The sequence below is a fragment of the Mustela putorius genome, unplaced genomic scaffold (genome assembly GCF_011764305.1).
Source record: "Mustela putorius furo isolate JIRA1106 unplaced genomic scaffold, ASM1176430v1.1 tig00003836_pilon_pilon_pilon, whole genome shotgun sequence".
Lineage (NCBI taxonomy): Eukaryota > Metazoa > Chordata > Mammalia > Carnivora > Mustelidae > Mustela > Mustela putorius.
In genome coordinates, this window is record NW_025421989.1 from 26,014,572 (window position 1) to 26,158,750 (window position 144,179).

The 144,179-nt window shown below is 40.1% G+C and overlaps 1 protein-coding gene across 9 annotated transcripts; it reads right to left on the reverse strand.

Moving 5' to 3' along the window:
• Positions 1–17,509: 17,509 nt before the first annotated feature.
• On the reverse strand, positions 17,510–108,613 carry TAB3 (TGF-beta activated kinase 1 (MAP3K7) binding protein 3). 9 transcript variants are annotated; one of them, XM_004761849.2, is made up of 12 exons: positions 108,496–108,613; positions 74,841–74,943; positions 71,999–72,170; positions 68,435–68,511; positions 68,082–68,196; positions 47,843–48,034; positions 42,333–43,788; positions 41,313–41,473; positions 35,383–35,476; positions 32,448–32,531; positions 26,169–26,270; positions 17,510–21,769 (listed from the first exon to the last, which is right to left on the reverse strand). In XM_004761849.2, the coding sequence occupies exons 6-12, from the start codon at positions 47,942–47,944 to the stop codon at positions 21,621–21,623; spliced, it is 2,148 nt and encodes a 715-aa protein (XP_004761906.1). In that variant the 5' UTR covers positions 47,945–48,034; positions 68,082–68,196; positions 68,435–68,511; positions 71,999–72,170; positions 74,841–74,943; positions 108,496–108,613; the 3' UTR covers positions 17,510–21,620. The 9 variants fall into 9 exon arrangements, with proteins under 9 accessions (XP_004761906.1, XP_004761905.1, XP_044945365.1 ...); XM_004761848.2 differs by lacking the exon at positions 71,999–72,170; XM_045089430.1 differs by lacking the exon at positions 71,999–72,170 and having other exon boundaries at positions 68,079–68,196.
• Between the last annotated feature and the right edge of the window lie 35,566 nt (positions 108,614–144,179).

Below are 144,179 nucleotides of genomic sequence, written 5' to 3' on the forward strand. Positions count from 1 at the left end.
ATGTACTTGTGTAGGCAAGAAGTGAGTACTGCACATTGTTGGAGTACTCGGAACATTTCCAGATTGTTCTCATGTATCATTACGCTATTTACTGTCATTGCAGGCTTCAGAAGAGATAAATATATGCTAGCAACTCTTTGCTTCATTGTTACTATTGTTGGTTCCTTTTTTTTTTATAACATTTAGTGTTATAATTTCTTATTGAAATGCTTTAGGGTGAATTTTAATTCCAAGAAATGGGGAAATCCACTAATTGTGTCCCCATTCCATTGTCCTATGAAGAAATATTTCCCAAGATTTTAATTGCTCGGAGGAAATAAAATAAAATCAGTGTAAAGGATCCACACATAGCTGAGATTTTCTAGGCATTTAGGCAGGGAAAAAAATTGTAGCTTACACAACAATGGCATTGTAATCAATGATTTCTGCTGAACTCTTTGCAGAGTGTTCATTGGGATTCCAGGTGTGTTTAATATGCAGAAGATGGATCCAATCAGACAAAGAAGGGGAAGGCTTTGCAAGTAGGAGTAATGCTCTTCTCTGTTCTGGTTTGCAGTCCCCACTGTACTGATTGTGTTGATAGAGTGTTATTTCCCCCATTTGTTCTTGCCTTTATTGTTGATGACTTTAATATATTTTTAGGAGTCAAGCATCCAAGGATAACCTGAGAGATGTAGCTCATCTCATGCATTACTAGGATGACAGAAGAGATATTATTAGCTGAAAATCTGCTCTCTCAGTACAAGACCAATGGTATTGGGTATTAAGAAGTGTACATATTGCATGGAGTACTGGGTGTGGTGCATAAACAATGAATCTATGAACACTGAAAAAAATAAAATAAAATAAAGATGTTACAAAAATAAATAAATAAAACTAAAAAGATTAAAAAATAAAAATAAATGAAAAATAAAGCAACGCAAAACAAAACATGGAAGCCATTATTTTCCTTTTCTATTATTTGCTTACCAGCAGACTTGTTCTTGCCTCTAATCAGATTTCCTTAAGGCCAAAGCTATGTAATAAATAAATTTAAATAAATATTTAAATCAAATTTTCTTTATTTAAACTTATTTATTTAAATAAATATCTATTCAATTAAATAAAAAAGAAACAGCCATATTTCTTTTTTTATAATTTTCTTTTATTTTTATTAACATATAATATATTATTTGCCCCAGGGGTACAGATCTGTGAATCGTCAGGCTTACACACTTCACAGCACTCACCATAGCACATACCCTCCCCAGTGTCCATAACTCAGCCACCCTCTCAGTACCCCCTTCCCCCAGCAACCCTCAGTTTGTTTTGTGAGATTAAGAATCTCTTATGGTTTGTCTCCCTCCTGAACCCATCTTGTTTCATTTTTTCCTTCCCCTCCCCAATACCCCCCACATTGACTCCCAAATTCCTCATCTCAGGGAGATCATATGATAATTGTCTTTCTCGGATTGACTTATTTCGCCTAGCGTAATACTCTCTAGTTTCATCCACATCATTGCAAATGGCAAGATTTCATTTCTTTTGATGGCTGCATAGTATTCCTGTGTGTGTGTGTGTGTGTGTGTGTGTGTGTGTATCACTTCTTCTTTATCCATTTATCTGTTGATGGACATCTACGTTCTTTCCATAGTTTGGCTATTGTGGACATTGCTGCTTAAAATATTCATTTTTCTGCATGTGGCTGTCCAATTTTTCCAACACCATTTGTTGAAGACACTATCTTTTTTCCACTGGACATTCTTTCCTGCCTTGTCAAAGATTAGTTGACCATAGAGTTGAGGGTCTATTTCTGGGATCTCTATTCTGTTCCATTGATCTGTGTGTCTGTTTTTGTGCCAGTACTAGACTGTCTTGATGATGACAGCTTTGTAATAGAGCTTGAAGTCTGGAATTGTGATGCCATCAACTTTCGCGTTCTTTTTCAACATTCCTCTGGCTATTTGAGGTCTTTTCTGGTTCCATATAAATTTTAGGATTATTTGTTCCATTTTTTTGAAATAAAAATGGATGGGATTTTGATAGGGATTGCATTAAAAATGTAGATTGCTTTAGGTAGCATAGACATTTCACAATATTTGTTCTTCCAATCCATGAGCATGGAACACTTTTTCCATTTCTTTGTATCTTCCTCAATTTCTTTCATAAGTACTTTATAGTTTTCTGAGAACAGATTCCTTGCCTTGTTGGTGAGGTTTATTCCTAGGTATCTTATGGTTTTGGGTGCAATTGTAAATGGGATCAACTTCTTAATTTCTCTTTCTTCTGTCTTGCTGCTGGTGTATAGAAATGTAACTGATTTCTGTGCATTGATTTTGTATCCTGATACCTTACTGAATTCCTGTACAAGTTCTAGCAGTTTTAGAGTGGAGTCTTCTGGGTTTTCCACATAAAGTATCATATCATCTGCAAAGAATGATTGACTTCTTCTTTGCTGATTTGGATGCCTTTAATTTCTTTGTGTTGTATGATTGCTGAGGCTAGGACTTCTAGTACTATGTTGAATAGCAGTGGTGATAATGGACATTCCTGCCGTGTTCCTAAACTTAGTGGACCAACTCTCTGTTTTCCCCATTGAGAATTATATTCGTGGTAGGTTTTTCATAGATGGCTTTGATAATATTGAGTTATGTTTCCTCTATCCCCAAACTTTGAGGAGTTTAAGTAGAATGAAAAGTCCATAACAAGTCCTAACCCTAACCCTAACCCTAACCCTACACTTTGAAGAGTTTTGATCAGAAAGGGATGCTGTACTTTGTCAAATGCATTTTCAGCATCTATTTAAAGTATCATATGGTTCTTGTCTTTTCTTTTATTTATGTATTGTATCACATTGATTGATTTGCAGATGTTGAACCAAACTTGCGCACTGCAATAAATCCCACTTGGCTGTGGCAAATAATCCTTTTAATGTACTGTTGGATCCTATTGGCTAGTATTTTGGTGAGAATTTTCGCAACTGTGTTCATCAAGGATATTGCCCTGTAATTCTCTTTTTTGATGGGGTCTTTGTCTGGCTTTGGGATCAAGGTAATGCTGGCCTCATAAAATGAATTTGGAAGTTTTTCTTCCATTTCTATTTTTTGGAGCAGTTTCAGAATAGGAACTAATTCTTCTTTAAATGTTTGATAGAATTCCCCTGGGAAGCCATCTGGCCCTGGGTTCTTGTTTGTTGGGAGATTTTTAATGACTGCTTCAATCTCCTTACTGGTTATGGGTGTCTTTAGGTTTTCTATTTCTTCCTGGTTCAGTTTTGGTAGTTTATATGTGTCTGGGAATGCATCAATTTCTTCCAGATTGTCCAATTTGCTGGCATATAGTTGCTCATAATATATTCTTATAATTGTTTGTATTTCTTTGGTGTTGGTTGTGATCTCTCTGCTTTCATTCATGATTTTACTTATTTGGGTCCTTTCTCTTTTCTTTTTGATTAGTCTGGCCAGGGGCTTATAAATCATATTAATTCCTTCAAAGAATCAGCTCCTAATTTCATTGATTTGTTCTACTGTTCTTTTGGTTTCCATTTCATTGATTTCTGCTCTGATCTTTATGATTTCCCTTCTTCTGCTGGGTTTAGGCTTTCTTTGCTATTCTTTCCCCAGCTCCTTTAGGTGTAGGGTTAGGATGCGTACTTGAGACCTTTCTTGTTTCTTGAGAAAGGCTTGTATCACTATCTACTTTCCTCTCAGGACTGCCTTTGTTGTGTCCCACAGATTTTGAACCATTGTGTTTTCTTTATCATTTGTTTCCATAATTTTTTTCAATTCTTCTTTAATTTCCTGATTGACCCATTCATTCTTTAGAAGGATGCTCTTTAGTCTCCATACATTTGGGTTCTTTCCAAATTTCCTCTTGTGACTGAGTTCTAGCTTCAGAGCATTGTGGTCTGAAAATAGGCAGGGAGTGATCCCAATCTTTTGGTACCAGTTGAGACCTGATTTGTGATCCAGGATGTGATCTACACTGGAGAATGTTCCATGTGCACTAGAGAAGAATGTGTATTCTGTCGCTTTGGGATGGAATGTTCTGAATGTATCTGTGATGTCCATCTGGTCAAGTGTGTCATTTGAGGCCTTGATTTCCTTGTTAATTATTTACTTGGATGATTTGTCCATTTCAGTGAGGGACTTGTTAAAGTCCCCTACTATTATTGTATCATTGTCAATGTGTTTCTTTGATTTTGTTATTAATTGGTTTATATAGTTGGCTGCTCCCATGTGAGGGGCATAGATATTTAAAACTGTTAGATCTTCTTGTTGGACAGACCCATTAAGTATGATATAGTGTCCTTCCTCATCTCTTATTATAGTCTTTGGCTTAAAATCTAATTGATCTGATATAAAGATTGCCACCCTAGCTTTCTTTAATGTCCATCAGCATAGTAAATTGTTTTCCACCCCCTCACTTTAAATCCGGATGTGTCTTTGGGCCTAAACTGAGCTTCTGGTAGATAGCATATTGATGGGTTTTGTTTTGTTTTTTATCCAATCTGATACCCTGTGTCTTTTGATTGGGCATTTAGCCCATTTACTTTCAGGGTAACTTTTTTTTTTAAAGGTTTTATTTATTTATTTGACAGAGATCACAAGCAGGCAGAGAGGCAGGCAGAGATAGAGGAGGAAGCAGACTCCCCGCAGATAGCCCGATGTGGGGCTTGATCCTAGGACCCTGGGATCATGACCTGAGCTGAAGGCAAAGGCTTTAACCACTGAGCCACCCAGGCGCCCCTCAGGGTAACTTTTGAAAGATATGAATTTTGTGCTGTTGTATTGCCTGTAAGATGACTGTTATTGTATATTGTCTCTGTTCCCTTCTGGCCTACTAGTTTTAAGCTCTCTCTTTGCTTAGAGAATCCTTTACAATATTTCCGGTAGGGCTAGTTTGGTGTTTGCAAATTCTTTTAGTTTTTGTTTTTCCTGGAAGCTTTTTTTTAATCTCTCCTTCTATTTTCAATGAGAGCCTAGCTGGATAGAGTATTCTTGGGTGCGTGTTTTTCTCATTTAGTGCTCTGAATATATCATGCCAGTTCTTTCTGGCCTGCCAGGTCTCCGGATCAGTGTTCTGCCAATCTAATATTTTTACCATTGTATGTTGCGGACTTCTTGTCCCGAGCTGCTCTCAGGATTTTCTCTTTGTCATTAAGACTTGTAAGTTTTACAATTAGATAACAGGGTGTGGACCTATTTTTATTGATTTTGCAGGGGGTTGTTCTCTGCCTCCTGGATTTTGATGCTTGTTCCCTTTGCCATATTGGGGAAATTCTCTACAATAATTTGCTGCAATATACCTTCTGCTTCCCTCTCTCTTTCTTCTTCTTTTGGAATCCCAAAAGAAGATATATATATATATGATACCAAAAGATGAAACAACATTATATATATAATTATATATATAATTATTATATTAAATATTATATTAAATATATATAATTATTATATAATTATATATATAATGTTGTTTCATCTTTTGGTATCACTTATCTCTTGAATTCTCCCCTCGTGGTCCAGTGGTTGTTTGTCTCTCTTTTGCTCAGCTTCTTTATTCTCTATCATTTGGTCTTCTATATCATTAATTCTCTCTTCTGCCTCATTTATCCGAGCAGTAAGAACCTCCATTTTTTATTGTACCTCATTAATAGCTTTTTTGATTTCATCTCAGTTAGATTTTTATTCTTTTATTTTTCCAGAAAGGGCTTTTATTTCCCCAGATAGGGTTTCTCTAATATCTTCCATGAATTTTTCAAGCCCGGCTAGCACCTTGAGAATCATGATTCTGAACTCTAGATATGACATATTACTAATGTCCATATTTATTAGGTCCCTAGTCTTCTGTACTGCCTCTTGTTCTTTTTTGTGTGGTGAGTTTTTCTGCCTTGTCATTTTATCCAGATAAGAATATATGAAGGAGAGAATAAAATACTAAAAGGGTGGCAAAGACCCCAGAAAAATGTGTGCTAACCAAATAAGAAGAGACCCCAAATCAGGGGGGAAGAAAGGGTGTAGAAAGAATTTTTTTTAATTTTAAAAATTAAATATATATATATTTGTTTTATATATATATATTAGACTAGTGAATAGAACAGAGCCACCCACTTGATTTGGGGAGTATTTGGGTCTCTTAGAAGAAACTACCTCCCAAAATTTTAAAGAAAGAATAACATATATATATATATAACAATAAGGGTAAACATGATGAAGGGATGAAATATGACTGTAAAGATGAAAATTTTTTAAAAAATCTAAAAAAAGAATTGATAAGTTGGTTAGAAAAAGAAAGTGGAGAGAATTTGCTCAGGCTGGAGACTAGAACAAAGCACTGTGCTACATTTAGGGTATACTTTGATGTATTAGAAGAAATTGTATCCCAAAAATTTTTTAGAAGAAAAAACCCTATATGTATATAAAAAATAAAGTAAGATACAATGAAGGATAAAATATGAGTATAACAATGAAAGTTTAAAAAGATTTTTTTAGAAAGGTATGCTAAGATAAACTAGTTTAAAAATGTTAAAAGAGGAAAGAAGAAAGTTAAAAAAATCAGAATAAGAGAAAAATAAAATTAAAAGAATTTAAGTAAGTTTGCAAGACTAAAGAATCATGGGGAGAAAGCCATGAATTCCATGCTTTGCTTTCTCCTCCTCTAGAATTCTGCTGTTCTCCTTGATCAGTGAGCTTGGTCTTGGCTGGATGTTCTTGCTGATCTTCTGGAGGAGTGGCCTGTTATAGTGATTCTCAAATGTCTTTGCCCAAGGCAGAATTGCAGTGACCTTGCCAGGGGCCAGGCTAAGTAATCTGCTCGGGTTTGCTCTTGGGAGCTTTTGTTCCCTGAATGCTTTCCATAAAGTTCTGGAGGACATGAATGAAAATAGCGGCCTCCCAATCTCTGTCCCAGAGGAACTGAGAGCTCAGGGCCCCACTCCTCAGTGTGCGCTCAGAGAAAAGCACTCAATCACTCCCATCTCCCTGGCCTCCAGCCACGCTCTGAGCTCACCTGGCCTGTGACCGAGCTTTTCTGTCTCTGGCACAACTTGGAGTCTCCAAACCCAGCAGATTCCTGCCTCCAGAGGAGGAAGGTAGGCCTCCCTGGATCTGCCACTTGTGGGGCCCTGCTCAAAGAGCAGGATCTGTACTGTGGATCACAAGTTAAGGTAACCCCAAGCTGTGGGCTCACTGCTTGGCTCCGTCTCTGTAGCTGGCTTCCCCACTCTGATTCCTGCGAGCTCTGCTACACTCAGACACCCCCAATCCTTCTGTGACCCTGTGGGACCTGAGACCACATTGTCCCCACAAGTGATCCACCTCCACTTAGCCTCTGGAGCAAGCCCCTCAGTGGATCAGACTCTTTTTTTTTTTTTTTAAAGATTCCATCCATTTATTTGACAGACAGAGACCACAAGTAGGCAGAGAGGCAGGCAGAGAGAGAGGAGAAGGCAGGCTCCCCACTGAGCAGAGAGCCCGATGCTGGGCCCAATCCCAAACCACGGGATCATGACTCAAGCTGAAGGCAGAGGCCTCAACCCACTGAGCCACCCATGCACCCATGGAGCAGACTTTTAAAAGTTCGAGTATTGTGCTCTGTTGCTCCACTGCTTGCCGGGAGCCGGCCCCTCCTCCCGCGTCTATCTTCCAGTAGCTTCGGATTCACTTCTCCGCACATCCTAGCTCTCAGAAAGTGGTTGGTTTTCTGTTTCTAGAATTGCTGCTCTTCTTCTCTTTGATCTCTTGTTGAGTTTATAGGTGTTCAGAATGGTTTGATAAACTATCTAGCTGAACTCCTGCTACCTGATGTCATCTCAGCCTGCTACTCCTCCACCATCTTGACTCCTCCCCACTGGACAGTTGTGTTTTCATTATCATTTGTCTTCATGTATTTTTTTTAAATTTCCTTTTTGATTTCATGTTTTGCCCACTTGTGGTTGAGCAGCCTACTGTTCAGCTTGCATGTATTTCCATTTTCTCCAGATCGGATTTCTAGTTTCATACTGTAGAAATTGATTGTTCTATAATTGATTACTAGTTTAAGACTGGTGTGGTTACAAAAGATGCTTGGTATAATTGCAGGTTTCTGAGTTTTGTTTTGTGTCCTAACATGATCCACATTGAAGAATATTCTGTGTGCTCTTGAAAAAAAAATGTGTATTCTGGTGTTTGGGGATGGAATATCTGTATCTGTTTGATCCATCTGGTTTAATGTGTCATTCAAAGGTAATGACTTGAAGTTCTGTTGGGATGATCTATCCATTGATGTAAGTGGTGTATTAAAGTCCCCTAGTGTTACTCTATAAATTTCACTTCCTCCTTTTATGTCTATTAAAATTTGCTTTATGTATATAGGTGGTCCTGTGTTGGGTATATGGATTAATATTTCTACCATTATATAATGCCCTTCTTTTTTCTGTTCTAGTCTTTGTTTTGTTTTTGAAAAAGATTATTTATTTTAGGGGTGCCTGGATGGCTCAGTTGGTTAAGGATCTGTTTTTTGGCTAAGGTTATGATCCTGGGGTCCTGGGATGGAGCCCTATGTCAGACTCCCTGTTCAGCAGGGAGTCTGTTTCTCCCTCTCCCTCTGCCTGTTGCTCCCTCTACTTGTACTGTCTCCAATTATACTCTCTCTCACTATCTCTACCAAATAAACAAATATAATCTTTTATTTAAAAAAGATAATTCATTTTAGAGAGAGGATAAGTGGGGGTAGGAGCAGAGGGAGAGAGAGAATCCTGAAGCAGACTCCCCACTGAACATGGAGCCCAACACGGGCCTTGATCTCACGACCCTGAGATCATGACCTGAGCTGAAAGCAAGAGTTCACTGCTTAAGTGACTGAGACACCCAGTCATGCCTAGTCCTTGTTTTAAAGTCCCCCCCTTTTTAATATCTGAAGTAAGTATTATTACCCTTACCATTTTTTCACTTCCATTTGTATGGTACACAGTTTTCTAACCTTGCACTTTCAGTCTATGTGTCCTTAGGTATGTGGTAAGTCTCTTGTAACCAATATGTATATGAATTTTTTTATATGTTCAGTTTTTTTATTGGAGTATTTAGTCCCTTTACATTTAAAGTAATTGTTGTGGTGCCTGGGTGGCTCAGTTAAGCACCCAGCTCTTGGTTTCAGCTCAGGTCATGATCTCAGGGTCATGAGATTGAGTCCTGTGTCGGGAGTTGTGCCTGCTTGAGATTCTCTCTCTCCCTCTTACTCTGCCCCCTCTCTGCCAACTCACTTGCTCTCTCTGTGTCTCAAAAAATAAATGTAGACTTAAAAAATAATTATTGATAGGTTTTCCTTTTTGCCATTTTGCTAATTTTTTTTCTGAAGTGTGTGTGTGTGTGTGTGTGTGTGTGTGTGAGCTCCACACCCAGTGTTGGGCTTGAATTCATGACCCCAAGATCCAGAGTCATATGCTGTACTAACTGAGCCAGCCAGGTGCCCCTTTCTGGTTGTTTTTATAATTCTTCTCTGCTATTTTTTTTTCTCTTGCTCTCTTGTAGTTTGATAGCTCTCTGTATTGCTATGTTTAAATTCATCTCTCTTCTTTTGTATGTATTACAGGAGTTTGATTGTGGTTACCACTAGGGTCATATAATATCTTATATGTATAACACCCTGTATTAAGTTGACAGTCACTTACATTTGAACATGTTCTAAAAACACTACATTTTTAGACCCCTTTCCTCATTTTATGTAGATGGTATCATATTTTATAGCTTTTTATTTTGTGTATTCCTTGACCAGGTTTTGTAGTTAACACTGATTTTGCTATTTTGGTGGTTTATCCTCCACATTAGTTTTATAAGTGATTAATCTACTACTTTTACTGAATCTTTGCTTTTATCTGTGAAATTCTTTCTTTTCACAATTCTCTTCTTGTTATGGACTTTTCATTCTACTTAAAAATTTCCTTTAATATTTCTTGTAAGTCTGGATTAGTGGAGATAAACTCCTTCAACTCTTTTTTTTTTTTTTTTTTTTTTTTTTTTTTGGTCTGGAATATTTTTTTATCTCTCTTTCCAATTGGGAATGATAACCTTGCTGGGAAAAGTATTCTTGGTTATAGGTATTTTCCTTTCAGCACTTTGAGTATATCCTGTGACTCCCTTCTGGCCTGCAAAGTTTTTACTGAAATATCAGCTTATAGCCTTATGGGATTTCCCCTGTATGTAACTGAATTTCATTTTCTCTTTCTACTTGTAAAGTTCTATCTTTATCATTATTTTTTGCCATTTTAATTCATATGTGTCTTGGTGTGAACCTCCTTGGATTGATGTTATTGAGGGCTTTCCCTGCCTCTTTGATCTGGTTGTGCTTTTCCTTCCCCAGAGATTAGTAAACTTTTCAGCTATTTTTTCTTCAAATAAGTTTTCTGCCCTCTTCTTTCTCCTCTTTCTGGGACCTCTATAATACAAATATTATATGCTTGATGTTGCTGAGTTCATTTAACCTATTGCCATTTTTTATTCTTCTTTCCCCATTTGCTCATTAGCTTGGTTGATTTCCATTACTTGGTCTTCCAGATTGCTGATCTGTTTTTCTGCATCCTCTAATTTGCTATTAATTCTTTTCAATGTATTTTTTTATTTCATTTATTGAATTCTTCATCTCTGGTTCTTTTTTATACTTCCTATCTCCTGGTTGAAGTTCTCACTGAAGTCTCCTACCCTTTTCTCAAGTCCACTGAGTATCTTGATGACCATAACTCTGAACTTTATCGAGCATATTGTTTATCTCCATTCCATTTAGGTGTTCCACTCTGATTTTTTCTTGTTCTTTTATTTTGTAGAGATTCCTCTCTCTATTTTGTCTTAGTTTCTGTGTTGGTTTCTTGAAAGTAGTGGCCTCATGTAGTGGAAGTCCTGTGGCACCCTGTAGCACAGTCCTGCCACCCCCTCCCCTCTCGGTCACTAGATTTAGGTGCTCCAAGGGGTGTTCACTCTGTGGGCTACATCAACACTAGTATTGGAGCCAAGCCATGGGTTATCTTTAGCTGAGCCAGCTGCAATGAGCTCCTTTGCCTGCTGTGGGTACACGGGGCAGGGTTTGGTCCCTGAACTGTTGAGAGATCTGAGGCCACTGTGAGTTCTTTGGTGGCCAGGACTGACAGTCAACCAAGATGCCTGTAACTAGTCTCTGGGCCATAGCTGCAGGTGCACCCAAGGTCAGGGTTTGTTTCCCGTGCAACCAGCTAAGAGACAATGTTGCTGAGACTTGACTGTAGGGTTATCCCCACCTCCCCCAGGGGCAGGAGTCACTTTGGAGTGGCACTGGTCCCCGCTGGGACTGCCTGTGGGGTGCAGCAAGGCAGGAGCTTCTCTGTGGGGGGGACAATCACTCTGACAGGTGGGTTGGATGGGGTAAGTCTGCAGGGGAATCCTGGGGCAAGGCATGTGTTGCTAGAAAGACAGATGGGAGAGCTCTCTAGACCAGGGAAGTGGAGGAGAATTGGTGTCCACCAGCTTTTTTCATCCTGGGGACATCTGAAGATCCCTGCCCTTCTAGCACATGTTCTAAGATGAGTCACTAAACCTTCACAAGTACCCTGAGACAGTTTCAGCCTGCAGCATATATGCTGTGTCTTGGGTGGAGTTATTTATTCAGACTCTTGAAGGGCAGGGTCTCCATTTCCTATTTGTCTTCCTGTTCTCCTAGAAGGGAGCCCACTGGTGTTCAAAGCTCCCCAAATTAAACCCAACAGGTTTTCAAAGCAAGCAGACTTGTCTTCCCGGTGTGGGTCCCCAGTGCCGGGGGTGCCCAGTGTGGGATCTCATCTTCCTGTTTCTGTGGGCTTGCAGCGTTTCTCCTATCTGTGGTCCGTCTTACCTGGGATTTGGTTCCCAGCTGCATCTCTCTGCCTTCCTGTTTTCTTGAGACAGTCTGCCAGTCTTCAGGTCATTTTCAGAGTTAGGGGCATGGACATATCTGTTCACTTCACTGTGTCCATGGGATGAGATGAGCTTAGGATCCTCCTACTCTGGGCATCTTACCCCTTTGTCCAGGCTTTCTTATTGAGGAGGTCAACAGTTTCTGTTGAGTTGAAGTTCTTCTACAGATAACCACCCAGTCATGGTTTTCTTCTGTATGTTTTATTAAGTGTGTGTGACAGGAAAACAAGAGACTGCAAATGCGTGTTCATGGATATGACCCAATAAGACTTTCCTCCAATGTTCCTATGACCAGGATGGTTCAGTGTGCTGGCTTCTCTCTGCTGTGTGTCCCTGCATGAATTTTGGGATTGCCAGAAGTTGTAAATTGTAAATCACATACCTCATATTGATAGTGGTTTTTTCACCAGAACGCTTGTGATTATGGATGAATAAGCAGCATTTTTGCACAGACTTTATCACATAATGCATTTTGGTATGGCTTCTCACTTGTAGGGCTCAGTACCTGAGTTCTCAGCGGGTTGCGTGGGTGAACAGCTTTCCACTCACGTGACAGCTGTAGGGTTTGGCTCCTGTATGTATTCTCGCAGACCTTCTCCAGCGCTGGGCTTGTATAAACACTTTTCCGTAGGAGTTATACAGCCTGGCCTTGGAATACGGGTATCTCTGGCCTTTCAAAACTTTGTGATACACCAATCGGTTTTTACAAAAGATCTACATTCATACGTATTTTTGATAACCAAAAGAAACCTGAAGAGGACTACTTTTTACCAAAAAAGGCAGAGAACAAAAGGTGTCCAGCATCCAACCCTTTAAGCAGTGAGAGTGGCCCCACCCAGCGGCCCCCTCTGGGAACTGCACTGAACGTCTCTGCATCAAGCCGACGGAGCCTTACACCCTGTGAGCATCTGTGCTTCGTCCTGACTTGTGTGTGTGTGTGTGTGTGTGTGTGTGTGTGTGTGTATCTCTTAGCCACATGTGTCCTAAGGTGTCAGACAAACCCTAAAAGAGGTTATTTTGGGGGGTCCAGGAGTGCTCAGAAAATGTCTCCTGTAAATGAATGGTGCCTGCTCCTTTCCTTTATGCCCTTTCAGCTTACACAAGCTTTGAAAAGGAATGCTCTGCTTCTGCACAGCCCGGGAACCTCGAGCTCTGATCCAGCTCTTCCCTGCAACTCTCCACCTCACCAGGATTCTTGACATTGGCTGTATATTAGATACAGCATGTTCTTTCAGCGTATAGCTGAGCTGTGATTTTCCATATTTCTCTTTCACTGTTTGAGTTGGCACGAAGACATCCTGTGCTGGCAATGTATTTATAGAGGTCTGAAGTGTCATTTCTTTGTGCAACCTGTTCTTGTACAGGTGTAGACAGTTTATTTGCATGTAGAAATTTTTCAACAGATACATTCTTTTATATTTTTTAAAGATTTTATTTACTTATTTGACAGACAGAGATCCCAAGTAGGCAGAGAGACAGGCAGAGAGAGAGGGGGGAAGCAGGCTCCCTGCTGAGCGGAGAGCCTGATGCGGGGCTCCATCCTAGGACCCTGGGATCATGACCTGAGCCGAAGGCAGAGGCTTTAACCCATTGAGCCACCCAGGCACCCAGATACATTCTTTTAAACACAGAGTACTGTCTTACTCTGCTTCGTTTTCTGGGAATTGAAAGCATTTTTCGTGTCTGATAACATCTTTGCCAACGCCCCTTGGTAAGGATTTGCCTGAACTAAATCTGATTTTATTCTTAATTCCAGTTTTTGATCAAAAGTTATTTAGAAGAGTTTTTCCGTTTTCTTTCTGGTGGCTTGATTTGTTTTTAGATTTAATATTTCACAGTCAGAAAAATGTGGCCTGTATAATTGCTTTAAAAATTGCAGTTTTCCAGTTTTTTTTTATTTTTGTAAATGTTTGGTAAATTTTTAAAAGAACATTTAGGTCATGTGAGATATATAATTTTATTGCATGGAGGTTTCAGTAAGCTGATTCTTATACTATTTGTCTGTTTTTACATTTCAAACTCAGAATTCTGTTCAAGTTTAACATAAATGCAGGAGAATTCCGGTGTCACTTTTGTTTTTCTTTGTAGGTACTATTTTTTTAACCCTCCCACCATGTTTCTATTTATTGTTTCTCTCCCATTTGCTGTGTCATTTCTAATCGCATTTTTAATTATTGCTACTCCTAGATCTAGATTTCATGCTTGTTGTGTTAGTTCTTCATCTTTCTTCTGAATTCTTGAATAATTTTCTGTTGACTTGGGTTTCTTAAGTTTAACTACCTATATTTGCATTTTAGGATTTTGTAAAAAAAAAAGTTTTCATTGGAAGGAAACTGTTTTTGATCTGATTTGATCCTTTCTGAAAGATAGCCCATTGCTATACATTTTGTTTGGAATTAAAATTAGAAATAAAGTTTTCTGCACTGGTTCAAGGATGAGGTCCTTCTTTAAGAATGCTAAATCTTTCCACGAGTGTATTGATTTTTAAGGAGTCTTTAAAAAGATGACTTGGAACCCAGTGCTCAGATCTTGTCATCCTTAATGAAAAAGAAAGCTAAAGCTTTGTACTTTTTTCTGTGGATTTTCTTCAATGAAAAAAATCCTTGATGACAGAGCCGAGGAAAGACAAGCAAGTTGCATGTACTGTGAAGCCTTGGTTTTTAGCCACTTGGTAAGCAAGCACCCATGGGTACTGCTTTAGGTATTTCCTGGACAGTTGAAAATTGTTCCCTGGAATCCTCAGCTAGGAGATTCAGATTTTTCCTCCAGGTTCGTTGTGGTAGCTGGAAGTTACTTGGTGCATCACACTCCTTATCTCAGTGGCCAAACTACTCCCTTCAATGCCTTGCTTCTGTAATGAAACCCATGGCAGCAGTGAGACAAAAACAAAAGCTGCTGTATCAGTGCTTCCTGTCCAGCACACGTACCCTTGCATTGTCTGCTACCCCGAACTTGGGGGGCTTCAAAGCCTTTTGTGGGGAGTCCCATAGATGTGCTGTGCAGGATTTCCTTGATAAGCTTCATTGGTGACTGCAAATGTGGCCTGGTTGATCCTGGTTGCTACTGCCTTCAGTATGTCCCCATCTGTACTTGGTCTATTCTGACCCCCAGAACATCATTTCCTATTTTCCAAACGTTAAAGATGTTTCCATTAGTTACTTTAGAACCTGGAAAGAGAAACTCAAATCATAATCTTAAAATAGGAGTTCCCCTGCCACACCTGACCGTTAGATTCCTTGCCACAGTGTATAGGGAACGCGAGTGATTTCAGTTATGCGTAACCCAAAGATCTTTGAATTAAACCTAACCTACCCAGGGCAGACTATTCTTAGTGATTTGAAAGAAATCAAAATTGGAGGATGGGATTTTAAAAAGGCTATAAAAGTTAGTGGTTCTTGACCGGTGCAACAGTACTTCCTGAAAACCACCTGGGACCCCAAGAGAATCTAGGCACAAATAAGTCAAAACCAAGCAAAGGAATATAGAATAATGAACACTTTGTTTCCAAACTACAATGCAAAACTTGAGGAAGCCAGGCTGTGTGAAAAGCACCTGATTTCCCCCACACTCTGTGCTTCTTAACCACCAAAATATCAAGAAAGAGTGGCCAGAAACATATCCATCAAATTCCAAGAGGCAGGAAAAGTGAGGTGGTCTGCCTGAGAGGAGAACCTGGAACTGGTGAACCATAACATCACCCACATACTCTGTATCTCATTAAAACCTTTGAAACCCCTATCACAAAACATGGCCCGGACAGCATCCTAGGAAAAGGCCAAGAGACCAAAGTTAAGAAGTCTTTGGAGGAATGCAGGTGGTAGACAAGCTCCCCGCACCCAACAGTGAGCCAGACTTCTGTGGGAAACTGAGCTACTCAATACCTAGAGAGAAATTATGAGAAGGAGATCATGTAGTTCTCACAGATGCCTCTTAACTACAAAAACGAGCACCATCATCAATATTGTGTTAACAGATTCGATGTCATTTTCTTTTTCAAAATCCACTATTGGAAAGGGACAACCTAGAATGTGGGAAATAAGAAAGGGAGCAGGGGAGTAAGAAAAATAGTCCACCTATTGTTTTTTGAAGTTGTCTTGGATTTTCTTTCTATGAATTACTTTACTTACTGTTAGATGTGGTGGGGAGGTAACCAAAGAGTAATGAGGGAAAGCTTGTGATTTAAGGTATAGACTTGTGCAGTTTCAAGATGTAAGGGACAACAAGTATTCTACTCAGATCCTAATTGAGAACTCTTGTTATTTAAAAAAAAAAAAAAAAAAAGGCTACTTGGAAAATTTAACACAGGATAGAAGATAGTATTTCGTACGGTGCAATAGGAGCATTTGGCGCTTAGGTTTAAAAAAAAAGAGTTGATAGGGCGCCTGGGTGGCTCAGTGGGTTAAGCCTCTGCCTTCAGCTCAGGTCATGATCTCAGGGTCCTGGGATTAAGCCCCTCATCGGGCTCTCTGCTCAGCAGGGAATCTGCTTACCACCCCCACTCTGCCTGCCTCTCTAATTGTGATCTGTCAAATAAATAAATAAAATCTTTTTAATAAAAAGTTGATAGATGATTTCTTTGATGCCTGGGATTTGTTTCATTTCAAAATAATCACGGGGAGGGAAGCCTGGGTGGCTCAGTCATTAAACATCCGCCTTTGGCTCAGATCCCACATCAAGTTCCCTGCTCAGCGGGAGGCCTGCTTCTCCCTCTCTTGCTCCCCCTGCTTGTTCCCTCTCTCCCTGTGTGTTTCTCTGTCAAATAAATAAAAATAGATAAAATCTTTTATAAAACAAAAATAATGGGGGCGTGGGGGAAATCATAACATAGATGAAATGCAATTGCTTACATAGGGATAATATTGGAAGCTGGATAATGAGCAAATGAAAGGTCATTCTACAATTCTTCTGTATTTGAGTGTGTGCATTAATTTTCATATATTAAAAAAAGTAGTAGAAATTGTTTTGACTCCAAATATGCTTACTCACTGAAAAGGCTACCTACTAGAATTCATCTGTGCTGATTGCTGTGCAAATGTTGGAAGGTGGACTATGACTCTAGCAAGAGGAGGGTCAAGGGCACTGTTGCCCTGCACAAGTGTAAATCCGCCGTGTGGAACTTCTGGGTCCCCAAAACGTAATAGTCTAATGTGGACTGGAAACCTTACAGAGACCATAGTCATTCACCGCATATGTTGTATGTTCTATGGACTATATTGCTATAATAAAGCATGCTAGAGAAAAGGAAGTATGGAGAAAAGGATAAGATGAAACACATTTGTCGTCCTGTATTGTTTTTAGCACAGTCCACACGTAAGTGGACCTGTGCAGTTCAAACCCATATTGTTCAAGGGTCAACTATAGTTACAAATGATGAAAAAACTGAGAAGAAAAGTACTCATTATTTAAGTTCCTAACCTAGTCCACCATTTTCATAAAATTTGCTTATCTATCCTTCTGCCCAGGCTTTAAAGTTAATGGACATTTAATACCCCAAATCTAAAATTACGACGTGATCTAAAAGAGGAACAGAAATATGGAAGATTACGTTTTTGAGACAGCATATTTCAGTCTAGAAAACTAGGTGTTGGACTATAAATAAATCATTTCTAACTACACAGAAAAGATGCAGAATGTAGTGTTTGTTTTTAGTTTATTAATTTATTTTGCAGGAATCTTCGACTTTCCGAGTATGTACTGTTTGGAAGTACGATGCATGCATAGCCTTTTAAAATGCCTTTGTACAATTTCACCTCAAAATAATGATTCACAGCATACACAGAAATCTAGAAGAAACATGGTATTTACAAGATTTAATAAGGTCTTGCTGTTTTAATGAAGAAACTGATCAATTCTTTTACAGTAGGGAAACACGGACATCGGGTGTCATTATAAATAAGAATTCAGAATTGTTCAGTCTCAAAGCAACTTTTCATGGCTTTAGAAACTAATATTGGGTCACCATCCTATTAATCTCTGAATGCCCAAGCCATGCAAAATCTACTTGTATTAAATATTTGGGGATGCAAATAATAAAGAAAAAAATGCAGGTCTAGTGAATGTGAAAACACCATCAGAATTAACTTTTACAGTAAGAAAATACTGTTAATTGTTTCGAAAAGATACAGTAGTGGTGCAACAGACAGTGCCCAATTTATTCTCATTTTTTATAGTAACATTTCAATGGTCATTTTTCTTGCTCAATCGATATACAGACACACTGCAACATGGATTCATTCCAAGTCTGAACAGTGGTTACAATAGCAAAATAAATCAAATTTAACTATGAAGGGACATCTTCACATTCCAGGATACATCACTGATATTTTCAAAGGACAAATTTTCTATGCCTTATATCCTTGCTTTTTGTTTATACTGTCAAAGACATTACAGTTACCTTGTAAAATACTATAGAAAACGGAGTTGCCACAGAAAGTTGGATACGAACCCTTGGTAACCAGGACAAAACAATGACAAAATTTACGGAAACAATAATTTTTTTTAATAATTAAAAAGTACTAAAATCGAGACCAGCTCCTTAAAAATTAAACTGCTCATCACACTTCCCATTTCGTTCAGGGAAATAAACAAATTAGCAACACTTTCCCCACCATCCATTATCTTCTCTAAAACTACCTTTTCTACAATGCAGTTCTTTAGTTTCTTTAAAGCCCCTTCCTCTTTCCTCTCGCATACAAGGTCATTATATCTGACAATGCTGAGAAAGTTTCTGGCTCTTCCATTCCCACTTTAAACTCCTCAGACCTACTCCAAAAGTTAAGGGGCAATGTACTTTTAACAAAACAACAAACGTGCTTTCTAAAAACCCAGTTTACAAAACCATGAAATAGCGTAACGTGTATCATCAGGCCTATGTGTTACCAGGTATATCAAACTAGGCGTGTTATAAGAAAACATACTTTTCACTAGAAAAACGAGTGCACCAACGGACCCCGAGAGCCAAAGGAGGGCAGCAGACAGGCACCTTCTCTCCGCCCACTCCGGCGCGACTGCGTGTGCTCGTCCATCTGACCAGGAGATCCTCTTGAAAAGACACCTAGAAGTGGACTGAATTCTTGTTTAAAGCGGTCACGGGCAAGAAGTATATACAGGGGACATGGTTAAATTGACCACATCTGTCAGTGTAAGACAATTTTGCTTTCTTGAAAAATGAATAGAGCCTATGTTGGCATATGAAACTTGTGCACAACCAGAAATGAAGACAGACGAAACGACTTTAAAACCCAGCTCTGATGTCTCCTACCCCACCCTCTACACCTGAGAGACTGGTTGTTTCTTTTTCCTGGCAGGTGAAAACAATGATTTACTAGATAGATCACCAAAGGACTGGAACCATGCATCTATTGCGTGACAACAGCTTATTAACCGGGATGTGTGTTCATGCAGTAGTTGTAAAATCACCTACAGGGTTTTAATAAAGCATCCGACTGTTTGCATACATGCTACTTTCATTCTCAACGGACATGTCCCAAGTTAACTGCTGCCCCTTCAGCAGATCTAAGATCTAAAGGTAAACCTTTAGCTAGAACACCAAGCAGTATATATATTTTTCCCCGAAATTGTTATCTAATACCATGGGGGGGGGGGGTTGATCGTCCCTAAAGAGATACGAAAACCACACAAAGGCAAAGGCATTGGCGTATTACAGAATAGCAGGACTGAGAGATGGCTACTGGAGACGGACAGATACCAGTGTCACAGAAACCTTTAAAGAATGCAGTTTTCAGGTCAATTCTTTTAAGCCCATCTGTTTTCTCACCATTATTTTCACAGTTTTGCCACAGTTTTATGAGAGATGTTTTATCAGTGTCATAACATAGCCATGCATATTTTTGTGAGACAAGTGGATTGGGGAGGGGGGGATTTTCCACATAGGAAAAGAACATTTTCAAAGCTGTAGGTCAAGTGTGAAATTAGATGATTTTGATGGAAAATGATGATGGGTTATTAAGCCTTTGGTTTCATTATACTATTAAGTGCAGCTTGTTTTTCCAGGTCTGCCAGATATCACTTCTAAAGTAGAATACAGTGACAGCTTCAAGAGCGTGTGTGTGTGTGTGTGTGTGTGTGTGTGTGAGAGAGAGAGAGAGAGAGAGACAGAGAGAGTGTGTGAGTGTGAGAGTAGTGGGGCACACAGTATGGGAGAATGGATATTCCTCAAAAACTCTGGTAAAATCCTTTAGGATTACAAACGTTACTAGTTTTATTGCTGTTATTTATTTTATATTCACCAAAATAACAGGAAGATTCCAAAACCCAATTCTGAGCTAGGAAGGAAATTCAACAGTGATAGAGACCTTAATTAAATGACCTATTAATAATTTTCCAGTGGTGCACCCTAGTGAGTCACATGATTTTATATCTCTTCAGTTATTCATACCTTAAAGCTGGGGTTTCATAAACAAGGAGTGCTTTAGTATCACCTGAACTACTTGAACAAACTCAGTATTATCTCAGAATACAATATGTTAAATTGAAACAGTTCTTGGTTTTAAAGTCCTTTGTATTCACCCTTCTCTTAAAATCCCGTTTCTCGACTAGCCTTCTCTTCCTCCCAGGTAACGCAGTGTACAACTTTATGATCTTGGCCAACTGTAATTTCCCTCACATTGGCTTATTACTGACATGTGCAAATCAATCCGTATTGAACAGCTAATGTTGATTTTTTTTTTTCAGCTAAGTAAGGATTCTGGCACAAAACACTGTGCTGTAAACATCGTGAATTCATCACAAAATTGGAAGGAGGATAAAAAAGGTCCTATGGACTGCAAACATTTCTTACAGAACCACAGATGAGCTCAAGATTTCCGAATGGATTTTGGAATGGATTTACATTTGGCATACATTCACTGTGCTATTGGCAAAGCGCAGTTTTACAAGAAGGTCATTCATAAAATTCATAAAATCGTACTGATAAGGACTTGTTATTTTTAAGGCCAATGGCCCAATAAAAGCATGCAGTAACTTAAAAATTGTATCTACTATGTGGCATAATTAGGTCTTAGTTACCAGTGTTGATTTAGCTTGATGAATTATTATACAAGTAAAAGGGATCTTCTCATCTCTGATTGTACTTTTGAATGAAAGGCACGATATGCCTCATTCTTAACTGCTACAAATCACATTTTAAGCCACTTATGTTTGTGTGTTTGAAATTATCTCTGAAAAAAGCAGCAATTACACATACCCTTATTATTTTGCCCACCCCCCCCAAGTCATATTCTGAGTGCTTTCTCCTGTCCTTCTCTTCAGTAGGAAACAACGGGAAGAAGCATGGGGAACCTTGGTTTTCCACAGAGCTGTGACCAGGTTAAGTCTGCTCTGAGAATTCACAGTTTGTCTGCATGAACTGTAACATGTCACACCATGACTTAAAGTTCTAGTTTATAAAGTAAGGGCCACTCAGCAGTAACTTTAACAATTGGGATTCCACAGAAGAACTCTTGACTTCTCTGTGTACATTCTTTCAGGAGTGAATCCTTTCCCAGTTTCAAGTATCCCTTTCTATCTCACTCTGCAATGAGTTAAGAAAGGAAAAAAGGAAAACCCAAAACAAAGAGAACTCCCCATTTTTCTTGAATGAGCACGAGCCCTACAGGGGCGCTGCTCCTCCCCCAGTGGAATCAGAAATGAAAAGGCTGGGCAGATGCACACACTCCCAAGGCTCCTTTTCTTCTAGTGGGTGCTCCCAGTTTCTCTCTCAGGTCGATGCAGACTCTTGGGCATTCAAGTGTACCGTGGCATCTCGCACTGCTCACAGCGGTTCAGCGCAGGGTGGTTTAGGAAGGTGCAGCTATCACAATTCCATGGGGCCCCCTCATAGTCTTCATCACGGGGTTGTGTCCGGGGACTCTGTTTGGAGCCAGTCAGATGCTCTGAGGGAAGTTAGGATCAAGAGAAAAAAGAGATTGAATTCTTCCAAGTATAATCCAAACTGAAAAATTACAAAAAAAAAAAAAAAAAAAAAGAAAGAAAGAAAAGAAAGGGAAAAAAAAGGTAGTTTCCTACCTGACCTAGGATAAAAGCCAATGAATGTCCATAGCTACTAGAACAGGAAGTTTATGATACAAATTGTACTTGGTCTAAGAAAATAAACTGAAGTCCAGGATCGACTACCATCCCTCATTCAGTATCCATAGATAGTGGTTATGCTGTACTATAGCCAAATGGACAGAGAACTATACCCCAGCATGTGAAATTCTGCCCCCACCTTTCCCCCTTCACTTCAGCGCCCCTACTTCACAGCCCCTTAGAGTAGTGGCCATACTGTATTCAACATGTTCTGGGATGTCTGCCTCCTTCTGGGAGACCTGCAGCTTTACAGTATGCATATGTCAGTTAATAATAAGGGCTCACGAAGAGACGGTTCCTAACAAAGTTGCTCGGAATGGTTAAAAGAGAAAGACTTTACAGTTTTTCGTAAAAGCCAAATTCATTCCATGTGACTCTTTTTAAAAAAGATTTTATTTATGTATTTGACAGAGATCACAAGTAGGCAGAGAGGCAGGCAGAGAGAAAGGAGGAAGCAGGCTCCCTGCGGAGCAGAGAGCCCCATGTGGGGCTCAATCCCAGGCCCCTGGGACTATGACCTGAGCTGAAGGCAGAGGCTTAACCCACTGAGCCACCCAGGCATCCCTGAAAGACTCTTTTTGATTCTCAAATTTCTCCTATCTTTTTGGCATTACAAGGTTCTTCAGGTAGTTTTTTAAAAAGTCTATTATCTGGCAATATAAAATGATCACAACCTTAGGTGGGTCCTCAGGATTTTTTTTTAAAAGATTTTATTTATTAGAGAAAGAGCTCATGAGCCAGCGGGAGCAGAGGGAGAAGGAGAAGCAGGGCGCCTGAGCCTGCAAGATCCCAGGACCCTGGGATCATGACCTGAGCCAGAACAGGCACTTAAATTAACCATTTGAGTCACCTGGTAACCCTGGTCCTCAGGACTGTGTGTGTGTGCGTGTTACGTTAGCCACCATACAGTTCTCATCATTAGTTTTTGATGTAGAGTTCCATGATTCACTGTTTGCATATAACACCCAGTGCTCCGTGCAATCCATGCCCTCCTTAATACCCACCACCAGGCTCATCCACTCTCCACTCCTTCCCTATTAAAACCCTCCATTTGTTTCCCGGAGTCCATAGCCTCTCATGGTTAGTCTCCCACTACGTTTTCTCTCTCTTCATTTTTCCCTTCTCCTAATATCCTCAGGACTTTCTTTAAAAACACCTGAAACTTGGGGAGCCTGGGTGGCTCAGTCGGTTAAATGTTGCCTTCGGTTGGGTCATGATCCCAGGGTCCCGGGATTGAGCCCCGCATCAGGGTCCCTGCTCAGCGGGGGGTCTGCTTCTCCCTCTTCCTCTGCTCATGTACTCTCTTCATCAAATAAATAAAATTTTTAAAAATACTTGAATCTTAGATTCCTCCTAGATCCTCATCTCTCAGCCTTGAGCTCAAAAAGGCTCTTTGCTTCGGGAGTTAATCTGTAAATCCTGCTTTTGTGGATTAGCCCCTACTGAAGGTGGCAGCAGTGACTATGAGGCGAAAGGTATCTGGGTGGAATTCCCCCTGGAATCCAGATCATGGCCAGAGGCTGGGAAAATCTACCTGTTAAACCAGTGGAAATCATCACTGTGAACTGTAAATGAGATTAAGATCTAAGGTAGGCAACCTATCTAAGCAGGTCACAGAAGGAACTAAGATGGAAGGATTTAATCAGTCCTCATTTGGGGTTAAGTCTATCTTCCACTGGAAATTAATGAGCTCACTTGTGGTTAGCAATTTGTATTTCATGACAAATGGCTGGTGTGGACGTTCTCCAAGAGATAGAGAGAACTGAGCTTCAGACCTCCAACCCTACAACAGGCAATAATAAGACTCAGGCTTTGGGCACCTGAGTGGCTCAGTGAGTTAAGCCTCAGCCTTCAGCTCAGGTCATGATCTCAGGGTCCTGGGATCAAGCCCCACATCAGGCTCTCTGCTCAGCAGGGCTCTCTCTCTGCCTGCTGTTCTGCCTACTTGTGATCTCTCTCTGTCAAATGAATAAATAAAATCTTTTAAAAAACAGTAAGACTCAGGCTGAAACAGGAAGGAGATGTTAGCTTTACAACAAAATAGAAAACCAATGGTCCATCAGCCTATTCCTAGAACTATAAAAAGGAGAATGGGTTTGTTTGTATGACCTCCACTGGCCATCTGAGTGGCCATTATCACCCACCTTGTATTTTTTGGCTCATGACTCCAAAACACAGAGACTTGATAGTTTTCTTTTTTGTACAATATGGAAGAATAAAAAGCACATTTAATTGCTACGGCCTTCTGTTAGAGGAAAAATGTTCTGCACGCCATTTCCAGAAAAGGTCCTCTCTCATACAGTACTCTTTGGTTTTCAGGGCATTTTGTTCTCCGAAAAGGTAAACACGTAAACCATATTGCTGTTGGCTTTTAATAAACAGGCTCTGAAAACTCACTTTTATACTTTCCCAGAGCAGGCAACTTTTTACTTCATGAAGTATAACTCCAAACCTAGCCTAAAATGTTATTTTCTAAACTCTATAAATAACTGCACAACCTCTTTTAGCATAACTAATACAGGATACTTGGGGCTCCTCTTCATAGTCTAATACTGTACACAAAGTAAAAATAATTTCCCTTCTATACTTTGAGTTCTTGCCTGAGACCCTCCTGTAATAAAAGACAGACTAACAAGAAAAGAAACAAAGTTCATTAACATATGTAGCTCACACAGACAGGGCAGAGACCTAGAAAACCTAACTTAAAATACCATCTACAGCTAAAGACAAAAGAAACATGTTGGGGGGAAGGCAGGGGAACCAAGCAGGGAAGGTTACCTGACTGTTGCCTAGATTCCCTTCTCCACTGATCCACTTCTCTTTTGATTTAGTCACTAGGCTCTCTGGTAGGGGCAGGGAGACATTTCTAGGTGGAGATTGCCTTTATCACTGTAGATGTTCCTTACAAAAGGGTAACTTCTACTCTGTTGTCAGAGATTCTCCTGCCTTTGCAGTTTCTCAGAGTAATCCTTTTGGAAAAGAGGCATGTTTGGCGGTGGCATATTTTTCCCTTCAGTACCATAATGATTTAATTTGGAATCAAGTCACTCTGAAGAAACTTATCAAAAGAATTTTAAAGGCACCTAATTTAGAATTATTGTGGGTAAGACGCTGCTCATTTCATCACAGGAAATACTGTTTAAATAGAAGTATTTAAAACCCAAAAGACATTTTAGATGTCCATTTTCATTTGATTTACATTTGTAAAATTTTGTCTTTTTATGGACTTTTCAAAAGAAAAATATTTCAGGTCTCATAGAAAAATTAATATGCATATGTATACACAAATGAAAAGTGAAATCAGTATGTTTTTCCTTTAAGACTAATTATTTTTAGGGGCACTTGGCAGGCTCAGTCAGAAAAGCATGCCACTCTTGATCTCGGGGTCATCAGTTAAAGCCCCACATTGGGTATAGAAATTCCTAAAAATAATAATAATAATAAACTTTAAAAAATACTACTTTTAAAGGGGTTAATAGGCCAGATTTCCATAAAAATAACCATCCTCAAAAATAGCACAAATCAACAGTTTCACCAATATTGTTTATATTACATAGCCATACTTGTATAAACCCAAACATAGACAGTATTTTTAGAATGCTTATTTCAACGGAATCCCAGGGTAAAATTCAAGAAGCATTAGAAAACTGCAGTGAGAAGTTATAAAAGCCAGAACTTTCAAGTTATTTCCTTAATTACTTGGCCTTGCTTTCTAGATGCTATTATTAGAGCAATCTGTCCAATATGGTAACTGCCGGCCAACTGAAATGTGACCACTGTGAACTAAAATGTGCTCTAAGTGTAAAATGTACACCAGATTTCAAAGATAGTGTATGAAATCAAGAATGTAGAATATCTCACTAGTTTATATTGACTTCATATTGAAATAATACTTGGCATATACTAGATTAAATATTTTAAGTATTTGCCTTGTATTATATTTCTGTTGGGCAGCACAGCCTTAGAAACTCAGCAGAGAGAATAATTATTTTTAAGGAATCTCTACACCCAACGTGAGCCTTGAACTCAAAATCCCAAGCTGAAGAGTCACAAGCTCCACCAACTGAGCCATCCAGGCACTTGGAGAGAGTAATTTTTTTATAAAGAGGTGGGGAAAGGTGGACTTTACTTGTGGTTAAGTCTACATGGGCGAACACGTGTCTTTGGACTTTGTGCACAAAATCCGGACACACAAGTACAAACCCTCAGCAGCTGCTGCCTGGGTGTCATGGACGTCTGCCTGTACTTTGGAGGTCACGCTAATTCTTCGGGCTTTCCTCTCAATTGTGCAAGGGTCTGACGAATCTGCATGAAAAGAAGCAAAGCCAGGAGAAAAGGGATTAAAGCCATCCATGAGAAGAGTGGACAGGCTCCCAAGGCTCTCCCATGGCACGTGGACGGTTGCGTGTTTGTCCTTTCTATTGCTTCATATTATCATTAGTTCTCCTGTGAAGGTAAGTGCCATATTTAATATCACTTTTACAACCTATACAGAACAGTGCTCTTAGAACTTCTTCCATCCTCTATAATTACTTGGATGCAATGCCTAATTTTACCAGTTTTCCCCCTTCCTAGTGCAAACTCAGTGACGGTAATTAAATGTAAGGGCAAAATGTGGAAGATGATACTTCACCAACTGCCTTAGTAAGCAACAGTTATGAGAAAACCATGGGTTGAAAGTAAATGATGTATAAGGTTAGCCAAAAAATCCATTAAATAATATAAAACTATAGTACATCATAATTAAAGAGTAGGATTAGCAGTAACTGAAAAAAATCAGAACTCAAAATAATGAATTTATTTCTATTAATTTATACATGGTTAGTAAGAAGTCCTTTCTTTGTAATTAAGACTTGGTATCATCTGCCCTTCAGAACCAAAGAATGATCTTCTATTTTCTGATTAGTTCTGAGCCCATATAAGCAATCCTCTAGTACGATCCACCTTTGGAAATCACTGCTCCAGAATTCTAAGCTTGGTACCTAGGTATGTAAACACATCATTATCAGAGTAAACAAAAGCAGAGTAAATGGTCTCCTTAGGCTCCAAAGAATAGTGTCAAGTTCTATTTCTTAAATTTGTAAAGCACTTTCATAGTGTCACATACTTATTCTCACAGACTCTTGTAACAGCCCTGTAAAATACACCAACTACTGGACTGATCACCTTTCTGGTGCACGGACTAGATCTGAACAAGGTCAGGAGGCCAAAACAACCCAGACATCAAGCTGTTGGATACCAAGGTCAATGCTCTCACCATTGTGTTACCAATGATAGCTTGGGGAGGCCTTGCTGGGTCAGCCAAGGAACTAACATGCACACTGCACTGCTTTAATACGAAGCTCAGTCCAAAAAGGTTTCTGGGTCTCCCTCTTTTTCCTTCTGTTTCTTTTCCTTACTCTCCCCTTTTCATTACCATACTTCAGACAAACATCCGCATTCCACTTGGATTTGCAGTTTACGTCTGTAATAACTCCAAGACATTTATTCTAACCAATAAATCAATCCTACCTGCTATTTATACTTTATCTTAAGTGATACTGCAAGAAAATCTACATTAAACTACATTAACTTTTTTTAAAGAAGAGGCCAATTTAGTTTAAAAATCTGCAAATGCTTAGAAGAAAACAAATTTGACTTCATAGAGAAAATCAAATAGCTTTTAGAAATGTAATGAAAAGTCTTCTTAAGGAATTGCAGCATTAAGTTCTATTCATAAATAATACTATTTTATACTCTCACCAACAGTATATATAATGAAGGCTCAATTACATTGCTATGGTAGAGATTCATTTATACTTAAGATATTAGTTCTCTACTCTACTCAAAACTGTTTATGTAGAAGATAAGCTGCTTGGGGCAGGAGTCATGTCTCAACTTCGTAGCATCAAGTGTCTATGCACATTATCCATCTACACACTGAGCATTTGCTCTATAATTTAAAAGCTGATCGCAACTGGAATTTAATTACAGCTAACTCTGAAGGACTAACCAATTATCAGCTTTAGCAAAATTTGTTTGAATTCAAAGTGCCTTTTTTTTGTATAAAACTATTTGTAGAGAGCCCAATGAAGCTTGATATTACAGCATCCTAATGATGCAAACAAATCCTGTACTATTCCTAACTGAGCTGAACACTAGCTCTCTACCTCAAACATGTGGTGCTGGTCTCAAAGACAGCAGGCAGAGTGACCGTCTGCCACACTGCTCTCACCACTGCTAGAACACGGATTATATGGGCTCCTGGCAGCTGATCTATTCCATTATAGATTCTATTCTCCTTTTACTACTTTGTGAGTTTTCAAGGTAAAACTTATACAATGAAATACACAAACCATGTGTTGCCATATGGAGTTCTGACAAATGCATGTATACCTGAATAATCCAAATCCTGATCCAGATATTATCATTAGCCTATAAAATCCTCCCACGCCCTTTCCCAGTTAATCCCCAACCTCTCCTCCCAGAGATAACAGCTGTCCTGTTTTTTTGACAGAAATACAGCTTATGAAATGCATGTAAACAATCATACCGAACACATTCTTTGCTGTTTTTCTTTCAGCATTATGTCCTTGAGGTTGGCCCATGTTGAGTTTAAAAATGCTGATTTGCACCACTCAGTGTATCAGTTTGCTTATCCATTCATCTGTTGATGGCCCCTTGGTATGTTCCCAAATTTTTGGTTATTTTGAATAAACATGTTATGAATCTTCTAACACAAGTCATTTTGTGGACACAGGCTTTAAATTCTTTTGGATACATTTTTAGAAGGAGAACTGATGAGCTACAGGGCAAGCGAATGAATGTTTGGTTTTGTAAGAAATGGTCACACCATCTTAAACTTTTACCAGAAATGTGTAAGAATTCCACTGTTCTATGTTCTCATTAATGTTTCAAGCCATCGCTATTCAGGAATCTCAAGATTTTAATTTGCATTTTCTTAATGTCTATTCAAGTTGAGTGTTTTCATGTGCTTATTGGCCATTTACATATATATTTCTTTGTCAAGTGTCGACTCAAATGTTTCGACCTTTTAAAAACTGGACTGTCCTTTTATTACCGTGTTACAAAAGTTCTTTACAGATTCTAAAGACCAGTTTTTGGGTTTTTTTGACCATATGTGTTTACAAATATTTTTCCCCAGCCCCTGGTTTTCCTCTACACTTTCTTAATAGTGCCTCTTGATGAGCAGAAGAGTTAAATTTTAATGAAGGCTAAGGTACCAACTGTTCTGGGTCCCAAAAATTCTAAGCTAAACCTAAGATGCAAGGATATTTTATATTTTTCTCTGGAAGTTCTGTAATTTAGCTTCACACTTCAGTATGACCTACCTCAGATTTTTGTGTATAGTAGGAGGTAAGAATCAAAACTGGTAATTTTTCCATTTGGTTATCTAGTTCTTCCAGCACTGATTGCTACAATGACTTTCTCCATTGGTTACTTTAGTGGTTTTGTCAAGAATTTGGCAGTGTAAGAGAGGGTCTGTATCTGGGCTATTTATAAAGCTACAGTCGCTTCTCTATCTACTTTTTATCCCCATGCCAGTAACACACTGTGATGGCTACTGCTTTATAGTAAGTTCTAAGGTTAGTTAGGGCTAACACTTGCAACTTCATTCTTTTTACAGATGATTCTGGATACCCTACATACAAATCAGGGGAAAAAGTAAGTTTCCCAATTTTGATTTAACCGCAAACATGGTATATTACTCTAATTTATTTTGGCAACATTTTATAGTTTTCAGCATATACAGCTGGTCAGATTTATTCGTAAGTAGAACATGTTTTTTTGATAGTTTTGTTATTCTCTTTTTAATTTCATTCTTCAATTGTTTGCTAGTATATAAAAATATAGTTCTTGTATACCAACCTTCCATCCCAAGACCTTAAGTTCTTGTTTAGTATCCTTGGGTTATCTTTGCAAATAACCATGTTAGTTGGTGTGGCTGCTGACTTTAGTCAGATGCTTTCCTTGCATCTAGTAAAATAATCATGAGCTTTTTCTCCTTGATTGATAGTGCATTCCTGAGCTAAAACAAACATGATCATGATATATTATCCTTTCTATTTACCATGAATATTAAGGATTTTTTTTTTTTTTGCTTTAAGTGCAGGATTATTGATTTGAAATTCTATTTTCTTTGGGGGAACAGGGTGAGTAGGTAATCCTTATCAGGTTTTGAAATCAGGACTCTTGGGACGCCTGGGTGGCTCAGTGGGTTAAAGCCTCTGCCTTTGGCTCAAGTCATGATCTCAGGGTCCTGGGATGAAGCCCCACATCGAGCTCTCTGCTCAGCAGGGAGCCTGCTTCCCTTCCTCTCTGTCTGTCTCTCTGCCTACTTGTGATTTCTGTCTGTCAAATAAATAAATAAAATCTTAAAAAAAAAAAAATCAGGGCTCTGCTGATTCCATAAGACCCAAAAAAAGGGGAGGAGTTTGTTCCTCCCCTATTTTCTCAAAGACTGTGTAAGATTGGTAGGATCTCTTCCTTTAATGTGTTATAGTATACACCCACCAGTGCAGTCATCTAGGTTTGGAGTTTCCTTTGTGGGACAATTTTTGAGATAATGGATTCAATTTCTTAAACAGATATATGACTATTATTAGGTCCTATATCATCTCATTTTCAGTTTTGAGTAGATGCACCCATTCACATAAAGTGCTGAGTTTACATAAAGATGTTCACCACATTTTATTATTATTTTAACGGGTAACCCATCTTCTGGTTCTGATTTTGAGAAGTTGTGAATTTGTGTTCTTTCTAGATAGACATAATCAATATACTCTTAAGTTTTACTTATCTTTACATCTCTTTGACTTTGTTGTTCTTTCCTAGCTTAAGGAATTTTAGGTCACTGATTATATTAATCTTCAGGTCTTGTGTATCTACAAATTTCTTTGTACTCACTGCATAAACTCTGTGTAAGTAAAGAATCTGACCTTGCCTAAAGCAGGTCTAGTTTTAATCCCTAGTTCCTAGGAGATAACCACTAAAATCTTGAAAATTTCCCAAATGATTGGAGTTGTCTCTGTTATTTACAGTGGGCCCTTTGGACCATACCTGAGAGTTTATGCTAATGAGATGGCTCATGGTAGACACACTGCTCATCAACTGGGTAGTCTATCCCCAGATTAACAACTTTTCAACATACTCCCTTAAACAGGATGATTCTTTTATAACAGACCATGAAACAATTATGTGTTGGATTAGTAATAGGAAATACTTCTTTAGTAGACACTCGGGCAACATCAAGTTTAAAACCCCATGTATTATTATTTTTTTATTTGACAGAGAGAGATCACAAGCAGGCACAGAGGCAGGCAGAGAGAGAGGGGGGAAGCAGGCTCGAGCCCAGGACCCTGAAATCATGACCTGAGCAGAAGGCAGAGGCTTAATCCACTGAGCCACCCAGGCACCCCAAGCCCCATGTATTATTAATCCAAATGGTTAAAGTGGTCAGTGATACATAACTCTGTGACTTTCAGCTTGAAACGGCATATAATGTTGCCATAGTGCCAAATCTAATACTTGGAAGTCATCCACTAAGACTCTTATTTGTATTTTTAGGAATCATACTATTTTAAACGCAGATCTGATTAAACATCTATGGTGGTAGTATTACTGCACTGCAACCTATAAATTAAATACTTAAAATACACAGAAAACTGTTCAACTAAAATTTAGGTAACGAAATTTATATCTTACCTAAGAAGTAGTAACTTGTTTGCTTGTTACTTTATAACAAGATTTTAACTTGTTTCACCCTTAAATTGCTTAAAGCAAAATGGATTAAGATACGAAATGCATACTTTAGCTCAGTCTTGAGAACTATACAAAAGAACATGAGCCTTAAGTAAGAATGGGACAGAAAAAATTTATCTAAATCCAATGACTCAAGATGTAAACTTAATTCAAGTTAATTTTTTAAGATACTGAAATGCCAATTAAACACTGATACATAAATATAAAAGAGAACAGATCCAAAAGTGATTCCTCCAAATCTTGGCTACAGAGGATTTATTTTGACCTTCATGAAAAAACACCTAGTCCCTATCTAGTTATTATGTTCACTTGTTGGGCACACAAGGATTCTTCTGCAACCTGCTAGTCTCAGATCTACTACAGATACAATTTAACATTCTAACGTAAGACGTTTTATGTTCTCATGATTTTATAAGAATTATCTTTTAGGATTACAGTTATTATAGAGGTAAGAAATTCTAATATTCGCTATATAATATATTCTTTAAGTTCTTTTTAAAAGATTAATTTGTATATTCCATTTAATTACCTATGACAGTAACTCCAGGAGTTACTAATTTTAGTGCTTTTTAAAGTATGGGCACAGTAGTATCAATATGGTTAATTTTTTAATGCTGAACAAGTTAGCATCTCTAATAGAAATTTCTTCAGCTAAAGAGGTGAACTCTCAAAGAATTCTGATATTTATTTCTATGATGTTTATGGCATTTCCCTACTCACCTTTTTTAGATGGCTTGGGTGGTACAACTGGGCCAGGTTCTATGTTGTCATAAAAATTATTCATGGCTTTTGGATCAAAGTTTCCTATAAAGAAAATAAAATCACCATGCATTTAAGGCTTTCTCCTATTTGACTTTTTTGTTTAAAAATGTATAGAAATAAAATAGCTAAAATGGGAAACTGTGTTCTAGGGTTTCAAAACTCCTATCACCTTCCCACTGAAAATGTTTTTCTTGGTCCCAATGAGAAAAGACTGCAAGCAAACTACCACAGCATTTTACCACTATCACTTGAAGGAATATTTTTCTAACTGCAAAGCTAGTCTCTTTCAGCAGGATTATGTACGTGGCACACTTAGGTAGGTAAATGAGTAGGAGAAATTAAAGAAAGGCTAAACTATTTTCTAGTGTTTCCTTCATCTCATTCATAATTTACCTTAAAAAGTTATCCATTATGAATTTAACAGTGGAAGAAGTCAAACATACAAATTTACAAAAGACGAATGAAGTCAAACATATTAGCAGCAGCTCACAGATTTCAAGAAATGGAGAATACTGAATGTGGTCTAAAGATTTAACAAAGATGATAAGGTGCCAATTTCAGAATAATAAATACAATGATCCCTGAGAGTTTTGTCTTGCCACAAAATTTTCAACTCTCTTAAAAAGTTCACTCCCTGGCCTTGTGCCGATTTCAGTCTAAACTCCTGCCATGATGGCTCCAAGGTGGATTCTGATACAGTGGCAACCTTGGGTCCTACCTTCACCTCTGTGAACCCATCACTGTAATTGGCTTGTTCTGCACAATTCCAATTAAGCAATGTAACTACCATGCTTACTAACAGTTCAAATATATTAGATGTTTTGATTTCTAGACATTATTCCCCCGCAAGTTTCCCTCACCAAAACCAACAATAAACCTGCATTTCAGCAATCCAAATAATGATCTGCATCTAGATCCATTCTCTCACTTCAAATTCACGTTGGCATTCAGTATAAAATTTTTCCAGAGTGTGGAAGAGTAGAATTCAGTATAAAATGGACATATTTGGACCCCTTATGAAAGGAGATTTAGAAATACTTAAGCACCAAAAAGAGCTCTTTGTTGCCCAATGGAGACCAAAAACACAGCTCTTTGCTTATAAAACTTTAATAGTGGTTCTTGTCCAGGTCCTATTACAAATGCTTTTAACCATTTGGAAGATAATGGAAGCCACAATGCTCTAAGATGTTGCATATGTATTTTTTCAATTACTTAAGTTACAGCTGATGTTTTAATTTCTAGATCTCCTAAGGCTGACTATAAATACTCTAACTGGTTGTTTGTGTGTTGTGCTTTAAAAAGCACCCAAGCAAAAACTGATGCGGTCTCCCAATACACTAACAATGATCTGTATCACCCGGCTATAACGCAGAGCTCCACTGCTTCAAGCTACAAGTCTGTAAAGGGACTACTTTGTGAAATGCCCAGGCTGCTCAACTTTCATATTCAAATTTGCTTCTATTCAGATTGTTCGGTATCTTTTAGGGTCCCAGGCTTCTACTATTAAAGTTAGCCCATTGCCATTTTTAGTTGGGATTTACTATATACTGTCAAAATAGAGTAGAAGCTCCCTTAGCTGCCATAATTGAAAACAATAAGTGGTGGTAATAGAGAGGCTGATTGAAACAGACCTTTCAAGAAAAACTACTTGTCAACTTCAAAGCTGGACAAAGACTTTTTTTTTTTCACCACGTGTCCACTGAAGTTCTACACAGTCTTTCTTACATAAACATCCATGATGAGTTACAGAGGAAGTGGAAAACTTTTTTCTTATGTAAAGTTGCAGAAAATCAGCATTTCACGTTGTGTGGACCTGTAATTCAATCTGCTGCAAGCCCCCAATAGTGCTGGTGAAGCACAAAAGCAGCCCCAGACAATATGTGAACAAATGGGCATGACTACATTTGACTACAGCTACAAAAAGAACCAACAAGCTAGTTTGCTGAGCCCTAAAATTCTACAATTTTGTATTGTTTTGAGTAAGAAAACAGAATGCTCTTAGATTTTTGTGATTTATCCCCTGAACCCTTTGCTCAGACCACCCCCCAACCGTGCCTTTTTGTTGTTGTTTTTAAAGTAATTGGCCTTTGGGAGTTTTTTGGTAGAAAGAACAGCTCCTCCTGCATTCTTGTCAGCTTAATAAACATTAAATTACAGAAGCAGAGTAACTGGTATGTGCAAGTTAGCGAACAGGTACAACAAACTCTCACTGAGCAGACCGTTCAACCACTAGGAGTGACAGTACTTGAACACGCCAGCACATGGTCCCTAGTCATCAGTGTGCAGCAGCTGCGGACAGCGTCAGAGTATTGTACAGGGGGAAATAAAGAACATCACTAACCTACGGAGCTTGGTAAGTGAAAGCTAAGAGAGCTTCTACTGTAGTACAAGTCTATAAGAGAGCCAAAACAAAAACAAAAAAAGCCAAAAAAAAAAAAAAAAAACCTCCAAAAAGTCTGAGATACAGCTGGATGTTTTCATATGATAGATATAAAAAATGGCATATGGAATTTACTTTAAAAGTGAGAAATCTGGTGTTCTGATATGTGATTCCCTATTTTAACAGATACTTCTGATGATTACCATAACATCACTCTAGGAAGTTTTATAATTAAGACCCATCAATACAAAATATTCATAGTAAATGACTAGAACAAGAAAAATGCGGAGTAACCACTTAGAGCAGTCTAAATGACAAGAGCTTAATGATGGAACTGCCAAAGTAAAACTGTTTTTGATCCCCCAAATCTATGACCATGGAGTAGAAGGATCTCTTGAGTAGAATTATAATGGATAAAAACTATCTCTTAAACCTGTAAAACCAAAAATGATGGCTATTTAGCAGCTTAAAACACACTATTACTTATGGTTTACCAAATAATCAAGTCTATACCTCTAGATTGAAGGAGGTCAACTTCTTTCAGTGTACAGTCAACATTTATCTGGAGTTGTCTGTTCATGCTTCTCAATCTTGTCATTTCCTCAGGCTAGTAAGAAAGGACCCAAAATAGCAATTGTGGGAAAGTCATTATCAAGCCCAACATTTAAGAACTGCTATTCATATTAATAGGTCTGATTGGTCATTACCAACAATATGGCCTTAGTCCATAAGAGGGCATGTTAAGAAGTCCTAAACATTTAAAGGAACAATCAGGTAAAATGGGGACATCAGTATGACCACATAAACACAAAATCTGCATAAAACGTGGCAAGATACAGTACTAGACTATGTTTTACCATACAAAATATCATTTTAATCACAGGGCACTAAAAATAATTTACTTCTACGCTTTCATGGTAAGGGAAACTATGAGAATCAATCTGTAAAACAAGCAATGTCCTTGATTTTAGTGCTGTCCAGGCTTGAAAAAACAATAATACTAAGTATCAGGCACTGTGTTTACCAGAGGTCTCATTCTTTCCTCAAAACATCTTTCAGGCAAGTACTAATATCCTTGTTAATTTATACATGAGGAAGCTGATGCACCCACAGTGCATATAATTTTCCCAAGGTTATAAAACACAATGATTGGTAAAACCAGGATTTACATCAAACAATCTATTACATGAAAATTTCACAAACAAATGGATCCCATTCTTCCTCCATATTTGTTTCCTTCTTCTTGACTTAGAGCCTGGTTTACCTATTCTTCGGCCTTTGAGGGGCACACACAAGACATCAAAATGTACAGAATGCCCTCTTCTTCAGTTAAATAAAGTTTTTTGGAAGTCTTTACATCCCCAGAACTTCTAGATTTTATATATATCTATATATCTATAGATATATAGATACACACACACACACACACATACACGCATACACACACACACAATAACAAACAAAATTCACGTCTGAATTCCAAAGGCAGGGATACTGAAGCTTTCAGCACAGCCCAGATATTAACTCAGTTAGTTACTAATGTGCTTTCAACTACATGAAGTAAAAGATAAATATCTGCTGTGACAGAATAAAATCCTCTTCCATTAAAAACCTTTATTTTTCTACAAACTATGTTAGTTTAAGAGCAAAGAAAAAGGAGTAAAAAGGTTCTTAATTCACAATAATGCAAGCTCTTATGCTGTTAGGACACGTCATCAGAATAAATGGGACTGCCCCTTGCATTACTAAGTATGAAACATTTGAAATATGTGATAGAATACAGTAAGAGCTACAATTGCTTAGAATGCTATGAGAACACAAAAGTCATTTAGAACTATTTATTAGGGATTGCTTTCTTTTTCCTATTTGCAAAAGTATGGGACATTACCAAGTAAAATGCTTACACCTTGTCTGCCAGGCAACATTAAAAGGGTTTAAAATATACCTGAGCATTTATACTAAAAATAAAGGACTTGTCCAGAGGTTTCAAAGACGGCTATTGTCTTCCTAGGAATATGTAAAAGAATTCATTCTTTGTAGAGTCATAACAGAAAAATTCAGGACCTAGAGGAGTTGCTTCTTCCTATGTGGGTGGCGGGGGGGGGGGGTTGGCCACAGAGGTCATAAAGAGTGAAGCTCCATAACTAAGTATGGAAGTACTGTAATACACTTTATATATAGTCTAGAGGCTACAGCACATTTGCTTATAACAAGAGATTTACTCAACAAAGTCATTTCCAAAGACAAGAGAACCACTCCAATTCACTAAAAGAATGGTATACCTATAAGATTCTTATGTCCTTTTTCATAGTTTCTGATTAAACCAAGGTCAAAAAAAATCTGAAAAGTCAGTACCATTCACCAAAAAATACACTGTCTTTTCAGGGAGGAGGGGTTTCAAGATTGGCTGTAACTTAGATCTGTTTGTAAAAGAGCTGACATTTCAAAGTGAAAAACTCTTAAGCTTTTTCCAAAAAGGGGCAAAACTACCTTAAGTCAACTGAGCACTTGAAGAAGTTGTATCACAGAGACCCAGTCGAAGACCACTGGAGTTCGGTGGCTTGGCCTTAATTATGCATCTGAGACTAACAAACATCGGTTATTCCAGAAACCCATTTAGAATAAGACAAATGACAGGAAAAACTTGACTAAGGGGGTAAATGGCATCTCTTGCCTTAATCCAACCTTATTTATCTTTCAACGTGTAACTTAAATTTCCCTCTCCGCCATGGAACTGTCTCATCTTTGAACCCTATCAGCAAAAAGTTAACATTTCTATCTCAAAACACTGAAAGTACTTAATATCCTTAAACTGGCCAACATTTCTGATTTAATGTCAATTTACATGATCTTTTCTCTCTCACACACAAACACGTATCAGGTCACAGACACACATTTATCCTTTTACATAAAGATCTCTTTATGAGATGACCTCTTCAACAGCACTTAACAGTGCTTTGCAAATGGCAGATTAGGGCGATCTTCCACTTCTGCCCTCCTTAGATTACTGCACTGGTGCTCTGAGCTTCTACAGCTGGCAACAAATGTGCATTCAGTTTCCTGAAGCATGCACATTTCTTAGTACACTGCTTGATAAAGAAATGTTAAAACCTGAAGGTAGAAATATGTGCTTAGTAGCAAAACAATAGTCCATTCTCTATCACGTAATCCCACACGTGAGTGGGACAAAGATAAAGACAGCCATTTTACTGAAAACCTAACTCCATGCCAGGCACTTTACATATATTGCTTTTATCTTGACAACAATATTAAAATATATTTAACAGAATTCCCTTTTATAGATAGGGAAAATCAAATGCAGATAACTTAGATATAGTCAGTGATTGCCAGAACTATTCTGCCTCCAGAGCCTATGTGAGCACTTTTTTTTTAAGATTTATTTATTTTGGGGGGCACCTGGGTGGTTCAGTGGGTTAAGCCTCTGCCTTTAGCTCAGGTCATGATCCCAGGGTCCTGGGATCGAGTCCCGCATCAGGCTCTCTGCTCAGCAGGGAGACTCCATCCCACTCTCTCTCTCTGCCTGCCTCTCTGCCTACTTGTAATCTCTCTCTCTGTGTCAAATAAATAAATAAAATCTTTAAAAAAACATTTATTTATTTTAGAGAGCACAAGTGAGAGAGATTGGGGGAGAGGGGACAAAGAAGAGGAAGAAAGATAATCTCCAGCACATTACTCAGTAAGCATGGAGCCCAATGTGGAGCTTGATTCCATGACCCTGAGATCATGATTTGAGCAGAAAGGAAAATCCAAAAAAAAAAAAAAAAAAGAAAGGAAAATCCAGCTGCTTAACTGACTGAGCCACTCAGGTGCCCCTTATATGGGCAGTCTTTACAAGGATGTCATGGTGACTCGAATGAGCCTCTTTCAACAAAATGGAATTCTGACAAAATGCTTTACTTCTGGATTAATTTCCTACATAATATACATACGTTATGCATATTCCTGGAGTTAAATCAAAATTTTGCAAAATGGTTCAGGGGTGTGTGTGTGTGTGTGTGTGTGTATCTTAAATAGGATTTTCCAGTGTTGTCCAACCAACACTGGTAAGAATACTTACTATTTGTTGAGGATTACATATATTGATTATGTATAATATTATTTAATCCCATGAGATGGGCACTTGAAGATATTACAGGTAAAAAAACAAGCAGAGAAAGTTACTTCTCCAAGGATATATGAGTAGCAGGAGGAGGAGTCAAATTCACACCCGATAGAGAGGCACTGTCTGAACCTCCATGTAGAATTGTCCCTCAGCCATAGCTAATAGTCCCTCACTTTACTCTAGGCCTGGCAGCAGAAACACAAGGCAATCACACAAATTTCTCATCTCTTAAATATTGTCAGCAATATGGGCTACCAATTTCTGAAGCTGGGTGATGGCTACACAGGGGGTTCATTCTACTCTTTTTCTTTTTTTAAGTAACTCATCAATAAAGATGCTCATCTAAAATCTGGATTTTGTTGAAGCACTAACCTATGTTACCTTTGACAGTTCTTTACTTTCCAAAACAACAACAAAAACCAATAGGGTTTATTTCAGCAGGAATTACCACACAGCAAGAGGTCACTAAACAAAACTTATTTAGTTATGTTAGGGAAATGACTTTTATGTTAACAAAATCTGCTCATGCTCCATAAGTACCTAAAAGACTCCAAAGTGCCCAACCACCAGGATAGATTCCTCTGTGGGTTATGTTCTTCAATACCACCCCCAATCGAAGAATTCAATTAAGATTTCAAGTGGAGAAAACACTAAGAAAGTTATTACCTTTCAGTTAATGAGAGCTTTATAATTTTCTTAGTGCTTTAAGTAAAACCCTCCCTCCTTCTTGGTTCTAATACTGACTATACTTAGGAATTTTGTCAGTATTAGAAAAAATTTCATTAAATTACTAAATATGCCTCTTTATCAATAATCAGTATCAATAATTTCCTTCTGAAAAATTCCACTGGTTCCCCATTACCAGCAGAAGTTCAAACACTTCACCCTCAAGGTCTAAACCGCAATTGACAGGTGCACATTTACCTGTTAGGACACCAGAAATTTCAGCTTAAGTGTAAGACCTGTATTTGCTGCCTCCTGAAAGTCTGTCTCTGCCTTAACTTCGCACTTTTGTTACCTCTATGTTCTTTCCCTCTTTTCTCTTTTGTTTTCCCTTCTAAAATGCTCTCCCCTTTCCTCTCTCCCTCTACAGCAACACTATATGTAGACCAGTGGGTCCTCACCCTCTTCCCCTCCATTCTATTAACCTTAACAAAAATCAGAAACTCCAGAAACTGGAGACATGCTTCCAGACTGCACCTGACTTCAGGAGTTCACAGGCTGCCTTTGAAGCCATGACCTTCCATTAAAAACCTATCTATGAAGGCAGAGCTGCAGACATGCTGCTCTTCTCCAAACCTGTAAATGCTGAGAAATTACTCTCCGCTGAAAGAGATCAGGAAAATAAGGAATGGCTCCAAGGACAAAGTAGAGTAAGGTGAAGCCCTGAAGCATACACAGGACTTAGCCATGAAGAGCTTCAGAAGGGCACTCCAGCAGAAGTGCACTGAGTACATACACAGACCAGTTGACATTCGAGTCCTCTCATTACCCGTGAGCACTACCAGCACCTACCACACCGAATTCTAAGTATCTGCCCACGGATCTATTTCTCTCACTAGCACGTACGCACCAAGAACCTAGCTTGGTGCATACATACAGACCACATGCATAAACTCAACAAGGGCTGCACGAATGACTATCAGATCACAGAAAGCTTGTACTTCCATCACAAGATTCTAGGAGACTGGTTTTAAAACATTCTGAATAGTTTAACATTTTTTAGAACTCGTAAACCGTACTTAAAATGTTATGAATATATTATCCAAATCTTTTCATTAGGGCAGTTACTATTAGGACTGCTGTCAGTATGGTTACCTTAGCTCCTACCTTATTTACACTTAATAAAATTGCTCTGCCTTATAATGCTCTATGGTGCACACTTTCCCAGATTCATACTGACACTGTTCTAATGCATTTGAATCGACATACTTGAGAAAATAACTTTTAAATCTTTGGAATTTATACGTATAGTATATGCTTAAAAGAATAAAATGAACAGATGAGAAAAAAATATAAAATGCTTGGGGAGGGTGTACCTCTCTATTTTGACAGAGAGCAATTCATAGTAAATGAGACGCCATACCTCTGTTAGAAAGTCAGTCATTTGAAAATACTGATGAACCTATGGAATTCATACATGTGAGAAGAAATAAAAGCACCGAATTATTCGGAAGAGAACTACTGAAGGCAAAAGTCTCTCATCCATTGTTTAAAATATGGAAAGACCCTGTCAGGAACAGAACATCAAAGAAGAACACATGCCCCAGACAGCCATCACGCCCATCTTCCTGGCCACACAGGCCAACAGAGGACTTACCGTGGGGATTGCAGTGGTGCAGCTGACCCTTCGGAGCCGTCTCTGCATCAGGTCATGCTCCATCCCGTTCACTTCAGCCTTCAACCGCTCTAGCTCCTCTTTCTCAAGTTTCAACTGCTTTGCTAACCTCTCCATCCTTGCTCGCTGATGTAACAGCAAGGCTATAGTGTTACAGATAGAGTCATTGCAGAGGGTAACATTGAACAAGTGACTGGGAAATTTCTATATGCACTGCTAGTGCATAAAATACTCAAAAGAAACCCTGTCCTCCATTCTGAGCTGGCATTTACTCTTGTGTCTTGCTAATGTTATTAAGCTTTAATTTGGCTCTTGGAACTCCTGCCAAAATGACATCATCCATATGTCCGTCTTGCTCTGTTGACCTTCGTTTCCCTAACCTAAGATTTTTTTAACTATACCTGTGTGGTTTTTAAACAGGTTCAATACCAGACATATCGAACCATAATTATAATTACTACTCCTCTTACACAATGAAAGAATATTAAATTCTCAGATACCTTGAAACCTGGATAGACTTTTAAAAAATTCCATCCTCCCTTTAATTACGTCCACTATTAACTAATCCAACATTAGTCTTCACCACCAATCCCACTTATAAATATGTATCACTTATAAATATTACACCCCCTAGGCCAGTCTCGTTAGAAAAGATTCAAATTTCTTAACCTTGATAAACATTAGCCCACCCATTATGAATCTCCAATTCTGTAGTTTGTTTTTTGACAGTATCACTTTCATTTGTCTATGTTTTTGTCCCAATGAATGTTCTTCCTAAAAACAGCCTTATTAGATCACTATTTTCAAATTTTAAAACAAAACCTATAGAGAACTCTGAAGCACTGACACTATTTTTGTCTCAGCCTATTCTTGGTAGCAATGCTACTGTGAACTACTGAATAAATCCTAACCATTTCATTAAAACTAAACAGCTAATATAAATTTATTTTGAAAAAGCCACCTCACTACAAAGATTAAATTTCATAAAAGGGCTAAAATTACCTTGTGTATAGGCATAGTCATCTGATCCAGAACTAGAACTCCTCTGGTATTTATGACTTCCCTTTTCTCCCCCAGAGCCTGGTACCACTGAAATAGGCTGAATAGGTTCTGGGGCTGCAGAACGTTCTTCTTGGTCCACTAAATTTAAAAGATTTTCAGTCGTCGCTCGACCTACAGTAATTTTAAAAACTGTAGTTGGGTTTGGTATCACTCGAGGAGATGGCGACGGAGCACATGAAGGTCCAGTGGGCTGTGTATATGTAATATACACAGGATTAACATTAAATGGAGGTTTTGGTTGATTGGATATTCCTCTTGAAGGAGAACTTGAAGGTGGTGTGGTGGCTGTGTACAGGGAGTGCTGATTCCGTGGAGATGGTTGATTACTGATAGGTGAAGGACTCCTGTTCATTGCTGTCCCAGGTCTTTGAGAGGGTTCTACTGTAATTTCTATCTTCTTCATGGATCCTTTGGGTAAGCTAGATGTTGTGTATGGGAGATAAGCTACTGAATGGCTTCCCTGCTTCTGATAGCTGGGAGGTCCTTGTTGATACGGATGCGGTGGAGTAGTTGAAGGACTAGGGGGCATAAAGACGTGGGAACTTGGGTGGCCCAACTGGGAAGGCTGCACCTGATGCTGTGGAGAGCTGAAGGGTGAAGGACACTGAGAAGGAGGTGGCGAATGGTAAGCAGGTTGAGGAATCTGCTGTTGTTTGGGAGAATACTGAGAAGGTTGATAGTTCTGTTGATGTGGATAAACGGGTAAAGGACGTTGGCTATAATGAGGCACTGGGCCCTGTGGTGAGGACTGCCATGGTGTAGTCTGAGGAGTTTGTCTTCCTGATGAACTCTGAGATGTCTGTCTAATATAAATAGAACCAGGAGACCCATAGAGATTGCTTGGAATTTGTGGAAGAATTTGTAAAGCTCTTGGTACAGTCTGTCCAGAAGGGAGGTTCTGGGACACTGTAACAGTAATCGGATTTGTACTATACCGAGGTATGTGCATGTACGAAGGAGGTGGCGGCGGTGAAGGCCCTTGCATAGCAGATGGATTCATTCCTGTGGGCATGGAAGACGGCTGCTGAGGTGGCTGTGAAGGAGGAGTAGCTGCACTTCTGTTCTGTTCATTCATAAAAAATGGATTGTAGTTCGGAGTAGCAGCCACAACAGCTGGAGCGGAGTGTGGTTCCTGAACTAAACATATCAGCTGTTTACTCGCTGCATGCTGTGGATCAATATGTCCATCACTTGAGCTGTGTACCAGTGTTCGACCCCCATTAAGTTGTGCCCCATCTCCTGGGTGGTAGCTACTCGGAGAATGGATACCCAGATTAATATGCAAAAGGCGATTTCTATTCATCCTGTTGTCATCTGGACTGTGGTATTCCATATATAAGTATTTGCTACTCTCCTGTGAGAGGGCTCGGCAACAGGCTTCAAGATTGTTGTTGTTCTAGGGGAGAAAAGTGGTAACATTAACAATGACAAAATGAACAAATCCTAAAAGAAGTCAAGCATTGCAGGTTATGCAAATACGACTGTCATAAAATAAGTAGAGAATGGCATTTTAAGCACAAACAACTTCAGAGTCATCTACCCTGTCAAGGAGATCCCAAACAATTCATACTGTTTCACAGACATTTAGTTCCTATGACTAGTACTCCCGCTACTGCTACAGAAATGGAAAGCACCCACTAATGAACACGGTGACTCAACTCCATGTTGTCGGAGTCCAAATCCAGGACTTACTTTAGGTCTGATGCTTTTCAACAAATTAACATGTTGGGCCAATCTTGGAGTCACCATAACTGCTCAGAATACACCAGTTTAAAACCAGAAAACATGAAAATAGTCATGCTTTAGTTTTTGAAAGGTAGTGGAACCACAAAAGGAGAAAAATTATAACAAAATTCCTAGAGTCAAAACAATAAAAATTCTAAAGCAGCCTTTTCTTTTCATCAAATTTATCCCTATAGAACTTCAACTATCCTTAGGAAAGATGAAGCTAACCAAAGAAATCAGTAAAAACAAGCACACATTTTTGAACTATGGTTCCAGAACTGCCAAAGTTAAGGCTATTTAACAGAAAACCAAGTCTTGACTGCCTCAGTGAAATTCATTCACACTCCCACAGACACACATTTTCTACCCACTGAAAAGTAGCTTGGTCAACTTTCACACGCATTGTAGGATCTGAATTTTTTGAGTCACTATACACACACTTAGAGATGGTATTACCAAAGTGACATTTTAGACATTCTGACAATAATGTAACTAATGAAGGAGGTTCGTCTTTTTTTAATTTGAAAATATAATGTAGTTTTCCATTAAAATACGAAATTCTCAACTATTTTATTAGCCTAAAGCACTATTATCCATTGCCTTTGGAATAATAAAATTTCTCAATTTCTATGACTTTCTCTGTAGTTCATAAATACACAGATACGCACATACATACCTACTACTGCATACTGATTTTAGGAAAAAGCACATTTTATACAAAAATGAAAGGAAACACTTTTACTTCTGCTGAGAAGCAAATAAGGTTAAACCTAAAACAGAACATACAATGCTGTAATTTTAGAGCTGGAAACGTTTAGGGTTCATCTATTCCAAATCAACTCATTTACAGATGAGGAAAGGGACACATGGCTTGAGAACAAGCACTTAACTAGTTAACAGGAGAGCCAGTTCTAGATTCTCAGTCTCCTAACTCCTTAATTTCAAGGGAGAGGATGTTAGGCTAAAAGTAAGTAACTATATTAAAGCTCATGAAGTAAACAAAGATTCAGTTAAACAAACCTTTACAAAATGAATTCTTAGAAATTTAAAGAACTGGCTTCATCAAAAGTCCATACATAACTTCTATCTGTTTCCTTATATAAAGCTGTGATACTAAAATTCTGAGCCCTAGAGAAAAGTAACTATCAAAATTTAAGAAGAAAATTATTTTTAAAAAAAGAAGAAAATTATTAAAACTCAAGAGTATGGCCTTTTTTAAAAAATCCTGTTTGAAAATCACTGTGCTAAAGAGATGAGAAGCTCAGTATTAAGCAAATTTGGATCCGAAGGGTTCCAACTGATTGCCTACTAAAAATGTCACTGACAGGTAACTGAAAGAAAAAAATATGAAAAGTGAAAATAAAGTATGTCTGCAAATGGAATAAAAGGAGAACAAAATTTAGCCCATTTTATGAGCAACCCATTTGGGTTGCTCAGTGGGTTAAAGCCTCTGCCTTCGCCTCATGTCATGATCCCAGGATCTTCGGATCGAGTCTGCTTCCCCCTCTATCTCTGCCTGACACTCTGCCTACTTGTGATCTCTATAGGTCCCTATAGTTCTATCCCTATAGAACTATCCCTAACTAGGGAAAAATTTGGTGAAAATTAAAAAAAAATAGCCCATTTATATGAAACCTAAAGCAGTCATGGATACTTCACTATTTGACAACTGTAGTAATGCTGCTGAAATTTCATGTTTTCTACAGTGAATTAGGGAGCCTGAACAGTATCCTCACAAATAGGACCCAAATTCACAATGATACAAAGTTGCTTTGTCAGCCTATTCAAATGCATGTCTACAGTGACAAGGTAAGTAAATTTTCCTATGAAGAAAAAATTTTAAAAAGATTTCTTTATGAAATCATTTTTAAATACCACTGAAACAGATTCAAATGTGATCTTTAACCTGCAGAATGCCTTCAAAAGAAAAAAAATGGATACAAAATTTATCAAATAGTAAATCCAAATAAATAAAACAAAATTACTTAGTTGGATAAAGTGGTGAGAATTATTTTTTCTTTTCCTTTTTTTTTTAAAAGTAGGCTCCATGTCCAGTGTGGGGCTTGAACTTATGACCCTGAGATCAAGAGCTGGATGCTCTATGGACTGAGCCAGCCAGGGGCCCTAAGAGGTTAGAATTAAAACAAACAAACAAACAAACAAAAACCATATATAAACTCTTGAAAAGACCTAGGCAAAAAAGCATCATACTCCTAAAAAGTGACCCTAAATTGAGAGATGATATCTGGCTCAGAGAGAGAGGCTTTAAAACTTATATATTAAATGTCAACTACTGAGTCTTTAAATGCAAACAGCAAAACTTTTCAGTGCCACTCAAAGGTAAGTCTCTATGCCAACAGACTCCTATTAATCCCAAAGGAACAAGGAAGAGGAAGACTTGAGTCAATGTCAATTAGCAATAAATGTTCATTAAGCTGAATTTAAAGTTCATTCCTTCAGTAAAGTTCATTCCTTCAGTTTAGTGTGATAAAGACACTAAGCCATGAAAAAATACAGGTAATAAAAGGATAAATTAAATTTGAAAAAACAAAGAGTTGGGGGATAGGTGGTGAGGACAGGTAAGGAAGGCAATTGCTAGGAAATGGATTTAACTAAAAGCCTCACTCATGCTTGGTTTTACTCCCTTGGGAAGCACCTTTTCTCTACCAGAGACCAAAATGTGGCTAAAGTCAAGAATGGAAATTCACAGTGGGAATGTGTGTTGGAAAAAACAAAAGCAAGCTGTAATACAAAAACTGTAACCCCAAAGGCCTAAACGTAGTAGAAGGGCTAGGAAGCACCTCTTTTACCACAATTGTTCTGTGAGTCTCTATTTGCAATTAAACTCCGCAGTATATAGGCTTAGGTGATAAGCTGAGCCACTCACACTGCAGTAAGGTAGAGTCTGCATATGATGCAGTAAGGCAGAATTCAAACCGACAATGTGTGAGGAAGTCCAGTGGACAAAAGTACTGTACCAAAAGTGAACCAAACAGGGAAATGCTGTAACCCAAAACACATGGAGATCCTGTGGAGGATGATGCAAAATTCAACAAGGGGAGTATTAGGCCGGTTTCTCTCTTATCCCTTGAATGGGAAAACACATTCTATCCAATTTAAAGATACATTTCAATATAAGACAACAAAATCAAAGAAATATGATTAAACTAGACAAAGTGGCCTTACACTTAAAATCACCTGTTAGTAAGCATTTATTAACTAGAAAAACAGTAAGAAAGGGAATGGACTCTCTATAGACTTTAAAAAACTGGCTCAAAAGTATAGCCAAAAAGTTAGAATGATAAATCTGAGATTCAAAATTCAAATCTAAGAATTTGGGGAGTGATCAACCAACTCCAAAACTGTAAAAGGTGGAATCTGAACATAATCAGTTTTTGTTTTGCTACAGGCCTTTTTTTCCCCCTCTAAATCAGTGGTTCTCAGTAGGGTAGGTTTTGCCTCCCATAAGACATTTAGCAATGTGTGGAGACATTTTTGGTTGTCACAACTGCAAGAGTGCCATTGGCATCTAGTGGTAGAGACCAGGAATGCTGCTAAACAGCCTACAATGTACACGGCAGGGCCCCACAACAAAGATAACCCAGGCCAAAATGTCAATAGCACCAAGGCTGAGAATTCCTGCTCTAAATACCTCCCATTGCCCTCCACAAAGACAAGAAAACTTAAGGAGAACTGTAGCTTAATATCACTATCAGGTAATCTACCTGTAACATGCACTGAGACACAACACCCTCTGGAATCTCCGGGAAACGCTGTCGGAGGTCATGGAGAACCTGCATGTCAAGCTGTGGAGTGCTCTGCGCCATGCCAGAACAAATAGTGGTCAAGTATCGCTTAGGAAATTGACGCTAACCAGCCTTCCGATAGTAGTGATCTTCCAACACCGCATTCATTTTCTATTAAAAGAAATCAAAGTTAATCACTGTGTTGTCCACCTAAAACTCTTGTAACATTGTGTGTCAACAATACCTCAATAAAATATGGTTGAATTTAATTACATATTTCACATCATTCAAATAGCAACGGTCACTGTGTTAAAATGGCGAGTCTTAAATTGACAAACTCAATTTAGCCAGACTTTTCTGATCACTGGTTCAGAAACAAAAAAAGCCAAAAGACATCCCCAAAACTTCAGTTTCAGTTTAATGCTTAAAAAAAAAAATAAAGCACCAGCTAGATTAAAACTACAGAGTATTACTATTTTGGCAACCTTATCTCACTAGCCTTGAGAAATGCTACTTGTGTATAATCACTCAGGTTTTCCCAAGGGCTATCACATCACTCCCCAGAGCAGAGAAGTCATTTTGATGTCTAAAGTAATAAGAAAACAAGGACTTGATGATAACACCACAAAGAATTACCTCTCCTGTCTGTTTTACATTCTACTTGTACTTTGAGACCAAAAGATTTGGATTTGAAGTATGAGTAAAGGAAACCCAAAATCTAAAGGAAATAACTTAGCAAACGCAAATGGAAATGAAGACTCCTTTGTTTTTAATGATGATGCTTTTCAGGAGGGGAGGTGGGTGGGGGGATGGGCTAAATGCGTAGTGGGTATTAAGGAAGGCACTTGTGATGAGCACTGGTGTTGTATGTTAAGGGATGGATCACTAAATTCTACTCCTGAAACCAATACTACACTACATGTTAACTAACTTGAATTTAAATAAAATCTTGGAAGAAAAAATTAACTAAAAAGACGCTGCTGCTGGCCCATCATCTGCCAGACCTAAACAGCTGGGCTTTCACTTTTTCTAATGCCACTGGCAGAGGTGCTACGATGGCAGGATTTAAGGGTACAGTTTGAGTGGAAAAAATTAACATCAAATCTCACTGGCACTACTCAAGCTGAGCGCCCATATATAAAAAGGCAACTAGTGAAATAACAATTCATAAATTAACTGGCAGCATCAAGAATCAATGAACTGGGGGCGCCTGGGTGGCTCAGTGGGTTAAGCCTCTGCCTTCCGCTTGGGTCATGATCCCAGGTGCTGGGATTGAGCCCCGAATCAGGCTCTCTGCTCAGCGAGGAGCCTGCTTCCTCCTCTCTGGGCCTGCCTCTCTGCCTCCTTGTGATCTCTCTCTCTGTCCAATAAATAAATAAAATATTTTAAAAAAAAATCAACGAACTGATACATGTTTTAATACAGTTGACCTCTGAATGACACAGGGGTTATGGACACCAACCCCAGAGCATTCAAAAATCCGTATTTAACGGGGCACCTGGGTGGCTCAGTGGGTTAAAGCCTCTGCCTTCGGCTCAGATCATGATCCCAGGGTCCTGGGATCGAGCCCTGCATTGGGCTCTCTCCTCGGCAGGGATCCTGCTTCCCCTCTCTCTCTCTGCCTGCCTCTCTGCCTACTTGTGATGTCTGTCTGTTAAATACATAAACAAAATATTAAAAAAAAGTTAAATACGGATTTTTTAAAAAGATTTTATTTATTTGACAGAGAGAGAGAAATCACAAGTAGGCAGAGAGGCAGGCAGAGAGAGAGAGAGGGGAGGAAGCAGGCTCCCTGCGGAGCCGAGAGCCCGATGTGGGGCTCGATCCCAGGACCCTGGGATCATGACCTGAGCCGAAGGCAGAGGCTTTAACCCACTGAGCCACCCAGGTGCCCCCGTATTTAACTTTTGACTCCCCCCAAAACTTAACTACTAATAGCCGACTGCTAATCTTACTGATAACATAAACAGTCATATTAATCAAATTAATCATTAATAACATATTAATCAATATGCATTTTGTATTGGAAATGACATATTATATACTCTACACTTACAATAGAGTAAAAACTAGAGAAAAATGTTAAGAAAATCATAAGGAAGAAAAAAACATTTATAGCACTGACTGTATTTATTTTAAAAAATCTGCATAAAATCTGCAATAATCTCCCTCTCTGCCTACTTGTGATCTCTGTCAAATAAATAAAAAAATATTTTTAAAAAATCTGCATGTTAAGTAGACCCATACAGTTTCAACCTATGTTGCTCAAGGGTTCAACTACATATATTTCCCATTTTTTTAAAGGGGAAAAACGTAGTGTATACCATACAATCCCATAATTTCTGCTGTGTTCACTCACTAGATGGTTAAATATTTTTAAGTATGCGAAGTAAACACCTGCATCATCTTAAGAGGCATGGAAACCACAATTTTAAGCTACATGGTCTAAAGAACACACATAAGGAAGGGCCATTCCACAGCAAATCTTCTTTATCTTGCAAATAAGCCCTGAAACTTTAAATCATGCCATTACTTGGGGGCAATGTAGAGAACTACAATCAGTATTTCAAAAATCAAAAATGTTCGAATGGGTCTAAGAAGTCAGTATAGGAAGACCCTGAACTTATCTCTTCCCATGGACACACCAAATTTACGCCTATATATAGATCAATTCCTCCTGAAGAGTGGGGGGCTGACAGAACACCTTCTGCACAATACAAGGCTAGGGGGACCTCAATCAGAACAGCAAAAGAGACGCCTGGTAACAAGGGCAACTCCACCTTGACGCCACAAATTGCAATAATGGAAGGTATCACTGACAGATACATGTGCAGATTCACCTGCCCAGGGCACAGAAAATAAGCTGCAGCTTAAAGGGTAACCAGAGACGTGCCTGGATGGCTCAATCGTTGGGCGTCGGCTTTCGGGTCAGGCCATGATCCCCGGGTTCCTGGGATGGAGTTCCACATCAGGCTCTCTGCTCTGCAGGGAGCCTGCTTCTCCCTCTCCCACTCCCCCTGCTTGTGCTTCCTCTCTCTGTCAAATAAAAGTCTTTTTCTAAAAATAAATAAATGAAATAAAGGGTAACTAGACTATAAGTGAAGGAAAACAATTTATTAACCCCAGAACATCCACCAAACAGTGGAGTAACTACAGGAACTCTCCCTGGGGACAGAGGTGCTGTGACTGCCACAGTTGACCTTCCCCCTCCCACGAGACAGGAGCAAGGACTGGTGTCCTAGCAGCCTGCCACTTCGGCTAGTTCTGGGCTCCAAGCACATACCAGTTCCAACCATCCAAGCAGGGTGGCCCCAGGATGGCGCTCACCAGGGCACACCTCACCTATATCCAATACGGCTCCAGTAGTATCACAAAAGAGGTACAGGGCAAAGCGCCCTGAGACACCTACATCCACGCCAGGTTGTGCTTCAGTTTTCCATTAGGGCAGCCACACTGTGGAGTGCCCCAGGACCCGGAGACCCATGGATTATAGCCCCACACAGCCAGCTACCCAAACGTGTGAGGAACACACAGTCTACATAGAGGATGTGTCTACACAAGGCCACTCTTCTAAGACCAGGAGAGGTGGCTCTTTCACTTCATTCACAGAAATAAACACAGAAAATCAGATTTTAAAAAGGGACAGAGGAATATGCTTATAAGACAAAATAAAGAAAATAACTAAATAACTAAAGAAAATAACTAAACCAAAATGACATAAGTCATCTACCTGACAAATATTTCAAAGTAATGATCAAAAAGTTGCTTGCCAGACTTGAGAGAAGAGATGAATTCACTAAGAACATCAACAAAAACACAATGTTTTTTGGAAAAAAAAAATATGGGGTGCCTGGGTGGCTCAGGCATTAAACATCTCCCTTCAGCTCAGGTCATGATCCCTGGGATCAAGCCCTGTGTCGGGCTCCCTGCTCAGTGGGAAGTCTGTTCTCCTTCTCCCACTCCTCCTGCTTGTGTTCCCTCTCTCTCTCTGTCAAATAAATAAATAAATAAATTTTTAAAAAAATCAAAAAAACATTTTTAAAATCTGAGGTAAAAAGACTAAAATAACTGAAATAAAAAATATACCTGAAGTACTCAACAGGAGATTAAAGGATGCAGAAGAACAGAAGAGCACTCCAGAAAACAGGTAAGAAAAAACATTCAAGCTAAACACCAAAACAAAAAGGAATTTTTAAAAAATGAAGATGGTTAAGGGACCTCTGTGACAACATCACGCAAATTAACATTCCCAGGGTATGGATCTCAGAAGGAGCTAAGAGAGAAAGGGGAAGAAATAATAGAAAGAAATAATAGCTGAAAACTTCCCTAACGTAGGGAATGAAAGAGATATCCAGGTTCAAGAAGCAGAGAGCCCCAAATAAGATGAACCCAAAAAAGGCCCAAACCAAAACATGTTATAATTAAAATGTCAAAGATTAAAGATAATGAGAAGATCTTAAAAGCAGCAGGAGGAAACCAAACAGTCATCCACAACAAAAAAACCCATGAGGAGGGACGGCTGGGTGGCTCAGTTGGTTATGCCGCTGCCTTCGGCTCAGGTCATGATCCTAGGGTCCTGGGATCGAGTCCCGCATCAGGCTCCTTGCTCAGTGGGGAGCCTGCTTCTCTCTCTGCCTCTGCCTGCCCCTCTGCCTGCTTGAGTTCTCTCTCTCTCTCTCTCTGACAAATAAATAAAATCTTAAAAAAAAAAAAAACCCATGAGGATATCAGCTGATTTTTCAGCAGAAACTTTGCAGGCCAAAAGAAAGTAGCAAGATGTACTCAAAGTGCTGAAAGGACAAAACCAACAACCAATAATCCTCCATGCTACAAGGTTAGCACGTAAAATCAAAGGAAAGCTAGAGTTACCCAGACAAACAAATTAAAGGAGTTCATCACCACTGAACCAGCCTTGTAAGAAATGCTAAAGGGACATCTTTAAGTGGAAAAGAAAAAGCCATGACAAGAGGTAAGAAAACGATGAAAGGAAAAAATTTCAAGTGTAAAGGCACACATGGTACATCAATCACTTACACTGTGAGTATGAAGGCTAAAAGGCTAATAGTAAAAATCATTTGTATCTAAAAAATTAAGAGAGTCACAAAAAGATGTAAAACATATAAAAGACGGATGGGAAAGTAAAAATGCAATTCTTCAGAATGTGATAGAACTTTAACAATCATCAACTTAATACAAACTTCTATATACTTAGGATGTTTTATATGAACCTCAAGGTAACTACAACACAAAAACCTCTAAGAGATACATCAAAAAATAAAAAGAAAGGAATCCAAGCATAAAACTAAAAGTCACCAAACATGAGAGAAGAGCAAAAGAATAAAGAAACAGATAACTACAAAAGCTATCAGAAAAAATTAACAAATGACAATAAGTACATATATATCAATAATTACCTTAAGTGTGAATGACCTAAATATTCTGATCAAAAGCCACAGGTTGAATGCATTTAAAAAAAAAAAAAGACCCATCTACATGCTGCCTATGAGAAACTTAACTTCAGACAAAAAGACGCATACAGACTGAAAATGAAGAGATAGAAAAATATTCCACGCAAATGAAAGCCCCCCACCAAAAAAAGCTTGGTTAGCAGTGTCAGACAAAATAAACTTTAAAACAAAGACTGTGAGGCATCTGGGTAGCTCAGTCAGATAAGCGTCTGCTTTCGGCTCAGGTCATGATCATGGGATCCTAGGATAGAGCCCCACATTGGGCTCCCTGCTCAGCAGAGAGTTCACTTCTGCCCCTCTCCTCACCTCCCTGCTTGTGCTCTCTGCTCTCTCTTGGGCTCTTTCTCCCTCTTTAAAATAGTGATGCACTATCACAATGCTAGATTTCAAGCTATATTACAAAGGTAATCAAAATAGTATAGTAATTATAAAAATAGACACTTAAGATCAATGAAACAGAACACAGATCCCCCCCCAAAAAACCCAGGCTTACACGGTCAGTTAATCTACAATAAAGGAAGCAAGCATACACAATGGGGAAAAAAACAGTCTCCTCAATAAACGGTCCTAAAAAAAAATAATAAAATCCAGAGAGTTACATGTCAAAAAAATGAAACTGTACTGCTTTCTTATATACAAAACATCCAAAATGGATTAGAGACCTAAATGTGAGACCTGAAAGCATAAAAACCCTAAAAGAAAACATAGGCAGTCATGTCTTAGACATCAACCTTAGCAACGTTTTTCTTGATTTCCCTTTAGGGAAACAAAAGAAAAACTATGGGGAGTACGCCAAACTTAAAAGCCTTTACACGGCAAAAGAAACCATCAACAAACCTAGAAGACAACCTACTGAAGGGAAGAAGATACTCGCTATTGAAGGGGAGAAAATATATAAAGAATGCATATACCACCAAAAACAAAACAAAACACCAAACATTCCAATTAAAACATGGGCAGAAGACCTGAATGGGCATTTTTTGCAAAGACATGCAGATGACCAACAGACACATGAGAAGTCACTCAACATCACTCATCCTGAAAATGAAAATCAAAATCACAATGAATTAGCATTTCACTCTTGTCAAAATGTCTAATATCAAAAAGACAAAAATAAGTGTTGTGAGAATGTGGAGGGGAAAAAAAAAACCTTTTTCACTAATGATGAGAATGTAAAGTAGGGCAGCCACTATGGAAAACCATATGGAGGTTCCCCCAAAATATTAAAAATAGAACGACCATACAATCCAGTGATTCTACTGCAGGGTATTTACCTGAAGAAAATGAAAACTCTAATTTGAAAAGATACATGCACCCCCACTTTTACTGTAGCATTAATTACAACTGCCAAGTTACAGAAATATCCCAAGTGTCCACTGACAGCTGAATGGTAAAGAACATGCGGTATATATACACAATGGAGTATTACTCAGCCACAAAAAATAATAACATCTTGTCATTCACCTACAGGGTGTTATGCTAACTGAAATAAGCCAATCATAGAAAGATCTATACTATATGATTCTACTTACAAGTAGAATCTAAAAAAAAATTTAACAAGCAAGCAAGAAAACAGAAACAGACTCATAAACACAGAGAACTAGTAACTGCCAGCAGGAAGGAGGAATGGGCGAAATACATGAAAAGGATTAAGAGGTACCAACATCCAGTTATAAAATAAACAGGTCATGGGAATAAAAAGTACAGCATAGGAAATACAGTCAGTAATATACTGTAATAATGATCTATCATGCAAATAGTAGCTACACTTATTGTAGTGAGCATTCGTGACGTATAGAATTGTTGAATCACTCTGTTGTCTGTTGTATAGCTCTAACTGACATTGTAAGTCCACTATTCTTGGATTTAAAAAATTAAGAAAAGAAGGACCATCTGTACCCCAATGTTCATAGCAGCAAAGGCTACAATCGCCAAACTGTGGAAAGAGCTAAGATGCCCTTCAAGAGACGAATGGATAAAGAAGATATAGTGCGTATATACAATGGAATATTATGCCTCCTCCATCAGAAAGGATGAATACCCAACTTTTGTATCAACATGGACTGGACTGGAGGAGATAATGCTGAGTGAAATAAGTCAAGCAGAGAAAATCAATTATCATATGGTTTCACTTATTTGTGGGGCATAAGGAATAATATGGAGGACATAGGGAGATGGAAAGGAAAAGTGAATTGTGGTAAATCGGAGGGGGAGACGAAGCATGAGAGACTGTGGACTCTGAAAAACAATCTGAGGGTTTTGGAGGGGAGGAGGATCGGGGGTTAGATGAGCCTGGTGGTGGGTATTATGGAGGGCACATACTGCATGGAGCACTGGGTGTGGTGCATAAACAATGAATCTTGGAACAATGAAAAAATAAAATTTAAAAAAATCATCACCTCATACCAGTCAGAATGGCTAAAATCAACAAGTCAGGAAAGGACAGATGCTGGCGAGGATGCGGAGAAAGGGGAACCCTCCTACACTGTTGGTGGGAATGCAAGCTGGTGCAGCCACTCTGGAAAACAGCATGGAGGTTCCTCAAAATGTTGAAAATAGAACTGCCCTATGACCCAGCAATTGCACTACTGGGTATTTACCCTAAAGATACAAACATAGTGATCCAAAGGGGCACGTGCACCCAAATGTTTATAGCAGCAATGTCCACAATAGCCAAACTATGGAAAGAACCTAGATGCTCATCAACAGATGAATGGATCAAGAAGATGTGGTATATATACACAATGGAATACTATGCAGCCATCAAAAGAAATGAAATCTTGCCATTTGCGACAACATGGATGGAACTAGAGCGTATCATGCTTAGCGAAATAAGTCAAGCGGAGAAAGACAACTATCATATGATCTCCCTGATATGAGGAAGGGGTGATGCAACATGGGGGCTTAAGTGGGTAGAAGAAGAATCAATGAAACAAGATGGAATTGGGAGGGAGACAAACCATAAGTGACTCAATCTCACAAAACAAACTGAGGGTTGCTGGGGGGAGGGAGGTTGGGAGAAGGGGGTGGGATTATGGACATTGGGGAGGGTATGTGCTTTGGTGAGTGCTGTGAAGTGTGTAAACCTGGTGATTCACAGACCTGTACCCTGGAGATAAAAATATATGTTTATAAAAAATTAAAAATTAAAACAACAAAAAAATCATTAAAAAAATAAAATTTAATTAAAAAGAACTGAACGGATCTTTGAAAAACAAATTAAGAAATAAAAATGTTTAAGGAGGGGCGCCTGGATGGCTCGGTGGGTTGAAGCCTCTGCCTTCGGCTCAGGTCATGATCTCAGGGTCCTGGGATCGAGCCCCGCATCGGGCTCTCTGCTCCACAGGGAGCCTGCTTCCCCCTCTGTCTCTGCCTGCCTCTCTGCCTACTTGTGATCTCGTTCTCTGTCAAATAAAATAAATAAAATCTTTTAAAAAAATGTTTAAGGAAAATACTGAAATCAGTATTACTTTTGCTGGTTTATAATTAAGTAGATACTTGAAAAACAATCACCATGTAATCTCAAACTCAATGTTGATTACAGGCAGGGCATTTCATTTTGCACACAAACTGCCGGCTTCAACTGGGTGTCTGGCTGGCTCTCCTCTTCCTTCCAAGCTAAGACTGTCAAGGGTTATGGACACTCTTTCTGTCTACCAAGTGGTCACAAAGTCCATATCTATGAGATTCGGCCTAACCACAGATAAAAAGAGCCATTAGTGACTGCTTTAATGACCTCCAGCCACGATATAAAAGCTGTCTAATGAACATGAAGGAAAACTGAAATGTTGGGGAACATTCTTGGCACACATATGGGCTTTCTGTCTACCCTGTACTCTTCTCCCTACAATTCATTCCTTAGTCTGCTTTAATCTGGCTCTTATCACTGCTCCACTGAAATACTTATCTCTCTGATGCTAAATCTAGATCATTTATTTTTCTGGTCCCTATGCCCCCTTGATCTCTGCAGCCTCTGACAATATTGACTGATACTTCTTTTTTTTAGCCTCTTTGACAACATACTAGCCTGGTTTCTTCCCACCTCTTTTGTCCCATTAACGTCCGTCTGGTTTTTGTCCTAATTTGCTTCCTCTTTTCATTCTGCATCCTTTTAACCAGTGATTGTATCCACTACTAGGCATTCAGTAACATTTAAAGGCTGAGAATTCCCAAATCGGTATCTTGAACATCATGCTCTCTGCAAGACTCCAGACACATACAGCCACCTGCCTACTACAGAGCACCATCTGGATATGCCCAAAGATAATTGTCAATATGTTCAAAAAGGAAATCCTCACCACAACCCTTCCCCAAATGCTCTCTGTTCTCTCCATGAATGTTACCACTATTCACTCAGTAACAATACTAGAAACCAGGGTGTGATCCCTGACTTCCCATTCTTGCACAACCAACTACAGGGTGAAAGGAAGTGCTCATGGTTTCCACCCCATTTTTGCCATCTGTTAGTGTCTAAGAAATATACTCAATCCTCACACCTTTGAAATTTCACCTACAAAATGGAAATAATAGTAGGGCTGTAGTAAAATTTAAATGTCAACCGTTACTAAGTCAGAAAGCATTAGTTACTATTAAGGGCATTTTTTAATACTGTCATCAACGTTACGGCTCCAAGTTCCTGCTGCTCTCTCACCTCTGGTCTTGCCTTCCTCCAACATCACAGCCACAGAATTAGTGCTCTAAGATGCAGATCTGATCATGTCGCCTCCACTCTGCACCCCAACAGAAGAGAGCCGGCTGTAATCCCGTGCATGGCTGTCCTGTGCTACCTCCTCCTAGGGCATGATACCATGATCATCCATCTGCCTGAGATGCTTTTCTTCCTTCCTCCCACTGCTTCTCAAAGCCACACTGATCCTGTACACGTGGGTACTGATGGCACTTCTTCTCTGGAGGCTTCCACTGACAACAACATTCCCTGAATCCTGCCACCAAGCCTTTCCTCTACCCACCATGCTAGAGGACCCTCCATATGCTGTAACTGCAGGTTGTGCTTATCCTCACAGGTGCACCAAACACATGACAATGAAGCCACTAGGGTGCCTAAAGTTCTCATATGAACCGTAGCTCTACCCAGAACATGGTGTTACACCACCGAGTAGGGGAAGTACTCAAAAATGATGGGAGCTTGTGCTAAGGACCTGGGAGCTAGCTTAAAGCGGCTCCCACTGGCCAAATCTGTGACAATTTGAGTAAAATACAATTTGAGTAAAATAATTAAGGACAGTAATGAATTACAGGCCTGTAGAAAACAGGAACCCACGAGCTGCTATCAGTATTAAATACATACATAAATGGAGAAGGGAGGACTTTTATGTACGGTAGAATCCAACCGGTAACCACTCAAGGAGTGCTAAAGCCTTAAGAAAACATCATTTTGCAGATATCACAGTACAGACTGCTTCAAGAAAAAAATCATCAAGGATGCTAAATCTAGGAGTAGATTTGGATAAAGAGTAGTATGTATGAATGGTCTTCAAGTATACCCCCAAAAACAGCTTATTAGTTGCAAGTGGGGGGATTACACAGTAGATAAAATCAAACGATAACATGACTAGCTAATGAAAATTAACATCAATGAGGGAAAGATGGACAACATACACCTCCAGGCAGGTCACCCCGAGAAAACATATTACTTTACAGTATTCCTGTCAGGAATGCAGAACCTGAGGGACACCTGCATGGCTCAGGTGCTCAAGCACCTGGCTTCAGCTCAAGTCATGATCCGAGGGTCCTGGGATTGAGTCCCGTGTCAGGTTCCTTACTCGGCCAGAAGCCTGCTTCTCCCTCTCCCTCTGCTTGTGTTCCCTCTCTCAAATAAATAAAATCTTAAAAAAAAAAAAGGAATGCAGAACCTGAAACTTGTGAGGAAAGAAACAAAGCCAAAAGAATAAATGCTCTATTTAAAAAAAAAAAAAAGAGAGAGAGGTGGAGACAAGGTGAGCATGTCATCTTAAAAATGTCAATGTTATAAAAGAAAAAGGCAAGAAAAATATCACAGATTAAAAGAGACAGAGTATATAACAACTAATCTAATAACTGATCCTAGACTGGGTCCTATACTAAGTGGGGAAAATGTTATAAAAGAATGATCAATTAACAAAAATGAGAGACAGAAGGTAGATTATGAAAAGTATTCCATTATGTTTAATTTATTGAATTTACTAAATTTACTGAATTGATACCCGTGCTACAGTTTTATGTGAGGCTAAACTTAGTTTTAGGAAACTAGGCAATGAAATATTTAGGGGTAAAGCATATGCCAACTTAATCTAAAAAGATTCAGGAAAAAATATATAGTATGTATGTGTACATATGTGCATGTACACAAACATACAGACACACATACATGCACAGAGAGCAGGAACAAATAAAGCCAATGGAGGAAAATGTTAATAGGTGAATATGGATAAAGGATGTGCTCTTTGTATAATTTTTATTCTCACAACTTCTGTACTTCTGGAATTATTTCCAAATAAAAAGTCAAAACAAAACCAAAAAGGTTGTAGTTCTATTCAGGGGCTATGCTTTGCTTACCACTGTGTTTCCAGAGCCTGAGCCCACACTTGCTCAAATGTCTGTTAAATAAAGAAGTCACTTTCACTATACCAAACCAATCTACCCAAGAAGATAAAATATATACACAAAACTTGGCTCCTACCTCCTAAACACACCCCCAGTAAAATACTGGGGGATCGGTGATCACCTATGTAAAACAACTTGTGAATGCTTAGGAAAAAGGGAAAACTGATTTAAGCTACTAGATCTGTGAGTATGTTTTTACAGTTTTCCATTCTTAAAATATCCCAAATCTGAAAAGCTAAAATAGTCTACCAGATTAACAATTCAGGCTTAATTTAAAATGTACCTTATTTCAAAGTCCTTAGTGTTAACTTTAATCCTTAGGGTCAATTCAATCCTGTTCGGTGCCTGGGTAGCTCAGTCAGGTAAGCAGCTGACTCTGGGTTTCGGCTCAGGCATATTTCGTGGTCGTGAGATCAAGACCTGCGTCTGTGCTCAGTGAGTAGTCTGCTTTGAATTCTCTCTCCCTCTCCCTCCAGCCTGCACGCGCTCTCTCTCAAATAAATAAAATCTTTAAATGTGTTTGAATTACCCACCATTTTCATCAAAACAAACATTATCTGCCATCTTCACAGGAAGATGATATATAATTTGCACAGCCTAACTAGAGTTAGGAGTCCTAACTAGATGAGTAACACTGCCAAGTCACTGAAGGTCAAAGACAGCACTAATAAAAATACACTGCAAGTTCTTTTAAATGTCCTAGAAGCCACATGAAGGAAAAAGCAAAGGTGAAATTTTAATACATTTTATTTAATCTGATCAAAAATAGTATTTTTAAAATATATGATCAATATAAAAATCAATGATGAGCTATTTTACATATTTCTCTCCAACTAGACCTTTGAAATCCATTGTGCATTTTATACTAACAGCACATGACAATTCAGACTAGCCACATTTCAAGTAGTTAGCAGCCACCTACAGTTAGCAGTGGCTACCTTACTGGACAGCGCAGCTCTAAGGCTTTAGGACTTTCATTCAATTAAAAGGCTAAGCCCTACAACTCTTAGATTCTATAATTCAATATCTCCTTGGAGGGTATTCAATTGATTAAGCACAGGGCCTGGCACAGACTAGATATTAAATGAGTATTTGTTAGGTAAAATAGAAAAAAAAAATGTAATTCACTGAATTTAATGGTAAAAATTACCTTAGTCATCAAATCTGTTTGTATTTACAGAAATGATGACAACCTTCCCACCAGGAAATGATACTTCACACTTGAGGGGCTAACCACATTCAGAACACTTGATAGCTATTTAACTTGTTCACAAAGAGCTTCTGAAGCACCCAAAAGCTTAACTCAAGCTTCCCTAGTGGCTCCAAAGAACTGTTTTATTCATTTCTCAATCCTAATTTCAAGTCTTTAAAATAGAAGGATAATATAACTGCCTTTTTACAAAAAAAGAAAAGGCAACAAGGGTAAAGAAAAACAAAGACGGATTAGGTGTCAAGCAAGAGCTTGGGTTCTGTCCGGTTCTGAGGTCTTGGAAGCTGCTAGCTCTCTGCCAGCTCTGTCTACCTTTTTAAAACCTCAGGTGCCACCAACACCAAAATTACCATTAATTTCACCACTACTGCTATCATATACCATTTACTGAACAATTGTGTCCTCAAAGGTAGCTGTGATGATCTCTAGTTTACAGGTAAGAAAACAACCTAAAGAATGGGCATATGGCAGAATCATGACTCAAATCCAAGTCTGCCTTCTCCAAAGGCTGTGCTCTTTCCACTACGTCACTGGTAGGTAACAAGGACATTGCCAGAAGGTGAGGAGGAGCACCTTTCTTTGGGGAAAAAAAGACAAGAAACCCCCATCACTTTATCATCCAAAAAGAGGGGTTACGGGTGTGGGAGGCGAAGGGCTAAGAGGGGAGCAAAGAATCCTTGTATAAACAAGCTGTTTTAGGATACAAACAAGGCAGAGCTAAAAGGGGAAAAAATATCCTTTTCTTAAGAGTTATAAATACTTATCTTTGGAAAAAAATATTAAACAGCATCTTTATAATCAAAGCCAACAATTTACATACCCACAAAAATGGCAACCATCTGAAAAGATGAATTTTTTTACTTTATTTTATTTATTTATTTGACGGAGAGATACAGCACAAGCAGGGGGAGCAGCAGTCAGAGTGAGAGGGAGAAGCAGTCTCCCCACCGACCAAGTGACCAAGGAGCCCGATGCAGGGCTCGATCCCAGGATCTTGATCCCAGGATCCCAGGATGTTGGGATCATGAGCAGAAGACAAACACTTAACCGACTGAGTTACCCAGGCATCCCCGGAAAAATGATTAATAGTAGGCCTACTTGTTACAGCAAATATGAAAATTTCTCTTTAAGGGATTATGTCCGTAATCTGAACAGTGGTTAGCATTCGGCCCTATACAATGGTCATTCACATAAGCACAAACTGACATGGATAACTATTAAGTATTTCACAACCTATAACACTCTCAATAATTTCCTGCTGATTAAAAGAATGTTAAAATTCTTCCTTAAAAAAAGCAATTTCCTCTCTGATGAGAGGTTAAAACAACAGAGAGTTTACAAACTATTCTAGCCAGTAAGATGAGCCTGTTTCCCTAAAAAGCAACATTTTAAAACATGTATTACAGTACATTTCTGCATTCAATCCCACCGAATACAACCAAAATGAAACACTGTCCTATAGTATCCTACATTATAGATTTTGATATGATACACATCAAAACACAGTATCTAGTCTTGTCCAGATATTATCAATGTATGCAACAACTATGCAAAAGAGACACAAACTTTGTTCCTTTACATTTTAACGGGCTGCTTCTTTTTAGACAATTCTTAAGTGATGAGTGACAATCTGAAACCAACCAGAGAACTCAAGCAGTATCTGAACTATACTGGCTAGGTGAGGCTGTGGCCTAACTCCTGGGACACCCTTGAAACAACCCCATTAAAGCACAGATGGCCACAGCTGTGGACTGTGGAGCTGTGTAGGGTTCTAAAGCCACATAAACCAAGACGTTCTACGGGGTGGAACTTTGTTGTCTGTCAGCTTTGCGGGCAAATTCCAATCTCTGAGGGCAGGATGGAGAGTGGGGGGGCCCAGACGCTAGGCTTAGCAGTGGAATCACACTGAGGCTTCTTCTGGTGGTGCAGCTGCCCTCACTCCCACTCAGAAGAGCCAGCACCACGAGGTGCAGTGGGCTCAAAAAGCAGCTACCAGGATTTCTCCCCATAGAATTCCTCCTCCCAAACAGACAAATTTCCCCCAAAGCTCTGTTGTGATGCTGCCATTTTCAATACTCTAGAAAATGAGCTCACACCTGGTGCTTTCTTTCCACAGCCTTCTCAGAGATCAGCAAATATGCAGGGTAGTGCAGTTATAGACCTCAGTGTTCACTTCTATAACATTTTAGTTCACTTCCTAAAATAATTATAGCAGAGATTACAAACCAATGGTCTGTAGGCCAAATCCAGCCCCCTGATCTGTTTGCTTTGACCTCAATAATGTTAAAGAAAAAAGCTGAGCCACATTTTTGGGGGGAAGATTCTTTACTTCTTTAAGTCATCTCTACAACCAAACTGAGGCTCAAACTCACACAACCCGAAGATCAAGAGTTGCATGTTCCACTGACTGAGCCAGCCAGGTGCCCTGAGCCACGCTTTAAAATAGAGAAATTTTACATAACAATCTGGATACCCAATTTTTCTCTGAAAAAAATAAGAAGCTAGAGCAACAGCAGGCAACTGGTTAAAACTGAGGCATGGCTGCACCCTTTCAAAGGGCCACATACTTTCCAACTTGCCTACTTTCCACACTTCCTAGGGCATCACAGACACAGAGGCCTGAGGTCACTTCACTCACTGGCCTACTGAGGGGTCTGCGCCACCTGCACTATGTTCCATCAAAGGTTTAAAGCCAGTACTGTATCAGTCGGGTCTAGTGTGTCTCCACAACAGGCTATGGATACAGTAATTTTGCGTACAATAATTCTTCATCATGCATGCTTGGCCCATGTATCACAAGGCGGTTAGGATCCTGGCCCCTTCTGTAAAACACTAAAGGCACCCCCAGGAGGCCTCTAGAAAGTCAAGAGCATCTCAGGCTGACAGCCACGGCTAGCACCTTAAGTTTGGTGAGGTGAAAACTGCTGAGATTTGAAGAAAAGTAAGACTTGTCTTGAGAGGACTTTTAAGTAAAGGAATCATTCATTTTTCTGATTAGTCTGGCCTAGCCAATAACTGTTGAACAGAAACATGTATACTCATGTAAACCTTTGGAATTTTCACCCATTTTCTTGTTGCTTTGGAAGTTTTGGTTTTCAATGAAATTTACTGAGCCATATGTATGTACCAGACACCAGGCTAAGTGCTTTGTCTCATTTAATCCCCCTTATCCCACAGGAGAGGCAATAATATCATCCACATTTTACCAATGAGGAAATGTGAGGCTCAGAGAGGGTAAATAAGTTCCCTGTAGTCACACAGTCAACAAGCAGCAAATCTAGGAAACAAACTTATCTGGCTACATGGTAAGGCTCTGATGATGTCAAAAACTCTTAAAGACAGTTTCAATCAAAACCTGATTATAAAACAGAAGGGGTTTTTGTACTGGATAGTAAATTCTTTGAGGTAAACAACAATAAGAAGTGGGCAGTAGTGGAGCATAACAAATGACCTTTTATTAGTGGTACAGGTAAGGGTTCTAATTTCAAGACTTTTCATGCATATATGTAAAGGTGCAACTAAATAACAAGGAAGGGATAAGAATTCAATACTTGTTATTTCCCCTAAATGAGCCTTCCAAATGATTTCTAAGATAATCATCCCACAGGATTCTGGAGATACACTACAGATCAATATAATACTTATATTAAAAGACTCAAAAAGCAGGGCGCCTGGGTGGCTCAGTGGGTTAAGCCTCTGCCTTCGGCTCAGGTCATCATCTCAGGGTCCTGGGATTGAGCCCCACATGGGGCTCTCTGCTCAGCAGGGAGCCTGCTTCCTCCTCTCTCTCTGCCTGCCTCTCTGCCTACTTGTGATCTCTCTCTATCAAATAAATAAAAATAAAAAATTTTTTTAAAAATTTTTTAAAAGACTCAAAAAGCATTTTCATCATAAATACAGTCCCCCAGAAACAAATAGAAGCATATTCACTTTTTTTTTTTTTAGATTTTATTCATTTGGGATTCCTGCATGGCTCAGTCATTAAGTGTCTGCCTTTGGCTCAGGTCATGATCCCCGTGTCCTGGGATGGAGCCCCACATCTGGCTCCCTGCTCAGCACAAAGCCTGCTTCTCCCTCTCTCTTCTCCTTCTCCCTCTGCTTGTATTCCCTCTCTCACTGTGTCTCTCTCTGTCAAATAAATACACAAAATCTTAAAAAGATTTTATTCATTTACTTCAGAGAAAAAGAGAGAAAGACCATGAGCAGAGGAGAGGGGCAGAGAGAGAAGCAGGCTCCCTGCTGAGCAGAGAGCCCAATGAGGGGCTCAAACCCAGGAGTCCAGGATCACAACCTGAGCCTAAGGCAGACACTTAACCGACTGACCCACCTAGGTACCCCCATATTCAGTTTAAATTTAAAATGAGCACCCATTCTCACACTCCCAAGTGAGTATCTGCTTGCACACTGCCACCTCTACAGAACCCATCATATGTGCCACTCCTGCCGCCCCCCACTGACCTCCCCAACAAAAAATAAAAATAAAGGTACTTGGGATCATCTCCCATTCTGAGTATGGTAACAAAAAAAACCAGGATATTATTATTTGGGTATTTTACTTATTTTTTTAAATTATTTATTGGAGAGAAAGAAAGGGGGGAGGGTAGGAGCTCAAGCCAGCAGGGGGAGGGGCAGACAGAGAGAATCCTGAAGCAGACTCCTAGCCCAGCGGGGAGCCTGATCTGGGGCTCGATCCCATGAACTAGGAGATCACAACCCGAGCCGAAATCAAGAGCCAGATGTCCAACCAACTGAGCCACCCAAGTGGCCCAATTATTAGTTTTTAATTCAGCTCTATGCCCAACAGGGGGCTCAAACTCATGACCCCAAGATCAGGAGCCACATCCTCCATTGAATGAACCACCCATGTGCTCCAAAGAAATAGGATATTAAAAAATAAAGCAAAACAACCTTACAGAGTGGCATACGAAAAAAGAAATGGGAAAGTATTGATTCTTATTAGAAGTATTTTGTTCATTTAGGAATACTGAGTTGGTGGCAGGAAAAAATAGTATCTAGGTTAGAAAAATCAAAGGTTTCCTTTATAAAGTGACTCTAAAAATATCTCAAGAACATTCTGGAAAAAGCAAAATTAGAGAGACAACAAAAAGATGTGGTTGCCAGGGGTTTGTGGGGCAGGTTCACAGATGGAGCATTGGCAATTTTAAGGGTGGTGATATTATTCTGTATAATACTCGAATAGTAAATACGTGACATCATGTACTTGTCAAAACCCATAGAACTTTTAACACAAAGAGTGAACCCTTTTTCTTTATGAGGAAGGGAGGAGCAAGGGAGAGGGAGAGAGAGAATCTTAAGAAGGCTCCACACCCAGCCCGGAGTCTGATGCAGGGCTCAATTTCACCACCCTGAGATCATGACCTGAACCGAAATCAAGAGTCAGACGCTTAATCAACTGAGCCACCCCAGCGCCCCAAGAATGAACCTTAAAGTATGCAAATTTAAGACCATTTAGTAAGTCAGGGGATCCCAGGAAGGAATAGACACCATACGATGTAATCTAACTGTATTACAAACGTATGACACAATGTCATCCCAGAGGGTTGAGGCGGGGGGGGGGGGTTGTTGACCTACATAACTTTGGAAATGAGTGGCATCTGTAAGACTAAAGTAAAGGCAAAAGGAAATATACATAAGCACTGTACTGTAGCTGATAAAGTGTTTCCCATGGAAGTAGGAGTGAACAATTAAGTACATGGATGGTGAACAGTGACAGGCAGGTTTTTCACTATTGGGAGAGGTTACATACAGATAAACAAACGGAGGAGGCTAGAATGATCCATGCCTTAATGGATTACATTGGAGACATAAGTAAAAACTCATGTTTAGCTTAATATTGATATAGGTATATAAAAATAAGATACAGAGGAACATTTATAGACATGCATAAATACTCAGATAGTGTATACCTGGGATTTCAGCTAACAGAGCCTAGAAATACCACCACCCCAAAGTAGCAATGACCCTACCTAGCACTCAGATCTTGATTTCTAATACCATTAGCACTCTCTAATAAAAGGAACCAGGGCTTTGTGGAGAAGAAATGGCTGATTCTAGAACTAAAACAAGGGATACACAGGACAAGTCTGGAATATCTTACAATGCTCAAAAGTACGGAAGTGCTCAAAAGGAATCCCACCCCACAACAATGGAGGCATGCTAAAGTAACACACGGGCTAACCAAAAGAGCTCATCAATGGCCAAGGCTAGAAAAATTTAAGTAACACAATAAAGCAGTAATGAATTATGACCCAAAGTATAAAATAATTATCCATGAACCCATAATAATACAAAGAAATGACTAAGTAAATAAGGAAATGGGGGAGAATAAACAATCTTTCATGCAGAAGAATTCCCAATAATTTATGTAGAACACCCTAAAGGAGCTGGAGTATAACTTCCCACTACTTAAGTGGCAACTACACAGTGCCTTTATTCCAAAACAACACACTACAAAAGAAGATTTTTAGGGCGCCTGGGTGGCTCAGTTGGTTGGACGACTGCCTTCGGCTCAGGTCATGATCCCGGAGTCCCGGGATCGAGTCCCGCATCGGGCTCCCAGCTCCACGGGGAGTCTGCTTCCCTCTCTGACCTTCTCCTCGCTCATGTTCTCTCTCACTGTCTCTCTCTCAAGTAAATAAATAAAATCTTTAAAAAAAAAAAAAAAAAAAAAAAGAAGATTTTTAAAAAACTAAACTTGAGTGGAGAAGGGAGAAAGTGGACATAAACCTCAGCCAGGTGACCAAACCAACATTAACAGTGATAAATCATGTTGACAGTACGTACTCTTGACATGATGTGACAAGACTACAGGAATGGCACTTTACCTCTCTGGTCTTCCTCCCCAAAACACAGAACACAAGTCTAACAATGAAAAAACATGGGACAAATCCCAGTTGAGGGACATTCTACAAAATACCTGATCAGTTCTCCTCACAGCTGACAATGTCATCAAACCAATGAAAATCCAAGAAATTGTCACAGCAAGAGGAGCCTAAGAAGACATGACAACTAAACATTATCCCAATGGGATCCTGAAAGAGAAAAAGTACATTAGTTAAAAAGTAAGGAAAAGTGAGTGAACTATGGACTTTAGTTAATAAAAGTATTTCAATATTGATTAATTAACTGTAACAAATATACCATGTCAAGGTCATCTATTAATAATAAAAAAATTGAGTGCTGGACATATGGGAACTCTGTATCATCCTCTCAATTTTTCTATAAAATTAAATCTGTACAAAACAATTGATCTAATTTTTAAAAAATTACCTCAAGATGATCTAGAATCTCCAGCACAGAAGTCTTATTCACATCTTCGGCTCTAAAAGCACCTTCTTTTCAGTAGTCTAGAAATGTGACAAAATGAGGAGTTAATTATCTTTTTTTTTAATCTTTTTGCTGAGTTTTCCTAACTCAGTATGGAAACCTGACAAAAACTCAGATTTCTGGAGCTTTTAAGTAATAGCACACAGAATGCTAGACCGCACTTTGAGGGCAGGTGGCTCTTTCCCAAGTAGCATCACAAGCTGAACCATCTTCCTTTCTTTTAGGTCACAAATATTTTCTACAGTAATTAAATTCTACATTATCCCAAGGAGAGAGCAGCAACAAAGAAAAATTAAAAAATAACCCACTGTTTTTTTTTAAAGTATAATAAGCAGGTTTTACTTTTAAATAACTTTTTTTTTTCCCTGAGCCAGATTAGATCGTCATTCATTCAGGAAATTTATTTTTTTGTATTACTGTTATGTTATTCACCATAGTATATCATTAGTTTTTGATGCAGTGTTCCATGATGCACTTTCTGTGTTTAACACCCAGTGGTCCATGCAATCCGTGCCCTCCTTAATACCCACCACCAGGCTCACCCATCCCCTTGCCCCCTCCCCTCCGAAACCCCCAGTTTGTTTCCCAGAGTCCATAGTCTCTCATGGTTTGTCTCCCCCTCCAATTTCCCTCTCTTCCTTTTTCCCTTCCTTCTCCTAATGTCCTCCACACTATTCCTTATGTTCCACAAATAAGTGAAACCATATAATTGACTTTCTCTGCTTGACTTATTTCACTCAGCATAATCTCCTCTAGTCCTGTCCATGTTGATACAAAACCTGGGTATATTCATCCTTTCTGATGCTGAGTAAGATTCCATTGTATATATAGACTTCACTCTCAGCAATAGACAGATCATCTAAGCAGAAGATCAACAAAGAAACAAGGGCTTTGAATGACACACTGGACCAGATGGACCTCATAGATATATACAGCACATTCCACCCTAAAACACCAGAATACTCACTCCTCTCAAGAGCACATGGAACTTTCTCCATGGGCATTTGGGTCACAAAATCAGGGCTCAACCAGTAACAAAGGATTAGGATTATTCCCTGCATATTCTCAGACCACAATGCTTTGAAACTGGAACTCAACCACAAGAAAAAGTCTGGAAGAAATTCATACACTTGGAAGCTAAAGACCATCCTGCCCAAGAATGTCTGGGTCAACCAAAGAACAACAATTCATGGAAACCAATGAAAAACCAATGAGAACGAAAATACATCAGTCCAAAGCCTATGGGATATGGCAAAGGCAGTCCGAAGAGGGAAATACATAACCATTTGTTTTCTTAAGGCTTTGCAGCACACGTGGTTGTGACGTAACATCCCGAGGCCTCAGCTATTTATAGAAGAAAGGATGAAGTGCAGGCCCCGCAAGCATGTACGAAACTTTAAACTGCATGGCCAAAAGAATAAATGCCTTTTTTTAAATGCTGACTATAATATAACCCATTTCTGTTCCATGAAGAGCAATTTATATAAGGACCAGTGGCCTTACTGCCTTATTTTGACAAATGAGCATTCTCTTACCATGACTCAGAAACTATAAGAGTCCCCTCTTACATGTCGTTTTGCCTCCTACAACTTCAGTTGCCCATGCTCAACTGCAGTCCAGCAGCAGATGACCCACCTGCCAACGTATCAGCAGAAGGTCAAGACTGGCCTAACACTACGTCACAGTGCCTACGCCATTCATCATCGCACTGTGCATCGCGTAGGCATTTTATCATCTCATAAGAAGGGGGAGTACAAAAAAATAAGCTATTTTAAGAGAGACACCACATTCACATAATTTCATCATGGTATACAGTCATAAATGTTCTATTTTATTATTATTAATCGTTTTCTGTCCCTAATATACAAACTTTATCACAGGTATCTATATACATACAGAAAAAAAAAAACCACAGTAGGGGCAGCTGGGTGGCTCAGTCATTAAGAGACTGCCTTCAGCTCAGATCATGATCCGAGCCGTGGTGGGACCAAGCCTCCTGTAGAGCTAGCTCCCTGCTCAGCGGGAAGCCTGCTTCTCCCTCTCCACCTCCCCCCTGCTTGTGTTCCCTCTCTCACTGTCTATGTCAAATAAATATATAAAATCTTCAGGGGAAAAAAAACCCCATAGTATATATAGGCTTTGGTACTATCTGCAGTTTAGGGGACCCACTGGGTGTCTTCAAACGTATTCCCTGTGGATAAAGTGGGGGGGGTTGCCATATCTTCATCCCAGTAACCCTAATACTACAGTGTTAACTTTATCATTTGGGGGCAAATAATGCCTTAGATCAGAGGGACCAGAGAGATACAAGTCTCCTGACTGAACCTCATTTTATAACCACAGGAGAGTTAACACACCCTGTTTATGTTGTATATATTCATATACACTTTATACTGTGTATACACACACACACATACACACACACACTTTACCATATTTTTACCAAAATTTTTAAATTTCTTAATTACTTTATCTTAAACATTACCCCCAAAATGAGCAAAAGTTCTGGGCACCTACACGAATGCTGTGTTCTACCATATGTAATAGCTTTTTCAAATCTCTCATACGACAGTGCAAAATCCACCCCACATTCATGTCAACTTTCCTCCAGTGACCTAAATCACCACAGCTTTTTCCCCCTCCTAAATGTCCGAAAAGCTGTGCATTTATTACCACTATGAGCACCTGAACTAATGGTTTTTAACTTTTTATTGTCCTCTAGGTATTATCACTGTAAATCTTGAGAACAAAAACCAACAGTACCTTGTGCACACTAAATATTTAGTAAAAATGACAAAATACAGGATTTTATATTTATTGGAAATCAAGGTGTTTCAAGGTCATTTTTCCCCCCAACAAAAGGCCAGAAGAGCTCCTCAGGCAGGCTGGCTTCTCAGGGGTCGGGGCATTTGGGCAGTAGTGCTTGAATAGGGGGAGAGGGTACCCTGAGTGCTCTGTGTTGCCCTGGGCTGCCTTGGGGACAGGCAGCACTAGCTCAAAGGTAGGGTTAACTCCAAAGGCCTCAGCCTCCAGCAGTTCTGAAACAGAATCCTCCTTGGTCAGCACTGGGGTTCGTCAATGCTGCCTGCAGTAATGCTCCCGGGATGGCTCTCTTTAGACCAGCCGTGGGGGCCGAGCACCCTCTGGAACCCCTTCTGGTAGTCTGGGAGGTGACAAAGGGCAGCTGGGCTGGCAAATGCCCCCAGGGCTGGGATCAGTGCCATTTTGCAGGGAGCCTTCCGAATGGAAACTGATTATGGTTCTCACGGAAATCCAACAGGATGAAAGGGCAACCCCGCCCCTGGGGACTGGTGCCCCCACCTTGCCACCCTAGGCCTTAGGATTCCTCTACACCCCCACCTGCCCTCTGTCACTCTTCTTCCTTGGAGTCCACTACTAGCACCCACTCGAAGATAAGAAGGAAAATGTCGCGCACAGTCACTCAGGACTTCTCCCATCTCCAGACCTTCCTGATGCTTGCCATCCCTTTCTTGATGTCATCCTTACCCCAGCTCTGGGTCTCAGTCCATATGGTCCAGCCAGCCATGCTGGCAGGTCTAAGGTCGAGGCTGTGGTTGGGCTGCCTCCCGTCCGGCAGGCTCAGGTTCAGCACAGGACCCGGGTGCCGCTCTCTTGGCTGACCGTCCCTCCCCAGTCCAAGGCCTTTATTAGATCAATTCTTAAATGGCATTATTTAAAAAGAAAGACAGGACAATTGATGGGTAACACATGCTAAAGGCAGATCATCTCTACATTTTATTAAAGAGATTACTTAGAACAGTGTTTTTCAAATGGCAAGTTGTGGCCTATTAGTGAATTGTGTAATAAATTTATTGGATGATGACAAGCATTTTAGAAAAAGAAAAGAAGTATCATAGAAAGCATCAGAGTGCTTTATACATAGTAATGATAAACAGTTACTCAAAAAATTTATTTGAGGTATAGATATGTATTAAATAATGATGTAAATGTGTTTTTAGGGGTTTGTTTTGGTTTGGTTTTTTTACTGTGGGTTGTTATAAGAAATACTGACTTAGAATGAGGTATTATAGGTTAAATAATAAAGAATATTTACTACCTTTCCATTTTACTTTCATCTTAATAGATGGGTAGCTTTCTAATTAACCAAATGGAGTTGAGGAACATCTGGACATAAAAGCCGAAAAAACTCTTTATGTTATGAATTTTTCTGTGACTGTATCTTTCTCAAATGCAGCCTCAATGTGTTTTGTGTGTCTCCCTCACATACTACCAGAGGTTCCTACCTTCTAAAAAGTTTTTTTTTAAGTAATCAGTGTCCTAAACTCAGAAATTCAAGATCACAAACCATGGGTATTTCCTACTGGAAAGGTATGAAAGATAAACAAAGTACTACTTATAATCATTTATTTAACAATGACAAATCTGACAATCCTCCCAAACCCACTGTTCATTCATTTAACAAAATCTGAGCACACATCTTAGAGGTAGAAAAGACCCATGCCCCCTCAAAGAAACACACTGGCAGTTATAGTAGAGTGGGATTAAGTACTATAATAAGCTTTCAGATACAGAAACAATTAAAGTAAGACAAGGAAAAAGAGTATGAATGAAAGCTTCATCGAAGAGATGACATTTAAGCTGGGTTGCAAAGAATAGGGTTCTTTGAAATAAGAACAGAAATAGAACATTAGAAGGAACTCTATACATCATGTAACCAAGTGGCTCCCAATTGGGGATGATTTTGCCCAAAAAGGCATATTTGGAAATGTTTGGAGACAATTTTAGTTGTCATACTGGAGAGGGATGCTACTGGCATTTGGTAGGCAGAGGCCAAAGACACTGTTCAACATCCTGCAGGCACAGAACAGGCCCTGGCAAGAAAGAATTATCTGGTCCCAAATATCAATAGTGCCAAGGTTGAGAAACTCTAAGTCCAACTCAGTACAATCCCCTTGTTTTACACAAGGAGGTAACTGAAGGCCACAGGGATTTTAAAATTTGCTAAAAAAGTTTATAAAACAGGCCTCATAAATCTTGTCCAGTGTTCAATTCACAACACACACACACCCACATGTTATTATACTAGGAAACAGTATATATATAACAATAATAATAAATAACACATATATAATATACATATATGTTATATATAACATATATAATATGTATATAATATGTATATATGTATATATATGTATATATAATATAATATATATATGTGTAACATATACATAATATGTATATTATATATCTAATATATATAACAGTTTTATTTATTTCTTTAAAGGTGTTAATTATTTATTTGACAGAGAAAGACAGTGAGAAAGGGAACACAAGCTGGGGGAGTAGAAGAGGGAGAAGCAGGCTTCTCACCCAGCAGGGAGCCCGATATAGGACTCGATCCCAGAACTCTGGGATCATGACCTGCACCGAAGGCAGACGCTTAGTGACTGAGCCATCCAGCTATCCCAGGAAACAGATGTTTTTAAAAGAGTGGGAACATGGGGCACCTGGGTGGCTCAGTGGGTTAAAGCCTTTGCCTTCCGCTCAGGTCATGATCCCAGGATCCTGGGATCGAGTCCCGAATCAGGCTCTCTGCTCAGTAGGGAGCCTGCTTTCTCCTCTCTCTCTGCCTGCCTCTCTGCCTACTTGTGATCTCTGTCTGTCAAATAAATAAATAAAAATGTTTTCTTAAGAAAAGGTTGGGAACGTTTGTGTAAGGTGGAAAAATAAACTATCTCGATAGAAATCAAAGGTGATATTATTATACTGTCTTGAAACAGATCTACCAATGGCTCAAAGTAAAAAGGATACTACAATACTATTTAAAAAATTATACCCATATTTGTTTTAATACTAGATTTATCATCTATACAACTTGGTTACTGAACATGGACCTCTAAGAAAAATTACAATAAAAACCAGAGAATTGGAAGGTCAGCATATACACACTCCACACTCAGTTACTCCTGAGGGCAGGGCTTCAAAGCTTTCCCAGCTCCAGCCACAATCACTGGGTGTCTGGAACCTGGGCGGGATTTGCCCCTTTAATTCAAAATCAAATTCTAAGTTACTCTTTCCGTCGGGGCTGGTGAGGTTTCTAATAAAAAAAAAAGATGAAATGTACACACGCCTCCCTCAAGGTCCTGAATTAGGGCCTGGACACCTGAAGTTACCTAGACATCTTTTATTTTCTCATCTTTGCTCTTCAATCAACAAAAAGGATGGGGGTGAGGGGATAAGATAAACAACGATGCTAAGAGCAATACAAATTAGATTTCAAAAAAGGTTTTTGCTCTAATAACTACAGAAATAAAGACATATATATATATATATATAGATATAGATATAGATATAAACTCCTTACCTCCAATTTTTCAAAATGATGAATCTTCAACTAAGATAACTTGTCCAGTTTGACACACAACAGTTCACGGTGAAAAACTTGACAAAAGGCTGCAGACACTATCCTAAAAAAAATTAAAGACCAAACAGGTAAGATTTCAACTATGAAAGGTTTAAAGAAAAGAGCATAAGCAAGTTATACAGCAAATAAATACAAGGTCATGAAACAGAAAGCATTTGTTTGTACACCTTTACTACCTGAAATTTCAGTAAATAAGGTTGATGTTCCATCAGCACTAACAGGAAGTTCACCTGAGTAAATCAGTCACCTTGGTCCCCTTCCCACTAAGTCGCTTTTAGTACCTAAGGGAGATCTATCAACAGCAGAGGGTTAGGATTAGGGCAAAGATTTTCTGAGGTTTTGTCTTCCCAGAAAGCTAGCAAGAAGAACTTTAATTGCAGCCCTGGCAAACCATCAGGGGTCCTGGTAGCTTCCCATTTATACTAGCCATTAAAATTTAATGGGTTTCAGGTTCCTTAAGAGCCATAGGTCTTAAAATTTAAATGACTCCATACCATGTCTAAGTTATTCTCTGGTAAAGGAATTTTTCAGATTTCCACACCCCAAATGAGCACCACACCCTTACAGCAAAGCCCAACAGCAAAGAGGGTATATGGTTCTTTGTCACCTGATATACCTTCTCAATAGAATTACAACTGCTCAGGGTGCAGGGGTGGCTCAGTGGGTTGGGCCTCTGCCTTCAGCTCAGGTCATGATCTCAGGGTCCTGGGATCGAGCCCCACATCTGGTTCTCTGCTTGGCAGGGAGCCTGCTTCTCCCTCTCTCTCTCTCTCTCTCTCTCTGCCTGCCTCTCTGCCTACTTGCTATCTCTGTCAAATAAATAAATAAAATCTTAAAAAAAAAAAAGAGGTACCCCTGGGTGGCTCAGTGGATTAAGTCTCTGCCTTTAGCTCAGGTCATGATCTCAGAGTCCTGGGATCGAGCCCCACATCGGGCTCTCTGTTCAGTGGGGAGCCTGCTTCCCCCTCTATCTCTGCCTGCCTCTCTGCCTACTTGTGATCTTTGTCAGGTAAATAAATAAAATCTTTTAAAAAATTACAAAATAAAATTAAAAAAGAAAAAAAAAGAACTACAGCTGCTCACTAAAGACTGGGGAGTCTTTAACCATAACCCATAACCCAACTCACAAAGTCAATCACCTAACACTCAAAAATACGAAAAAAGAAAAATACCTGATCATAAATGCCAGTGAATATATATAAATATACATAAAGAAGAAAGCAGAAATAAGTACATACCTATCAATAATTACTTTAAATGCAAATGGACTAAAGCGCCAATAGAAAGATACAAGGTAAGGGGCACCTGGATGGCTCAGTCTGCACAGCATGCAACTCCTGATCTCAGGGTCATGAGTTCAAACCTCATGCTGGGTGTGGGGCCTACTTATTTAAAAAAAAAAAAACAGATACCAGGTCAATGAATTAAAAAAACAGGATTAATCTATATGCAGTCTACAAGACACTCACTTCAGAACTAAAGACACATGTGGACTGAAAGTGAAGGGATGGAAAAGCATTTATCATACAAATCAAGTGAGAAAACAAACAAACAAAAAAAGCCAGAGTATATCGGGAAATTGGGTGGCTCAGTCAGTTAAGGCTCTGACCTTCTCATTTCAGCTCAGCTCAGGTCTTAATCTCAGGCCATGGTTTCAGGCCCCGTGTTGTGCTCCACACTGGGTGTGGAGCCTATTTAAAAAAACAAAACAAAACAAAACAAACAAACAAAAACTTACTATGTACAAGAGCCAGGGTAGCAATACCTATATCAGACAAAATAGACTTTAAAATGAAAATTGTAGCAAGAGACAAAAGCCATACATAATAATAAAGGAAACAATGCAGTAAGAGGATATAAAAGTTGTACATATCTATGCACCCAGCATAGAAGAACCAAAATTCGTAAACCAATTATTAACAGACAGAAAGGGGAGAAAAAGACAGTAATAATAGTAGTGAACTTTAACACCCCACTTACATCCACAGATAGATCATTCAGACAGAAAATGAAAAGGAAAGAATGGCTTTAAGCAGCACATTAGACCAGACAGACCTAACAGATATGCACAGAACATTCCATCCCAAAACAGAATACACATTCTCTTCAAGTGCACATGGAACATTCTCCAGAATAGATCATGTAAGGCCACAAAACAAGTCTCAATGAAAACTGAAAACACATCAACCATCTTTTCCAACCAAAACAGTATGAAACTACAAATCAATTACAAGAAAAAATTCCAGAAAAACACAAATACACGCAGGCTAAAACAACATGATACTAAAAAAATGGGTCAACCAAGAAATCAAATGGGAAATCAAAAAATACATAGAGACATATGAAAATGAAAATATGTTGGTCCAAAATCTTTGGGATGCAGCAAAAACAGTTCTACGAGGGAAATTTATAGCAATACAGGCCTTCCTCAAGAAATGAGAAAAATGTCAGATAAACAATCTAACCTTATTCCTAAGGAAGCTAGAAAAAACAAGGCCCAAAACTAGTAGAAAGAAGGAAATAGTAAAGACTACAGGAAAAATAAATGACATAGAGACTACAATAAAAAAATGATCAATAAAATGTTCTTAAAAGATAAAATTGATAACCATTAGCCAGATTCATCAATAAAAAAAGAGAGCTCAAATAAATCAGAAATGAAAGAGAAGTAACAAACTGACATCACAAAAACACAAAGGACTGTAACAGACTACTACCAAGGGGCGCCTGGGTGGCTCAGTGAGCTAAAACCTCTGCCTTCAGCCCAGATCATGATCCCAGGTTCCTGGGATGGAGCCCCACATCAGGATCTCGGCTGAGCGGGAACCCTACATCTGCCTCTGCCTCTGCCTCTCTCTCTGCCTGCCTCTCTGCCTACTTGTGATCTCTATCAAATAAATAAATAAAATCTTTAAAAAAGAGAGAAAGACTGGGGCACCTGGGTGGCTCAGTGGGTTAAGCCGCTGCCTTCAGCTCAGGTCATGATCTCAGGGTCCTGGGTCTCTGCTCAGCGGGGAGCCTGCCTCCTCCTTTCTCTCTCTCTGCCTCTGCCTACTTGTGATCTCTGTCTGTCAAATAAATAATAAAATCTTAAAAAAAAAAAAAGAGAGAGAAAGACTACTACCAAAAATTATGCAGCATGAAAATGGACACCTAGAAGAGATGGCTAAATTCCTAGAAACATACAATTTTCTAAAACTGAATCAGGAAGAAATAAAATATTTGAACAGAATGATTACTATAATAGATAAAACCAAATCAGTAATCAAGAAACTTACAAAAAGCGAAAGTCTAGATCCACATAGCTTCACAGGTGAATTCTACCAATTATTTAAAGAGTTAATACCGGAGTGCCTGGGTGGCTCAGTGGGTTAAAGCCTCTGCCTTTGGCTCAGGTCATGTTACCAGGGTCCTGGGATCGAGCCCCACATCGGGCTCTCTGCTCAGCAGGGAGCCTGCTTCCTCCTCTCTCTGACTGCCTCTCTGCCTACTTGTAATCTCTCTCTGTCAAATAAATAAATAAAATCTTAAAAAAAAATAAAATTCTTTGCCAGAAAAATATTTTTAAAAAAATAAATAAAAAGTTAATACCTATCCTGAACAAAGTATTCCAAAAAATAGGGAAAAAAAATTCCCTAATCATTCTATGAGACCAGCAGAACCCTGATACCAAAACCAGATGAAGATATTAGAATAAAAGAAAATTACAGAGAAATATCCCTGATGAAAAGAAATGAAAAATCCTCAACAAAATGTGAGCACACCAATTCATTATTACATTAAAAGAATCATTCACTGTGATCAAGTAGGATTTATTCCAGGGATGCAAAGGTGGTAAAATACTCAAAAATCAATGAGACATCAAATAATCAAGAGAAAGGATAAAAAACCTTATGATTATCTCAACAGTTGCAGAAAAAGCACTTGACAGAGTACCACAACCACTCACAATAAAAACTCCCAACAAAGTAGGATGAGAGTGAACATACCATAACACAATAAAACACACATATAAAAACCCACAGCTAACAGCATACTCAATGATGAAAAAGTGAGAACTTTTCCTCTAAGATCAGGAAGACAAGGATGTCCACGCTCACCACTTTTGCTCAACATAGATCTGTCAGACAAGAAAAAGAAAAAAAAAGGGGGCACAAAGTTGTAGAGAATAAGTAAACCTATTTGCAGTTGACGTGATACTACATAGAAAAAACCCTAAAGCTTCCACCAAAAAATTATTAGAACTGATCAATGAACTCAGTAAGTTGCAGGATATAAAATTAATATACAGAAATATGTTGCATTTCTACACATTAATAATGAAGTAGTAGAAACAGAAATTAAAACAATTCCATTTAATTTCACCAAAGAGAATAAAATTCCTACAAATAAACTTAACTAAGAATGTGAAAGACCTGTATTCTGAAAACTATAAAACGCCAATGAAAGAAACTGAAGAGACACAAATGGAAGGATACTTCGTGCTCAGGGATTAGAATAATTAATATTTTTAAATATCCATAATACCCAAAGAAATCTATACATTCACTGTAATCCCTATTGAAATACCAAGAGCATTTTTCACAGAACTAGAACAAATAATACTAAACACCGTGACAAGCCAAAGCAATCTTGAGAAAGAACAAACCTGGAGGTACTAAAATCCCAGATCTCAGGACATACTATAAAGCTGTAATAATTAACACTATGCTACTGGCACAAAAACAGATACATAGATCAAAGAAACAAAATAGAAGGCATAGAAATAAAGCCACACTTAGTCAATTAATCTATGACAAAGGAGGTAAGAGTATACAATGGGGAAAGGAGTCTCTTTAATAAATGATGCTGGGAAAACCGAACAAGCTACAGGCTAAACAACGAAAATGGACCACTTTCTTACACCATACACAAAAATAAACTCAAAATGGATTGAAGACATAAATCTAAAACCTGAAAATACAAAACTCCTTGAAGAAAACATAGCTAGCAATTTCAGAGACATCAGGCTTAGCAACATTTTTCTAGATATGTCCCCCAGGCAAGGGAAACAAAAGCAAAATTAAACTATTGGAACTACACCAAAATAACAGGCTTTTACACAACAAAGAAAAGCATCAACAAAATGAAAAAGCAACCTACAGAATGAAAAAAGATACTTGCAAATACATTAACTGATAAGGGGCTAATATCCAAAATATAAAAAGAACATCTAACAACTCAAGGCCAAAAAAACCCCTCAAGTAATCTGATTAAAAAATGAGAAGACCTCAATGGACATTTTTCCAAAAAAGATATACAAATGGACGTCACATAAAAAGATGTTCAGGGGCACCTGGGTGGCTCAGTTGGTTAAGCCTCTGCCTTTGGCCCGGGTCATGGTCTCAGGGTCCTAGGATTAAGCCCTGCATTGGACTCCCTGCACAGCAGGGAGCCTGCTTCCCCCTCTCTCTGCCTGCTGCTGCTCTGCCTACTTGTGATCTCTCTCTCTGTCAAATAAATAGATAAAATCTTAAAAAAAAAAAAAGATGTTCAGTCATTACGGAAATGCCAATCACAATGAGATACCACCTTAAACCTGTCAGAATGGCTATTTCAAAAAGCCAAGAAATACCAAGTGTTGGAAAGGATGTAGAGAAAAGGGAATCTTCACTCATTGTTGGTGGAAATATAAATGAGTATAGCCACTGTGGAAAACAGTATGGAGGTTCCCCAAAAAATTAAAAATAGAAATATTATATAATACAGTGATTCCACTACTGGGTCCTTACCCAAAGAAAATGAAAACATTAATTTGATATCTGCACCCTTGTGTTTACTGCAGCATTATTTACAATAGCCAAGATATGGAAACAACCCAAGTGCCCATCCATAGATGAACGAACCACTGAAGATGTAGTGTGTATGTATGTGTGTGCGAGTAATGGAGTATTACTCAACCATAAAAAATTGTATCTTGGCATTTGAGACAACATAGATGGGGACCTAGAAGGTACTGTGCTAAGTGAAGTAAGTCAGAGAAAGACAAATACCATATGATTTCACTTACATGTAGAATCTAAAAAGCAAAACACAGTAAAACAGACTCTTAAATGCAGAGAACAAGCTGATGGTTGCCATACGGGAGGTGGGTGGGGGAATGGATGAAACAAAAGGGAGTAAAATGTACAAACTTCTAGTTATAAAATAAGTTAAGTCACTTAAATGAAAAGTAACATAAGGAATATAGCCAGTTACATTGTAATAATGTTGTTTGGTGACAAGATGGTGACTACACTTATGGTGAGCACTGAGTAATACAAAGAATTGTTGAATCAGTGTATTGTACACCTGAAGCTAATATAACATTGTACACTACTTATACAGCAATTTGAAAAAGAGGGGTTAACAGCTCAAAAACGGATTAGATATTTCAGGTTAACCAAGTAGCCCTATTAAAATGAGGAAAAATCTTCTACAGAGAAAGAGTACAGCTAATAATGGCAGAAGTGACCAAATTAGAAAAATCACTACTTTGTTTTATTTATTTATTTACTTAGTAAACTCTACCCCCAATGTGGGGCTTGAACACATAACCCCAAGATCAAGCCTCACATGCTCTACCAATTCAGCCAGCCAGGCACCCCTCAATTTCCTAATTTTTAATTAAATAACTAATCCATGCACTGGTAATCAATGGATGATAAAAGAATGAGGTAAAAAGTGGGGTTCCATGAGGGGATCAGGATGTTATCACCTGAACCTGCAACAAATCAAACAAACTACATAGAAAAGTTTTTTAGAGAACTGGGGAAACTCGAACATGGACTAAATATCATATAAGCTATTAAGAAATCATTATCAAGGGTGCCTGGGTGGCTCAGCAGGTTAAAGCCTCTGCCTTCTGCCCAGGTCATGATCCCAGGGTCCTGGGATCGAGCCCCACATCACGCTCTCTGCTCAGCAGGGAGCCTGTTTCCCCCTCTCTCTCTGCCTGCCTCTCTGCCTACTTGTGATTTCTGTCAAGTAAATAAATAAAATCTTTTTTTAAAAAAGAAATCATTATCAGGTGTGTTGTATATGATCATAAATTGCAGTAATGCAAGATAATGTGCTGCTTTGGAGACATATTATTTAGGAATAAAATAATGTCTTAGATACGCTATAAATCCTCAGCAAAATAGTGGAGTAGGGGATGAGGAAACAAGTATGGTGAAATGTTGATGAACACAGCACAGAGGTTCACTAAACTTAGTGTACATTTCAAAATGTTGGGGCGTCTGGGTGGCTCAGTGGGTTAAAGCCTCTGCTTTCGGCTCAGGTCATGGTCCCAGGGTCCTGGGATCCAGCCCCGCATCGGGCTCTCTGCTCAGCAGGGAGCCTGCTTCCTCCTCTCTCTCTGCCTGCCTCTCTGCCTGCTTGTGATCTCTGTCTATCAAATAAATAAATCAAATCTTCAAAATGTTCACAAAAAGGGTTAAAATAAAAGCAATCAAATAGAGTCACTGCAGAGTCTAAGGAGAAAACAACAATGAATTCAAATTAACATTTAAAAGAACACTTTCATTACTTTTTACAGAGACCGCAAAAAAAGCTGCAGATATAAGACTACTGCAAGAGTTCTTAAGGCAGTCCACAGTCCAAAGATAAAATCCTTAAAAAGCCAACACTATTTATTTTAACTATCAATTTAATACTAATGTTAGTAACCGTATTATTAATTATAATGATCACATTATCATTTATAACTGATTATACTGCACATATTAATTTAAGTATTTATTGAAAAGTTATTATATGCAGGCTCTGCAGTAAGTGGTAAAGGAAGACTGGGAAGCCCATTCCCGGTTTAAAGCTTCCACCTGAGCTGGTGAAAAAGAACATAATCCATACACTAATAACAGAGTTCAGAGAAAGGAGAGATGGGTTCAGGTAAAGCAAACGAAAGAAAAATAACCAAACGAAAGAAACGAAATAACCAGTTAACCAAAGAAAAATAACCAAAGCAGACAACAAAATAGATACAAGATTTTAAAAAAGGAAGGGGGAAAATGCAAAAGTTCTGATGAGGATATCCAAAAAGATGATGGCACCAGTCACAGTTCTATCAAAATTTTATTTTTGTTTTTAAAGATCGGAGAGTGAGCGAGAACTCATGTGGCAGAACAGGGACAGAGGGGCAGAGGGTGAGGGAGAAGAGGAGACCCCCCCAGAGAGTGCAGAGCCTCACAGGGGGACTCAATCTCAGGGCCCTGAGACGATGACCCGAACCGAAATCGACAGTAAGATGCCTAACCAATTGAACCACCCAGATCTATCAATATGTCAATGCATGACAGATTTGTCAGTGGGACAGGAGGCAAAAGTAATAAATGAACTTTCAAGAAAAGAACCCTTAGACAGGGATCTAAAAAAAATAGTTCTTGAAAGAAAATGGAGTAATACTGAATGAGGCCACATCCTCATACCCTTAAACATGTAGTAAATGAACACTATGTAACTGAATATACTCCAAGTAAACAAGAACATTTGACATTCACAGACCCAATAAAAGATAACTGTTCAAGGTTACTCAATCAAGAGCATTGAAGTGAGATGTAAGCACCATGCAGAAGCACCATACTTCTGGTGAAGCAGTGATTCTATTGCTGCAAAAAAAGGTCCAAGGGAGAAAAGCTTTTTGTTCTCCCTAAGATTCAAATGATCAGAGCAAACAAGATTTTTACTAGGATTTTAATCGAGTGATTAGAGAAGCAAGAAAAAAAGCCTTACAGAAGATATCCAGTAAGGGAGTTAAAATTTGATTTTAACCATAAGAAGAATAAGGATGGCAAATGTGTCAGAAAAAAAGAAAGGTATCTCTCAGAAGTGGAAAAACAGAAGCATGTCTAAAGAGAGGGAAAGGACTGACTATACACGTGGGGATAAGAAAAGACAGTAACAAAAGCAAGCTTTCCAACAGGGCAGAAGAGTTGGCAAATTCCAGAGCTAGTGGAAGGGGGTGGGGCAGGGGTGGGGGAGTCACTGAAGCTCAGATATGAAGGCATAATCTCCCAATTGTCTCAATCCTTAGGACATGAATTATGAAGTCATTCTGCCGTTTAGTTTACAGAAAGAAAAAAGCATTAACATGACAAAACTAGGCAATCAGTGAGTATCTATAGGCAAGTTTTAACGGGTCACAAGAGATGAAAAAAAAAAATGCCCTAATGGTCACAAAGGACATATGCCCTTAACCAGGTATAAGGCAACAGACAAGTCACTTAATTTCTCTTAGGCCCTATTATCTAACCCTTTGTGTAATACACGTAACTATCACCACTTTACCAGGCTATTATGGAAACTACACAAAGAAGGAAAATGTTCCTCACTTGCAAATAACTATATTAATTTATGAGGCTGTTTGAGAGCTCTCACAGGACAGCAAAAAGGCATCTCTGCAGAATGGCATCTTTCTATTTTCAAAAGGACAGATATATATAATACCTACAAAGAGATAAACTAAGAAAGATGTAATGATGGTAAAAGTGTAGCTAGGAAAGCATTATTTTCCACAACATAAAAAAAATTAGTTGATACTGCATATCCCATTTTCAAGAGCAATTAAGAGGGATTCATGTTCTGAGACTCATTCCAGACACTATTTTTAGCTGAAACTTAAATTCAACAAATGTGTCCATTGTCAAGGTCTAGAAACTGCCCAACATTGAAGAGACTTAAAACACTGAGTATTCTGGTAAAAGTTTCTTTATAATTTATACACACACACACAGAACATAACCTTTTAATACAAATGTATATAATTATCCAAGTGAGTACAAATACATAAAACAAAACTTAAAAGAGAACTAGGGGCTGAGTCTGAACTCTTAGAGAAACATAACAAAAGCATATTCTGCCATAAAGAGCCAACAGAAGGACCTCCTCTTTTGGTTATGGCACATTGCTTGATTTAAACCAATCTTCCTGCTGAAGACATATAAACAGAACTACACAAAATAAAAGAAATGACTCTTACAGGGGCACCTGGGTGGCTCAATCAGTTAGGCATCAGAGTTTGGCCCAGGTCATGATCCCAGGGTCCTGGGAATGAGCCCCATGTCTGGCTCCCTCCTCAGCAGAGAGTCTGCTTCTCCTTCTCCCTCTGCCTCTCCAATGCTTCTCATGTGTTATCTTTCTCTCACACACAAATAAATACATAAAATCTTTAAAAAAAGGAATGACTTTTGTAAAAGATTGAAGAACCAACAGGATAGTGCTTTTGGATTGATTAAAGGATCAGAAGATTCTGAGAAGTTACCCAACAACTCAGAGGAAACTTAGGTTAAACTGCATCTGACAGCCTGACAGGCTGAGAAGGACAAAAGGAAATCCTCTTCTCCCACCTTCAGGTCAGGAAACTGAAGAGCAGTACCATATTAGTAAGGGTGAACAAGAAATCAATCAATCCATACACTGAATGGAATTTGGCCCTGAGTCAACTGGTTGGCCAAGAAAAAGTCTTAAAAGTTGAGATGAGACTAAGTAATCCTGGATTCTCTCAAGCAGATGTCACAAAAATATGGGGCACCTGAGTGGTTCAAGTGGTTAAGCATCTAACTCTTGATTTTGGCTCAGGTCATGATCTCAGGGTTGTGAGATCCAGCCTTCTGTGGGGCTCTGCACTGGGTGTAGAGCCTACTTAAGATTTTCTCCCTCTGCTCCTTCTCTCCCCGCCACCGCCACCGCCCCCCCCCAAAAAAAACCACCAAACCAGATGCCACAAAAATAAATCCTTTCTGGAAGACATCCTTGGTCTCAATTTCTAAAATGATCTTTCAAATCCAATGCCCAGCATACAGTTGAGAACTAGACACTTGAGACAAGAAATAAAGATCAAATGCCAAATAGCAAACAACAAAAAGTGACTCAGAGGGATTCCAAATACTGGAATTACCAAATAGACATTTTTAAATTACAACGTGAACCCAGCAATGAACTAAAATACCGTAAAAATTGACATAGAAGATTTTTTAAAAGAAAAAGTAATCGTGATACTGAAAAATGCAAAAACCAAAATTAAGAATTCAATAAACAGGTTTAAAGCCGGTGGGATAGTAAATCAAAAGACAGATTAGGAAGAAAAAAAGCTTAGAGTACAGTGGAAGGTCTACCATACAATGTAGTTAATTGGAATCCCAGGAGAAAAAACAGTATGGGGCAAAAGCAATATATGAATAGCTGAAATTTTCCAAAAATGATAGATGATATCAGACCACATACTAAAGATTCTCAATGGGAACACCCGGGGCTTCAGTCAGGTAAGCTTCTGGGTTCCACTCAGATCATGATGCTGGGGTTCTGGGATCAAGCCCCATGTCGGGCTCCCTGTTAGGCAGGGAGTCTGCTTCTCCCTCTCCCTCTGTACCGCCACATGCTCCTGCACTTCCTCTCTCTTTCTCTCGCTCTCTCTCTCTCAAATAAATAAATAAGACCTTCTAAAAAATTCTCAATGAATTCCAAGCTCACAATCAACAAAGAAAAACTTAAATGCATGAGGGGGGAGGAGATTACTTTCAAAGAAGCAACACTTCAGATAGCTTAATTTGTAACAACAAACATGGAAGCTAAAACAATTTCTGAGGAGCAGAAAGAAAAACAACTGCCAACAACTGCCAACAACAACTGCAGAGAAAATATCCATCAAGAATGGAAATGAAATATATTTTCAGACAAGTAAAAACAGAATTCACTTCCAGCAAACCCAAAAAATCATAAAGCAAAAGAAAACTGATCCAAACTGGAAGGTCAGAGATACAGAAAAGAATAAACTTTCATGAAAGTTTAAGGAAGCAGTTTAAAACCTAACAAAACACTGTATAAAATATTGTCTTGTGGAATTTAAGATACACGCAGAAACTTTTCTCTGAACTAAGTTATATACATTAAATATGTATACCTTTTATAAAAAAATATATACAGAAAGTGAAGTTACATGACAAAAGCATATATGTCAGGAGGTGGTTAAATGGAACTAAGGAGTTTTAATATTCTTGCTTCAACCAAGAGGAAAGTAAAAGTATCACTTAACACTAAACTTTGATAAGTGAAATATACATGCTGTAAGCCCTGGGTAATCACAAAAAAAATTAAAGTGAATAGGTGATATTTGAACCAATAATGGAAAAAGTGATATAAAAGATAATCAAACTAAAGGAAGAGACAAAGAAAATACCTAACAGGTGAAACAGAAATGTGACACTGGAAGTAATCCCAAAATGCCAGTAATCATATTAAATGTGAATCAATTAAATGTTCTCCAAAACATTAAAGATTATCAGATTGGATTTTTGAAAAAAAAAAAAAAAAAGAAAAAAACCTAGAGGGGCACCTGGGTGGCTCAGTGGATCAAGCCTCTGCCTTCGGCTTTGGGTCACGATCTCAGAGTCCTGGAATCAAGCCCCGCATCGGGCTCTCTGCTCAGAGGGGAGCCTGCTTCCCCTCCTCTCTCTGCCTGCCCCTCTGCCTAACTTGTGATCCCTCTCTGTCAAATAAATAAATAAAGTCTTTAAAAATTAAAAAAAAAAAAACCTACAAATAGATGTTGCTTTCAAGAGACCCATCCAAAACATAATGCAAAAAGATTAAAAGTAGGGGCACCTGGGTGGCTCAGTTGGTTAAGAGTCTGTCTGCCTTTGGCTTGGGTCATGATCCCAGGATCCTGGGATCAAGCACAGCATCCGGCTCCCTGCTCAGCAAGGAGCCTGCTTCTCCCTCTCCATCTGCCGCTCCCCCTGCTCATGCACATGCTCACTGTCTCTCTCTCTCTTTCTCTCTGTCAAATGGATAAATAAAATCTTTTAAAAAAACAATTAAAAGGGTAGAAAAATACATCATGCAAACATTAGCCAAAGTAAAGATGCAATAGCTAAATTAGTTTCAGACAAAACAGACATCAAAGAAAAATCATCACCAGACTTAAGAGTCACTTCAAAAACAGTAAAACATTTAATTCACCACAACAATATAATTAACTAAATTTGTATGCAACTAGTAACATGGCCTCAAATTATATACATAGGTAAAGTGGATACAATTACTAGGAGAAACAGACACAGGTCAGTATCACAGTGGCAGTTTTAAAAATCTCTCCCCCATTCCCTGGGTGGCTCAGCTGGTTAAGCGTCTACCTACAGCTCCAGTAATGATCCCAGGGTCTTAGGATCAAGCCCCACCTTGGGCTCTCTGCTGGGCAGGGACCTGTTTCTCCCTTTCCCTCTGACACTCCCCCAGCTTGTTCTCTTTGTCTTTATCAAATAAATAAAATCTTTATATAAAAAAAAGATCTCTCTCGGTAGTTAAAAGAGTAAGATGATGAAAAATCTGTAATAATACTGATACAACACAGTTAACAAACTTCACCAATAGGCACACACAGAACACTGAATCCAAGACCTACAGAACATACACTTGCCAAGCACTTACATTACAGAAAATGACCACAGGTTGACCATAAAGTAAATCTGAAGAATCTTAAAGTCACTCAAAGGAAGTGCTCTAAGAAAAATGTGATAAAGGCAGAAACCAATTACAAAATACACATACTTAGAAAATTCTCTTATTACTAGAACTTAAGAAATACAATTTTATTAAATAACCCATGGATCAAAGAAGACATAACAATGGAAATCAGAAAGTGATAGGAAATAATGAAAATATTACCCCCCAAAATTATGGAATTCGTGTAAATACTTGAAAGTGAAATGTAATTTTTTGTTTCAAGTTTTATTATGTTCAGTTAGCCACCATATAGTACATCATTAGTTTTTGAGATAGTGTTCAACAAATTCATTAGTTGCATATAACACCCACTGCTCACCACAAAACCCATCACCCGGTTACCCCATCCCCCTAACCCCCCTTTCTGTATCCCTCAGTTTTGTTTCCAGGAGTCCAGAGTCTCTTACAGTTTGTCTCCCTTGAAATGATAGTTTTAAATCCATGTGTTAGGAAGGATAGAAGGTTGCACATTTATACCTAACTACCCCTGTTAAGAAGTTAGAATAAGAAAAGCAAAGTAAATTCTAAATAAGTAAAAGGAAATAATGAACATAAAAGCAGATATTAACAAGACAGAAAAACACCCCAAATGGGTTTTTTGTTATTGTTGTTTTTTAAAAATTACTCTAATTGCTAAACCTCCACAGAAATTATTTTATTTTATTTTATTTATTTTGAAAGAGAAAGAGAGAGAGAGCGCTCGCATGCAGAAGCATGAATGTGGGGGAGGGACGATGGAGAAGCAGACGCCCTGCTGAGCACAGGACTTGATCCCAGACCCAAAGATCATGACCTGAGCAGAAAGCAGATGCTTAACCGACTGAGCCACCCAAATGCCACGGAAATTATTTTTAAAAGCGGGGGGGGGGGAGATACATATATCCAGTAACAAATGAAAAAGGCCCAAGAGAAATAAAAATAGACAACCACATGAAAACTTGTACATGAATGATTACGGTAGCTTTTATCCACGGTAGCCAGAAAATAAAAATCACCCAAATGTCCATCAATTGATAAATGAATAAATAAAATGACATATTCATAAAATGTAGTATTTTCTGGCAATAAAATATAAAACTGATAAATGTTACAATATAGGTAAACCTTAACATTATGAAAAGTGAAAGAAAGCCGTTCACAAAAGACCAAATATCATATGATTCCATTTATATGAATATTGCAGAATAAACAACTCTGTAAGGGGAAAAAGGACTTGTGATTACCTAAGGCTGATAAAGAGGGAAGAGAGTTTGGGAGATAAAGGGGAGCAGGATTTCTTTCTGGGGTGATGAAAATGTTCTAAAATTGATTATGATGATGGTGGACAACTCTATGAATGTATTAAAAACCACTAAATTGAGTGGCACCTGGTGGCTCAGTCGGCTAAGCATCTGCCTTCAGCTCACATCATGATCCCAGGGTCCTGGGATGGAGCCCCTTATTGGGCTCTCTGCTCAGCCGGAGCCTTGCTCCTCCTGCTTGTGCCCTCTCTCTCTTTCTGTCAAATAAAAAAAAATTAAATTGTATACTCAAAGCTGTTTTAAAAAGGAACAGAAGGGAGGACTATCACTAAGAAATCTGTACACATTAAATGACAAAAAAGTGTAACTGTAATGCCAATACATTTGAAACTTCAGAAATGGTCGTGAGAAAAAATAAAGACACATATTTAGCATCTTCTTCCAACTATAATAGTATGAAACTGAAATCAATTAAAAGAAGAAAAACGGAAAATTCATAAATATGTGGAGATTAAACAACGTGCTACCGAACATTGAATGGGTTAACAAAGAAATCAAAAAGAGAAATCAAGAAGTACATTAAGACAAGAATCTACATTATTTCATGCAATCCCTACCAAAATACTGACAGGGTTTTTTTCCCACAGACTAAAACAATCCTAAAATTTGTATAGAACCACAAAGGACCTCCAATAGGCAAAACAATCTTGAAAAAGAAAAGCAAGGTTGGAGACATCACAATTCCAGACTTCAAGTTATATTACAAAGGTACAGTAATCAAAACAGTATGGTACTGACACAAAAACAGACCCATAGACCCATGTCACAAAGCGGAAATCCCAGAGATGAACTCCCAACTATATGGTCAATTAACCTTCAACAAATCAAGAAAGAATATCGAATGGAAAAGACAGTCTCTTCAACAAATGGTCTTTGGAAAACTGGATGGCGACATGCAAAAGAAGGAAAGTAGAAAACTTTCTTATACCATACACACAAATAAATTCAAAATGGATGAAAGACTTCAATGTAACACTTGAAACCATAAAAATCCTAGAAGAGAACACAGGCAGTAACTTCTTTGACATCAGCTATAGCAACTTCTTTCTAGTTATGTTACCAGAGGCAAGGGAAACAAAAGCAAAAATAAACTACTAGGACTACATCAAAATAAAAGCTTGGAAGTAATCCCAAAATACCAGTAATAAATAAATAAAAAGCTTGTGCACAGTGAAGGAAATAATAAAACAAAAGGTGACCTATGGGAATGGGAGAAGATTTTGCAAATGACATCTGATGAAGAGTTAGTATCCGAAATATACAAAGAACTTATCAAAGTCAACCTCCCAAAATTGAATAATCCAGTTAAAAAATGGCAGAAGACATGAATAGACAGGTCTCCAAAGAAGACGTCCAGACAGCCAACAGACACATGAAAAGATGCTCTACATCACTCATTGTCAGGGAAATGCAATTCAAAACTACAATGAGCGATCATTGCACACCTGTCAGAATGGCTGAAATCAACACAGGAAAACAGCAGGTGCTGGTGAGGCTATAAAAAAAAGGGAAACTGTCAAGATGCCTGGGTGGCTCAGGCATTGAGCGTCTGCCTTCAGCTCTGGTCATGATCCCCGGGTCCTGGGATCGAGCTCTGAGTCGGGCTCCCTACTCAGCAGGGAGTCTGCTTCTCCCTCTCCCATTCCCCCTGCTTGTGTTCCCTCTCTCGCTGTGTTTCTGTCAGATAAATAAATAAAATCATTAATAAAAAGAGGGGGGAACAGTCTTACACCATTGGTGGGAATGCAAACTGGTGCAGCCACTCTGGAAACCAGTATAGAGGTTCCTGGAATATATAATGAAATACTACTCAGCCATAAAAAAGAATGAAATACTGCCATTTGCAATGATGTGAATAAAGCTAGAGAATATTATGCTAAGCAAAAAAAGTCAGAGAAAGATAAATGATATAACTTCACTCAAGTGGAATTTAAGAAGCAAAACAAATGAGCAAAGGAAAAAAAGAGAGGCAAACCAAGAAACAGAATCTTAACTACAAAGAACAAACTGATGGTTACCAGAGGGGAGGGGTGGGGAGTGAAACAGGTGAAGGGGATTGAGAAGTGCACCTATGATGAGCATCAAGTGATGTATTCAAGTGCTGCATCACTGTATTGTACACCTGAAACTACTATTACATTGTAAGTTAACTAACTGGAATTTAAATAAAAACTATTTTTTTTAAGATTTTATTTATTTATTTGACAGAGAGAGAGAGAGACAATGTGAGAGGGAACACAAGCAGGGAGAGCAGGAGAGCGAGAAGCAGCCTCCCCACTGAGCAGGGAGCCCGACAAGGGACTTGACTGCAACCTGACACAGGGCTTGATCCCAGGACCCTGGGATCATGACCTGAGCCGAAGGTAGACACTTAACAACTGAGCCACCCACATCGGGCTCTCTGCTTGGCGGGGGTGCCTACCCCTTAAATAAAAACTTTAAAGAAATCCCTTGAGGGGTGCCTGGGTGGCTCAGTGGGTTAAGCCTCTGCCTTCAGCTCAGGTCATGATCTCAGGGTCCTGGGATCAAGCCCTGCATTAGGCTCTCTGCTCAGCAGGGAACTTGCTTCCCCCCCCCCTCTGCCTACCTCTTTGCCTACTTGTGATCTCTGTCAAATAAATGAATAAAATCTTTAAAAATTTTTAAAGATTTTTAAAAATAAATAAAAGAAATACTTTGAGTCAAATGAAAATGTAAATATGCCAAGATTTATGCAATGCAGAAAAAGCAGTTCTAACAGAAAAGTTCAAAGCAACAAATGCCTATATAAAAAGACAAGAAAAATCTCAAATGACTTAACATTACACCCCAAGGAACTGGGATAGGGGAGGAAGCCTAGAGTTCATAGACTGAAGGAAATGACAAAGAACAGAATAGAAATAAGTGAAATAAAGATGAAAAAGACAACAGAAAAGATCAATAAAATGAAGAGCTAGTTATCTGAAAAGATAACAAAATTGAGAACATTTAGCTAGACTCAACAAGAAAAAAAGAGGGCTCAAATATATAAAAACAGAATCAAAGAGGATGCAAGAGATCCCACATAAATACAAAGAATCGGTGGGGGGGGGGGTACCTGGGTGGCTCAGTGGATTAAGGCCTCTGCCTTCAGCTCAGGTCGTGATCCCAGGGTCCTGGGATCAAGCCCCACATAGGGCTCTCTGCTTGGCGGGGGAGCCTGCTTCCTCCTCTCCCTCTGCCTGCCTCTCTGCCTACTTGTGATCTCTGTCTGTCAAATAAATAAATAAATAAATAAATAAATAAATAAATAATACAAAGGATCATAAGAGACCACAATAAACAATTATACGTAAACTGAAAAACCTGGAAGAAATGAATTAATTCCTAGAAACATACAACCTTTCAAGACTAAATTATTGCAGAATAGAGTACGTGAATAGAACAATTACTAGTGTAACACCTGGGTGGCTCAGCTGGTTAAGCTGCTGCCTTTGGCTCCGGTCATGATCCCAGGGTCCTGGGATCAAGTCCCACATCTGTCTCCTTGCTCAATGGGGAGCCTGTTTCTCCCTCTGCCTGCAGCTTCCCCTGCTTGTGCATGCACATGCACTCTCTCCCTCTCAAACAAAGAAATAAATAAAATCTTTTTTTAAAGATGTTATTTATTTATTTGCCAGAGAGAGATCACAAGTAGGCAGAGAGGCAGGCAGAGAGTGAGAGGAGGAAGCAGGCTCCCTGCTGAACAGAGAGCCGGGTGTGGGACTCAATCCCACGACCCTGAGATCATGACCTGAGCCGAAGGCAGAGGCCTTAACCTACTGAGCCACCCAGGCGCCCCAAATAAATAAATAAAATCTTAAAAAAAAAGAACTATTACTAGTAAGGAGATTGCATCAGTAATCAAATACCTTTCAATGAGCAAAACACCAGGACAGGCAGTGACACTAGTGAATTCTACTAAACATTCAAAGAAGAGTATCAATCATTCTCAAATTCTTCCCCCAAAAAATGGAAAAGAAGGGAACACTTCCAAACTCATTTTACAAGACCAGCATTACTCTGATACCAAAACTAAATAAGAACACCACAATCAAAGAAAATTATAGGTCAGTATCACTGATGAACACAGATGCAAAATCCTCAAAAAAATAGTAACAAACCAAGTTCAACAATACATTAAAAGGATCATACACCAGAATCGAGTGAGATTTATTCCAGAGATACAAGCATGTAAATCAATGTTACAGACCACATTAACAAAATAAAGGATAAAAATCATATATGATCACCTCAATAGATGCAAAAAAAATCAGTTATCTTTTTATGATAAAACATCTGAACAAATTTAGGTATAGAGGAAACATAACTCAATATAATAAAGGTCATATATAACAAGCTCTCACATAACAGCACACTCCAACAAAGGAACAAACACAAAGATGTCCACAATCTCACCACTTTGATTCAACATAGTACTGGTAATCTCAGCAGACCAATTAGGCAAGAAAAAGTAGGCATTCAAATTGGTAAGGGAAAAGTAAAACTCTTACTATCTGCAAATGACATGATATTATGTAATGGGATTAAGACAGTGATGAAAGAAATTGAAGACACAAATAAATGGTAGGAAATACCATGCTCGTGGATTGGAAGAACTAATATTGTTAAGATATTCATAACCACCCAAAACAATCCACAGAGTCAATACAATCCTTTCCAAAATACCAGTGATGGTTTGGTATTTCACATAAACAATATTAAAATGTGTAGGATTGACCTCCAAAAGACCCTAAAAAATGGCCAAAGCAATCCTAAGAAAAAAGAACAGGGATGAAGGCATCATACTCGCTGATTTCAAGCTATCTTACAAAGCTATCTATAGTCATTAAAAGAGTATTGTATTGGCATAGAAACAAACACATAGACCAAGAGAACAGGACAGACAGCCCAGAAATACATTCAAGCATATACAGTCAATTCAATTTATGACAAAGGAGCCAAAAACATACAGTGAGGAAAGTAGTCTCTTCAATAAAGTCTGTCAGGAAAACTGAACAGCTACTTGAAAAAGAATGAAACTGGATCATGATCTTATCCTAGACCCAAAAATTAAGTCAAAATGGATTAAACATGAATGTTTAAGACATGAAACCATACAACATGATGTTTAAGACATGAAACCATACAACAGGTTTCAGGCTATAATGAGCTTGACATCGGACTTAGTGAAGATTTTTCTCGATCTGACTCCAAAACCAAAGGCAACAAAAGCAAAACAAACAAGTGGGACTACATCAAACTAAAGGCTCTGCACAGCAAAGGAAATCATCAACAAACTTGAAAAGGCAACCTACTGAATGGGAGAAAATATCTGCAAATCATATCTCTGGTAAGTAGTTAATATCCAAAATATATAAAGAACTTATACAACTCAATAACAAAAACAAAAACAAAAACAAAAAACAAAAAACCCACAAACCCAAACAACCTAATTTATAAATGGGCAGAAGTTCTGAATAGGCACTTTTCTAAGCAAGGCATGCAGAAGGCCTACAGCTGCATGAAAAGATGCTCAACATCATTAATGATCAGGGAAATACAAATCAAAAGCTCAAGGAGGCACCTGTGTGGCTCAGGTCATGATCCCAGTCCTGGGATCCAGCCCCACATCAGAGCAGGGAGCCTGCTTCTCCTTCTCGCTCTTCCTCTCCCCCTGCATGTGCACTAACACAGGCACTTTGTCAAATAAATCTTTTTTTTTTAAAGATTTTTTAAATTTATGACAGAGAGAGACAGCGAGAGAGGGAGCACAAGCAGGGAGAGTGGCAGGCAGAGGGAGAAGCAGGATCCCGCTAAACAGGGAGCCTGATATGGGGCTTAATTCCAGGACCCTGGGATCATGGCCTGAGCCGAAGGCAGATGCTTAACGAATGAGCCACCCAGACACCCCTCAAATAAATAAAATATTTTTTTAAAAAACGTTTAACAAGAGGCTCCAGGTTTGCTCAGTTGGTAGAGCATGCAACTCTCAATGTCAGGGTTGTGAATTTGAACCCCACATTGGGTGTAGAGCTTACTTTTTTTAAAAAGTGGAAAAAGAAAAAAAAAAAACACCCCACAATGAGCTATTATCTCACACCTGTCAGAATGGTTAATACCAAGAAACAAAAAAAATAACAAGTGCTAGTGAGGATGTGGAGAAAAAGGAACCCTGTCCACTGCTGGTAGGAATGCAAATAGAGCCACCTCCATGGAAAACAGTATGGAAGTTTCTCAACAGATTAAAAACAGAACTACCATATGATCCAGCAATTCCACTTCTGGGTATCTACCCCAAACCACCCCCAAAACACTAACTCCCATATTCACTGCAGCATTATTTATAATAAAAAAGACAAATACTGAATGATCTCATTTATACGTAGAATCTCCCCCCCCCCCCAAAAAAAGCTTATAGATAAAGAGAACAGATTAGATTAGTGGCTGCCAGAGGTAGCAAGCAATGGTGGGCAGAATGGATGAAGGAGGTCAAAAAGTATCAACTTCCAATTATAAAATAAATCCTGGGGATGTAATGTACATCATGGTAACTATAGTTAATAATAGAGTATTGCACACTTGAAAGCTTCTAAGACAGTAAATCTTAAAAGTCTTCATCAAAAGAAAAACACTGGGGTAGTAACTATGTATGGTGAAAGATGTTAACTAAACCTATTGTGGTCATCATCTTGCAATACATACAAATATGGAATCAATGTGTTGTAGGGCTGATACAATGTTATATGTTACAATGTTTGTACTTCAATTTAAAAAAAAGAACAAACCTTAAGTATACTACTACTCTTACTTTAAAACTTGAATCTGTAATTAAAACCTTTCCTACCTGGGGCAACTGGGTGGCTCGGTGGGTTAAGCCTCTGCCTTCAGCTCAGGTCATGGTCTCAGGGTCCTGGGATTGAGCCCCACATTGGGCTCTCTGCTAACCCGGGAGCCTGCTTCCCCCACCCCCTGCCTGCCTCTCTGCCTACTTGTGATCTCTGTCAAATAAATAAATTAAATATTTTAAAAAAATAAAAGCTTTCCTGTAAAGTAAACTCTAGGTCTAAACGGCTTCAGGGCTTAATTCTATCATACCTTTAAAAAAGAAATAAAACCATGGGACGCCTGGGTAGCTCAGTTGGTTAAGCAGCTGCCTTCGGCTCAGGTCATGATCCCAGCGTCCTGGGATCGAGTCCCACATTGGGCTCCTTGCTCGGCAGGGAGCCTGCTTCTCCCTCTGCCTCTGGCTGCCTCTCTGTCTGCCTGTGCTCGCTCGCTCTCTCTCCCTCTATCCCTGACAAATAAATAAATAAAATCTTTAAAAAAAAAAAAAAAGAAATAAAACCAATCTTAACACACTCTCTTCCAGAGAATAGAAAGAGCAGGTATATTCCTTAACTCATTTTACAAGGCCACCAAAACCTGACAAGGGCAGTACAAGGAAACAAAATTAGATGCCAATTTCACTCAAGATCAAAGACCCAAAACTCCTAAGGAAAATGTGATGCTAACTGTAACTAACTGGGTTTATTCCATGTAAAGTTGATTTATCTTTAGGAAATCAATAGGTATAATCTGATTTAAGGAGCAAAATCATAATTCCTTTTTAACAATAAATATTAGCTAAAAATCCAGTATCACTCATGAAATAAGCCCTTAGCAAACTAAGAACAAATAAAGTTCCTTTATTAGAGGGTAACTGGGAAAAAATTAAAGCAAATACATATTTAATGAAGAAATATTGAAAGTTTCCCATTTGCAAAAAGGAACAAGACAATGGTACCCTGTATTTCCACTTATATTCAATAATATAATCTTAGTACTAGTCAGCACTAAGAAACAAAAGTAGAGCAATTCGAAAGAAACAAAAAGCCTGAACAATAAATTACTAAAGGTAATAAGCATTTAGCACAATTGTTACATACAAGGTTAATATAAAAGTCAACTGTATTTTTTTTTTTAAGATTTTATTTATTGGGACGCCTGGGTGGCTCAGTTGGTTAAGCGGCTGCCTTCGGCTCAGGTCATGATCCCAGCGTCCTGGGATCGAGTCCCACATCGGGCTCCTTGCTTGGCAGGGAGCCTGCTTCTCCCTCTGCCTCTGCCTGCCACTCTGTCTGCCTGTGCTTGCTCTCGCTTCTCTCTCTATGACAAATAAATAAAAAAAATAAAAAAATAAAAAAATAAAAAAAGATTTTATTTATTTGTCAGAGACAGAGGGAGAGAGAGTGCGCGAGCACAGGCAGACAGAGAGGCAGACAGAGGCAGAGGGAGAAGCAGGCTCCCTGCCGAGCAAGGAGCCCGATGTGGAACTCGATCCCAGGACCCTGGGATCATGACCTGAGCCGAAGGCAGCTGCTTAACCAACTGAGCCACCCAGGCGTCCCAAAAGTCAACTGTATTTTGATAAGCAACAAAATGATCTCTTTAGAACTACAATATCAAAAATATCAAATATCTAGGAATAAAAATCTTTTTTTTAATTTCTTTTCAGCATAACAGAATTCATTGTTTATGCACTACACCCAGTGCTCCATGCAAATGAGCCCTCCAAAATACCCACCACCTGGCTCCCCCAACCTCTCATCCCCCCCCACCCCTTCAAAACCCTTAGATTATTTTTCAGAGTCCATAGTCTCTCATGGTTCATCTCCCCTTCCAATTTCCCTCAACTCCCTTTTCCTCTCCATCTCCCCATGTCCTCTGTGTTATTTGTTATGCTCCACAAATAAGTGAAACCATGTGATAACTGACTCTCTCTGCTTGACTTATTTCACTCAGCATAATCTCTTCCAGTCCCTCCATGTTGCTACAAAAGTTGCGTATTCATCCTTTCTGATGGAGACATAATATTCTATAGTGTATATGGACCACATCTTCCTTATCCATTCGTCCATTGAAGGGCATCTTGGTTCTTTCCACAGTTTGGCGACCGTGGCCATTGCTGCTATGAACATTGGGGCACAGATTGCCCTTCTTTTCACTAAATCTGTATCCTTGGGGTAAATACCCAGTAGTGCAATTGCAGGGTCATAGGAAAGCTCTGTTTTTAATTTCTTAAGGAATCTCCACACCGTTCTCCAAAGTGGCTGCACCAACTTGCATAGGAATAAAAATCTTAAATGTTACAGATCTCTCTGAAGAAAATTACAAACATTACTGAGAGAAATTAAAGAGGGCCTAAATAAACAGAGCCGATCATGATCATGAATTAGAAAATAAAAAGATAAAGATGTCAATTCTAAATTGCTCTACAGAATTCACAGAAATCCAATTTCCAAATACAACAGATTTTTTTGTGTGCGTATATGTGATGTGTAGAAAGTGACATGATGATATTAAACCACATTATATATGTGCAAAGGGCCAAGAATACCCAAGATGCCGGAAAACACAAGCAGGTGGAAGAACTTGTTCTAATGATCATCAAGACTTAGAATAAAGTTTTAGTGAAGAACACAGTGTGGTATCAGTACAGTGAGCAATGGAACGGAATAGACAGCTGTGAAACAGAACCACGAACACATGGATATTTGATTTCCAACAAAAGTAGGAAAATCACTGTGCTAGGACAATTAACTAGCCATGTAGAAAACAATGATACTGGGGAACTTGGGTGGCTCAGGGTTCTGCCTTCAGCTCAGGTCATGATCTTAGGGTCCTGGGATCGAGACCCGCATTGGGCTCTCTGCTCAGCGGGGAGCCTGCTTCCCCCTCTCTCTCTGCCTTCTTGTGATCTCTCTTTCTCTGTCAAATAAATAAATAAAATCCTTAAAAAAAGAAAACCGATATTGTCCCCTTTCTCACACAATGCACAAAAATCAATTTCAGGTACAAAGCCAAAGTAATAAAGCTTCTGGAAGATGAATGAAAATATCTTCAAGACCTCGAGATAGGGAAAGATATTTTTAAACTGAACCTGGTATCTAATCTAAATACAAAGGAAACTATTTCTAAATTAGACTTTAAAGAATTCTGATTTATCAAAAGACACACCAAAAATGAAAAAACGTGCTCATGAAACCAGCAAGGGCTCATTTCTAGCACATAATAAAGAACTTCTACAAATCAGCAAGTCAAAATAGTCAATGAAGTACATGACACATTCTTGAAAGAATTCAGCCCAAAATAGCTCTAAAAACACAAACTTCAGTCACCTAGAAAATTTAGTTGTAAATACTGATACTTTCCCTGAGATTTAAATTATGATTTTACTATTTATTAACATTTTAAAAAATGTTTCAGATGTCCAGTTCTCTCTTCTTTCTCCAGTGAGAACTCCTCAAGAAATACTTATTGAAAAGTCTTGTTTAAGAAATCTTTGCCTACTCCAAGGTTACAAACACATTCTCCAAAAACTGAGACCTACCTAAATATCCATCAATAACAGAATAATAGTGATATAGCCACACAAAGAATATACCCTAAGGAGAAGAAACAGCCTACAACTATACACAATATATTAATAAATCTCATATTCAGAATGTCACCCAAGACTACAGGAGGATCCCACTTACATAAACACAAAAGTAGGAAAACCATGTGATGTTAAATGTCAGGAAAATGGTAAAGGAGATGAAGAGGTACAAACTTCCAGTTATTTAAAAAAAAGGGAAATGGAGGGATGGGTAGGGTAATAAATGATCAGAAAGGCACAAAAGGGGGCTTCTAAATGGCTGGTAATGTTCACTTTCTTGATCTGGGTGCTGGCACAAAAGTGTGTTCAGTTGTGAAAATTCACTGAGCTGTTTACTACTGATGTATGCTTTCTGCATATTTAATAAAATTTTAATAAATTCTTTTTTAAGTATGAAGGAGTACTTATTTTTCAAAATTTGTTAGGGAATAGGAGAGCAAAAAAAAAGTTTGATTGGTTCAGGTCAAATCACAGAAATCAAATAACTAACTAAAACTTAAAAAGCAGGTATTACACGACACACTACCCAAAAAAAAAAAAAAAAAAAAAACCTCATAGAGGTACCAAACCAACTAGAAACTCTCAAACTTACAGTAAAATTGGTCTGAAACTATTCAAACCCAAAAAGGTAAACTGATTTATATCTAGATCTAATGACTAGTACTGATTCATAAAACTCTAACACAAGCCACTTGATCTTAGTTTTTATTAAATAACAAGGTCTTTCAAATCTAAGAAGTGAACTAATAGATTCACATATCTAGTCAAATCTCCTAATTTTATTAAGAATCTAAGGTCTTCTGAATTGGCTGATTTGTCCAAGGTCATAAGCAGCTCTCCATAAATAGAAGCAAAATTATTTAGTCAAATTCATCACTTTTCCAATTTTCTGTAAGTTCTAGAGGATTCCCACCCAGCAGGAGAATCTGTCTACTGGCAGTGACTCTCAGTACACGCTCTATTCAATTGAAACATTTTCATCCAAATGTTACCAAGTCAAAATTAATTTCTTTGCCATCTATGACTAATAGCCAAAAGCTATTTCTGGAGCAGAAAAGATAAAGACTTTCTAAAAGTACAGTTCATGATGAGCATCCTAACAGATCACGTTATGTTTACACTAAATGATGACTCCGACAACAAACTTAAAACATGTGTGGTAATTTACAATGACAATGGCCCCTATAGCATATGGTAACCCCGAAAAAGACCAAAAAAAAAATCATGACCACAACCTGAAATCAGTACATAGTAAAAAAAAAAAAAAAAACAACTCAATTAATGACAATAAAATCATAGTACTAACATAATATTAATTTCTTATTAAATCAGTAAGTTCAAAAAAATTAATTTCTCCAATCATTCCAGTTGGCTTCTAAGTCTAATATGAAGTATGCTTTCTATGTTACTTTAACATTTTTATTTCCTTTTTAAGGTTTTATTTATATGAAAGAGAGAAAGCATGAGTGGGGAGGACGGGCAGAGGGAGAGGCAGCTCAGGAGCCCCACGTGGGACTCGGTCCCAGGACCCTGTGATCATGACTTGAGCTGAAGGCAGACGCTTAACAGACTGAGCCACCCAGGTGCCCCAACTTTAACACTTTTAAAAGGAAAAATGACTTGTCATTCTGAAGCTAACTCCATCAAAAGTATACAGTACATAAAACAACCCATTTAATCCTGTGAAACATTTTTACAATATAAAAATGCTTTACTCTCCATTCCATCCCCACAGCATTCTTTCTACTATCACAGGACTCTCTCATTTTTTTAAGGATTTTATTTATTTGGGGGGAGGGGGAGAGCACGCGACAGACAGCGCGCGCACACATGAACAGTCATGAGAAGCAGAGGGAGAGGGGCAACCAGACTTCCCGAGGAGCATGGAGCCTGTTGCCAGGCTGTAGGGCTTAAGTGAATGAGCCCGAGGGGGGGGGGGGTATTCTAGCTGTCCTAATGGTAACACTTAATAATAAATATGTGTATAATGTTACTTATGCACTCAACTATGGGCTTGCTGCTGTTTTAAGTGCTTTACATATATTAACACATTCAACCCTCCCAAGAATCTCTAAGGTAGGCATTACAGTACTAATACCTACATTTTACAGATGAGAAGTTCTGGAAGTGATGGAACGGAGATCTGAGGACAACCAGCATACTAAACGGCCTTTTGAGGAGCCACACCAGGAAAAAACATCTGCTTTCTAGAGACCAGGTCTCACTACTCATCCAGTCCTCAGCATTCACTTAGAGGACAAGCTCTCTGCCCAAGACCTGGGAGTCCTTGCTAGGATTGTGAAGGAATGTGCCTCCCCATTCCATCGTCAAGATTGTGTTCATAATCTTGCAGTACCTGAGGCGCTCAGTGCATATTCTTGTTGAGACACTGTTATACATACATGTTAATTTATAGAGCACTATCAGTCTTCAAATTCAGTTATGTGGGACTGGCCTGGGAATCTGAAGGCCATATGTGACATTATTTCTATGGGAAAATGGTGGTGAATTTCAAAAGGAAAGTCTTACAGGGCCCCTGGGTGGCTCAGTTGGTTGAAACTGCCTTCAGCTCAGGCCATGATCCTGAAACCCCAGGATCGAGTCCGTCATTGGGCTCCCTGATCACTGGGGAGTCTGCTTCTCCCTCTGACCCTCCCCCTTCTTCTGCTCTCTCTCTCTCTCATTCTCTCTCTCAAATAAATAAATAAAATCTTTTTTTTTTTTAAAGATTTTATTTATTTATTTGACAGAGAGAAATCACAAGTAGACGGAGAGGCAGGCAGAGAGAGAGAGAGAGAGGGAAGCAGGCTCCCTGCCGAGCAGAGAGCCCGATGCGGGACTCGATCCCAGGAGCCTGAGATCATGACCTGAGCCGAAGGCAGCGGCTTAACCCACTGAGCCACCCAGGCGCCCAAATCTTTTTAAAAAAAAAGATACTCTTACAAATGGACCACTTAAAAATTGAGGCTCCCTCTACACAGAATTTGGCCTTATAGAAGCCAAGATAACTAAACAAATTTAAATAAAAGACACCACAATTACTCACATAATCCAGTTTTGCTCATATATCAAAGTGGCACAGTTTCTTATAATAGGGATGGTGTTGCTGAAAAAATTTATCTTAATATTTTATGTATTTCCTGCACTACAACCCATTTTGGATCTATCCAACAGTTAATACACTGCTCTCCCTGGCTCGCCATAATCTTTACATGAAAAATTACTACGAAATAAACAAATGTTATCTTTCTCTCACAGTCTCTCTCTCTCTCTCTCTCTCTCTCTCTCTCACACACACACACACACATACACACCCAGAACAGAAGGGGTGTCATCTGAGAATATAGTAACAGCAGAAGTAACAATAATGATGACAACATAATAAAATTTAAAAAACTAACTCTTCTTGAGTATTTATCATCACTAGTTATGTTCTAAAAATACACTATACATCTTCTGGCTCACTTAATCCTAACAAAAATCCTGTGAGTTAAGTATTACACTACCCCAATTTCAAAAATGAGGAAACAGGTCAGTGATTAAGCAACTTGCCCAAGATCACAGAGCTAGTGTCAAAAGTAAGATTTGAACATTTAAGCATTTTACCCTGAGAAATATTTTTAACCATTGCACTCTGTGTATCATTAAATAATTTGGCAAACTCTTAAAATAAATAAAGGGTGCTTACTCTACTTTTGAAACAAGAGTGATTTGGAGACAAAAAAAAAAAAAAGGAGATAGAGACCCATCTTGCCTTTTATTAAGAATCTATCTCTCCACCAAGTAAAGACTGAGCACATTTACAGAGAATAAATTTAAAATGTATTTTACTTGAAATCCCTCACTTAACATGTTTGAACACTACTAACAGTAGTAAAGGCATGTAGCTTCAACAGACTAATAAAACTTTTTCAAAATCTTCAACATAAACACATTGTCACTGTTTACCATTAAGTAAACTAGGATAAAGTAACTGCTAGAGTTCAAATACCCTTGAAAAGTTTCAAAACAGTTCAAAACAGCAACAAGAAATAGTGGGAACAAGATATTCTTTTTATGACAAAATAAAACTCTGTTCTTTCCACAACACTGTAACAAGTGCTTTAAGGACAAATATTAACCTGAGACAGACCAAAGAACTACATTTCAAAACATGTGCCTAAATTCAGAAATTCTTCCCTGACAATCTAAAAAGGCTATCAGTTTATCTCCCAAAAGAGCCACCTAATCCACATAACATATCTAATTTTGGACAGCTAAAAGGTGTGCTCCATACCATCTCACTGAGTAATTAACAAAAAGCATGCAACTCCCAACAACTTCTGGAGCACAGGCTGATTTTTTTTTAAATCATCTATTTGAAGCTCAGAACTTGCCTTCCCAGCAAACAAAGGTCTATGTGGCAGGCTTCCAAAGGAGTCCACAAAAGCTAAAACACCCATAAGGTTACAGAAGTATAACAAATTCCAAACCTGCATGGGCAATGTTTCTATGGGAAAACTCATCCAGCAATCAACCTAGAATAAATCCAAGTACCCCTGCCCCACTCAGCCCTGGAGTAGAATTATTCCCTCCCCTAGGACCACAGGCCTAGGATTCCACGACTGAGGCCGAGCAGGAGAAACGGCAGGAAAGACGGCATTTGGTCCTGCACGAGGTTTCAGAGTTAGGACAGAAAGGCAGAGCAGCAGTGGGAGATCCTGCTAAGACAGGCAAGACCTCCTTGAGAGAGAAGGATGAAAGGCGGGATGGCAGCTGAAAGGAGCTGCGGAAAAGTGCAGGGGTCAGGGTGGCTGCAGGAAAGGACAAGGGAGCAGGGCCTGCTCCTGGAGCAGAGAGATTTTACAAACTTTCCTCCTGAATGCTTAGGAGAGGGGAGGAAAAGAATAAGAAACCGTGGCAAGGATCTTAACACAGCCTCTCTCACTCTGGATACTCTCATTCTCCTTTTCAATAAAGAGAGAAGTGGGTGAAGAGGTCTTGTCCAGATCCTTCTTGAACTCCTAGAGCACAGGGTCTCGGAGAACGGGAGAATGGGAACGAACTTAAGAGGAGTATTGTTTCCCCTCCTAGCCAGCATCCACTCTGCTAAAGACTTCGGTGTCAATTCGAACTAAGGGAAGTAAGGGCTCCAGGTAGGAGCAGGAACAACCGGTAGGAGAAAGAGAGGAAGGAACCTAAGGAAATTTGAAGCAGGAAGTGGGATGGTGGAAGGCCAGACAAATAAGTTAATAGAACTGCCAACAATTTAAACTATAATAACTGTTCTTAAGTTAGTTAATTTAGAATTAATTCATCTTGACGGTTACCAGTATTTCCTCAGGTCCATTTCACTTTTAAACAAATGAGTATTTGTGGCCATGGCAATATATTGAGGTTTATTACGTGGAAGATATGAAAACATACATTTAAATAAATGTGAGATAATTTCCCGCTGCCTTTTCTTTATACAGGGGCAATATAAATCATTTCAGAAAGGCTTTTTTATTTACAGAGTGAGCACTCAGTTACATTATCATCTATCAATTTTTTTCACCCCAATAGCCCAAATATAATGAGTTATTACCTTCACAAATAAGGAACGATATTTAACTCCTTCTTGGGAGTTTAACTATAATGAAAAACATGCTCATTGAGACCAAACACAGCCTGTCAGGCCTCCAAGTTAGTATTTCAAGCAAAGTTCTGAACTCATACACACACACAAATGCATCTGAGGAGTACAGGACATCTTTTACCTCCAGCCCCTAAAGCTCAGGTTTCCATAAAACAAGGCTACTTAACCGAGCACCCCCCCCCACCCCGCAAACAATTTACATCTTAAAAGATGGCGCAGTAAATCCCAAATTCCCTAATAATGTTTCCACAACTCACAGCCAGGGATAATTAATTCAACAGGTAAACCTAACCAAATATCCAGCTAGAGGATGAGTGCCAGAAACTTAGCATCCATTTTTTCCTCTATTATTTAAGCTACTACTCTTCCAGTGCAACTCTCTCCTCAGCAGAGATAATGGCCAGGAGGCAAGCTCAGCAACACATCAAAGACGCAAGAGCAGAGACCATTAAGGGACAACAGTGTCTATCAGCCCTGCGCTGGCAAGATTTTCCTGCTGTTTCACTGACATATCCCACACTGCCTGGGAACCTGGAAGATCGTTTACTCCAAGTCCCACAGATTATGCTGGATCCCAGAATAGCTGCCGTATTTTCTGCAAACGATAAAGTGGATCTATAAACCTCTGTACTAAATTAAAGAGAAGAAAAACAGCATCTGTTATCAAGTACTCCACTTGTTGGAGAAAGTAGGTGGGTGGGTATGTGTGTATACCTCCAAGCTATGATAAAGCAAATTTAGACCCCTAGAAATAGCTGCTATTTTATTTTAGTAATATAATTTGAAAACTATTCAGGACCAAAATAAACAAAATATTTAATCTATGAATTACCCTGGGCATGCTGAAACTGGAGGCAAAGTTACTGAAAACATCTGAATTTCACATAGGTAATTATGGGCTGCTAAGAATCCTTACTAATCAGCAGACTTCTGTTAAAATGTTACCTCTAGCTAGAAAATGAACACATGAGAAAGAAAAGAAAAACCTTAAGATTATCTTCAACCAAGAACACTGAAATCTTTCAAGATTACCAAAAGAACTAAAAGGTTTCTTTTTAACAGAAATTTTCATTTTCTGAAATTTTTATCAGCACACACACTTATGCAGAATATAGTAGAAAAAGCACATTTTCTAAAATCAGACACACATGAGTTTGGGTTCTAGCTCTGCAATTTACCAGCTATATAAACTCCTCGGGAAAATTACTTAAGAATACAGGAGGTTAGTGTGGTTATCTGTACAGCAGGAATAAAATTACCCGCACAAGGATTATGGGGATTAAATTAAAGGACTATGAGGATTAAATGCAAACATACATAACCCACCAAAACCAGTGACTGAACATACTCAATGCTAGCTCAATTCGCTCCAACACAAACTGTACAGATTTTGCTAATGAAAAATCTATATAATTGAGAAGACTGTGTCAAATCCACACATGGAAGAAAATTCAGAGTGAAAGAACATAGGTTCTGTTCAATTTTAAGATGAAAGTCATATATTTAATATTTATCTTCACTAAGTCTTTCCTTTGATTAAACCAGTCACAAGCAAACGAAGAGTGGGGTAGGTTAGGTTGAAAAACTTCATAGGACACAAGGCTTTAAAGTATGTGTGTGCATTTGCTTGCACTCTTGACACCATCACAAAATTTACTATGGGTGATGATGCCCTTTAAAACACGATAACCCCAAACCAAACTTTCACCTCGAAAACCTTTTCTTTTGATCGAAATATTTCTTCCTTCTTACAAATGTTCTGATAGACGACTGGAAAACATTTACAAGGAAAAGGGGAAAAAATCCCTTCATTCTTCCAAAATGAAAAAGTGAGCAAAAGAAGAACGTTTATCAAATTGTTCTTCTTTCCCACACATTTTTTCCTTTTACAAACCAAAAATAAACACATAAGATGCCGAAATTATTGTCAGATTGACAAATGTCACTGAAGAACACATGGAATTGACATGCCCTGTCTGGACCAAAGGTGACAAGTGTCCTTAAGTAATTTAAATAAATTACGTTTCACTAAGGTTTGTCCTTACTTTGACTTTACATGCACCCTACTTTATATAAAACCCACCTTGTACCCCTCTCCCATCCCCCCAAATCCTGTTTTTATGCACTTCAATGAGCTGGCACACAGTACCAAACTACACAACTCCAACTGGGAATAACTCTAGTCTGTCACTGGACCTCAGAGGACTGCTTGTGTGATCTTTGTTAAAGAACGGAGACAATGTTTTCGCCTTACTCCACACCTGCCACCATTTACAAACCCCTTATAGAACAATTACTATTACTACTAACCTTCCCCCGTATATCTCAACACCATTAACAGACCGAACCTTGATGCTGATTAGCCCTCATCCCCAAATGCCTTGCTGGGGGCTTGAAGCCCTCCACCGAGGTTCACTCTCCTCAATGTCCAGGGTGCGGCGAGGAAGGACATCATGCCCCCCACCCCCCGTTCTAGGGGAGAGGGCCAACCGAGGCCCCCGGCCACTCCCTCTCTACTCGGCCTCCCGGGGCGTCTGGGGCGGGCGCGCCAGGCCCTGCGCAGACCTCCAGCAGTCCCGCAGTTCCTAGTGTCCGCCGCAACCCCAGGCCGAGCCGAGCCCCCAGGACCCCCGCAGTAGCGCGCACGCCCACCGCCCTGGCGCTGGGTCACCGAGACGACCCCGGCGCCACCCCCGACGCCCAGAATCGGGCAGGTGCCGGGCCCTCCTCAGAGACACTCACCCGGCAGCCGCTGCTCCCGGTCTGCCACTGCCGCTGCCTCACTTTCTCTCCCGCCGCTTGCTCCCGCGGGGGGGTCCGGGCCGGCGCCGCTTCCCCGCCCGACCCCCCTCGGGTGCGCGCCGCACGGGGACCGGATCCGGTGAGAGGAGGAGGAGGAGGAGGAGGAGGAGCAGCCGCCGCCGCCGCCGCCGCCGCCGCCGCCGCCGCTGCCGCTGCCGCCGCCGCCGCCCCCTTTCCTTTTCTCCCTCCTCCCTCAGTGCGTCCCTCCCACCGAGGCCCGCCTCGTATTTCCTGGATCCGGTCTCTGCTGGAGCTTGGTAAGCGAACCGCCGGCTTCAGGACTCCTGTCGGGCGCCGTCGCTCGCCAGACACAAAAATGGCGCCGTCGGAGACAGTCAAAGGCGATGTCGCGAGACTTCCCCCTCCCTAGCCCCTCTACACACACACACACCCCACCGTAACTAGAAGGCGGGGGGCCAACTGGGCAAGTGGTCAATTAGAGCAGCCTTAGCTGGCGGGAGCAAACGCTCCTGCAAAGTGAAAATGGGCTGTACCAATTACAGCGGAAGTTATTGCGCCTGCGCAGGGGCAGGGATTGACGCATGCCCAGAACGGCTCCTGAAGTGAGACCCAGTTCTCCGTGTTTTACCAGTTTCCTTCTAGAGGCGCGGGGCGGGGAAGGAGTGGGCGGAGGAACCAGAACTGAAACCCGGGAAAGGGTTGGGCAGGCCTGGTTGAGAAAAGAGGGGCGTGCCCTAAGGCTGGGTCATCCCTCTAGAGCCCGAACTGCCAATTTGGCGTCCTCGGGAGTCCTCTAACCCTATCCTCCTTCCTCTCTCCCGGTCACGGAGTATTCTTTGCAAAGTCTCAGCTGTCCTTTCATCCTGCTGGCGATTCGCGTTTTTTTATTGAGAGCTCGCTGGCTGCTCAGAGCTGGGTTTGTTGCTGGGAGCCACAGCCCTCCTGTTTCTCACATCAACATCTAAGTTTCTCTTTCGTTTTGGCGCTACGTGAGCTTTCCAAATCGCATACTATTAACAGTTTCCGTTCCTGTTTTATTTTCCTTACTGGGAAAATGCAATGAATTTATTCATTCATTGAAGCGTGTGTTGTTCTGAGTTTCCCGTGGTACTGAGGAAAGGTACATGTGCTCTGTCCTCAAGTGGGTATGGGCCTGGGATGGCTATGGCGGAGGAAAAAAACGATGGCAGTTGAGCAGAGTAAATTCTATAACGAAAATAAGTGCAGAGAGGAGTAGCAGGTGCTGGGAAAGGACTGTCATGAAACATGCCAAAGAGAAGATTCTTCTTAAAGATTTTATTTATTTGACACACAGAGAGATCGTAAGTAGGGAGAGAGGCAGGCGGGGGTGGGGCGGGGGTGGGGAGCAAGCAGGATCTCCGCTGAGCAGAGAGCCCGAGGTTGCCGGGCTCCATCCCAGGACCCTGAGATCATGACCTGAGCCAAAGGCAGAGGCTTTAACCCACTGAGCCACCCAGGCGCCCTCAAAGAGAAAATTCTTGAGGGTAGTCTAACAGGCAGAGGATTTACTTCATGGAATCAGTCAGGGGAATGTTGGGAAACAAACCACCCGATTATTGTAACAAAATTTAATACAAAGAAATGATAATTAGGTAACTGAAAATGCAAGAAGAGAACTCAGTATGTGGCAGAGATAGCGCCCGTGCTCTAGTGGCCTAGCAGCTACTATGCCTGGAGCTAGGGGGACCAAGGGAAGAGGTTGAGATTATTAAAATTTAGAGAACTAGAAGAGGAGCTGTGTGGAGCTGAAAGTCAGACCTCTGAGAAGGGAACCGGTGTTGGTGTCTCTGATGGATCAGGGCTCAAGATGCTGTGTCTCTAAGTGTGGGAAAAACAGCAAACTGGATCCAGCTGCTGCTATGGGAAGGAACTTGCACTGTCCTGAGAGCTGCAATCTCCCTCTGACCTGGGAATGAGAGACATTAGAGGGGAGCTGAACTTGACCCACATCCACCAGCAGAGCAGCTCCCTGTGGAGAACCACTCATTTTAGAAGCTGGATGTGGTCAGAAAGGAGGCCTTCCACTCCTGTCACCTAACCCACTGTCGTGTTAGCAGGCACCGTCGTGTTAAAACACTGGTTTAAAAAAAAAATGTTTTGAGTTCAGGGTTTCATATAAAACAGAGCTGCCTCAGCCCACTCCCAGAGCCATGAGTGAGAAATGTGCATATGTAGTATGGCCTTGAGACTTTCACTTATTAGATGGCAAAAATAGACAAATAACAGCAGCTCTGTTCCACAGAGTGAGCTGGAGTTTGTCTTCTGTCTTCATTCTCCACCATCTCTAGAGTACTGTCCTACCATATTTGGTCCAAAATGGTTCAGTACCACAGTACATTCCAGTTATCAGGAAGGGGAAAATGTACCCATTTCCTTTAAGGGTACAACCCAGAAGTTGTTGACATCATTTATGTCTGCAACCTGTTAGCCAGAACCTATTCACATTAATGTATTTACCTGCAAGGGAGACTGAGAAATGTGTTCTTATTTTCAGTAGTCTCATACTTAACTAAAAATTCCCTGACTTCAGAAAAATGGGTGAGGGGGAGGTGTTGGGAGGTGGAGGTGGGAAACGAGCAGCTTGATAAAATAATCAAAACTCAGAATTTGATTTATGGTTATTTTTTATCCTCTTTCCCAGTTGAGTTCTGCAAGGGCCTTAAAGTCAAAGAAGTGATTATAATCCTCTTTTCTGTTCCTTACACTTCCAGGTCGCCCTCCCCATTTTCCTAACCACAGTTTCTTCTCTAAGGATGAAGAGGGTGGGAATGGAGGTAGATAATTTCCTGCTTTACGGGTTACAGTCAGAAGATTTTTTTTTGTCCTCTCTGGACACAGCAGATGCATAAAGTTGGCTCCTTCTCTGCTGGTTGCTTTTGGAGGTTCTTCTTAGGCACCCAGTGAAGATTTGATAGCACATCCTAGGACACATAAGATGCTCTTTCCTCTATCTGGCCTCTCTCTCCATCCCACTCTCTTTTACTTTCTGATGTTGCTAAAAGTCCTCTCTTGGTTGTCCATATCTTCTGTGTGACTGGCATCCAAATGCTGACACTCCATGAAGTGAGTGTGATTCTTCAACCTCCTGGTGTAGTTCTTTGATACGGACTGCCCTTGTGGAATACCCACAGCTTCTTACTGCCAGGATCCCCTCACCCATTGGCAGGGTCTTTGGCAGGGCACAAGCAAGAGGCTCAAGCTCTTTTGCTTTCTGTGACCATCACTCGATCCATAGGAAACACACGTATCTTTGCCATGCTGAGTAAGATAGGCTGACCTTTCATTGCTGCTTCAGCAAGCTTCCTGTCTTCAAAATTCTTCTAGCAAAAGACAGGCAGCAGTGTCTATGCTGAGTCTGCTCTCCAAACTCCAAGGGTATGTGGCCAGCTCTCCCTAAAATTCTCTGTCTTTAGGGACGCTTGGGTGGCTCAGTTGATTAAGAGTCTTCCTTTGGCACAGGTCATGATCCCAGGGTCCTGGGATGGAGTCCCACATGGGGCTCCCTGCTCATAAGGGAGTCTGCCTCTACCTCTTCCTTTGCCTGCTGTTCTTCCTGCTTATGCTCTCTCTCTCTCTCTGACAAGTAAATAAATAAATAAAATCTTTAAAAAAAAAAAAGAAGCTAAAATTCTGTCTCCCCTAAAATTCTCAGGTAGCCACAGTTCAGTCAAGCCGTTGGAGTGTCATACATCTTTAAGACATGCCGAACTCAGCTCTCACTTGGCTTTGCCTTCTCAGTGGAAGAGAAAATCTACAATAATCCCTGGGTGATAATAACTAATCAAAATCTCCCTTTTAGTCTTCTCTTATTTCAGCTGGAGGAAGTATTTTGGTTATAGTTCTAGACCCAGTTTTGCTGCCTCTTGGTGAGTCTTTAGGGAAGGGCCTAAAGCTCTCTTTGGAATGTGAGAGAATGTGTTTTCTTCTGATGTATCAGATCCATCTATGTATGGTTTCAGATATTTTTGGCCTCATTTGTGTCAATAATCTGTTGCCACATCACAAACCATTCCAAAACATAATAGTCTAAACTAATAACCATTTTATTTGTTCATTATACAGTGGGTCAGTAATTTAAGGATTTTTTAAAAAGATTTTATCTTTTTGAGTCGGCTCAACTGACTGAGCCACCCAGGCATCCCAATTTAAGGATTTTTGATTTTTTTATTTAGTTTTTTTGGGTAATCTCTATACCCGACGTGGACCTTGAATTTACAACCCAGAGATCAAGAGTCACACACTCTACAGGCTGAGTCAGCCAGGTACCCCAGTAGGTCAGCAATTTAGATGGCCTCAGCTGGGCTGCTCTTCTTCTGATCTCACCCAGGGTTACTCATGGTGACAAGAATAGTGGCTCTTCATGGGACTAAAAAGGCCCTCTCTCACCAAGTCATCCCAACTCCACATGGTATGGTCTAAAAGCCAAAAAGTTGTGCTTACTTTGTAGCACATAAACCAAGACCTAAAATGTTAGCTGGACCTTTAATGGGCCCATTTCATTAAGCTTTCTGCTTCTGAGTGAGGAAGCATTAACACCACCACTGGTTCTCATGGTCACGTGCAACTCCTTTGCAGTAACACAATCTATTGGTTTTAGGCAACACTGTATGGGATACCATGTCAATGGATGACCATTTTGTAAACTCTTGAATGGTAGTTCTGCTGGGGGACCTGTGAATAGGAAAGGCAAACTCATAACTAGAGTATGAATCAGTCCTGGAAAGAATGAATTGCTGCCCCACAGTCACACCCACCCCATGTGGAAGAGATCCAAAGTAATCATTTTGCTTGAGTGACTGGCTGGTCTCCTTTGAGAAATGGTGCCATACTGCGATTCAGTGTGGGTTTCTGCAGGTGGGGGGTTGGGCCGGTAGCAGCTAATTAAGCCTTAGCAAGAGGGAACCCATGTTGGACCTGAAGAGTGAGCCTGGCTTCCATTGACAGGATCCCTTCTTATGGAGCAAGCCTACAAGGAACCTTGTTGGTGATGGACTACTTGGCCTGCCGGTAATCTGGATTTGGGGGTGCCTGCTGTTTATAGGCATTTTCTGGGACCTTGAAGCTGATGGGATGTTGCAGTCCTCTTGTGAGAGAATGAGGTCCCATGAGAGGCTAGGCTGGAGTGCAACTGATCCCTCTGGGAGAAAGGCAGTTCTCTGGTTCTAGTTAGCTTTTTGCCTGCAAACCAGAATCATAATTTCTTGGAATCACTTTCAGACAAGTGTGCTCTTTGTACTAAAATACTCTCTTTAAATTATGTTAATGTTCACTTTAGACCCCTTGATTGATTTTTACCTTGTGATTTGGTGATTTTCAGTGGGAAAGAGGTTCCTTACAACCTAAATTGTTCCTTCTGTTCTACCTCATTATTTTGCTTCCCTCCTAACCTTCAATTTAGCCCTTGTCCCTATACTGGCCAGTACCCTAAGTAATGAGCATGTCAAAGTGCCTTCTGAGCTTGCTGAAAGATGTAAAGGCAGCCAGTTCTAATTGTGCTTATCCTAACCACCAAGAACAATAAGATTTAGCCCTCTGATACCAAGATCTCTAAAGACGAAAAATAAAAGTATGAATTAAGTGCAAAGGACAAAGGAGATAAAGACGCCCACTGCCCAGCACCAGCACCCTTTCACCACCACCACCAACCCCCGCCCCACTTCCAGGGCAGAGCACACTCACTGTCTCATGTTTCAGCATCCTCTGAGTTGGAAGTTGTGATATGGTGATGGATATTGGGATAGTGCTCTTTCTGGAACATGACTCATCTATACTCACCAGCACTCTTTTTAGAACAAGCCAGAGAAATAGGATTGGTCTCGGGCCATCACCTGAACTGGAAGGATATAGTACACTAATCTCAGCAACTCCAGCTGCTGACCAGAATCAACCCTTTCACATCCCTCCCTTTCCTTGCTAGCTCACATTCCTAACCACCAATGCCCCCATCCAGTGGTCACCTCCCCACTGGTTCATCCCTACCAAGGCTGCTGTCATCTCAGGAGTGGAAACCTATCTCTCTTAATAGAGCATAATCAAAATTGGTTCAAAATCTTTTTCTTGGTTAAAGTCAAAGGTTGATTAAGAATTGGAATAAAAGGGGGCCTGGGTGGCTCAGTTGGTTGAGCAACTGCCTTCCGCTCAGGTCATGATCCTGGAGTCTCAGGATCGAGTCCCACATCGGGCTCCCTGCTCGGCAGGGAGTCTGCTTCTCCTGCTGACCTCTCTACTCTCATGCGCTCTCTCTCAAATAAATAAATAAAATCTTTAAAAAAATTGGAATAAAAACATTTAGGGTTCCAGTTTTCTTGACTAGTACAAAGTTATCTCTAATCCCTTTTCCCCCAAAAAAGTACATTTCAAATAGAAAACATTCTCAGTATCTACTTCTAAATAAACTCACGGCAACTCTTATTGTATCTTTCCTTAATGCTACATAAGCTCAGCAATGCTCTGAGGGACTCCTAATGCACAGGAGGCCACTTGCCCACCTTCCTCAGCTCTCAAGTTGAGAGAATCATAAATAGAGTAACTTTTAAAAAATCTCTTCTCTAGGGATTCCTGGCTGGCTCAGTTAGTACAGCATGCTTTTTCATCTCAGGGATTGTAAATTCAAGCCCTGTGTTAGGCAGAGAGGTTAGTTTAAAAAAAAAAAAAGGTTTAGGGGTACCTGCGTGGCTCAGTCGGTTCATTGTCTGCCTTCGACTCAAGTCATGACCTTGTCATCTCAGGAGTGGAGTCCTAGGATCAAATCCCACATCAGGCTCCCTGCTCACTGGGGAGCCTGCTTCTTCTCCCTCTGCCTGACACCGCCCCCACCTCCTGGCTCATGCTCTCTCTCTGTCAAATAAATGAATAAATAAAATATTTTTTTAAAGTTTAAAATAAGTACAGGGGCACCTGGGTGGTTCAGTGGGTTGAAGCCTCTGCCTTTGGCTCAGATCATGATCCCAGGGTCCTGGGATCAAGCCTCACATCGGGCTCTCTGCTAGGTGGGGAGCCTGCTTCCCCCTTTCTTTCTTTGCCAGCTGCTCTGCCTACTTGTGATCTCTGTCTGTCAAATAAATAAATAAAAGTTTTTTAAAAAGTTTAAAATAAGTACATACATAAATAAAATTCTCTTCTGTAATGAACCAGCTATGTAGATTTGCACAAATACAGTGGGTGGGTAACAGTGCTTGGGGAAGAGAGGAGATATAAACACCATTTTTGGCTAGGCAGGTAGAGGAGAATGAGTGGGTAGGAGAATTAGGAGAAGTTCTTATGGAGTGACCTTACTGAGATTACAGCATTGGTAGAGGGCATTTGTCTCTGTGGTCATCCACTGAGATCCCCTGTTCAGAGCATTGCACCCATCCCCAAGTGACTGGAGCTATTGATTTCTGACAGGTGACATCTGTGTAACTCACTGGGAATTGCCTTTGCTTCAGGGATCTGCCTCACAAAGATTATGCACTTTCCTAGCGGGTGACCCACAGCCAATGACTGACTGAGGAGGAAATACAAAGACTTGGCAACCTTTCATTAATTCGGGAAACTCTGAAGGACCATTCTAGCTTCAGAGCTCCTTGTGACATAGGCTGAAGTCTTGGTTGCATTGTCATCATGGGTCAGTGTTTCCTTCTGCCCCATTTTGTTTTCCTTCCTTACTGGTGTATTTCCCAAGAGAATTTCTCAATAAACCTCCTGTACTCAGTTATTCACCTCAAAATCTCTTTCCAGAGAAGCCCACCTAAGCCCTCTGTATAGAAAATGAATGTATATCCCACTGAGTTGTTTTATTGCCTGGCACTTACCAACCCTGCTAGTAATCATCCCAGATTTCCCTTGGTGAGGGAGGGAAGAGACTACCCCCCTTTTTTAGTTTATGTGCCTCTGATGAAGTTCCTCTACCATCAGCTCTAAGGGGGATCACATTACTCAGTTTTGGCTAATCAGAGCCGCATAATCCTTAAGTCTCAGTAATTGGTTCAGGGGTGGGCATGTGACTCAGGCAGAAAAATTCAGATGCAATAAGACTTTTGTGAGACATCCAGGGAAAACATTCTCACTTTTTCTAGAGGATGCAAGATCTGGAGTTACAGTAGCCATCTCGTGACTACAGAGGGAACTTGTCTAAAGAATGGTAACAACCCAGGGCACCTGGGTGGCTCAGTCATTAAGTGTCTGCCTTCAGCTCAGATCATCACCCCAGGGTCCTGGGATAGAGCCCCGCATTGGGCTCCCTGCTTCTCCCGTTCCAGCTCCCTTCCTTGTGTGCTCTCTCTTTCTGTCAGTCAAATAAATAAATAAATTCTTTAAAAAAAAAAAAAAAGAATGGTAACAACCCAAACAAAAGGAAATGAAAGATGAAGAGTGCACATGAGAGAAAAGGAAACTAGGTTTGGGGATATCATTTGAATTCCTGTATCATACAGTACTTAAAGCCAGCACAGGGGGCCTGGGTGGCTCACTCGGCTGAGCATCTGACTCTTCATATTGACTTAGTTCATGATCTCAGAGTCCTGGCATTGGGTTCTATGCTCAGATTGGAGTCTGCATGAGATTCTCTCTCTCTGTCTACCTCTGCTCATGCTCACTTGCTCTCTAAATAAATAAATAAATAAATAAAATCTTTAAAATAATTTTAAAATTTTTTTTAAAAAAGCCCTGTCTCTTATACCATCAGTTACATAAACTAATACCTTTTGTTTTCTGCATAAGCCTGTTTAAGGTAAATTTTCTATTGCTTGCAAACAAAAGATTCTAAACTGACATACCATAAGTGAATGAGTATAAGAAATGAATAGTTGGGGGGTGCCTGGGTGGCTCAGTGGGTTAAAGCCTCTGCCTTTGGCTCAGGTCACGATCCCAGGGTCCTGGGATCAAGCCCTGCATCATGCTCTCTGCTCAGTGGGGAGCCTGCTTCCCTTCCTCTCTCTCTGCCTACTTGTGATCTCTGTCTGTCAAATAAATAAATAAAATCTTTAAAAAAAGGAAATGAATAGTTGGAATACTCAAGACTATGATTGAGATGGGGAAGGCAAGTTAACCAAAAATATTTATATTCTGTGTTGATAAAATGAATCCTATATTTTCTTAGAACTTTCAGGTTTCAACATATAACCTCTTGAGACCTAAGGGCTCCAGAAGCATCTGTTAAATTAAATATAATTCTACAAAAGGAAACAGACCTGGAGTACCAAGGTGGCACAGTGAGTTTGGACAAAGACAAGATTTAAACTCCTCCTCACCAAATGTTAATGATTTATGGATTAATACAGTTTACAGAATATGGTAACTGAGAATCTTCTTTGTTCTTCCGAGGACAAGGCCAACCCCACAAGACAGCTAAACAATGGCTTCTGGATGGTCTTGAGGACTTTCTGAACCACAGAATTCCCTCTTCATAATAAACATGTGTAGGGAAGGAATAATTTTATTCTACTCATCAAGCTTCTTCTAGCTGGCCGAAGAATTAAATTGACATAACAGAGTAATAGGGGGAAAATGAACTTTAATTACATGTCCGTGGAGGACCAATAATAAAATTGAGACCTCAAAAGAATGACCAAGGCAGAGAGTTTCCATACCTTTTTTTAAAGGTTTTGTTTATTTAAGTACTTGCTATACCTGACGTGGGACTCAATCTCAGAACCCAGAGATGAAGAATCACACAATCACCCAACTGAGCCAGCCAGACACCCCAGTTTTTATGCTTTTTAAACAAAGAACCAATCAATTTGGGAGAAAGTGACCAGACAAAGAAAACATCTGTTTGGGAGTTTCAGTTAATAAGGAATCTTCAACAGGTTTTGGGCTGGGTAGAAAATTAGTGGAAGTAACTGAGTTTCTTTAGACAGGCTTCCTGGCTCTGAATTCCCTGTCTCTGATGATAAGGGTGTTGCTTTGTCTCCTGGTACTGGAAGGGCATCTGTCACATCAGAGATTTACTTTCTGCCGTCTGGCAACAAAGGCCAGGGTACGCTGGCTGTTTCTCAAGTAACTTTATTTCTATTTATTTCTTTATTTTTTAAGATTTTATTTATTTATTTGACAGAGAGAAAAACAGCAAGAGAGGGAATGCAAGAAGGGGGAGTGGGAGAGGGAGTGGGAGAGTGCTCCCGCTGAGCAGGGAGCCCCAAGACACAGGGCTTGATCCCAGGAACCTGGGTCCCTGCTGAAGACAGAGGCTTAACGACTGAGCCACCCAGGAGCCCCTCAAGTAACTTTAATTCATAGATTTAAAAAAATTGTTTTAAGTGGGGTGCCTGGGTGGCTCAGTGGGTTAAGCCGCTGCCTTCGGCTCGGGTCATGATCTCAGGGTCCTGGGATCGAGTCCCGCGTCGGGCTCTCTGCTCAGCAGGGAGCCTGCTTCCCTCTCTCTCTCTCTGCCTGCCTCTCCGCCTACTTGTGGTCTCTCTCTGTAAAATAAATAAATAAAATCTTTAAAAAAATTGTTTTAAGTAATCTGTACACCCAACGTGGGGCTTGAACTCTGGACCCCAAGATCAAGAGTCACATGCTCTATTGACTGAGCCAGAGAGGCGCCATTTAAGTAACTTTAATTCAAAATAATCAATATGCCAGGGGCGCCTGGGTAGCTCAGTGGGTTAAATCCTCAGCCTTCAGGTCAGGTCATGATCCCAGGATCCTGGGATGGCTCCCCATATCGGGCTCTCTATAGAGCGGGGAGCCTGCTTCTCCCTCTCTCTCTGTCTGCCTCTATGCCTACTTGTGATCTCTGTCTAATAAATAAATAAAATCTAAAAAAAAATCAATATGCCAAAATGGCACATTTTGGGGCAGACGGCTTTTGGTATCACAGATGGACTAGTACCAAGAAATATTTGACAGATGGAAATTGAAGTTAAGAGAATTGCCCAAGGTAATAAGTAACTGGACCAGTCAATATGGGACTTTGAACCTCTCTTCCCAAATGTAATAACCTATCTGCCAGAAACAGCAAGTATCATTTACTCATGTCTTAGGAATTCATTCATTGTTTGACATACATTTATTGAGTCAGATTCTGATGGTACAGAGACGAATAAGACAAAGTCCTTGGCTTCAAGGTATTTCTAGTCTATTTGAGAAAAATGTCACATAAACAAATAAGCATAATAGAATGATGCAAATGAACTTATAGTTCATACCTTTGATGTTCTAGAAGCTGTGATCTAGAGGAAGTGTTTGGCATAGTGGCGACCAGGAAAAGTTGCAAGAAGGAGACGATTGTCTGGGAAGAGTGTCCCCAAAGAGGTCATGTGTAAAACTCATAATGAAAATGAGTAAATATATGTTCAGTTATTATAAATGAAATCATAAATATACAAATTAAAGTTTATCGTTATTTCAATTTTACCAGGGTGAAATTATGTATTGTTATGTATTGTTTTAAAATTATGTATTGTTTAAAAACTTCTTTTCATATCCAAAAAGGTTGTTTGTTTCTTCTCAAGTCTCCTCCCAATCAGCGAGTAGTAATGTCACAAGAATTCTTTTTAAACTTCTCATTCTGTAATTTTCTGACCGACCATCACGAGTCTAGAGGTGTGGGAGGGACTATCTGGGAGATAATAAATCAGGGTGCGCGGGAGTAGATCCTTGTTATATTGTGATTTATAATAAGAGATACATATTTGGTCTGTATTCCCATTCCTGGCATAAAGAGCCTAAAATCCTTGGAATTCCCAAGCCTTAAGAGCTATGAAAGTGCCTTTTGTTATTCATAACAAGCTCCTTTCAACCACACCTGAGTTTGTGTCAACTAGGTAACTTTTGGAAAACCCCTAAGGATAGGAGCTGGTTGCCTAGGGAACCAACCTTGTAATTAAAGGGCTGGCACTTTCAGCCCCATCCCCAAACCTCTGGGGAGGGGAAAGGGGCTGGAGGTTGAAATAATCACCAATGGCCAATGATTTAATCAATCGTGCCTTTTTAATGAACCCTCCATAAAAACCCCAAAGGAGAGGACTTAGAGAGCCTCTGGGTTGGTGAACATGTGGGGGTGCCACAAGGGGGTGAATTGCAGAGAGGCCATACAAGCTCTGTGCTTCTTCCCCATACCATGCCCTACACATATGGCTGTTCCCTCCTGCTGTTCCTGAGTTACAGCCTTTTATAATAATCTGGTGATCCAGTAAGTAAACTGTTTTCCTAAATTCTGTGAGTTGCTTTAGCAAATTAATTGAATCTGAGAAGGGGGTGATGAGAGCCTCTCATCTCAAGCTGATTGGTCAGAAGCACAGATAGCTAACTGGGTCTGTGACTGGTGTCTCCAGTGTAGAAGGGGTAGTCCTGTGGGAACGAGCCCAGAACCTGTGGAATCTGCTGCTATTTCCAGGAAGATAGTGTCATTGATTAGAACTTAATCATATGATTACATCTAATTCCACATGCCCAGGAAACAGGTTAGATAGAATGTATTGTGTCCGACAGCTGGTAGGCTCCACCACAGTAGTGTATATAAAATCTTTTTGTAGATTTTGCTTAGTTATTATAATAAACATTTTCAATATTTCTTCATAGCCTTCATTATTGTAGATTTTATTATTGTTCAAAAATATTTGCTGCCCGGGATGCATGGAAGCCTCAGTCGGTTAAGCATTCGCCTTTGGCTCAGGTCATAGTCTCAGGGTCCTGGGATCGAGTTCCTCACTGGGCTCCTTGCTTGGTGGAGAGTCTGCTTCTCCCTCTGCCTGCCACTCCCTTTCCTTGTGCTCTCTCTCTCTCACTCTTGCTCTCTCTGACAAATAAATAAACAAAAGCTTTAAAAAAAAATTGCTGCCCCTTTTCTGGGGAACTCTTTGTGCAGAGCTACTTCCTGGTGGGCCTCCCTGTAACAGCAGTTTTCTGCATCCCTGAGAGAAGCTTGGTCATATGACTTGCTTTGGCCAGTGGAATCTGAGCAGAAATGACAAAACCCACATCTGACCTTAAGTTTTAAGAGCCATTACATTAACCTGTCTTGCTTTTTTTCTACTGCCTTGACCCCAACACGAGCTGATCTTTCCAACTGGGATCTGGGATGAAACAGAGCTGCAGTGAACTGAGTGACAAATCTGAGATAAATCAGAGATTTGGGGATCATCTGTTACTGGGGGATAATCAAGCAAAAGCTGACTGATGCAATGATTATAATGGCTGCATAATTCTCTACTGGGTTATAGATTCTAATTTTTTAGTCCATTTTCCTAATCTTGAACATTTAGATGGTTTCCAATGTTCTGCCATTATAAATCATGCTACAATGGGCATCTTTGTGCACAGTTTTGTTATTGTTTATAATAAATTCTTTCTTTAGGCTACATTTTCAAGGATAGAAACCTGGGCCAGCATGTACGATCATCAAGATTCCTCTTATTCTGGGAAGCCTGGGTGGCTAAGTTGGTGCTGCTCTGGGTTCAGGTCAAGATCCTGGAGTCCTGGGAGAGAGTCCCACATCAGGCTCCTTGCTCAGTGGGGAGCCTGCTTCTCCCTCTGCCTCCTGCTCCTCTTGCTTATGTTCTCTTTCCCTCTCTCTCTCTGACAAATAAAGAAAATCTTTTAAAAAAAGAGGAAATTAACTCTATAATAATGGAGAAGCTGAAAAGTTTATGGTGAATTAACTCAAAGATTGGCAATAGTAGAAAGATGCCACCACCAGTAGGGATGGAGGGACACTTGGATGAGGTAGTGTTACCAAAGCTCAGGGGTGCTTGGGTGGCTCAGTCAGTTAAGTGTCTGCCTTTGGCTCAGGTCAGGATCCCAGGGTCCTGGGATCAAGCCCTACATGGGGCTCCTGCTCAGTGGGGAGTCTGCTTCTCTCTCATACTCTCCCCGTGCCCATTCATGCTCTCTCTCGCTCCCTCTCACTCTCAAATAAATAAAAAAAATCTTAAAAAAAGATTACCAAAGCTCAGAAACCAGGGCCATCTGAAGAGAACTAGAATCACAGCTAGGTAGGCATGGTCAGAACTGTCCATTATTATTATTTTTGGCAGGAAGCCTGCTTCTCCCTCTGCCTGTCCATTATTTTTCATTTTACATTTCATATTGCTTGAAGCTACGGAAGTTATCATTCCGACACAAAAGTGAAAAATACCCCATTCTAGTTTCTAGAACTAGATTATGATACATAATTGCCTATGAATAAGTTAATAAGTTTGGCTATATATAACAGATAAGTAAAATCTCTTCTGTAAAAGACTAGGCTAGTATGGTGCTTTCTAGTGTCAGGAAACCAGATTCCTTCTATCTTGTTCTGCCATCTATAGAATGCTGCACAGTCTCCTGATCCCAGAGGGCTCTCTACCACCTTCATACTCCAGCTAATGGGAAGTGGGAGAGGGGAAGACTCGCGCCTTCCCTTTAAGGGCACCACCTGAAAGTTACCTACCGCATGCCCTCTCACATCCCATTGGCTAGAAGTTTTCATGACCACATCTAATTACAAGGAAGGCTGTAAGTGAAGTGTTTATTTTAGGGAGCTACACACTCAGCTCAAAATTCTATTATGATACAAGGGGAAAGTAAATTTGGGGGGAAACTCTTGGCCCCTGTCGTTCTGATTTTCTGGACATACAAACATCTCTGTGTACACTTCTTCCCACACACAAGAGCACACGCATTGCTAAGGGAGAGAACTCCCCCGTACAATCCATTGCTATCCAAGGGGAGCAGATTATGCCATCCTAAAAGAGGCCTCTTTGTCACTGATCATCTTGAGAGCTAGTTATTTTTAAGAAACTGCAGATTACTGGAGAAGCTCTGAAACCCAGTAGAGGTTACTCTTTTGTAAGGGACATTTATCTTTCAGGGCAGTTGGGCGGCTCAGTGGGTTAAGCGGCTGCTTTTGGCTCAGGTCAGGATCTCAAGGTCCTGGGATTGAACCCTGAGTCTGGCTCCCTGCTTGGGGGAGAGTCTGCTTCTCCCACTCCCACTGTACCGGCACCACTCCCTCCAGCTCGTGCTCTCTCTCTCAAATAAAGAAAATCTTTTTTAAAAAGGAGAGAGAGACATTTACCTTTATAAGGGAAATCTCTGTAGGCATAGATCCTTCTGTCCCAGAAAGAGGAGGATGACTAAAACCAGAAACTTGTGGGTGCCTGAGTGGCTCAGATGGTTAACCGTTTCCTTCGGTTCAGGTCATAATCCCTGGGTCCTGATATCAAGCCCCGTTTTGGGCTCCCTGCTCTACGAACCTCCCCCTCTGCCCCTCTCGTCACCTCTCCCTCTGCTTGTTCTCTCCCTCAAATAAATAAAGAAAAAAATCTTCAGGAAAATAAAATAAATCCAGAAACCCTTAGCAGTGGTGAAAGGGAAGACTTCAATCTGCCTAATTACCTTACCTGCATTTACTGTGCTTTTGCCAGTCTCCTCCCATTAAATGGCATCCCCCTCTCCCCCAATGTCTTTCTTTTATTTTTGTCTGAAGGTATTTAAGCACGTGGTTTGGGCCATTTCAGGGAGTTACTCAGTCTTCCTGGGTCTCTCCCATGTGTACAGGAAGTACATGTTATTAAACTTATGTTTGCTTTTCTCCCGTTAATCTCTCTCTTATTACCGTGGGGGTCTCAGCCAAGAACTGAGACGAGTAGAGAGAAAATGATTTTTCCTTCCCCACACTTGCATACGTTTCGAAATTCAGGATCTCTGAGGGATGTGTGATCCCCTGTGTGAGGTTCAAATTGTATCTTCTTGTGATCCTGCAATATGTAAGAAATAAGACAAGTGATGTGTGCCATCCACAGCATCACGGTAGAGCAGGTGCAGGGTGACAGTAGAAAAGGTGCTACTGGAAAGACCAACGTGACAACACTTGGCTGCTGGCCTTTCCTGGTGATTATTGGATGGAGACCAACTGGCTTGGAAATGCAAAAGCTCCTTGCCCGAGCACTGGGTCACCTTCCTCAGTTAGCTCCTCTGATAGCCCTTAGCTCTGCTCCTTTCAAGAAAACCCTCGGCCATGTCCTCTCTGACCCTCCAGAAGCTTCATTTCCATTGATTGCTTATGGCCACATTCGCAGTGGGCCTCTCTTGGGGATGGGTTCGCTTTCACCATCCATTCTTTGCTGAGCAGTTTGGGGGCCTTGAAACTGCCTGAGGTGGAGGGGAACAGAATTTGCCACCCCCAAACATGCTTCTGCAGCATAAGGATTATTTGGGGCTGGGTATTTTCAAAATACTGCAGACCCGGAAAAAGCTCGGAACACCAAGTAGAAGTTACACTTTTGTGAGAGACCTTTACACGCCTTAGGGGAATCTGGATTTCCAAGGGTGGCTCCCTCCTTGTTCCTGGAAGAGGTGGTTGACTCTGTATCTCTACAAACTGTCATCCCTGGAGAAAGCAGGGATTTAAGTATGCATAATGGCTACACCCTTGTTTACCGAGCCTGGTCTGATAGCCTCCCAGAACAGACTCCCCACCCCCAACATATTTTGTCTTTTGCAGAAGCTGGTATTTAAAGTGATGGCTGCAGCCATTCCGGGGAGTTACTCACTTTTCCTGGGTCTCTGCCATGTATACAGGAGGTATGTATGTCATTAAACTTGTTTGTCTCTCCTATTAATCTGGGTTTTATTATAGGGGGAGGGGGATCTCAGCCAAGAACCTCAAAGGATAAAGGGAAAATTATTTTTCCTTTCCTGTGCAGGAGCTCATCATCACAGGCATTTGCAAACCAGCCTTTTGGTTTCTTTGGCTTTCAGATTCTCTCTAACATTTAATAGACTTCTGGTCTGTGTGCTGCTTGTCAATTACATATAGAAAAAACCATCCCAAGGGGTCAGTCTCAGGGCAGTAAGAATCTGTCTTGGCCCTGAACTCCTCTGGAGGAAGGAGGCAGAAAGCCGCAGGGCCTAGGGGTTGAAGGGCTCACAGGCTTCGGGAACTTGACGGAGATAGTGCAATTGCCTAAGACTGTCCCGTTCCCAGCACCCCCGCGTGCCCTCCTGCCGCTGCCCTAGTTCCGCAGAAGCTGGGCAGCTCGTGGGGGCGATTTGCTCCCTGGCGTCTGACTAGTTCTGGCTGGGGTCCATCCCTCTATAGGATGTCGCTAGAAGCAGCAAAATGCAGCAGACAGTGTTCAACATTATAAATGTTTCTTTTTTATCCCAGTGCTATTCTTCCACGGCCTGTGAGCTGCTTTCCAAGATCTTGCTGACCTTTGTTAATGCTGTGCCTAGCTGAAATTTCTACTTCCTTAGAAGAAAGAGAAAATGGATGTTGGGACAACTAGCACTGGCTGCCACAAATGCCTATTGATTCAGACAGGTTCTTAATTCCGCTCCATAACGTGAGTCAGCAACTTGTACGAGACGTGGGGCTAGCAAAATAGAAATCTGGCTCCCTCAGATAGTCAGAGTGTGTAGTGTCCTAGGGCTCACCAGGAGAAAGGAAACCCAGACAGCCCCAGCCCTCCCCGCCCCCAAAAGTTGCAGCTAAACTTTTGCTAGTTTTGATATATTGGATATAAGTGCTCAAAGATGATGTTTTAACTAGCAATAAGGCTGATTTCCTGGACTCTGTCAAAAACTTGACTTTGAAAATCTGGTAAAACAGCTACACAGTGACTTTAGAAACTCAAGTTGAGAAAACCCGTGTACTGTTAGAATTTTTCAGTAGGGTTGTTAGGTTAAGTTAACTTCTGCAATTCTTTTATTCTCTTTTAGATACATTGAACATGGATCTGTAACTTGTAATATAGTCTAAATACTTCATGATGTTTCCTCCCTTCTTGCAATGTAAAATAAACTTTTATAGAGAATGAAAAATGAATGATTGTCACAAAGAAATTTTTCTTCCTCCTCCCAGCATGTTCATTTTCTCTATATGTCATTTTCTCAATGTTCATTTCATGTAATAAATGTACTCCAGATACCTTCATCTCTAGCACTATAGATGGCTTCATTAGTTTGCACTGTCAAAATACAAATTAAATACCAATTTTATTTGAGAATGGATTTGACGACGATTTTTTTTTTTAATTTTTTTTTAAAGATTTTATTTATTTATTTGACAGAGAGAGATCACAAGCAGATGGAGAGGCAGGCAGAGAGGAAGATAGAGGGAAGCAGGCTCCCTGCTAAGCAGAGAGCCTGATGCGGGACTCGATCCCAGGATCCTGAGATCATGACCTGAGCCGAAGGCAGAGGCTTAATCCACTGAGCCACCCAGGCGCCCTTGACGACCATTTTAAACAGAAGTTCTGGAACAAGGTCAAGAGACTTTGAGAAGTTTATATCATTATAGTTATTTATATTGGCATGAAATGTAAGGGACTTTGATGTATTTTGTTCATTGCTGTGTGGCTGATAGCTAGACCAGTACTTGGTGGACACTCAATAAATATTGGGTTAATAAATTAATGGAGTTTTCTTTTTCATCATCCTAAAATACATTGGAAAATACTTAACCAAAGTCGTTGGAATAGAGTTGGGTCTTTTCCGTTCCTTACAGGGAGAGGGCATGGTGGGGCTATATAATTCGACTATTGAAATTGATGAAAGCATTCAGACTGCATGAGAAGATACTTAACCTCAATTTGATGTCTCTAAATATTCATATCAGGAGAGAGGAGGAGGGGCACAAATCGTGTCCCGTAGGAACACGATTATGTGATACAGTGTCTCAGATGTGCGTCTCTGGTGGGAGATAATGGCTGAGAAGACACCCAAATGATTGGCAACATAATATTGGAATAAATATTTTCAAGTGTTCTCCAGATAGTCTTCTGGTCTCACAACAAATTTGAGAGTGTCTCATTTTACAAATGTAGAAATTGAGTTTCCAAGATAGAACCTGTCCAAAGTCCCACAGCCGATGATTGGAAGAGCCCAGACTTCAAGGTCACATTGGATAAAAAGTCCGGCTTTTGTTCTATTGGCATTCAGCTGCTCTGCTACTCTTCGTCTGTCCTTCACCCCCTTCTGCAGCATATCTCCCTTTTTGTTACCGACTCCCTTTGTTACTAATGCTGTAATGTCATGAGCCCCGAGTTAATAAAGGCTTCTTTTCTCTTCTAGTGTCTAAAACAATGCATAATATTTGCTGGGTCTTCAAGGAGGAGATAAAGATGACTGGAACCAAAGTCCCAGAATTCTTCACAAGCAACTTGCCATATTGCAGATTTCTGGGAGAGCTACTTTAGTAGGAACTCTACTTTGGACTGAAGATTTGTGCCCTCCCTCCGTTTATATGTTGAAGCCCTAATGGGATGGTATTTGGAGAGGCCTTTGAGAGGAGGTTGGATTAGACAAAGTCCTGAGAGTAAGCCCCTCATGATGGGTTTTGTGGCTTTATAAGGGCAAGAAGAGAGATCTCTCTTGATTTCTGTGCCCTTGCCCCGAGGAAGGGCCATGGGAGGACCTAGAATTTGGCCATCTGCAATCCAACCAGTGCTTCTCACCAGGAGCTGAGTCGGCTGGCACCTTGATCTTGGACTTCCCACCAAAAACATGAGCAAATAAATTTTTGCTGTTTAAGTCACCCAGCCCATCCCATTTTTTTTTTTTAATAGCAGCCCAAGCAGACTAATATACACTCTGTATTTCTTTGGCCCCCAAACCTCTGTGTGGAGATCTTGGCTTAGGTGAGGCAAATTATATCACTAATGTTGAATGAGCACTGTTTTTGCCTAGACTAGAAACTGGCCTCAAGGCTCTTTCCCATGCGTTCTTAAACAATTTTTTTAAAAAGATTGATTTATTTTATTTATTTGGAAAAGAGAGAGAGCATAAGCAGGGAGAGTGGGAGAGGGAGAAACAGGCCCCCCCACTCAGCGGGGACCCCAACGCCAGGCTCCATCCCATGACTCTGGGGTCATGACCTGAGTGGAAAGCAGCTGCTTAACCAACTGAGCCACCCAGGTGCCCCTCCCCCTGCCCCCGCAGGTGTTCTTTCTCCTGAGCCTGAATCTAGTTTCTGTTCAGGCTTCTAATGTGACGGAAGTGGGGATGTGGAGCTTCTTTCTAGCTGAAAGGGCCACGAGAATACGAAGGGATGTGGCCCATTTGTCATTACCAGTTACCGAAAGAGGCCAAGAATAAGAATCTCAAAAAAGAGCATCTATGTCCAGAGAATCTCTATACATGGCTTATATAGTCTTTTAACTTCCCAGCTAATCCTAGAAACAGGTCTTTGAATTCAGACTTTTCTTCTTTTGTGATACAGGTTTTTAGTGCAATAAATTTCCCTCTAAGCACTGCTTTAGGTGTACTTTGCAAATTCTAATATGTCATGTTTCATTTTCATACAGTTAAAAATACTTCTTAATTTTTCTAGATTCCTTCTTTGTCCAGGAATTAAAGTTCTGTCATTTGGGAATTTTCCGGAGATCTTTCTGTTTGATTTCTAATTCCGTTGTGATCCTGTAATACACTTTGCCTAGTTTGAATCCTTTTTAATTTATTGAGACTTGCATTATGGCCTACACTATGATTTATATTGCTAGATATTCTACGTATATTTGAAAAGATTGCATATTCTGTTCTTGGTGGATGGAATATTTCATAGATGTTAATTGGGTCATGTGAACTGATAAGTGCTTACCTCTCCATATACTTGCTGGTTTCAGTGTACTTGTTCTGTTAGTTACTGAGAGGGGAATATCTAAGTATCTGACTGATTACGGTACTCTACTTTTCAGTTCTATCGGTTTTGCTCATTTTTTTAAAAAGATTTATTCATTTATTTATTTTAGAGAGAGAGCAGGAGCACATGGAGAGGCAGAGACAGAGAGAATCTCAAGCAGACCCCTGCTGAGCGCAGAGCCAGAGTCAGGGCTCCATCCCAGGACCCTGAGATCATGACCTGAGACGGAATCAAGAATTGGACAGACGCTTAACCGACTGAGCCATGCAGGTATCCCTGCTTGAGGTATTTTAAAGTTGTGTTAATAAGTTCATAAACATTTATGATTTATACATTATTGATGAATGGACTGCTTTATCATTAGGAAATGACCCTCTTTATCCCTGGTTTTATTTTTTGCTCTGAAATCTAGTTTGATATTAACGAAACCACTCCAGCTTTATTTTGATTAGTATTGGCACAGTATATAGTTCCCCATGCTTTCACTTTTAGCCTGTATGCATTTTTTAAAAAGACTTAACTTATTTTAGGGATGCCTGGGTGGGCCAGTGGGTTAAATCCTCTGCTTTCGGCTCAGGTTGTGATTCCCAGTGTCTTGGGATCGAGCCCCATGTCGGGCTCTCTGCTTGACGGGAGCCTGCTTCCCCTTCTCTCTCTCTCTACCTGCCTCTCTGCGTACTTGTGATCTCTGTGTGTCAAATAAATAAATAAATAAATCTAAAAAAAAAGACTTACTTATTTTAGAGAGAGGGTGGGACAGAGGGAGAGGAAGAGGTAGAAGTTCTATACATATTTATTTTGTATATTAAACTTAATAAAATTAGTGTGTGAGTGTGTTGACACATGTTTGTATTTCATAAATAAAGGTATGTTTCTATATTGGAGATTGTGATAGAAAATCTTAGTACTAATGGGGTAGACAATCAAAAAAAGCCCAAGAAAAAAAAGCATAGAAACAGTGACTTTAAGGGCATTATGAACAAATGACCAATCCTCCTTCCACGAGAACAGAAATAGAACTGGAGGGAGCAACAGGGCCTAGACATCACACAACTCGAGTTGACCAGCTCCCCTTGGATCATGTATGTGAATGGTGCACCCCACAATGGTGTTACGCTATGGTTTTTGCTAGAGAAGGATTAGAGTCCCATGTGGAAAAGGCTGAGAGGCATCTCTTCCCAGGTGGACACAAGGAGAAGTGAACTGTTCTAATACACATCATTGCCCAGGTATGTGAGGAAAAATACTTCTACCTCTGTTCCTTCTGCGTTCTTGACTGAGGAGCCACCTCCGGCCCAAATAAAAAACAGAGTAATGGGAGAAAAAGAGCAGTTTAATAACATACATATCTCCTTTATACAAGGGAGAGACCCAGGAAAACTGAGTAACTCTCCCAAATGATCTAAGCTACCTCTTTAAATACCATCTCCAGCTGAAAACAAAAAGAGATGAGACTCTTGGCTGGCTCAGTAGGTAAAGCATGTGACTCTTGATGTTGGGGTCGTGAGTTCAAGCCCCATGTTGGGGGTAGAGTTTACTTAAAAAAGAAAAGATGTTGGAGCACAGAGTCAGTTATGGGAGGTTACCAGGAAAGCACAATAAACAAGTTTATGTTTGTAGGGCAGCTTCTGGGTTCCCTGGCTGGTTCTGTTGGTGGAACATGGAACATGTGACTCTTAATCTTGGGGGGTGGTGAGTTTGATAGCCCCATGTAGCCCCATGTTGGGTATAGAGATCACTTCAAAATAAAATCTTTAAAAACAAAACAAAAGGGCAACCTCTCTGTTTTTAGAGCTTTCTCTTGTGTCTTAAGCCTCTCAAAAATAATCAGCCCAAAATAATCAATCTGCCAAAGAGGCTTGTTTTGGGATGGGTTGTAGCTGAATAGTAAGCCGTGCATGTGCGGAGTTTAAACACATAGTGTGCCCAAAAGTCATAAAGGCAAAAGTTCAGAGTACTGCCTCTGAAAAAGAGATACTTTATAAAAGCTAATACTTAAAAACTGTGCTATTCAAATAGTTTACTCTGGTAAACAAGTACATTTTACTGAAGAATACTGGTAATCACCCCTGTTAAAAGGATAGTTTCAGAGCCACCTGGCTGGCTCAGTTGGTAGAGCATAATTCTTGATCTTGAGGTCATGAGTTCGAGGCCCATATTGGGTGTAGAGATTACCTTAAAAAAGAAAGTAGTTTTAAAAGACTAAACGTGGGACGCCTGGGTGGCTCAGTTGGTTGGACGACTGCCTTCGGCTCAGGTCATGATCCCAGAGTCCCGGGATCGAGTCCCGCATCGGGCTCCCAGCTCCACGGGGAGTCCGCTTCTCCCTCTGACCTTCTCCTTGCTCATGCTTTCTCTCACTGTCTCTCTCTCAAATAAATAAATAAAATCTTTAAAAAAAAAAAAATAAAAGACTAAACGTGTATGTGGACTGTCTAAAGACCACCTCACTCAGTATCAGGCTTCTTGAATTTAATTTGTAAACCTCCAAAGGTAATCTAAAGCCTGATACTTTCCAGATTGTGGATTGAAGGTGCAGATTTCCTTCAGCTCTTGTGAGGAAGTCCTTCTGAATTAATTCCCTGACATGAGATTGCTCTATCCAAAGCAATTTTGGAGGGAACATTAAGTGTTTTTAATCAGAGCTGCATGAGAGCCCATTTAATCACTATGTAATGGAAGACATTAAAGGAACAACATTTTGTTTAAGGGACTTACTGACTGAGAACAGTTCATTTAAACTGCGTCTTCTCTTCTCTGGCTTCCCATTTTGGACATGTCCAACCAAGATTGAATTCAGTATTTCCGTTAGGTAGCTATCCTGCACAATACTCCTACCATCCACCCCCCTCCCCAGCATCTTCAGGCTTCATCCTATAAATGGAAATTAACATGTTTGGGGTTTTGTCCTTGCAAGTTACAGTTGTCTCTGACAATTCCCTTTCTGTTTGAGAAAAGCCAGAGTGGTGCTGTGTATTTTCGGTCATATTCTCTCTGGTATCAAATGTCACAGCTGGGTTGCATGAGGTTTATTTATATTATAATAGCATTTCCTTTAGATCTCAAGGGGCCTCTATTTCTAAAATCACTTGTCTACAGGAACTACAGGGAGAATAACTTGACCTTTTTAAAAGTAAACTTTCCAACCGAATGGCTCCCTCTGGATCTAGGTTCAGATGGTTCTGTGTGTATGCACGTGTGACTTATGCTATTAGGTTAATGTAGATTCTGACTTTTCAAAGTCTTTGATTTTTCAAATAGAGATCTTTCACTGATTGTGATGAGGAGTAATAACAGTAACCATTGTATAATTTATAGAGATGATGATGTATGGTCTTCTTCCTTCCACTCCAGAAAGTTAGTCAGTTCTTTTTAGTTAGTTTAGTTACTTTAGCTAATAATCTCTTCCCCAAATTCTGTTATATTTCTAGGCAGAAGTAGGGTGACCAACTGACCTTTCCGTACATAAACCAGGAAAGGAGGTGCGTGGGAGGCTCAGTTGGATGGGTCCAACTCTTTATCTCGGCTCAGGTCTTGATCTCAGGGTCGTAAGTTTAAGTTCTGCATGGGATTCCATGCTCAACGTGCAGCCTACTTGAAACAAACAAACAAATTAAAAAAAAATAAACAACCCAGAAAACTCCCAGGGCAGCTGGGATAAGTTGGTTACCCTGGGCAGAAGTGAAATAAAAGACAGTTCCCAACCTGGAATTTTTTCTAAACCCTGAGTTCACTGAAGAGAAGTGTCATGAAGGCAAAAGGAAAGTGTAAAAACAATGTATGTAAACGCTTTTATTTATTTATTTATTTATTTATTAAGAATTTATTTATTTATTTGACAGAGAGAGATCACAAATAGGCAGAGAGGCAGGCAGAGAGAGAGAGGAGGAAGCAGGCTCAATGCTGAGCAGAGATCCCGATGCGGGACTCGATCCCAGGACCCTGAGATCATGACCTGAGCCGAAGGCAGCGGCCTAACCCACTGAACCACCCAGGCACCCCAATTTAGTCATCTCTTAATGCTTTTTTTATTTAAAGATTTCATTTATTTATTTGACAGACAGAGATCACAAGTAGATAGAGTGGCAGGCAGAGAGAGGGAGGAAGCAGGCTCCCTGCCGAGCAGAGAGCCCAATGCGGGACTCGATCCCAGGACCCTGAGATCATGACCTGTGCTGAAGTCAGAGGCTTTAATCCACTGAGCCACCCAGGCGCCCCTATATGTTATATTTTAATTAAAAGTTTACAGTGCGCTCTCTGCTTAGCGGCGAGCCTGCTTCCCCCTCTCTCTCTGCCTGCCTCTCAGCCTACTTGTGATCTCTCTGTGTCAAATAAATAAATCTTTAAAACAATAAAATATAAATATGTAATATCTTAATATCTGAAGTGCATAGCTCTACAAAATTTCATCAAGTATACACACACACACACACACACGTAAGTAGTGTCCAGATCGAAAGAGAGAATATTTTCAGAATCCTAGAACCCTCCTTATGCATCCTTTCAGTAACTACCCCCCTTGAATAACCATGTAAGGCAGGGTGGGTAATTTTCCCTCTACTCTTCTGAGCTCTTGGCTGAGCATCCCCTGGAATAAAAGACACATTAACAGGAGAAAAAGAGAAGTTTGATAACATGTATACCTCCTGTGTACATGGGTATACATGGGAGAGACCAGGAAAACTGAGAATAACTTTAAAATGGCCTAAGCTACCACCTTAAATAGCAATGTCAGCTAAAGACAAAAGAAAGATGTTGGCAACAGGGGAAGCCCTGGTATGGAAGGCTATTGGAAAAACACAAATTGTTACACAGATTGAATTCCCTACCTTCTCCATTGATGACTTTCTTGTAATTTAGAGTCATCCTTCCCTTCCTGGTACTGATACGGAGACATGCTTGCAGGTGGTAATTAACCTTCTAAACATCAGTGTTTCTCACAGAAGAGTATATTCTACTTTGATTTTAGAGCTTCTTCGGTGTCTACTTTTTCTCAAAAATCTGCCACCTCAGAATAGTTGTTCTTCCCTGGCATGTTTTGGGGTGGCATATTCCACTATCTTTAACTATTATCCTTACTTAAAAGAATTTACGGGCACCCAGGTGACTCAGTTGGTTATACATCTGACTTTTGGTGTCGGCTCAGGTTGTGATCTCGTTGGTGGTGAGATTGATGGAGCCTGAGTTTGGCTCCAGGAGCTCAGTGGGAAATCTGAAGATTCTCTCCTTCTGCCCCTCTCTCCACTCCTCAAAGTCCATTCTGGAATAGCATCTTGAGTTTACTTTTAAGTATCCCAGAGGCTTCCAAATGTGAAAGAACCCTCAAAGAGGAATGTAAGGCTCTGCTTCAATGACTTAGACTGTATTTGAAGATTTCAAAAATTTCAGAAACAATTTTTTAGATAGATCTCATGGTCACTGTACCCAAGCTCTCCCTTTTACCAGAAGTTTCTGCAAGGGAAAAGCTCTTCTCAAACAACTGGCCTAACATGGGGGCCTATCTTTGACATGAGAAGAGATAAGGAGCATAAACTATTTCAGTTCTAGAGAAAATTAACCTCAGGGGGTGACAACTTTATTCCTGTTCCAATATATATCAGCATGCCCATCTTGAAAGGTCATCTAGTATCAGAAAAGACCAAGGACTTTTTAAAAAATACTTTATTTATTTGTTTGACAGAGATCACAAGTAGGCAGAGAGGCAGACAGAGAGAGAGGAGAAAGCAGGCTCCCCGCTGAGCAGAGAGCCCGATGCGGGGCTCTATCCCAGGACCCTGGGATCATGACCTGAGCCGGAGGCAGAGGCTTTAACCCACTGAGCCACCCAGGTGCCCCAAGACCAAGGACTTTGAAGTCAGACATAATAGTATCAGAGAGTGATTTTCAAAAGTTAAAAACACAGTGTTCATACCAGTATAGAATGGATGTATGTCAAAAATTTTATTCAGCTCATTAATGAGGGGATCAATAAGATGGTAATCTGGTTCTAATAGCATTTTTGAGGACTGACATTATTTATAGTCTGCTAGGAAAGGCAGCTTGAGATAAATGTGCTAAGTTAGAGAAAAAACTGATTACTGTCTAAAGGGCAACGAAACTAACTTCGAGGCTCTATTTTCTATTGCACAGAATTAGCATATAACTTCAGAGTTTGAGCCCTTACTTAATAGTAAATGGCAGTTACACACAGATATATATCCCTTAGATAACCAAATAATCCTTGAGTATCCTGTCAACATCCCAATATGGCTTTGAAAGGACATGCAACTCTAGGGACCAAGGGCAGGCTACCCCAAGATGGGCCCCTTTAGCATGAAGATTATTCTGAGCTGAAGGCCCTTGGGACCTGTGGACTCAAGAGAAACTTTTGCTCCTCTCTTAACCACGTAGAAGAATCTAAATTGGGGATTTTTCCCAGAATAAGAGTTATTATCAGAGATAAACTTTATCTGAGTGACCCATCTGTATGGCAGGACAAACATCTAATTACCAAACATCTGCTCTTCTTACTGCCTTGTGAAGTCCATTTCTTTCTTCTGAAGTCTCAGACCCCTATCCCCTTCTTCTTAGTTCAGGATAACATATATATCTTATTTTGCCTGTCTTTGGAATTTCTATGTCTGTGTTGATTCCCTGTACATACACTATTAACTTTCATTTTCTTCTGTTAATCTGTCTTATGTCAGTTTGATTCTTCTTTTTTTGGATTTTATTTTATTTATTGGGCACCTGGGTGGCTCAGTTGGTGGAGTGTCTGCCCTCGGCTCAGGTCATGATCTCAGAGTCCTGGGATCAAGCCCCACATCCCACATCGGGCTCTCTGCTCAGTGGGGAGTCTGCTGCTTCCTCTGCCCCTCCCCCTGCTCATGCTCTCTCCCTCTCCTGCCCTCCCTCCTTCCCTCTCTCTCTAAAAGATCTTTTTTTTAGAGAGTTTAAATATTTATTTATTTTTATAATAATAAATTTTAAATGTAGATTTTAAAGATTTTAAAATTTCAGATTTATAAGATTTTAAGTCTTTTTTAAAGATTTTCTTTATTTGAGCGACAGAGAGCGCACAAGCAGGGGAGTAGCAGGAGAGCGAGAAGCAGACTCCCCTCTGAGCAGGGAGCCCAATGTGAGGCTCTATCCTGGGACCCTGGGATCGTGACCTGAGCTGAAGGCAGACACTTAACTGACTGAGACACCCAGAAGCTCCCAGTTAGATTATCAGTCCAGCTAGGAGGTCCCTTGAAAGGGACAAGAATTCTTACTCCCTGACACAGTTTAATTTTCCCCCTTATTTCTTAAGTTTTAAATAATGTGTCTTAGCAATATCTGAGACACCTAGCTGCACAACATACTAGCTTTTGAACAATTACCCAAATTCAGTAATATCTATTTTGCTTGATTATTTTTTTTCTTGACTCCCCAGCTAATGGAGACCAAGCAGGAATGGCCTATGGGTAGGCCAAAGATGGGGCTGGGTGCTTCTTTTTTTTTTTTTTTTTTTTTTTTTGAGAGTAGAAGGTGGGAGGAGGTGGGGGAGGGGAAGGGGAGAGAAATAAAATCTTTTTTTTTTTTAAGATTTTATTTATTTATTTGTCAGAGAGAGACAGTAAGCACAGGCAGACAGAGAGGCAGGCAGAGTCAGAGGCAGAAGCAGGCTCCCCGCAGAGCAAGGAGCCCAATGTGGGACTCGATCCCAGGACGCTGGGATCATGACCTGAGCCGAAGGCAGCCGCTTAACCAACTGAGCCACCCAGGCATCCCGAGAAATAAAATCTTAAGTGGGTTCTCTGCCCAGCACAGAGCTCAACATGGGGCTTGATTTCATGACCCTGAGGTCATGAGCCGAAATCAAGAGTCAGATGCTTAACTGACTGAGCCACCTAGGTGCCCCAGAGTTAGGTGCCTTTTGCAAGTATGACTGGGATAGAGACCAGAGGGTAGCAGGGTGTGGGCCATGAAATAGACCAAAGCCTGCACCCCTGTATCAGAGGCATGGAAGCCTGGAAGGGAAACCAAGTGAACAATGAGCTGCCGATCTAAGGAGGAGTCAGAGTTGAAGAAACCCACAGATAGAACCGGCAACGTGTGTCAGCCAAAGGCACACTTGAGTTCGGGGTTCAAAAACTAAAGTGGTGGGAGAAAGGGGACAAGAATGAGCATGAACCTGAGTGGGGGAAGGAGGCAGCTTTGGTTCTGTCCGGTTCTGCCAACAGTGTGAGGTGGCCTCCGTTTGGAGAATCGGGTTACTCTCGGGCAATAAATAGGGTAAAGGTTAATGATAATTTATGCCAGGCACCTTGTTGCCTATCTGCAGAAGCAGGTGCTTAGTGATGGTACGATTATCCTTTTTGTCTGCTTTGCTGTCAGTGGAGGTTGAAGGTGAGGCAGTTCTCTTTCAAAAGAAGCTACAAGAATAAAAGTCTCTTTGCCTCTGTCATTAGTAGAGAAAGTATTCATTTCACTGGTGAAAATGAGGAGGGGCATGTGTTGTATTTGGCTGCTCCGGCAAACAAGGTGTGCCAGTCGCTTCTTCCTTCAAGAAAGAACTTGCTCGTCCCCCGTGGGGAGTGCGGTGAGCGATCAGCCTCCAGTCGCTGTGCCTTCGGGCCCTGCCTCTGCACAGAGCTGTGGGGCCCTGCTGTCCCCTGGTAGGGGGGGCCCTAGCCAAAGGCTGAGCCTCGCGTGGCCACAAAGGCCTGGCTACTTCTGCTGAACATTGGTGCTCTGGAACGGGCTGTCCTTGCTCAGAGCTCCCTGGCTCCTTTGGAGGCTCCGTCAGATCCGCCCTGCGGTCTGAGGTTCTCTGTGCCCCCATTCTTTCTCCTCCCCCCTTTTTTTTTCACTGATGTCAGATCTGCAGCACAGTTGGAAGGCTTTCTGTTGGCTCCGCTTCCTCTGCCTTTGTTTCTCCCACGTGTTAAACTCATCCGAGGAACATACTGCACCCTTCGCTCTGCCTCCTCGTTTGCTGCCTGGAAAGGGGAAGGTTCTCACGGAGGGCAATGCTCAGGCTGGTGCAAGGGTCTGAGAGGTCTGGAGTCTGGAGTCTGGAGGTGGGGGTGGAGGCCATGCAGAGAACAATGGAACTGTCTGGTTGGTGTTAAGTTCTGTAATACCCTATGGAGAGATAATGAGAAACCAAGGGCAGTCAGTACGCAATTGAAAAGCAGGTGTGAAGGCCACAAGTCCTCTCTGGTGGTTTACAAACAGGCTCTTATCTTCTGCAGTGGGAGAGCAGGAGAATCTGAAGGCAAAACTCAAGATTGAATAGTCGTATTCATCGGCCCTCAAAGCCAATTGCACGCTTGACTGAGGCAGTCTGTTCCTGCAAGGCCAGAGTCCTGTTTGGGGCAACCTGGGACTCCGCTGCGTGAGACGGGGACATGTGGGTGGAGGCCCCTGCAGATTTGGGCTTCCCAGGGTTCAAGAAACCAGATGAAGTACAGGTTGAAGACATTTGCACTCAGCCCATGACTGCACACCAAAATGGCACAAAATCTTGGTACTTAGCTCTCCCAGAAAACAAAGGCCTAGGTCGACCGGTCAGCACTTGGCCTGTCCAACACAAGTGAGAGGATCAGGCTCCAAGACTTCCCTTGGTTCCAGATGAGGAAAGTAACCCCGCTTCAACCCATCAGCAAACACTCAGCATAGCTTCCTTGTTCCTACTCACATTGGTCTATAAAACCCTCTGGAGTTGTGTACAGCCCTTCGGAGCTCCTTTCTCTTGGCTAGATTGGAATTTGCTCAACTCTTGGATGGCTAAATAAAGCCACTAAAAATTTTAAAATTTACTCAGTTGAATTTTGTTCTTTTTTAAAAATTTTATTGATTTATTTGACAGAGATCACAAGTAGGCAGAGAGACAGGCAGAGAGAGAGGAGGAAGCAGGCTCCCCGCTGAGAAGAGAGCCCAATGCGGGGCTGGATCCCAGGACCCTGGGATCATGACCCGAGCCAAAGGCAGAGGCTTTAACCCACTGAGTCACCCAGGTGCCCCTGAATTTTGTTCTTTAACACCAGGCTCCTTTGAGCCCTGAGAGCTTTCAAAGGTGAGCCACTCCTCCCTATCAAGAGCCATACTGCTCCCTACTTCCGGTGTAGAAAGATATTGTAGAGTCTTCTCCCCCATGAGGCAAACAGCCACACAGCACCCCCCCTCCCAACCCTCTCAGGATCTGTCCAACTTTTATCTCTTGGTTGCCAGGCTAGTAACTAGAATCATGCAACAGCATCACTCAGCTGGGGAAGGGCTAGGTCTGATAAAGGAGGAAAGGGACCATACCCCAGGGGATCTCCAAGACCTGTCAGCGTTTGCTAGCAAGAGCTGTGGGAGAAACAGTGGTCTGGGTTTTGAGGATGATTGATTCATGGGCCTGAAAACTGTATTTGGGTAAGGCAGAGTTTATTGTCTGACTGACACTCTCTGGGGATACCCTGGCAAGTACCCCAGAGATGGGATCTGTTAAGGAAGTTTCTAGATGCCTGGAGAAAGTGGTAGCCCAAACTGAGCAAAGTTGAAATGCTTAAATTGTCACAACAAACAATAGAGCAAGGAATTAAGAGTCTGAGAGAGGTGGGCAGACAGGAATGCATATATTACATGAGACCCGATGACTCACCAGCGGATTATGCTGCTTGGAAAAATCCAGAGGACACACCATTCACCGAGACCATCAGAAATGTGCTGAGGAGCTGGATATCAGCCTTACTGAAACTGAGTGGAGGCTTCCACTGTAAGGTTAAGAGAGACCCTCACGAAGTTTGGCTTGTTGATAGTGAAGGAGATGATAAAATGGGACTCAAAAGCAGTGGAGGCCAGATGGTGATGCTTAACCGCCAAAGCTATGAGAGTACAATTATCATTACCAGAAAGGTTAGAGGAGCCACCAAGGGCCTTTTAACTAGGACAGAATTGGGAGGATGCTTACAAAATTACAGCTCTCTAGGGGCTAAACTGTAGCTGCCTAGGGGAGAACCAATGAGCATTAATAGTCCTGGGGTGCCCGGGTGGCTCATTGGGTTAAGTGTCTGAGTCTTGGTTTCGGCTCAGGTTATGATCTCAGGGTCATGAGGTCAATCGAGTCCTGCAGCGGGCTCCCCTGCTCAGCAGGGAGTCTGCTTGAGCGTCTCTCCCTCTTCTCCTGGCTCGTGCACACATGGCCTTGCTCATATGTGCTCTCTCTCTCTCCAAAAATAAAATAAAATAAAATAAAATAAAATAAATATATACCCAATATATATATGGTATATATGCATATAGGTATATATACACACACAGAGTAAACCTCCCTTATCTGCAGAGGATATGTTCCAAGCCCCCCAGTGGATGCTGAAACCATGGATGGTACTGAACCTGGTATATATTATGCTTTTCTCTGTACATACATAACTATGATAAAGTTTGGTTTATAAATTAGGTACAGTGAGAGATTAACAATAAAAACTAATAGTAAAATAGAACGGAATAGTTCTGTTCTGTTCTAACAGAATAGCATAGAATAGTAAAATAGAACAATAATAACTAATAGTAAAATAGAAGAGTAAGATAGAATAGTAAAATAGTAACTAATAGTAAAATAGAAATAGAGTAGAATAAAATAGTAAAATAGAAATAAAATAGAATAAAATAGTAAAATAGAATAGTAAAATAGAACAATAATGACTTATAGTAAAATAGTGAGAGATTAACAATAATAACTAAGAGAATAGAATAGTAAAAGTTACAGGAATATGGTCTCTGTCTCTCTCTGAAAATATCTTACTGTATTGCCCTTCTTGTGATGATGTGAGATGATGAGATACTTACCTGCTGAGATGAGGTGATGTGACTCCTATGGGCATTGTGGCCTTGCCTTTGGCTACTATTGATCTTTGGATGATTCCTAAGAAGGAGGGTCATCTGCTTCCGGACTGTGGTTGGCTGTGGGTAACTGACACTGTAGGAAGAAAGACCGTGGATGGGGTAGGGGGGCGGGGAACTACTGTATGATCAAAAGGAGGCAAATGTGGACATGCAGAAAGCTTAGAGTGTTTCGCCAGTAAAATGTCATGACCCATTGTCCATTTTATTGTCCATTCAGCCAGTTTTCTGCAGTGGAATGTATTGAATTAAGAGGTGGCCATGTCCTCAGCTCTGCAGGTGGAAGGAACCTGCAACACCATGAGAAGACCACCATGATTCCCCCAGGGTTTTCCCAAGGGAACTAGCTACTGTTTACTCAGGTACCCATATACTTGGGATGGGGAGCAGCATTTCCCATCTTCAAATATTCCTCTTTGGCATAAGGATTATTTGGGGATGTTTATTTTTAAGAAAGTGGAGACACAGGAGAAGCTCTGAAAACTAAGTAGAAGTTACTAGTTTCCATAGGAAACATCTTTTTTAAGGGTGTTTCCTTCTCTATACCAGGAAGGAAAGCATGACTAAGTTTCTAGAAGGCAAGATTTAAATTTGCATAACACACACGCACTTGATTACTGGGCCTTTCCTGGTCACCTCCCATAACTGATCTTCCCCTTCCCCACAAACATCTTTTGTCTTTGACTGAAGATGGTATTTAAGGGGGTGGTTTGGGCCATATCAGGGAGTAGTTTTCCTGGATATCTCCCATGTTTACAAGAGGTATACATGTTATTAAACTTATTTCTGTTTTATTAGTAGTATTTTTTTAGATTTTATTTATTTATTTGTCAGAGAAAGAAAGAAAGCACTAGCAGGGGGTGTGGCAGGCAGAGGGAGAAGCAGGCTCCCCACTGAGCAAGGAGCCCAATGCGGGACTCAGGAATCATGATCTGAGCTGAAGGCAGATGCTTAACTGACTGAGCCACCCAGGCACCCCAAACTTCTTTTCGTTTTTTTTTTTTTAATTTATTTTTAAGTAATATTTTTAAGTAATCCCTGTAACCAGTGTAGAGCTCAGACTCAACAGCCCTAAAATCAGGAGTTACACACTCTACTGACTGGGCCAGGCAGGTGCTCCCACGTTACTAGACTTCTGTTTTTCTCCTGTGAAAAATGTCATTTATTGCAGGATGGGGGTCCCAGCCAACAACCTAGAAGACTAGAGGGAAAATTATTTTTGCCCACCTACAGTTAGGAAAGGGAAATACACAGACATTTTGAGGATGGTTGGGCATAGACTCTGAGTTGGCATTGATATACAGAGACCCAGAGCGTCATCGGGCCTCTTGTTAGAGTGGAGACATATGGGGTCCAAAATCTAGTTTACAATGTCTTTTTTTAATAGACCCAATAAATAGTAATTTTCCTAATCCTTGAATGCGTAATTGGATGGATACACTTGACAATTGATTTAATCCCCACATTTGTGCTTGGTCTGTGTGTGGGGTGAGAGCCATCACAGTAGGGAAGGCCAAATGGATGAAACACGGTCTGTCTTCTATCCTAAACTCCCTCGCCCTTACCTCAGTGGCCAAGGTCGTACCTCAAAAACAATATTGTATCTTAGGGGATGGTGCTTATTGCTACACGTAAGGACATAAAGAAATCTCATGAATCCCTTTATTTGGTGGTCTGGCCTTGGCAGAAACTGGTTGGATCCTGAGAAATGATCATGGGCTGTTGCGTGATAGGCCCCTTCATGGTTGCCATTCCAGACATGGTGTCCGTGTTAGAACAGATTAACATTGTCTCGGGTACTTGATACGCAGCCCTTAATTTGGCAAATGTGTTCTTGTCTTTCCCATATACACTTACTGTCTTGCCACAAGGCTATGTTACCTTGCCTACCCTCTGTTACCACATAGTCCAAAGAGATCTGGGCAGTTCCATAGACTATGATGTCGATTCATTGCATTGGTGACATGCTGATGGAGAAGGATGGGGAAGAAAGTGGCTAGTAAGCTGGAGGCCAAGTTAGGACGGTCTCTGTGGAGTATGGGAACCAAACCCTATACCTCAGTATATGAGAGAGAAATAAACTTCAGTTGCATTGAAGCTACTATTTTTTGAGTTGCTATCACATGCAACCAGTCTTTTATTTATTTATTTATTTATTTATTTATTTATTTGTCAGAGAGAGAGAGAGAGTGAGAGCAAGCACAGGCAGACAGAGTGGAAGGCAGAGGCAGAGGGAGAAGCAGGCTCCCTGTGGAGCAAGGAGCCCGATGTGGGACTCGATCCCAGGACGCCGGGATCATGACCTGAGCCGAAGGCAGCTGCTTAACCAACTGAGCCACCCAGGCGTCCCACATGCAACCAGTCTTAATCGTGATACAGGATCATTTGCCCCAAATAGTGATATTTTAGAGTAATTTATTTTTAGAAGTATTTTTGATGCTAATTAGATTACAACTCATTGCCTGTTGATATTGCTACCAGTTCATGTCAGTAACGACAGATAACAAATCTTTCTGCTCTACAATGGGACCTAAAGTGAGAGGATATGATTCTAGGCTATCTAAAAGAGGGTTTTGCAATTAGGCAAGACACAGAGTGAGGGGAGGGCAGTAGAATACAGACGTAAAATACACCACTTAAAATTATTGACTTGGCTCTCAGGAGGTCCTTTGAACAGACCCTGTTTCTCACAGTGGCGCAGGGACAAGGGCCCTCCCTAATAAATGTGAATAATCAGGGGAACTTGTGGAGATCAGTGAGTTGCCATTCGTATCTGACAGTCTATGGTTAAGGAGAAGTCAATTAAATTAAACTGGCCAGTAATCTGCTATTCTTAACAGATGTTCCCAAAAGTTATGAAAGAGTGTATTAGTAGCCATTCATGCCCATGTAAAATATTATCTAAACAGTCTTTTCTAAAGATTTTATTCATTTATTTGACAGAAATTGAGAGAGAGAGAGAGAGTATAAGCTGGGGGGAGAAGCAGAGTCAGAGGGAGAGGGAGAAGCAGACTCTCCCCTAAGCAGAGAGCCCAATGCGGGGCTTGACCCCAGGACCCCGTGATCCTGACCAGAACTGAAGGCAGACACCTAACCGACTGACCCACCCAGGCGTTCCTGTACATCTTATACATAATATTTATCAAGTAGGAATGGATACTGAATTTAAATTGAGTGATCAGCAGACCATTAGGTCTGTAGTTTAGTTGAAACTAGAAGATTGCCTGTAAAAATAATT

Bases quoted from the DNA above. Each gene is read 5' to 3' on its own strand.
- TAB3 (XM_013061112.2), bottom strand. From the start codon at position 47,944: ATGGCGCAGAGCACTCCACAGCTTGACATGCAGGTTCTCCATGACCTC. The intron at 32,532-35,382 runs GTATAGACTTGA...TTTTCTTTATAG, and splicing joins TGACCTCCTTCAATCTAGAG to GAAACTTTGATCCAAAAGCC. The intron at 21,770-26,168 runs GTTTGTACTTGT...AACTTCCCTCAG, and splicing joins CCAGGCAGCAGCTGCTGAGG to AGCATCTGACTGGCTCCAAA.